Raw genomic sequence first — 133,622 nt, 5'->3', positions numbered from 1 at the left:
ATAGATTTTGGTGTAGAAAAAAATGACAAGAAATCAAAAATGAAAGTTATCTGGTCTTTTTCTTTAAAGAGTAGCCTACTGCAGAGCAGCTACACTGACAAAGACCATCATCACCAATACTGCAGCTAATACAATGATCCAGGAGGAAACTTGAAAAAGCAGGAAAAATGTGACACTGATCAAAATGAATACATCAATTATTGATCAAAGAGAAAATGCATACTACCACAATGCATTGTTATTGCATCTCAGTTTCTCACCATCACTGATAATCTGACGTCTGCTGGACCTCAGGAATCGTCTCCATCACCTCTCTGTGAGGAGCAGAGAGCACTCGTGCTGCACATCCCACCTGTGTGCTGTGTTTACGTGAACCTGAGAGCACAGCTGTAGTGGTGACAGTGAATGTAGCGTTGGTGTTGGACACACTGACAGTGTTGTACTGTGAGAAGCTGAGGTCTTGTTGTGAGACACTCAGTGTTACAGTGGGAGCAGGTCGACCAGTGGCTGAACAGGAAACAACCCACTCTTCAGTAGAGTTTGACTCTCTGACATCAACAACAGGTTCATGCAGCTCTGTGAAGGATCAGGAGATATAAAATAAGGAGTATATTGTTAAAGATACATTGACTTCTAACACATGTAACGCATTAAGGTAAAATTTCTTACCATAAGGATGTGTTACACGATTTATAAACCCCAGTTTGTTAATTATTTGTTCATTATTCATAACTATATACTTAATTTTTTAAAAATTAAGTGTTTTTGGTCAAATGGAATTTCTTTTTGGGTAATTTTAGCCCTCTGCCAAAATGTTTTAACCTTTCTGTCTCTAACAGTAAAACATCGTTCCTTTATCTTCTGTGTCTGGTGTGTTGGTCAGGATTAGCTAGCTTGGCAAAAAGTTCACATTAAACAATTAAAGTGTGTTACTGTGAGGTGTGTGTTCGTACTATGAGTCACAGCTCGAGTTTTCTTGCGGGTGAAGGTTTTTCACCTCGCTGTCATTCTTGCATAAAAGTGTTTGACCCCTTCAGAAAAAAAAACGAAATTTGGGATTATTTTTTGTTTTGTTCATTGTGTGTATTTGTTTCTACTTTTTACTTTTTCTTTTACTGTGTACAGCACTTTGGTCAACCTGTGTTGTTTTTAGACATGGTTATTGATTGATTGATTGATTGATTGATTGATTGATTGAATGATTGATATGTCTTTAATTAAAATACAGCCTACTCCACATCCTCCAAGTTACAGAGAAGAGGAACCATCTGGGGTGAACTTGTGCACTTGGTATTGGCTGTCATGGTCCCTGTGCCTCTCCGGCTCGCTCATGTTGGCCACAGGTTTGTTTTGTTTTCTCTCCTGCTTCCCTGGGTGGAGCTCATTGTGGGCTCTCACCCTTGGCCCACGCATCTGTGGTGATTTCTACACCTGTTGCTGATCAGGCGGCGTCCCCCTTGCCTATTTAACGCTGCGGCACGGAGTATTCGGCACTGGAATGTTGAACCTCCCATGTTCGTGCTCTCAGCTCTCCTAAGACAAACTCTCTCAGTGTTGTGTGGCGTATTGATCTAATTGGACTCTTTGTGTTTAGATCTCCCCGGAACTGGTGGCAGACCCTGACCTGTGATCCCTGTGTGTGTCAACATAAGTGGAAATTGGAGCGAGAGTGGCTGTGGAGAAGCGAGTGTGCGTAAGAAGAGGAGTGGCGGAGTTTGGGCCGAGTGGAGAGCGAGTGTGGATTCCTTCCCCTGGAGCCCTGAAGCCCTGCCCCATTCACTGTATATACACATCACTGTGGTTTCCCTCTGTGTTAATAAATTGTCAACCCTTTGCTTGCCAGAACGCTGCCTGCGTCTGAATCCATCTGTTAGCCCTGACATTGGATACCTGGAAATCAGTGACGGGACCATTAATGCTTAAACTTGTACACAGGTTTGAGAGCAACCACCCAAAAGCTTTTGCTAATAAACACTAGTCTGTGTTTGTGATGCAAATGTTTCTGGCTGTGTTAACAAACATTTAGTAAGGTGAGTGAGGAATATTAATACTTATTATTAGATCATTAGCAGACTGTAGAACTTGACTGCATGCCAAGGTGGCAGTTCAGCCATTTGATTCATGTTGCAGCAGCTCATGAGTGAATGAACATCGTGTAATAAAAGTACTTCTAGAAGTACATTTTTGCAAAAACGTACATTGTGGAGGAATGTAGGGAAGACACGAGGGAGCCCAATATTTTACTCAAACATTAATCGCTGCATCACACAACTGAACATTCAAAGCGCCAAAACCTAACCCTCTCACTTCCCGTTACACTGGGTACGAGTGGAGCTACCTGGTGGTATTTACTTACATTTATTTAAATTTACTTGAGTAGGGTAGAGTCATGCTAATGACCTAATAATTTTATTCAGGTGTGTTGCAGCAGAGATACATTTAAAAGCTTCAGGACGCTGGCTCTCAAGGCCTGGAGTTTGACACCCCTGCTTTACACAAAGATGGGTTAAATCACAGTGCAAAAAATGAATGAATAAATGAAATATAAAAAATAAATGATTATTAAATAGTCTTACACATCAATGTCATTGGTTGACTTTTGAAGTATTTGAATCCTTATTTGGTTCCCTGAGTGAGAGAAGGATTAAAACACTTTAAAATCAGTACTGAAAATATGTGCAGACATTACTAGATAGATTTAGGGTTAGAATCAATAAATCACTATCATGTTAATAAGATAAGACACATTACAAAACGACATACTAGAAAGTGAAAAGGTAACTTTTCTTCAAGCAGCATAGTGGAGCAACAGAAAAAGACAAACCCCAACACCAGCACTGCTGCAGCTATTACAGTGATTGAGGGAAAATCTGTGAAAAAAACAGAAAAAAGTGACGCTGACCAACAATAATACATCACTCATGAAGTACTGAAGTCATTGTTATTAGATCCCAGTCAAATTTACCCAAGTATCATCCGTCTCTAGTCTAGTCTGTGGTATACAGAAAGAGTTTCTCACCACCAACAGATGTTTTTTGGACCTCAGGAATCGTCTCCATCACCTCTCTGTGAGGAGCAGAGAGCACTCGTGCTGCACATCCCACCTGTGTGCTGTGTTTACATGAACCTGAGAGCACAGCTGTAGTGGTGACAGTGAATGTAGCGTTGGTGTTGGACACACTGACAGTGTTGTACTGTGAGAAGCTGAGGTCTTGTTGTGAGACACTGAGTGTTACAGTGGGAGCAGGTCGACCAGTGGCTGAACAGGAAACAACCCACTCTTCAGTAGAGTTTGACTCTCTGACATCAACAACAGGTTCATGCAGCTCTGTGAAGGATCAGGAAATATGTTATAAGGACCATGTTGTCAAGAATAAACCAGCTTCTGGTGCATTTAATCACATTAAGGTAAAAGTTCTTACCATAGACTTGGAGGCAGGGTCTACCTGTGAAGGAGCCTTCAGGATAAGTGTTAAACAGACAGTGATAGCATCCTTCATCCTGCTCCGTCACATTCCTGATGACTATGGAGCAGTTCTGTAGTTCAGTGTATTTAAACTTGACTTTATCGTTAAAGCCATCATTCACTCTCTGACCATAGTACTTGCTGTAGGTGGCAACATTTGTCTCCACATCACGTGAGATTTTCTGCCATGTGACCTGAACGACGTCTTTAGTGTCCAAGAGCTGACAGCTGAATTCAGCATCTTCTCCCACTGCTGCCAGCACAGTCTGCTGTGCTTGGACCACTGCTGTTAGAGCTGCATGGAGAAAAACATGCGTTAGAGATGTGGAACTGAGAGGTATTGATGGGAAGGATTAAAAAATAATTCGGGTCATGGAGTAGTCTGTGTTTTAGGCTCAAACAAATTGACATATGGGTACCACTTAAATGTGATGTAGACTATAAATATAAACCTGACACTCATTGTTTCATACTGTATGTTTCAGGTACATTTTCTATAATCTATAAAAAGTAACACAATTCAGTTAGCTACCAACTAAACAAAGAAAGTCAGATAGATGTACAGATCATGTTTATATTGGTTCTGTTGGTCCATGACCAATTCTGGAGGTCTGTACTGCATTTGAACTTTTTCAACAATTTGGAGGTCCAACCATGATTTAAGCTGGACATCAATATGGCGTTCAACATTAGAACCTTGGACTTGATGTATATTTTTTGGACATCATGTAGATATCTATGACAAGTGCAGGGAATTTAAAGGTTTAATTGAGGTCATATTTTTATTTACAAAATATCAATATTGGGGTTACAAAACAATCCCTTCAGTGGACCAAAAATGAATTATAAAACCCATCACTTCAACATAACCAATACCAGGACTGGTATTGACTGGTAACTCGTGCTACTGTAGAAATTCCCATTGATTTTCTACATTTTCCCAGAGGCCTCCCCTTCTGTGGATTACTGGTATGTTATTTATTAATTTGTGCCTCAATTATTTCAGATCAGTTATTTCACTGGGGAAGCCCTATATTGCCCACTTCCTAATTTCAGCACTGTTTGATCTTTCTCTTTAGCATGTATGTAACTTTGGTTTGTTGAGATTTTGGCATTACTTCTGTCATAAACATTCTCTCTCAGACATAACTGACTAAGATTTCTGTGGTTACCCAGAACATTTTAATAGACTTTTTGTAATCAATCAAGTCTTCAAGCCCTTCTTTTTAAAATAGTGTATAAACCGTATGTATGTGTGAAAGACTGTTAATGTTTTGATAAATTGTTTATTTTAGAACAATTGGTGAGTGTGTTTAGCCACTTCACACTACTACACTTTGCTCTAAACTACATTCCTTCTCTGAACAGTATATATGTGAATGGACTGACGGATCTTTTAATTTCAAATGTTAAATAATTGTCAGTAAACTACTTATGACCTGAACTCCGTCTCTGTCTAATGGAAATGAGTGCCTTCTTGTTTTTAACTACATTGGGGTTGTGAAACGTCTTTTACATTGTAGGCCACATACAACCCAATTTTTGTTAATTTACCAACCATACATACATAACACACAAACATGTGGTTTATCTATTGCTTTCATCGTAATATGAATAGGCATGGGGCAACCTTTAACAAAACAGTCTAAAGCTGTTTTCACACAGCTCTCAAAACAGTCTCATTAATCTGAATGATGAACAACTCAACACAGAAAGTTGATTTTGTTCTTTTTTATTAGGCTGAGTGTTCAGTGGGAGAAACGTTTTGTCACTCATTCAAACAAAATCTAAACTCTTCAGTAATTGTATCTCCCTCTAATTCTGTCTAAAGACAATCTCTTTGTCACTTCAGAGAAAAGTTCTCACATTTTAGGATCAATTTTTAATTATTACGAGTGAAGGTTCTTGTTTTCTTTTTTTTTTCTCTTGTCACAATAAATAACTTTGAAAAACAAAAACAACAATACGGAATAAAACTTACCTTTTGAAAAGGCCATAAAAAGAAAAAACAAACACAGAATCCCACAGTTTGACATGGTGCACGTCTCTGTGTCCCCACTGGCTATTGTACCACGTATTGAAACAACGTCGTACAATAGCCAAATTATTGAAAACTCAAATGTCCACGAAGGAAGGAAGAATCTCCCTTCCTTGTGGGACATTCCAAGGCGTGTTAGAATGATCAACTGTACCAAGTAAAGTACAAAAACTTCCCAGTGCAGAGTTTCATCAGTGTTTTAATCAGCAAACTCAATCATTTTTTTCTGCATTTTGAAAATTCAGTAAAGCTGTAGGTGTCAACATTTGTCTCCACATCTTGTAAGATTTTCTGCCATGTGACCTGAAGGATGTATTTAGTCTCCGAGAGCTGACAGCTGAATTCAGCATCTTCTCCCACTGCAACCAGCACAGTCTGCTGTGCTTGTATCACTGTTGTTAGAGCTGCACAAACAAAATAAGAGGCTTTCATAGTCCGTGTTTTATGTTTCATTTAAAAAAAACAACAACAACTACATAACAGAATTCACTGAGGTACATACTGAACTTACAGGACAGAAACAAAGTACCAATCCTATTGCAGTAGTATATCTCCAGTAACAATACCAGCATTGGTATCAATACTATTGATAACTGCATCAATCTGCCCACATCTAACTCGTGCTATTGTAGAAATTCCCTGTGAACTTATACATTTTCTCAGAAGCCTTCCCTCCGCGCATTACTGGTATGTTATTTATTATTTTGTGCTCCAAGTTCAGTTATTTCACTGGGGAAGCCCCGTAATGCCCACTTCTTCATTTCAGTACTGGTTGATCTTTCCCTTTAACATGTATGTAACTTTGGCTTGTTGAGATTTTAGCATTACTTCTGTCACCAACATTTTAATGCTATCTTTACTCTGTTATAATCATCTCTCTGTCTCAGGCATAACTGACTGAGATTTCTTTGGAAAAGTTCTCACATTTATGACCTTTTTAGGAGCTTCTTGTTTTGTTTTGTTTTCCTGTCACAATAAATAACTTAAAAAACCAAAAATGACAATATGGAATAAAACTTACCTTTTCAAGAGGCCATTAGAAAAACTAACAAATGTATAATCCCACAGTCTGACATGTTGCACCATTTGCCATGTCTGTCCCCTCACTGGCTATTATACAATGCATAGAAACAAATTAGAGAATTTCACTTAGTCCCTTCCTTGTGGAAATTCCCAGCTGTGAAATAAACACAAAGTAAAGTACAAAAACTTCCCAGTGCAGTAGAGTGTCATCTGTGCATTCCTTGCAGGGCTGAAATCTTTTAATCATCCATCTAAATCGTTATTTTTCTGCATTTTGAGAATTCAGTAAAGCCTCTTCGTCGCTTGGTAATTTTAATTTTTTAGTACCTGCTACTCGTATCAGAAGCTAAGTTGCTCTTGGATGAATAAGTCACATAAATAATATATTTAAAAATAAATAAATAAATATGTATGTAGTTAATTCTCTGCCCCCTTTAATGGGTCGCCAAAGCAGATCACCTGCCTGAATTTCACCCCATCCATCCTCTGCCACACCAACCCTCTGCATGTCCTTTACTACATCCATGTATCTTCTCTGAGGTCTTCCTCTTTTCCTCCTTCCAGGCAGCTTCAGCTCCAACACATTCACCCTCCCTCCTCTGCTCATGTCAAAAAGAACATAAAGTCACGTGTCTGACCACCACCATCACTTTCAGCTCTCTGCTCTTCTGCTCTTTCACATAGTTACAGATATAGCTGACCTCTCAGGTGGAGGCAGTATTCATGCAGAGGAGAGTTGCTTTACTACCAACTAATACACCATGTATGTTAGATGGGCAGAAAAATGGCATCCAAGAAAGTAACAAGTTCTAATAGTGACCAGTAGAAAACCACCACACTCACACTGAAAATAAGGTGCACAAGATTTATTTTTCCTCCAAGGCCCAAAGCTGCCCAAATTATTAGCCTGGTTACAAACAGGAAAAGGTGGTCACTAAGAAGAACAAGCAGCCAAGCACATACAAATTTTGCATCTTCCTGAGAAAGACTTTCCAACCACCTTATCAGACCTTGTGTTGTTAGAGAATGGGTTTCCACACCAGATCCTGGGAGTTCAACTCTCAAGCTCTTCTTCTTCAAGTCTTGAACTCCTCTCATTGGTTACCTGTGAATTCCAGAATAGGGTGTTGCTCCTTGAACTCAGCACACCAAAAGTTTCCAATCCAGTCTTTTTATCACAACAAGTCCACATAAATCCTGATTAAAACGAGTCCTCCCTCCAGTGTCATTTGATTATTTTAAAAGGAAAAGCTTCCAGGCCAGGTTAAAACGATTTTCCTTTGAAATGTTCATTTCTCTAACTGGAGTCTCCAATTTTAACTGGCTTCCCTTCTGCAACTGTGATCTTTCGATCCATCTGTATAAATCTGTAAATAGTCACTGTACCACTCTATTATAAAATTCTTGACAAATATCTGTTGTAATTCTTCTATTCTTAATACTTAATAAATGGTAAAGCATTTAATACTTTAAATGTTCTAGCTCTATTATCCCCAACCCACCCAAAACTATTTTTAAAATCTTTTCTCTTTCCCAACAATTCTCTAACACTTTCTTAACAGGATGACTTTTATTATGACCTGTATCCAATTGTTAACTATTAACTAGTTGTCTTCTAATATATAGTGGACTTTCTTCTGATTCTACTTGTAAAGCACACATTGGCATTGTTTTAACTGCCCTTAAGCAAAGTCTCAGTGCTTGAGCTTGGATAACATCCAAATTTTTTAGCCAATTTTTATCCACTGACCCATATACTACATGTCCAAAATCTATTCTTGAGCAAATTAACGTGACAGACCATTTGTCAACCCTGCTAAACATGTTATAATATTAAGTACCTTTTTACTTTTCCCCATAATGTGCTCTGTGATTTTTTTCAAGTTAATATCTTATTAAAAACTACACCCAAAAAATAGATTGTTTATTAATCTGTATCATCTTCATAATCATATCATCTTCCAGACCTAAAAGAGGATCCATTGTCATCTACTTCTACAATAAATGGCTTATGGCTCTCTGGGTGAATCAGAACTGGAGCAGATGAAAACAAGTCTTTGAGTTTGGCAAAAGCTCTATCAGCTTCGTGAGACCAGGTGAAGGGGAGCTTTGTGGAGTTAAGTCGTGTGAGTGTGCTGCTGCTACCTGACTGTAGTTGTGGATGAAGCACCGGTAGAAGTTAGCTATACAGCGGTCCCTCGTTTATCGCAGTAGTTACGTTCTAAAACCAACCCGCGATAGGTGAAATATAGAAAGTAGCTAACTTAATTTGGCTGTAAAACCCCTCACTGCACACTTTATACACTTTTCTCCGACAGGCTCGAACATTTCCACACTTCTCTCTCTTGTTTAAACACTCTCAAAGTTCAAAATTTCGTAGAAAAATAACTCCAGTATTACAAAATAAAGCCAAAGGCACCCGCAGTGGCCTTTGACAATGCAAAACGTTCCATCGACTTTTTGACAATAGGACATACATCACAATAAGAATAAAATGTGTAGCTGCTTCAGTGTTTCTGTCAATTTGTGCAGATCTTGACTCGTCAGTAATGTTTGTAGGCTGAGTGCATTTTAAAAACAATTTGTGCAAACTGCACTACAAGGTGGAATATTTGCAAAATCAAGATTACCTCATGATATTTTGTCTCAAAAATTAACCCTATGAATATGTCAGTGCCATTAGAATGTAATTATTGTCTCACCAACATTTTAACATTAGACATGTAATTTTAACAGCCTCTGTAAACTAATATCCTGGCTTGCTCGAGGCTGCCGATTTCTCTGACACTTTCAATCAAAATACAATTTCAGACTGATGTGGGCCAAAGCCTAGCATAGCCTGTAACGTTATTATGAGGGACAAATTTTACGAGTTAACTTGGCTTTAAGTGACTTACAGGTTTCTTTGAAAAATACTTTCTTATATCCAGGTTCTTCCTTTTTGCTGCCGTCCTCCTCTCCTCCTTGCGCGGACCTGCAAGGAGGAGAGGAGCTTGCCGCTGCTAAAACTAAACAGAGCTCCCTGAAAAAGAGGCAAAGCCCAACAGGAACTGTTGTGTTTCTCCATTACCCTTTTCCTTAAGAGACTGTCAATACAAAGCATAAGAGAGGTTAACTCTTCAAAGGTCATAGTCTCATCCCGAGAAGCGAGTGAATCCCTCTTAGTCTGAATTAGTATTTGAATGTATACTCCTGCAATGCTCGATCCAGCCAACCCACCTCTGCTGCAGCTGACCATAAATTTTTGAGGTAATCCGCCGCACTTCTTTTTCTTTTGTCCCTAGCTGGGGATTGGCAGGGGAGGTTGTCAACAAAGCCAATACGTCACTGTGGGTGCAGTAGGGTTTCCATCTTGATCAATGATGCACTTCCAGGCCTTGTGGTCTCTAGCCTTCACCTTTGCTTGCTCGAGGGTTAGATGTCGTTGTTTAAGATCGTCTCCAATTTGCTTGATCCAAGTCTTCTTGAGCGCATCATGCTTGATTCTCCAGTGAGCGGGGTTCTACTGGATCAAAAGGTGATATGGTAGGCAATGGTTGCTTATGTGGCAGATGTGGCCAAACCATTGCAGTGGTTGCTTCCTAATCAGCTCTTCCATTGAGGGCTGCTGGTGACATTGGCTACGTATCACGCTGTTGCTGAGACGATCACGGAGGGACACTCCCAGAATCTGACGCAAACAGCACATTTGGAAGACCTCGAGCTTAATCCGCCATCCTTAATCCGCCAGTCTTCTTTAATTCCTCCAAAAACTCATCACACGAGCAGAACTGGAGTGGACGAGAAGAGAGATAAGCCTGAGCCCATAACAGAGGTTCTACCCTGCAGTGTTCCAATCAGGTAGGAAACTTTGGTGGTTTCATTGGGAAACGATCAGGGAGAGCAGCTGAATACAAATCCCCCACAACTACCCGGCTCCCTGCAAAAGGATCATTACACATGCCAAAAGGCATAACCGTGTACTGCAGGAAGTGGTCGAGCATTACAAAAGCTGAAATTATAATTCATGTTGGCAGTAATGACACCCGTTTATGTCAATCGGAAGTCACTAAAATCAGTCTTGAATTGGTGTGCAACTTTGCCAAAATAATGTCGGACTCTGTAGTTTTCTCTGGTTTCCTCCCCAGTCGGACCAGTAGTGACATGTTTAGCCGCATGTTCTCCTTAAATTGCTGCCTGTCTGAGTGGTGTCCAAAAAACAATGTGGGCTTCATAGATAATTGGGAAACCTTCTGGAGGAAACCGGGTCTTGTTAAGAGAGATGGCATCCATCCCAGCTGGATGGAGCAGCTCTCATTTTTAGAAATCTCAAAGTCTGGCCAAATTATTAAATCCCACAAAATGTGACTATTCAGAGTTGGGACCAGGAAGCAGAGCTGCAGTCTTACACACCTCTCTGCAGCTTCTCTTGCCCCCAAAATCCAATCTCCTTAGATTGGAGATCTATGGCATATATTTAGGGCTGGATCGCATCACCCTGAATCCTCCCTTAGTTATGCTGCAATAGATGTAGGCTGCTGGGGGATTCCCATGATGCATTCAGTATTTCCTTTTCAGCCACCTTTCTCACCCAACATGTGTTAATAGACCTCTCTGCAGTGAATCACACTTTTTATTAATCTCTGTCTCTCTTCCACAGCATGTCTTTATCCTGTCTTCCTTCTCTCACCCCAACCGGTCGCAGCAGATGGCCCCGCCCCTCCCTGAACCTGGTTCTGCCGGAGGTTTCTTCCTGTTAAAAGGGAGTTTTTCCTTCCCACTGTTGCCAAAGTGCTTGCTCATAGGGGGTCATATGATTGTTGGGTTTTTTTCTCTAAATGTGTTATTTTAGGGTCTACCTTACATTATAAAGTGCCTTGAGGCGACGGTTGTTATGGGGCTATATAAATAAAACTGAATTGAATTGAATTGACATTTCAGATGCTTCCCACACTGTGGCACAGTTGAAGGTTCACGAGAGTTATACAACTTCATCATGTTGACGTGACACAACCGAGTAGGACGTCTACGATCTGGGGTTTGAATAATGTAGTTGGTCTTGCTGAGCTTTTTCTCTACAACATAAGGACCAGAGAATTTAACAGAAACGTAGCTACTAGATGTCTGGGATTCTGGAGAGAAAGGCTTAAAGCGAGTCAGGGTTTGGGAAGCTGCGTCTGGCTTGACCTGGGCACCCGGAGGTGTTTTAAGTAGAGCTTGTTCTTCAGTTCAATCTGGAGAGAAAGGATAAGCAGAGGCTCCAGGGGGAGCTAGAGAGTCTTGAAAAGGGACCTCAGTCAGGTTTTTCTTTCTGATCATATATAGACTGTTTAAAATCTTGACCATTTGACAAAAAACTTGCATTCCACTGTAGGATTAATATGGTTATAAAAATTAACCACCACATTATCCCTCTTGACTTGCATAACTACTTAGTTCACCCCTTATGTCCTCCCAAATGATGTTCTTCATATCTAAACTATGACATGAATCCTCTCAGTCTTGGACTTCACATCTGATGTTCCATGTATTACTTTCACAATGAATGTCACCATCATCTTCTTCTCTTCCTCTAGTTTCCTTTCACCCATTTCCATTACTCTTTCTATCACTTGTTTCTCCCCTAACCTGGGTTTCCTAATCTGTCTCTCTTGCTCAACCATTTTACATACCTCTACAAATGTCGCTTTCTTTTTTCATATTGACATTTAAGGGCACTCCTTGCTCCTTTACTTCCATTAGTTCTCCTTTCCCCTACTCTTATAGTATTTTTCACGTTAACTTTGCACACACCCAAAAGTTTTCTTGCTTTTTCCACCTGCACTTCTATGTTACAACCAATCAGTAGATTTCCATTTCTGAGTATCTTAGCATATGTGATTTCTCCAACTTGCAGACCTGTACAGGCCTTCGACCGACTCTCCTGCTAATCTCACTCACTAAATCCACTAAGGTAGGTCCTCCTTGGGCTCTCACACTCTGGGGCCTCTGGATGTCTGGGGCCTGGATCTCCTCCATGCCTGCTTCATGCCCTGGGGGACGGGGCTATGGCTTGCTACATCCTCTAGCAGACCATTACATGTGGAAACCATTTGAATACAAGCGCGCTGATCCACACAGGTGTGCACACGGATGTTCACTGCTCGTAGACTTAAATTACACCTTTCTTGGCTGCTACTTCAAAGCACATTGTGCGCTGTCTGTCCTGTGTGCTGCACAACAACATTGAATTTTTAGTATTTACTGCTGTTTACACTTAGCTAGATTAATGCGATGGTGTTGTGTTTAGTATGTTGCTTTGTTTTTTTTGTTTTTTTTTTTGCTTGTTTTCTATTCTTCTCCTCTCAACAGGTGATCCAGGAGATTTTTTTTTCTCTCTCCCTTTCCTATCCCTCACTCATGTCTGTCCCGTCTGTAACATCTGAAAATAAAATATAATAAATAATAAAAACAAAGGTCGATCAAATGGACCAATACGGCAATGCCACGATGATCCATTTGGCAAAGTAAACCCATTGGGTATCCTTGTTGGTCTTCAGACAACAATTCTGATGGCTAAAGGACCAAATGGGACAGGCAAAAAAAAAAAAAAAAATCCACTAAGGTACTCCTGAAATCCAAACACACACTAACTCCAACAACCACACCATACATGTTGAAAGCACACAGCTCTCCAAACCTCCACTCCTCAACCTCATGTGTCTCTCCCCCCTTTCCCCCATAACCTGTTTTCTCTCCCCTTTATAGAGAAGGGCTCAAATCATCACCAGTCAACTACTCCCTTTACTCAACTCCAAATAGCTGCCAACTGGACTAGAGAAGAATCTCCACTCTCACATGGGTGTGGTCCACATCTCACACAAGTAAGAGATTTACTCAATTATTCCACCACGCCACATTCTGCAACATGTAAACCTGAATTCTGTGTAACAGCCGAGAAGTATGAAGTGGAAGAACACAATGCTCCTTTTACCATCAGATCATACGAGTATTGAATTTAGACTTCAACTGTGACACGTGAGTAAATGCGCTTTTGTTTTCTTGTAATACAATATTGTGTAATGAAAGATTCAGATTTAATTTAAGACACTTCTGATCTTTCTGAAGAAGAAAAAACAACTAAATAAAAGTGGTTTGAGGTGTAATAAATCTATCTTTATTGAGGTCATCTGCGATAATAACACCCCGATTAATTAACACTTTACACCAGCAAAATAGCAAGTAAGAGTGGTAATGCTGGGCAACAAAGCAACAACGAAAGTCAAAGAGGGACCTGGGAGCATACAGTCTAGAACAGGGGTCGGCAACCTGCGGTTCCAGAGCCGCATGCAGCTCTTTAGTCCTTATACAAGTATTTAACTGAAGTGTATTTTATTTGTGTTAGTTCTTTTAAAAATTGTAATTCTAAATTGAAAGATTATTGCGATCTTGAAATATAAAAATAAAATTATATTTTATTATTTTTCGTCACTCAAAATAAGCGTCACACTTGTGGAAGCCGGTATACCTGCCGTGCATTTATCGAGACTTTCAACTCCAGGTAGGCCAAGTATGGAGAAATGTGAAAAAAGAAAAATATCAGAAGAAAATAGAACATTTAATGATGCCTGGGCAGATTCATTTGCATTTACTTCTGAGGAGGGCAGCCTACCAGTATGCCTAATATGTGGATTGCCGATCTTCGGATCCAGATACGTATGTGACGTTGTACGTGAGCAGCTGTTCTCCACCATGAACTATGTTAAAAACAAACACCGCTCACGCCTCACAGACGAGAGCTTACAGTCCTCCGTAAAGATGGAAGTGACTTTGTACAGCCCCGATTTGCAGGTGCTGTTTGCAGAGGTTCAGGAGCAGAAGCAATTTTTTAGTAGCATAGTGCTTTTTAAAAAAAAAATTAAAATTCAGATCAAGGCTACTTCTTTGTTCATTGTATGTAGTTTCACTTCCCCTGTCACGTCATTAGTCAGTCAGCCGTTTCCCCATGTGTCCTCTCTTCCCGTGATCACCTCCTGTGTACATTTGTGTCCACTATATGTTTTTGTCAGGTCGTCTGTTATCTCCCCCATAGTCACAGACAAACTGTTTCCTAGTTTTCTTAGTTTTTCTAGGGTCCATGTTTTTCACGTGCCATCATCCAAATAAAAGATTGCTTTTTGTTAAAACCTGCTAATCCTCTTCAAACTCTGCTTCTAGGTCCGTTCAACAAAACACACTGGCGTACCTTGCTGTGATGTGATAGTTCAGCTTTTTAATTCACTGAAAAGAGACCTTAGACTGGGTGTCTTTCTTTTTTGTTATAATTTTTTAAAAGTTCGAAATGTATTCCTTACATACATAAAATTAAATTTTCTCTATAGCACTTCATGGATTTAACAAGCAACACACTATAGTTGTTTATACAAAGCATAAAGAAAAAAAAAACAATTTATAGAGTGTTATCTTCATGTTAGATGTCAACACAGTATTTGCGGCCCCCAGTGTTTTCTTTTCCGTGGAAACCAAATCCAGTGACTCTGTGGGTGTTCAAAGTTGCTGACCCCTGGTCTAGAATAATTATAAAAAGACAGAATAAATAAATAAAAAAAAGTAGAAGTGGGAACAGTCTTTATATAATCTTTATTAGTAATTTAGTCCCGATTTGTCTCTAATATTTCTGCATAAGATCTATTGTTTTATTCTGGCTCTTTACAATTTTTTTGTTATATTGCGCATTAAAATAAATCATTATGATAGTCCTACTTTGTCAGGCTATATTTCCCTAAGAGGACCTTCACATAAAAGGCAAGAACAGCAATGCTGCACCCCAAACCCAGGAAGTATCTCACACAGCACGCAGGATTGAAAAGCCCTATTGATAATGTGCAAAAACTACAACATTACATTACATGCTGTACTCCAGTGTGACTTTCACATCAAGACAGGGACACAGATAAACACAAATCCTGTATAAAACGTACAAATATGAGAAATATGAACATTATAAAAAGAAAATCAACACTGAGCACAGCACAGCAATTAAGTGTAAAATGCTTTAATGTATTCACAGCCATAAAGTAGAGCCAAAATTATAACCCAGGCTGTTTATGAAAAGGTGACACTATTCGGTTTTTAGCAGGTATGAGAGACTGAAGAAGGGTTAACTAGAGTTTTGAGGGTTTGACCTCAAAAAATTGAACTAACAGGAAGAGAAAATAAAAAACGGAGGTTTTCATGTGACTGGAAGTACAAGGCTGTGCTTTCTATGTGGTCATTATGTTTAGAAACAGGAAGTGTAATGTGATTCACACTGAAAGACTGAAGAGGAGGGGTGCTATGTGATCACCAGATTTTTTTTTTATTACTTAATGAACTAAAACGAAAAGACACACGTTACAGTGGATGTTTTGCTTTTTGAGAGGGCCAGTTTGGTGATCACATCTTCTAAGATAAAAAGTGCTGTGAGGCGACTGTTGTTGTGATTTGGCGCTATATAAATAAAATTGAATTGAATTGAATTTCCTATATAATTCATGAGCTCTTTCAATGGTTTCATCTCTCTATACAATCAAAAATAGTAAAACACTGTTAGACTAGCCTGTGAGGATTTAGCATACACACACAAATGATAGCTGATAGCATCACACGGTTGCTGAAGATTTGTCTGCTCCACACAAAGAATGACAATCTCCTGTTCCAGTACATCTCACAGCTGCTCTAAAGGACTGAGGTCCTGGATTTGGAGACCTGCGGATTTAAACAGTTTAAAGTCAGCGCTGCAGATATTTACAGATATTACTGGATATATGTGGATGTAGACTCTTGGAGTCAATTCATATAATTCTTTTAATAGGAAGAGCCACATAAAAGGCATATATTAAGTCAGAAGAAAAACGTTACCACTTTTTCTTCAAGCAGGAGTGCGATGAGAGCAGCTACTAAAGCAAAAACTGTCAGTCCTGCTATTGTAGCTATTACAATCACTGAGGTGGAATCTGTGAGAAAAGCAGGAACAATGTTACAATGGACAACGCTAATACATCAATTATAGATCACAGGGAAATGTAGGCCTATTGAAGTCATTGTTATTAGATGCAAATTCACTCAGATATCATCACTTTATAAATCTGTGACTTTGAAAGAGTTTCTCACCATTATAATCAGCAGTAGCAGCAGCAAACACCTGCTGGACCTCAGGAATCGTCACCATCACCTCTCTGTGAGGAGCAGAGAGCACTCGTGCTGCACATCCCACCTGTGTGCTGTGTTTACATGAACCTGAGAGCACAGCTGTAGTGGTGACAGTGAATGTAGCGTTGGTGTTGGACACACTGACAGTGTTGTACTGTGAGAAGCTGAGGTCTTGTTGTGAGACACTGAGTGTTACAGTGGGAGCAGGTCGACCAGTGGCTGAACAGGAAACAACCCACTCTTCAGTAGAGTTTGACTCTCTGACATCAACAACAGGTTCATGCAGCTCTGTGAAGGATCAGGAGATATTGCAAAGACTACATTGTCAAGAAGAAACCAGCTTCTGACGCATTTCATAGTAGCTTTATTTGATTGAGTCTAATCTGCTTGAAGAAAGTAAAAGTTCTTACCATAGACTTGGAGGCAGGTTCTACCAGTGAAGGAGCCTTCAGGGTGAGTGATAAACAGACAGTGATAGCATCCTTTATCCTGCTCCGTCACATTCCTGATGACTATGGAGCAGTTCTGTAGTCCAGTGTATTTAAACTTGACTTTATTGTTAAAGCCATCATTCACTCTCTGACCATAGTACTTGCTGTAGGTGGCAACATTTGTCTCCACATCACGTGAGATTTTCTGCCATGTGACCTGAAGGACGTCTTTAGTGTCCAAGAGCTGACAGCTGAATTCAGCATCTTCTCCCACTGCTGCCAGCACAGTCTGCTGTGTTTGGATCACTGCTGTTAGAGCTGCATGGAGAAAATAAATGAACGGTTAGATGTGAGAATGAGGAAATATTAGTCAGTGAAAGAAGCAGCTTTTCTTAGCTTATCTTTTTATCCTTATCCTGACATGAAGTCAAACATTAACATGATAAAAAAAAAACAATCAGCATCAAAGAGAAACACTGGTTACTGTTTCCTACCTTTTGGAAGGACTCCACAGACAAAAAGTAGATAGACAAGCACACAATATGTCATTGCTGTTATAAAGTGTCAAAGTTTGAGATGAACCCGAGAGCTCTGTGGATATAAAAAGATGTCAGGTTTGTATTGAATAAATATATGCATGTACTACACAGAATTCTGTGCAGACATACAACACAATGACTGGCGAGTTTTAAAAACACAACTTCAATTAAAGAAGATACTTCTGTTTTCATGGTTTTCTTTCTGCTTTTTCTCAGGGCTTCTGTAAAAAAAAAGTTAAGTATGAAGTTTCAAATTACAACGGCCACAAAAAAGTGGAAGTGAAAACGTTGCTATTTGCATTTCTCGCATTCCTCATCTGAATCAGATCCTCAAGACAAGATTACAAATAACAACACCTCCGCTTCGCTGGAATCCTTATTTCAGTGTCTCTGCGAAGTTAAGATCTGGATGGCCTCAAATTTCTCGTGATCATCTTTGGACCAAGCTGCAATTCTAGTACCCCGGATCTTGACCTGCGCAGTTTAGCACCTTTTGTTAAACTGCATGCAAAAAATTTGGGGGTTATACGAGATAGTAAGTTTACCTTTGAGAAACAAATTGACTCTGTTGTACAGTCGTCCTTTTTTAAAATTGAGGCTCTTATCCAAGGTGAAATCCTTTTTATCTTTTAAAAACCTAGAACGAGCAATTCACGCTTTTATCTTATCTCAACTGGACTACTGTAATTCTCTATATGTAGGTGTTAGCCAGTCTTGTCTAGCACGGCTCCAGCTGGTCCAGAATGCTGCAGCTCGTCTCCTGACACGTTCAAAGAGACACGAGCATATTTCCCCAGTGCTCGCCTCACTTCACTGGCTCCCAGGCTGCTTTAGAATTAAATACAACATTTTGTTGTTGACTTACAAAGCACTGAACGGTCCGGCTCCAGAACATCTGTCTGACTTACTGCAGCCATATATACCCCCTAGAGATCTAAGATCAAGTGATCTCTCGCTCTTGGCCACTTTTAAGTCGAGGCTGGTCCACAGAGGTTACTGGGAATTTGTGTTTGTGGCACCGAAAATGTGGAATGATTTACCTCTCCACATTAGAAAGGGCCCGACCATCAGTCTTTTCAAATCCCATCTTAAAACACATTTATTCTCACTGGTTTTCGACACCGCATGAGAGTTACCTGTCTGTCCACCTAATCATCTTTTATCAGGTATTTGTTATTTATGTTATTTGTTACTGTGTAATTTTTTTTTCCTTCTTTGTACAGGTCAACATTTTGTTGTTATTATATGTGCTATATAAATAAAGTAAAGTAAAAGTAAAACCTCAGTAAATAAGTTTTTAACAGGAATGCATGAAAAAAATTCAAATAAAGTATTCATCCCATCAGGTATGAACTGGTTTTATCTGAACTGCACACACTCTGACTCTCAAATGACAAACCTGGTTTTAAAGCCTGAGAAGATGAAATGTATTAATGTAAATCAAAATGCCATTTTTAATTAAGGGAGAGATTAATGGACAGTGTCCGTGTCAATGAATGCCATCGGTGGTTTGTCAGAGATAATATTCTCATTTTGTAACTCTGTCACAGCGCATTACCTTCATTAGATAGTTGGAGGATCGAGGGTCTGCAGAATGACACGCAGATTGTAAAATCTTCTGTGTATCTTGTTTCATCCCTGGGGAGACGCCACAGTTTCATTCCTTCATTAACGCTCAGCTTGTAGTTTTTATCACTCTAATGCATAAGAGTCCTCTGATTGCAGCACATGTATGTAGATGAAACATGTTGCTTTCACTATATTAAAGGAGAGGAAATGTTCAAGTCTGAAGTCACAAAAATCTGCTGTTCCAGTTCCTCCTGTAAGATGGACTAATATCACTAAATTATCCATTTAGCCCTACGACAGACTGGCGAACTGTCCAGGGTGTACCCTGCCTCTCGCCCTATGACAGCTGGGATAGGCTCCAGCGCCCCCCGTGACCCTGAAAATGATAAGCGGAAGCGAACGGATGGATGGATGGATATCCATTTATGACTGTTACATGCTGTTGTTGTGTGGCCATTGCCTTGAAATACGTGAAATATCCATCCATCCATCCATCTTCATCCGCTTTATCCGAGGCCGGGTCACGGGGCCAGCAGCCTAAGCAGAGAGGCCCAGACCTCCCTCTCCCCAGCCACCTCCTCCAGCTTATCCGGGGGAATACCAAGGCGTTCCCAGGCCAGCCGAGAGATATAATCTCTCCAGCGTGTCCTGGGTCTGCCCCGGGGCCTCCTCCCGGTGGGACATGCCTGGAACACCTCACCCAGGAGGCGCCCAGGAGGCATCCTTGTCAGATGCCTGAACCACCTCACCTGATTCCTTTCGATGTGGAGCAGCAGCTGCTCTACTCTGAGCCCCTCCCGGATGGCCGAACTTCTCACCCTATCTCTAAGGGAGAGGCCAGCCACCCTTCGGAGGAAGCTCATTTCCGCCGCTTGTATCTGCGATCTCGTTCTTTCGGTCACTACCCACAGCTCGTGGCCATAGGTGAGGGTAGGGACGTAGATCGACCGGTAAATTGAGAGCTTCGCTTTTACACTCAGCTCCCTCTTCACCACGACGGACCGGTGCAGCGTCCGCATTACTGCAGCTGCAGCCCCAATCCGTCTGTCGATCTCCGGCTCCCTTCTCCCATCACTCGTGAACAAGACCCCGAGATACTTGAACTCCTCCACTTGGGGCAGGAACTCATCCCCGACCCGGAGTGGGCACTCCACCCTTTTCCGGCTGAGAACCATGGCCTCAGATTTGGAGGTGCTGATCCTCATTCCCGCTGCTTCACACTCGGCTGCGAACCGTTCCAGTGCGAGCTGGAGGCCCTCACCCGATGAAGCCAACAGAACCACATCATCCGCAAAAAGCAGATGACGTGAAATATATTATTATTATATTAATGAAATAATTATGTATTTTAAATACAGTTGGAAAATGCTTCAAACATTGATAAGAAGAATCCACACAATAAAACAAACAAACAAACAAACATGTCCCAACAAGCAATTTAAGACAGGACAGCTTTACTGTCAGTGTGCGAGGACAAAGTTACAGCAAACATCCTTCCTGGAATGAGGCATGTGATTAGCAAAATATGAAAAGACATTATTTATCATCCAACAAAAGGTTTAAGATTTAACATTGGATCTCTAACTCTTTCTCTCTCTCTCTCTCTCTCTCTCACACACACACACACACACACACACACACACACACACACACACACTAACAAATCAGCTAAAAACATTAAGCTTGGTGATTTTCATGTGACCATCATGAGGCTTATGCGCAAGTTCACTAAGGAAGCTCTGTAGTCACACGTCTGTCTGCTTCCCAGGTGTTTGGCAGCTAATGTAAGTTTTACATCACTTCCACTTTCCCATGCTTGTCAAGCTGGTTGTGACATCACGGGTCTAGTCCAATCAGCACTCAGCCCTCCTTCTTTAGGCCAATCAGCCTTCACTCCATGTACTTAAAATCTCACTGCGCATCTGTGATTCTTCTTTTCAGATGCCTTCGTACAACCCGCCTCCTCCCCATCGCCACCACCTTTCACTCATCTCTGTCAGGCGCCATTCAAGCCTCCATCTTCATCTCCACCACCAGCATCTATACTCTGGGGGTCCTTCCCTAATCGCTATCACAGCTGTGATTGTGTTCTGCTGCGCTGGACCATCGGAGTCTAACCACCAATGCATGAACTAGACGCGTGGTTTCTCTCTCTCTGTCTTTAGCTGTTGGTCACATTTATTTGCAAGTCAGCTGTAGGTTGATGATCCTAAACTATTTCAGCCGTCACACGCTGATGTTGAACTCCACCCGCTGCATCATATCTGCACCTAAATGGCAACTTGAAACAATACTTAAATCTTCATTTCATACATGTAAAGTGACACAATGCATCATTAATGATATATCAGCATCAATGATAACTGAATAATAATAATAACCTGTCGGTAAACTATTAACATAATCACATCAGTGGTTTATAACACAAAGATGTTTTTAATCTCCAGTCACATCAACAATACATTTGTTCAGCACTGCTCAAAATTCAGTCTTCCTGCTGCTTCTGATGAGAACATCAGGTTGTTGTCTTGGTGATTTCTCTCAAACGCTCCTTCGTTTCTGACCTCGCTGCCCTCTGCTGTGAATAAAGATGCTTCAGTCCTTCAATGAAAATAAGAAATAGTTTTATTTGATCACATGATTAAAGTACTCTGAGAAATAGCCTGGACAGAGGAAAGTGAGCAAAGTGTTTAAGTGTTTGTGGTTGGTGTTAGATTAGGCTTGAAATTAAAATGATAACAGAGGACTATGGACACTTATTAGAAGAAATGAAAAATGAAAATAAAAAAGAGCCCGAAGGAAGATTAAAAAATGTCAACAGTGCAGAAAAACAGTATAAAGAGTGACTTACTCCTGACTGTCTCTGATCTTAGTTTCAGATGTCTTATTTATCTTGAGATTCCTGTGTGAAAAACGGAAAAATTTTAAAACAGTTAAAGCTGCAGAAACATTTACAGGGAGTGCAGAATTATTAGGCAAGTTGTATTTTTGAGGAATAATGTTATTATTGAACAACAACCATGTTCTCAATGAACCCAAAAAACTCATTAATATCAAAGCTGAATGTTTTTGGAAGTAGTTTTTAGTTTGTTTTTAGTTTTAGCTATTTTAGGGGGATATCTGTGTGTGCAGGTGACTATTACTGTGCAGAATTATTAGGCAACTTAACAAAAAACAAATATATACCCATTTCAATTATTTATTTTTACCAGTGAAACCAATATAACATCTCCACATTCACAAATATACATTTCTGACATTCAAAAACAAATCAGCGACCAATATAGCCACCTTTCTTTGCAAGGACACTCAAAAGCCTGCCATCCATGGATTCTGTCAGTGTTTTGATCTGTTCACCATCAACATTGCGTGCAGCAGCAACCACAGCCTCCCAGACACTGTTCAGAGAGGTGTACTGTTTTCCCTCCTTGTAAATCTCACATTTGATGATGGACCACAGGTTCTCAATGGGGTTCAGATCAGGTGAACAAGGAGGCCATGTCATTAGTTTTTCTTCTTTTATACCCTTTCTTGCCAGCCACGCTGTGGAGTACTTGGACGCGTGTGATGGAGCATTGTCCTGCATGAAAATCATGTTTTTCTTGAAGGATGCAGACTTCTTCCTGTACCACTGCTTGAAGAAGGTGTCTTCCAGAAACTGGCAGTAGGACTGGGAGTTGAGCTTGACTCCATCCTCAACCCGAAAAGGCCCCACAAGCTCATCTTTGATGATACCAGCCCAAACCAGTACTCCACCTCCACCTTGCTGGCGTCTGAGTCGGACTGGAGCTCTCTGCCTTTACCAATCCAGCCACGGGCCCATCCATCTGGCCCATCAAGACTCACTCTCATTTCATCAGTCCATAAAACCTTAGAAAAACCAGTCTTGAGATATTTCTTGGCCCAGTCTTGACGTTTCAGCTTGTGTGTCTTGTTCAGTGGTGGTCGTCTTTCAGCCTTTCTTACCTTGGCCATGTCTCTGAGTATTGCACACCTTGTGCTTTTGGGCACTCCAGTGATGTTGCAGCTCTGAAATATGGCCAAACTGGTGGCAAGTGGCATCTTGGCAGCTGCACGCTTGACTTTTCTCAGTTCATGGGCAGTTATTTTGCGCCTTGGTTTTTCCACACGCTTCTTGCGACCCTGTTGACTATTTTGAATGAAACGCTTGATTGTTCAATGATCACGCTTCAGAAGCTTTGCAATTTTGAGACTGCTGCATCCCTCTGCAAGATATCTCACTATTTTTGACTTTTCTGAGCCTGTCAAGTCCTTCTTTTGACCCATTTTGCCAAAGGAAAGGACGTTGCCTAATAATTATGCATACCTGATATAGGGTGTTGATGTCATTAGACCACACCCCTTCTCATTACAGAGATGCACATCACCTAATATGCTTAATTGGTAGTAGGCTTTCGAGCCTATACAGCTTGGAGTAAGACAACATGCATGAAGAGGATGATGTGGACAAAATACTCATTTGCCTAATAATTCTGCACTCCCTGTATCAGGAGAAAATGCAACACAGACACGTTTTAATAGGATTACCTGTTGTGAGATTTTGTTCTATGATGGACAAAGATGAGTGCAGCAACACAACTAAAGGCAACCAGCAACACAGAGGACAGAATGACTGAAATCCTGATTGCTTTTGAGAAAACAGAGGAAAGAAGGAAAAATTAATTCAAACATAAAATAAAAAAAGATGGAAAAAAACTGAACTCAAAAACATACAAATGTGAATTCACCTAAATTTCTGCGTTTAGATCCAAAGTCTTCATCTAGACCTGGAAAAAAAGGAAACATTACAATCACAGTGTAATCATCAATTATAAATCAGTGACTTTAAAAGAGTTTCTCACCATCATCATCATCATCATCATCATCATCACCATCACCACTACCATCATCAGGAATCGTCACCATCACCTCTCTGTGAGGAGCAGAGAGCACTCGTGCTGCACATCCCACCTGTGTGCTGTTGTTACATGAACCTGAGAGCACAGCTGTAGTGGTGACAGTGAATGTAGCGTTGGTGTTGGACACACTGACAGTGTTGTACTGTGAGAAGCTGAGGTCTTGTTGTGAGACACTGAGTGTTACAGTGGGAGCAGGTCGACCAGTGGCTGAACAGGAAACAACCCACTCTTCAGTAGAGTTTGACTCTCTGACATCAACAACAGGTTCATGCAGCTCTGTGAAGGATCAGGAAATATCATCACATCACTATATTATTTTTAGTCTCCTCTTGTTGGTTAAAGAAGGTAAAAGTTCTTACCATAAACTCGGAGGCAGGTTCTACCTGTGAAGGCTCCTTCAGGATAAGTGTTAAACAGACAGCGATAGCATCCTTCATCCTGCTCTGTTACATTCCTGATGACTATGGAGCAATTCTGTAGTCCAGTGTATTTAAACTTGACTTTATCTTTAAAGCCATCATTCACTCTCTGACCAAAGTACTTGTTGTAGGTGGCAACATTTGTCTCCACATCATGTGATATTTTCTGCCATGTGACCTGAAGGACGTCTTTAGTCTCTAAGAGCTGACAGCTGAATTCAGCATCTTCTCCCACTGCTGCCAGCACAGTCTGCTGTGTTTGGATCACTGCTGTTAGAGCTGCACAAACAAATAGACATGTGAGGCATGAGCACCAAGTGTGTGTCTGCTACTTATCAGCTGCAATAAAACCTGTAGGCATCTCACTGTAAAGTTTTTCATAATCACGTTTTGAGTGTATTTTCGATTTCTTATGTTATATTGGAAGTCTGTTTACTTCTTGTTTGGTTATTATTAGTAAGGAGTTAGTTGAGTTTCAGTCTAGTTTAGGTTTTATCTATGTCCCCGTGTTTGTCAGTCTTTTTCTGTATTTTGTGTCAGTCTTTCATGTGTTTCTTGTCTGCGTGTTTCAGGTTATCAAGCTTGTCTTCTCGTGTCCAGTCTCTCCAGCTTTCCTGCTTTATTTCGAGGAGTCCAGTGTTTCCATGTTCAGTGTGTTTTGTTTTACTTCCCCTTGTGGCGTAATGTTCATTTGTATCAGCCGTGTCTCCACTTCCCTCGTTACCTTTGTTTGGATTATTTCATAGTTATGTTGGTTGCATGTTCCTGTCCAGTTTCATGTCCATGTCCGTTGTCATCATCTTCATAGATAGTTTTAGTTTTTCCCAGTTTAGGTTTTAGTTTTGTTTCGCCCTAATGTCATCTTGCCTGGTTTTCTGTTTTTTGTGTCAGCCACAATAAAGGCTCACTTTTGGTTAAACTTCAGCACATTTCTCCTGCGCCTGCTTTTGAGTCCGTTCCTTAAACACACGGCCGCTCAGCTGTGTCAAAGGTTAAAAACGTTGCCCCTTCAGTGGTCCTCTAGAAGTCTGGGGCCCGGTTCTCCTTCATGCTTGCTTCATAGGGTTTTTTTTAATTAATTTGTGCTTCGTACACAACAGCATTGGTACAATTAATGTTAAATATTCTTTTATTCTCCTCAACTCTAAAACTATACTAAAATATAACGACAGCATCCATCTTGTCATAAAACGACTAAACAGCTGATACATGAACAAAATAACTCACAAGCTTTCAAATTTGAGCATTTTTATTTCCTTGAAATCAGGTTGCCCTCATGTAAATGTGTTTATTTACATTCATTCAAGGAGCTCCCAGGTGTTAAATTCAAACAGGACACCTGACAAACAAAAAATGTCATATTTAACGATATGTTCACATTTAATAATATCCAGAGTACCTTTTAGTTAGAATCACTGCCTTGTGGTAGGTTTGCCTCAGCCAAATGGTTAAGGTGTGGTTTACATCCATGTCTGTCCACTTATGGTACAGTATACACATGTAGTCAGTTATAGCTAAACACCTTTGATTACTGAATTACGTTCACTTCATTAATGAAGTGAATGTAATTCACATTTGTCTGAACATTTGTCTGAGATTAACTCTTTGGGGTCTTTACCTTACAATATAACATACTTGACTGTTTAAGTGGTGCCACATGATTAAAACTGAACAGATCTAAAGAAGATGTTCCTGAACTTTGGGTTTATTCGAACAGGACGGATGGATAACCACAGAACTTGTTCCCATATGATAACCAAAACACAAAATAAATTAAGACAGATTACTGTCCCAAACTTAAAGATAAAAGTTCATTTACTGGACTTGTTTTGTCAGTGAAGAGCAAAGTACAATTAGAAGTGCTTGTTCTGATGAAAAGTTAAACTGTAGCAGCGTAGTGAATAAGGATCTGTGTCCACGAATCCTCAGCAGTGACAACACTTACATCATAGTTCAAAATCCTTAATCTTTCACATCTTTCTCTCCACGGGGTTCAAATGCTCTTAGCTGTTTAAGTAGAGGAAAAAGTCTGACATATTTCACGGCCATTAAATGTTAGACAAGACTCTGAAAACGAGGTTACGGTTACAAACAAAAACCTCTGCTTGTGCGCACAGACCCTAAATCACAATAAATAAGACAATAGTAAGACAAATTACTACAAAGTGACACCAGAGGCTGGAGAAGAGCAAGCATAAAGTGACACATTGTGTGTGCACAATTTCTCTTGTTACCACTCTTCATATACCAGTGTGACAAAGTCCTGAATGCAGCCTGCATGTTAGTCCATCAAGGTCCATCTGAGCTTTAAATAAATCTCAGGCTCAGCCATTGAGACTAGTCGCAATTTATTCTGAGGAAAAAAAGAGAAACAACAACACATTTTTAAAAAGTTTGTATTTTTATAATTTTTTTTACTTTGAACATAAACAACAGAAACAAAAAAAGGATTAGGGCTGTGCGATATGACGATATATATCAGATGACGATATAAAAATTTCTATCGTTTCATATTATACACTATTGTTTGTTTTGTGCTGTTGCAAAATAAACTGTTTACGGCAATATTTTTTTCATGGTTTTGATGGTCACTGTAGTTGCTATATTATTTCTTAAAGTCCTCTCCTTCTCTTATACTTATACTATACAATAACCACACTATGGACGGACACGTGACTGTTTTTACGCGTACTTTCGTTACCAACAATGACGGTAAAACCATCGTGTGGCTCCGCCGTCCACTTGTTTATTTTCCACAAAAACCTTTCACAATAAAGCTCAAGTTTCTGTTGAGACTTTTCAAAATAAACTGAAATGATATACATTATTCTCAAACATAAAATTTCAGAATATGCATCAAACAAATGACCTCAAATAAAAACATCAAGTAACTATAAATGGCGCTTACAGTCACCACGCAGATGAAGGCACAGAGAATACCAGCATGGCCAGCAAGGATGAGGCAGAACCAGCTAGCTCCAAACAGAAGGACCAGTCAAAACAAATCGAGGACCTTATTGTTAAACGAGGGGCTACCTCTGTAGCATGGACATGGTTTGGTTATGAAAAGTCTGACACGCCCCAGAAAACTGTACTATGCAAATTATGCCACAAACTGGTCCCCACCACCACTCGAACACGACAAACCTCTTTAACCACCTACACAAGAATCACATGAAAGAGTTTCGAGAGAGTTTACGAATGAAAAGCAAAAAAGAGCCGTCAGGTGCTCAAAATAATCCTTAGACTCAAACGTTAGAACAGGCTTTTCCTCGCAGCACGCCGTGTAATAAATACTCAGAAAGAAAATGGCGGCCGTTTAAACTCATGTCTAAAAATGTATAGTTTCACGCATCGATCAAAACACTCGACTCCAGGTCGAAACAGGACCCCAGCTGAAAACACTTCACATAAGTCGAGTTGCCCGAGAATCACAGAATTTACAGAAAATGCACTATTTTGTGATATATATCGTTATCAGGAGAGATACGTCTTATATTGGGATGTGAGATTTTGGTCATATCACACAGCCCTACAAAGGATTATAATTCACGTTGAGTTGCATACACATAACACCATTCTGTTGCAACAAAAGCAGTTTATAATTAAAGTAACATACATACCTTGAAAAACTAAATCAACCACAACATTAAACTCACCTTGTTTCTGTAGAGAAGGTGATCAGGGTTTTTCTTCATTTCCTGAGACCAGCTGCTCTGGATCATCACCAGCTTGTATCTTCGTCTTTTTTTTCACACGGGGAAGTCTTTCCTTTTCTTGGCCATTGCTCTGCACTGGAAAACCAAAGTGTGTGATCAAAGGTGAAATAAGGGATATTTTTCCACTGCAGGACTTAGAGTGCTTCAAGTAGTGATACCTGTTGATCCATTTCTCAAATAATCTGTAAGGATATGGATTTTTAAGAAAGATACAAATATCTCTGCTTATATTTGGCTAAAAGCTTGATATAGACACAACAGTTTATAATATGTCAGGATCCCCCACAAGGCATATAAAGCCCCTGCACACCAGCACTGCGCTTACATTATAGTTCAATCAATAAATAGTTATTATTGATTTATTATTGAATTCTTTTAGTAATAATTATTAGTATTTAATCACATTAGCACAGTGGGTAACAAAAATATTCCACATACTAGAAATGCTGCTCAACATTTCATAAATTACATTTTCAACAAATGTTGGAGTAAAAACACAGTTACAGGGAAAATGTGTCTGTCTGTAAATATTAACTAAACATTTCTATGTGCTACAAAATAGACATAATTGTAAATGTGCTGAGGTGAAACTATACTTTCAATAATATTACCACTACAGCCTGCTAACCACCGAAATAATCTATGCTGGTCAGCTAGCTAAAAGTCTTTACTTTAGCAGCCCAAATCAGAGGCTAACATTAGTAATACCCAGAGAGACACAGACAGCTAACTATAATATTTATGAAAACTGGTTCAGCCACTGAAGGACAAAACCGGTGGTATCACAGTAAAAATTATTTTTAACATTAATTAAAATGGAAAGCTTAAGTCATGTTAAACCTAACTAACGATTATTTAAAAAATGAGTCAGCAAAATATTCCTGACTTGTCTGGAGACAGCCGAAACCAGTTAACAAATAAATTAACAATTCTTTCTAAATAAAAATACGTGGTCTTTTGAAAAACATTATTTTAATAAAAGAAAACATGAGTTTTAATACTTACCACAGAGATTTTAAGGCTCTTGCACTTACTTTTCACTCCTTTTCGGGTTCTTTTTCCCCACAATGCATTGCAGTAGTTGAGACATACAGAAAAATACCTGTAAATGACTAATACGGAAAATTCCTTCACGTTTATACAGTAGATTGTACTGTATTTTTTTTTTTTACAGTGTATAACAATCAAGTGGACCAGTACAGCATAAGGTCCACTTGGGAAAATAAATCTGTTGGCCATTTTTCTTGGCTATCAGACGGTAATTCTGATTACTACAGTTCTGGACAGGACAGGGAAAAAATAATGATAATAGTAATTCTTAGTTGTAGTATGAAAATGGCCTATCTCATATTTTGTTATCTAACATAAAAAGTGGGAATCAATTAAACATTATGTTTTTACAAAATGAACAATACTCATACTGTACCAAACATCTCCTGACTGCTGAAGATTTTAATGAATACTAGAATGGTGTATTGGGTATACTCCAGTGATAATGTTGTAGAGTAAAAAAAAAATATGGGAAGAGAAAATTAATTAACAAACATGTTCATTAAACCAGTATTAAGAACAGTTTTTTCTTCCGTGTGGAGCATCAGCTGCAGTAAACGCTTAATGAAAATAATCCATATTCACAGAAATAAAATCTAATGTCTCCACTGTTCGTATAGAATCTCTCATGGCTTCAGATGAAAAACAAAAATCATACTTGTGACCTCTTTGAGATCAGTTTCTAATAATTACGAGTGAAACGTTTTTTCTTCACCCATCCACAAAACAGCTTTAAAAACAAAACGGAGAATAGTGAACACAGCTTACCTTCAGAACAGACCATTAGAAGAGAAAGCAAATATACAATTGCACCATCCGCCATGCTGTAAAGAGAGTAACACGAGCTGTTTCTATAGTGTGCGTTTGGTATTTTAAAGACATAAAAAGAAAATTACATTAAGTGGTTCTTACATATGAGGTGGGGGGGATTCCACGCAGTTGTGGAATTTTTCTGTGTTGTTTTTGCTCACGTGTAGTGTTGGCTCATTTTTTAGAAACTTTATTTCACCACAGCAGCAAGTTTATTTATCCCAGGTAGATAAAAATAACCCATATTCAGTCTGTAGTGAACGTTCCGATGTATTATTAGGGGCAAATTAAGAAGAAAAAAAAATTGATGTTGAGAATAAAGTTCAAATCATGACATGCCTACAACGCCTTGGGATTGTCACGAGGTGTTCTCTGTGAAGAAAAACCCCTTCTAAAACCGGAAGATCAGTGGAGGATTCAAGGCAATAGAGAATATAAAAACTAAGTTTCTAAAAAATAAATTATTTCACATGAAAACAACAATAAAATCCCCGCAGGGGCAAGGCTCCGAACTCCGCTATCCTGTGCTCAACGTTCGTGTCTCCTGTCTCGTTGTCTCCCGAGATAGGACGTCCTTCTGTCACTGAACTGCTCACCACTGAGGCTGTTTCTCAAGACTAAATACAAAATCTACAGGAATTATGTACAGATTTAGTTCTTTATTATAAATGATCAGGATAGTGATGGTAAATTTGATTCTTTTTACTGAATTGAGTTTTAATGAGTCACTCACCAAAGTGAATCGGATTTTTTGAGTCATTTGATTCACTGAGTCAGTTGACCAAAGAGTGCAAAAAATGTACATTTTCACTCAAACTTAATTTGTTGTTTTCATGTAAATCCTACTGCTAAGATGAATGATTCTAAAAGAAAACAACTATTATATAGAGCAAAAAAGAGCAAAAACATTTCTAAAATTAAGCAATTTCCTATCAAAATTGCTTAATAAACATTTATTTATTTTTATTTTATTTTGTTTTATTTTTATTTTATTAGTATTTTCCTTAAATGTGTTAAATATATATTTTCTCATCTAAATGTCCACTGAGCTGTGAGCCAGGGGGCAGTAATGCGCCTTAACATTCGTTGCCAACCAAGAAGAAGAAGAAGCTGTGAGCCAAGAGGGAGGGGGTGAGTGAGTGAGTGATTCGTTCGCTCTATGGTCGTGTCCAAATTCATGGGCTGCATCCTCCTGAGGCCGCATTTGTAGACCGATTACGGCATAGCGACGCACCGAAGGCTGTCCAAATTCGTAGACTCCTCCGAATGCAGCCGACAAATGCGTCCTCCTTTTCCCCGAATTTGAAGGATGGGTCGGGTGTGTCCTTCGTGGCCTACCATATCCCAGAATTCATAGTGCGGCCCAGCCAAACTCCAGTTTCCAACAATGGCGGCCGCTACTAAGTTTTAAAATTACTCATACTAATCTTTCTGGGTCACAAAATAAACTTTTAACATATTTTCAGGCGAGAAAGTAGTTGTGTAAACATCAAATATCTGCTCGGTTTATCAAGATATCGCATATTTGCAAAAGTGCTTCGACGTTTTCGGAGGCGTCTGCTACCCACCAGCTCGATAGCTAGCCGGGAGCTCGAGGGTTACTGATGCGGCTGAGAACGGCACAACTCCCGGCACATCATTTTCAGATCACCGTGGACTTTCGCTGCTCGGGTTAAACGTAATATATAAGTCACTTAGACAACCTCAAAATGTTATTGTTGGGCTTTTTTCAGTTTTGTTTGTTCGTCAGTAAATCGGTTTGGCTGAGATTAAAGTTATTAGATTAGATTAGATAAAATAAAACTTTATTAATCCCCCGGGTGGGTTCCTCCTTGGTTTTTACACAGCTGACTAAACGTCAAACAGAAAACTGATTAAACAGAAGTATGAGACAGTCGAGAATTTACGCCAGTGTCCTGTTATATTTTAGATAGCAAGGAGCAGATGGCTGAGTTTATTAAACTCCACCGAGACAGCGGTGACGCTAATTTGAAGGCTAGACCGTCCAATTTCCCCAGCTGTTTACTTCCGGCCTACCCGACCTTCTGAGGACCCGGCCCACGTAGACCGCGAAGGCCGGGTCCTCAGGAGGATGCAGTCCATGAATTTGGACACGACCTATGATTCAGCACAGGAAGGAGGGGGTGAGCGAGTCCTGAGTGATTCGCTTACGCTTATGATTCAATACAGGAAGGGAGGGGGTGAGTAGCTCAAATGTGCTGTTAGCATGTTAGCAGAGCGATGCTACTGTGAACCGAGGAGCTATTTTCTTGATGTGAGCTTCTACTCAGGTTTTTTTTCTTCCATTTAAGAGCAGAAATTTTTTTGTTACAATACTGGATGTTGTGTTTTTCTCCACAATTTTAATTATAAGCTAGATACATTGCTGCTAACAGCAACAGGGATGAGTCACTGAGTCAGTTGGGCTTGTGAATCATGATTCATGAGTTAGTAAAGTGATTCTCGAATATTGAACGATTTGTTCATGATTCGCGCATCACTAATTCAGACGTTATTCTAAGTTTCGCAAACCGTTACTAAATCCGGCCCCAGATACTACTCTTAGAGCTGAATTTAATTTTCCACTTAAGTTGCAGACTTGCATTTTTTTTCATTGGCTGACAATACTGGAATATTTCAGTCAGCTGGGGCCCATTATCAGACATCACGCGCACAGAGACTGCGTCATCTCAGGGTTTTTCTCTTTCCTCTGCCACAGGTCTGAGTCTCTCCCTCCCTCTCTCTCTCTTTCACACACACGCGCTATCACTCGTGCTTCGCAGACTTACCCGGAAACTTCCTCTTGCAGTTTCCTGTCTAGTTGCTTAGTTTAGTTTCTCAGAACTAGATTTGCATGGATAGCCTGAAACTGATGACTTATTGTGTGGTTGGTTCGCGGTCTGCTTCTCGTTTACATTTTGGCTGGGGCACCCATCTCTGTTTTTTTGTTTTTCTTCGTCCATTTTAGTAACTATCGCTAAAAGCTTGTTGCATCTGTCCTTTGAGACATTAAACGACATCGTACAACAACACGTTCTCCAACACAAGCTGACTCTAGCCTGGAAAGATCGAGCGCTGATGTCTCCTGACATACGAAAATTTAGGCAGACTGACGGTCAGCTGCTTCTTTCTGTTGTCAAAACGGAGTCAGAGGTTCGATTTAAATCAGACTAGTTTGCTTTTTTTGGCTGGCTGTACTGACATGCTGCAATAGTATTTTAATTTGAGGCTTTCGGTCTCATCCTTGTTGAACGTAAAATTTAAATAACGTCACTCCGAGTCTTTAATAAGCTGCCAATTTGAGAAACTTTACAGCACGTTAGTCATTATTATCCCCTATTCACTGTACAGCGGAACATCCCGAAGCACTTCAGGCTTATTAACACTCTGAGCCAGAGTTTAACAAGCTTAATTCTGTGCTGCTGTTTCTGTTGCAGTCCTAAATTTTAGTGTTACAATATAACAGTAGCACCCAACCCAACACCACAACTGAAGGGTGTCATGATCTGGATGTATGACTGGAAAATTTCTAGTGATGGGATTTCCGGCTCTTTTTAGAGAACCGGCTCTTTCGGCTCCCAAACCTGTGCTCAACCTCAAGAGGAAAACCTCTTGAGGTTGTTTTGTTGCTTTAATTAATTTATTATTAACAACAACATAAAATTATGCACAAAAGGAATTACTAATGTAAAAAAACCCTGTGGTTTTATTTATATATGTTTATATATAAATATATGCGGTGGCCCCTTGAGACAAAGCACGTACAAACTCCAAAACACATTTCTAGCTTTAACTGAACTTCCAAAACAGAGCTACCTAGATCACTTAAATTACACAATTGAAAGCATAGGTGTATTGTTTGTGAATTTATACACAAGCACTCATATATATTCAAATAATTTAAAAAATGTTCATTTACCTGTTACTACCACACACTACCACACAACACTGCGCCTAGCATCCTGGAGCACTTCTGTTGTGTTTTGTACGTACTTCGGAGTTTTTAACTGTTTTGGAGTTTTTACGTGCTTTGTCTGTAGGGGCCACCGTAAATATAGTTTTATTTATTCACTCCACATAAAATGTAATAAATAAATCATATGATACAATAACCAGCTATTTACATTTCAACTTTTAACTATTTAATTTTCAGCTTTTTCCTTTTAAACAAATTTAAAGTGAAACAACACAAAACATTGCAAACCACAACACAATTAAATATAAATTAAAATATGAAAACTAAAAGAACATGCATATTCTCTGTCATATAGGCCTGCATGAATAAACTTTCTGAATCCTTTATCATCCGCAACCGAAAATAGTTGTGGATGATTACTATACCTTTCTAATGTGACGTTGTTGTCCCTGGCTCTCTTTCTCTGTCTCTCCCTCCAGCTCTGTTCCTGTGCTACTGCTAATGTAACTACTGCCCCTCCCACCTCTTCCCAGCGCAAAGCACAAGGCTCGCATGCGTGCGGAGTGAAGCGGAAAAAAAGTGCGAGAGAGGGTGAGAGAAAGAAAAACAAAAATCCACGGCTCCCAATAAGGAACCAGCTCGCCTCGTTCGCTTCAAAGACTTGGCTCTAAGAGCCGTTTCATTCACGACCGACACATCACAAAAAATTTCATCAGGCACCTGAGTTCCTTGGTCTGCACCCCTGGGCGGAGCCAGCATCTCTCCTGCAATCCCGCACACCTGAAGCTGATTCTGGGTAATAAGGTTGAGGTTTTAAGGTCCACTCAGACTCTCCTTTGCCGCCAGTTTGTCATCGACTTCACGTTGGTGTCTGTTTTGGCAGTAGGTTTTGACTAGTGATGGCCAAATGAAGCTTTCTGAAGCACTGAAGCTTGTATCGAAAAACGGTTCATTACTCGAAGCTTTTCAACACAGTCCTCTCTGGTGACATCTGGTGGCCAGAAATATGAAGCGCAGCTTGAATCCACAAAATAAAACCAACTGCTTCATTATGATTGCCCACTCTACAGAGTGGAATTCTGTCTGATATTGGGCCGCTGTTGTGTTGCTTTGAACGTGTATTCTTTGGTGGTTAAAAAAATGTGTTTTATTTGTTTAATAAATAATTTTGATCAGTAAACTCTCCTTGTTTAAACATGCGCCATGGTTTGGTCTTCCTTTGCTTGTGACTTCTTGATGTTGGTAAATACAATAATTGAAAAATATCACATTACATATAATATACATATAATAAGGTACAACACATTATGGAGTAGGCTTCTGCTGTGAGGTCCTGCCTCCATGCACTTGTGCATGTGCTAGACGGGTATATTTATAAATAATATTATATTAGGGAAATTTTCCAAGACATATTTTTGACCTGGGGGTAGAATTGATTGTGAACTGGAAAGGGAAAATGCTTATGAACTTGCAAATTAAAAACAAATTAAAAAGTAGCCCTTTTTCATTTTTATTTAAGAAGAGAATTTGTTCTAGTGTGCGATGGCCGAACCTGTTCCTTTTCGTGGAGATAATTTGTCCTGCCTTAAGGAACATCCCTTCACACAGATGCAGTTATACAGTCTAACTGGGCCCCACAAACTATCAGATAAAGAGAATAAATGAATTCAATTGCTGCACATTTGGCAGACTAACATTTTCAGATTAATTAAACAATAAAATATATATATTTTTACAACATTACAAGTAAAGAGTCAAGTGGAAGTTTTTCTAAAGTTATTTAATGATATTTATATTATGGAAGCAGATTTTTGACATTTTACTTTTTTCCCGTTTTCAGATCAAATAAACACCCACAAAACAAAAGCAAACAGCCAGAACACAAAGCTGGAAAACCCACCCGATTGACAAAAATCAACTCAAAATACTCCCACACAACAGAACCTCCTCTATTCCACGCTGGCTCCAAATCTCTCAGTGGAATGATCAGTGGTTCGCTATCTGTCACCATCAAAACACTCCACAAACCTAACACACTGTGTGCTCTCTGTCACTTTAACACTGTGCTGTGAGAAAGTAACATGTGTTATTATGGTGACGTTACCGCGGGAAAAGCATTTTTGCAGCTCAGTGTTGAAGCTGCAGTTCACAACAAAGGTTTGCATGTTTTCGCTGTAACATGTGAAGCTTAGTACAATCCTATATTTTAAAGTGCGTGACATTTGCCAAGTATAAAAGGTCTTTTATAGCCGGTTTCCCTCGCTTACGGCCATACCACCCTGAACACGCCCGATCTCGTCTGATCTCGGAAGCTAAGCAGGGTCGGGCTTGGTCAGTACTTGGATGGGAGACCGCCTGGGAATACCAGGTGCTGTAAGCTTTTGCACTCCCACACACAAACTGCAGAGGGCGCCGCTGCTCACTCAGTGGAGGCAGCTTGAGGAAAAGCTTCATGACAACGCTCCTGATTGCATTTCCCTTTTGTGCAAAACAAAACAAAAGAACAGCAGGAACGAAATATTTAGGAAATACACGAACTTATTTATTCTGTAAATGTAGAGAATGTCTACGGCTAGTCCGTCTGGGCTCAATAGTGAGGAACTCGTTAACCTTGTAGCGTGCAGCGGGCACAGTGTCAACCTGACACTCTTGTGCAACCAGTTTTAACTCTTATTGGCTGCCGACTGCGGCCCCGAAGAATACTGAATAAATGCGCATCAGTGTGCTACCCTGAGCAGGGAACACGATATCATGGAGTTTCTAACATGGAGCAAGGTGAAGGTGACGCGACTATGCAGGACCGCCCCTGCTTAGCTTCAGAGATCAGATGAGAACAGGCTGGTATGGCCGTAAGTGAGAGGCTTCCTCGACAACGGGGTTCATGTAGATACTGTAACCCATTTATTGGGATTTAAAAAACAATTTAGAGTGAAGCATATTGATTAGTTTCTACTTTTATTTTTAATAGCTGCCCATGACAGCACAGTTATAATGCATACTTAATGCAGCAATATTCACGTCATAAACAATTGTGAGTGTTTGCACAAAAACATCTACAGGTGCTCTGTGCATGTACAGTGATATTGATGTAACGCTTGAAGAATTTGACATTACTACATGAGTGGAAGAGCTCTTTGCGCAAGACTCACTAACCATCCTATTGGAAAATGAGCTTAAAGAGTGCCTCAGATCCGTTTCACTATTGAAACTGTCATTTGTGTGTTGAAATGCAAAAGCTTACGGCACCTGGTATTCCCAGGCAGTCTCCCATCCAAGTACTGACCAGGCCCGACCCAGCTTGGCTTCCGAGATCAGACGAGATCGGGCGCGTTCAGGGTGGTGTGGCCGTAAGCGAGGGGCTGCTTCACAAACAGCCTCTTTATACATGCTGTGATGACGCAGTCATGCTTAGGTTTTTATGTCCTGTATATAAGTTGAATTGTCCAAAGCACAAAAATGTTGGACTTCCAAATGGTCCTAACACACTGTGTGCTCTCTGTCACTTTAACACTGTGCTGTGAGAAAGTAACATGTGTTATTATGGTGACGTTACCGCGGGAAAAGCATTTTTGCAGCTCAGTGTTGAAGCTGCAGTTCACAACAAAGGTTTGCATGTTTTCGCTGTAACATGTGAAGCTTAGTACAATCCTATATTTTAAAGTGCGTGACATTTGCCAAGTATAAAAGGTCTTTTATAGCCGGTTTCCCTCGCTTACGGCCATACCACCCTGAACACGCCCGATCTCGTCTGATCTCGGAAGCTAAGCAGGGTCGGGCCTGGTCAGTACTTGGATGGGAGACCGCCTGGGAATACCAGGTGCTGTAAGCTTTTGCACTCCCACACACAAACTGCAGAGGGCGCCGCTGCTCACTCAGTGGAGGCAGCTTGAGGAAAAGCTTCATGACAACGCTCCTGATTGCATTTCCCTTTTGTGCAAAACAAAACAAAAGAACAGCAGGAACGAAATATTTAGGAAATACACGAACTTATTTATTCTGTAAATGTAGAGAATGTCTACGGCTAGTCCGTCTGGGCTCAATAGTGAGGAACTCGTTAACCTTGTAGCGTGCAGCGGGCACAGTGTCAACCTGACACTCTTGTGCAACCAGTTTTAACTCTTATTGGCTGCCGACTGCGGCCCCGAAGAATACTGAATAAATGCGCATCAGTGTGCTACCCTGAGCAGGGAACACGATATCATGGAGTTTCTAACATGGAGCAAGGTGAAGGTGACGCGACTATGCAGGACCGCCCCTGCTTAGCTTCAGAGATCAGATGAGAACAGGCTGGTATGGCCGTAAGTGAGAGGCTTCCTCGACAACGGGGTTCATGTAGATACTGTAACCCATTTATTGGGATTTAAAAAACAATTTAGAGTGAAGCATATTGATTAGTTTCTACTTTTATTTTTAATAGCTGCCCATGACAGCACAGTTATAATGCATACTTAATGCAGCAATATTCACGTCATAAACAATTGTGAGTGTTTGCACAAAAACATCTACAGGTGCTCTGTGCATGTACAGTGATATTGATGTAACGCTTGAAGAATTTGACATTACTACATGAGTGGAAGAGCTCTTTGCGCAAGACTCACTAACCATCCTATTGGAAAATGAGCTTAAAGAGTGCCTCAGATCCGTTTCACTATTGAAACTGTCATTTGTGTGTTGAAATGCAAAAGCTTACGGCACCTGGTATTCCCAGGCAGTCTCCCATCCAAGTACTGACCAGGCCCGACCCAGCTTGGCTTCCGAGATCAGACGAGATCGGGCGCGTTCAGGGTGGTGTGGCCGTAAGCGAGGGACTGCTTCACAAACAGCCTCTTTATACATGCTGTGATGACGCAGTCATGCTTAGGTTTTTATGTCCTGTATATAAGTTGAATTGTCCAAAGCACAAAAATGTTGGACTTCCAAATGGTCCTAACACACTGTGTGCTCTCTGTCACTTTAACACTGTGCTGTGAGAAAGTAACATGTGTTATTATGGTGACGTTACCGCGGGAAAAGCATTTTTGCAGCTCAGTGTTGAAGCTGCAGTTCACAACAAAGGTTTGCATGTTTTCGCTGTAACATGTGAAGCTTAGTACAATCCTATATTTTAAAGTGCGTGACATTTGCCAAGTATAAAAGGTCTTTTATAGCCGGTTTCCCTCGCTTACGGCCATACCACCCTGAACACGCCCGATCTCGTCTGATCTCGGAAGCTAAGCAGGGTCGGGCCTGGTCAGTACTTGGATGGGAGACCGCCTGGGAATACCAGGTGCTGTAAGCTTTTGCACTCCCACACACAAACTGCAGAGGGCGCCGCTGCTCACTCAGTGGAGGCAGCTTGAGGAAAAGCTTCATGACAACGCTCCTGATTGCATTTCCCTTTTGTGCAAAACAAAACAAAAGAACAGCAGGAACGAAATATTTAGGAAATACACGAACTTATTTATTCTGTAAATGTAGAGAATGTCTACGGCTAGTCCGTCTGGGCTCAATAGTGAGGAACTCGTTAACCTTGTAGCGTGCAGCGGGCACAGTGTCAACCTGACACTCTTGTGCAACCAGTTTTAACTCTTATTGGCTGCCGACTGCGGCCCCGAAGAATACTGAATAAATGCGCATCAGTGTGCTACCCTGAGCAGGGAACACGATATCATGGAGTTTCTAACATGGAGCAAGGTGAAGGTGACGCGACTATGCAGGACCGCCCCTGCTTAGCTTCAGAGATCAGATGAGAACAGGCTGGTATGGCCGTAAGTGAGAGGCTTCCTCGACAACGGGGTTCATGTAGATACTGTAACCCATTTATTGGGATTTAAAAAACAATTTAGAGTGAAGCATATTGATTAGTTTCTACTTTTATTTTTAATAGCTGCCCATGACAGCACAGTTATAATGCATACTTAATGCAGCAATATTCACGTCATAAACAATTGTGAGTGTTTGCACAAAAACATCTACAGGTGCTCTGTGCATGTACAGTGATACTGATGTAACGCTTGAAGAATTTGACATTACTACATGAGTGGAAGAGCTCTTTGCGCAAGACTCACTAACCATCCTATTGGAAAATGAGCTTAAAGAGTGCCTCAGATCCGTTTCACTATTGAAACTGTCATTTGTGTGTTGAAATGCAAAAGCTTACGGCACCTGGTATTCCCAGGCAGTCTCCCATCCAAGTACTGACCAGGCCCGACCCAGCTTGGCTTCCGAGATCAGACGAGATCGGGCGCGTTCAGGGTGGTGTGGCCGTAAGCGAGGGGCTGCTTCACAAACAGCCTCTTTATACATGCTGTGATGACGCAGTCATGCTTAGGTTTTTATGTCCTGTATATAAGTTGAATTGTCCAAAGCACAAAAATGTTGGACTTCCAAATGGTCCTAACACACTGTGTGCTCTCTGTCACTTTAACACTGTGCTGTGAGAAAGTAACATGTGTTATTATGGTGACGTTACCGCGGGAAAAGCATTTTTGCAGCTCAGTGTTGAAGCTGCAGTTCACAACAAAGGTTTGCATGTTTTCGCTGTAACATGTGAAGCTTAGTACAATCCTATATTTTAAAGTGCGTGACATTTGCCAAGTATAAAAGGTCTTTTATAGCCGGTTTCCCTCGCTTACGGCCATACCACCCTGAACACGCCCGATCTCGTCTGATCTCGGAAGCTAAGCAGGGTCGGGCCTGGTCAGTACTTGGATGGGAGACCGCCTGGGAATACCAGGTGCTGTAAGCTTTTGCACTCCCACACACAAACTGCAGAGGGCGCCGCTGCTCACTCAGTGGAGGCAGCTTGAGGAAAAGCTTCATGACAACGCTCCTGATTGCATTTCCCTTTTGTGCAAAACAAAACAAAAGAACAGCAGGAACGAAATATTTAGGAAATACACGAACTTATTTATTCTGTAAATGTAGAGAATGTCTACGGCTAGTCCGTCTGGGCTCAATAGTGAGGAACTCGTTAACCTTGTAGCGTGCAGCGGGCACAGTGTCAACCTGACACTCTTGTGCAACCAGTTTTAACTCTTATTGGCTGCCGACTGCGGCCCCGAAGAATACTGAATAAATGCGCATCAGTGTGCTACCCTGAGCAGGGAACACGATATCATGGAGTTTCTAACATGGAGCAAGGTGAAGGTGACGCGACTATGCAGGACCGCCCCTGCTTAGCTTCAGAGATCAGATGAGAACAGGCTGGTATGGCCGTAAGTGAGAGGCTTCCTCGACAACGGGGTTCATGTAGATACTGTAACCCATTTATTGGGATTTAAAAAACAATTTAGAGTGAAGCATATTGATTAGTTTCTACTTTTATTTTTAATAGCTGCCCATGACAGCACAGTTATAATGCATACTTAATGCAGCAATATTCACGTCATAAACAATTGTGAGTGTTTGCACAAAAACATCTACAGGTGCTCTGTGCATGTACAGTGATACTGATGTAACGCTTGAAGAATTTGACATTACTACATGAGTGGAAGAGCTCTTTGCGCAAGACTCACTAACCATCCTATTGGAAAATGAGCTTAAAGAGTGCCTCAGATCCGTTTCACTATTGAAACTGTCATTTGTGTGTTGAAATGCAAAAGCTTACGGCACCTGGTATTCCCAGGCAGTCTCCCATCCAAGTACTGACCAGGCCCGACCCAGCTTGGCTTCCGAGATCAGACGAGATCGGGCGCGTTCAGGGTGGTGTGGCCGTAAGCGAGGGGCTGCTTCACAAACAGCCTCTTTATACATGCTGTGATGACGCAGTCATGCTTAGGTTTTTATGTCCTGTATATAAGTTGAATTGTCCAAAGCACAAAAATGTTGGACTTCCAAATGGTCCTAACACACTGTGTGCTCTCTGTCACTTTAACACTGTGCTGTGAGAAAGTAACATGTGTTATTATGGTGACGTTACCGCGGGAAAAGCATTTTTGCAGCTCAGTGTTGAAGCTGCAGTTCACAACAAAGGTTTGCATGTTTTCGCTGTAACATGTGAAGCTTAGTACAATCCTATATTTTAAAGTGCGTGACATTTGCCAAGTATAAAAGGTCTTTTATAGCCGGTTTCCCTCGCTTACGGCCACACCACCCTGAACACGCCCGATCTCGTCTGATCTCGGAAGCTAAGCAGGGTCGGGCCTGGTCAGTACTTGGATGGGAGACCGCCTGGGAATACCAGGTGCTGTAAGCTTTTGCACTCCCACACACAAACTGCAGAGGGCGCCGCTGCTCACTCAGTGGAGGCAGCTTGAGGAAAAGCTTCATGACAACGCTCCTGATTGCATTTCCCTTTTGTGCAAAACAAAACAAAAGAACAGCAGGAACGAAATATTTAGGAAATACACGAACTTATTTATTCTGTAAATGTAGAGAATGTCTACGGCTAGTCCGTCTGGGCTCAATAGTGAGGAACTCGTTAACCTTGTAGCGTGCAGCGGGCACAGTGTCAACCTGACACTCTTGTGCAACCAGTTTTAACTCTTATTGGCTGCCGACTGCGGCCCCGAAGAATACTGAATAAATGCGCATCAGTGTGCTACCCTGAGCAGGGAACACGATATCATGGAGTTTCTAACATGGAGCAAGGTGAAGGTGACGCGACTATGCAGGACCGCCCCTGCTTAGCTTCAGAGATCAGATGAGAACAGGCTGGTATGGCCGTAAGTGAGAGGCTTCCTCGACAACGGGGTTCATGTAGATACTGTAACCCATTTATTGGGATTTAAAAAACAATTTAGAGTGAAGCATATTGATTAGTTTCTACTTTTATTTTTAATAGCTGCCCATGACAGCACAGTTATAATGCATACTTAATGCAGCAATATTCACGTCATAAACAATTGTGAGTGTTTGCACAAAAACATCTACAGGTGCTCTGTGCATGTACAGTGATATTGATGTAACGCTTGAAGAATTTGACATTACTACATGAGTGGAAGAGCTCTTTGCGCAAGACTCACTAACCATCCTATTGGAAAATGAGCTTAAAGAGTGCCTCAGATCCGTTTCACTATTGAAACTGTCATTTGTGTGTTGAAATGCAAAAGCTTACGGCACCTGGTATTCCCAGGCAGTCTCCCATCCAAGTACTGACCAGGCCCGACCCAGCTTGGCTTCCGAGATCAGACGAGATCGGGCGCGTTCAGGGTGGTGTGGCCGTAAGCGAGGGGCTGCTTCACAAACAGCCTCTTTATACATGCTGTGATGACGCAGTCATGCTTAGGTTTTTATGTCCTGTATATAAGTTGAATTGTCCAAAGCACAAAAATGTTGGACTTCCAAATGGTCCTAACACACTGTGTGCTCTCTGTCACTTTAACACTGTGCTGTGAGAAAGTAACATGTGTTATTATGGTGACGTTACCGCGGGAAAAGCATTTTTGCAGCTCAGTGTTGAAGCTGCAGTTCACAACAAAGGTTTGCATGTTTTCGCTGTAACATGTGAAGCTTAGTACAATCCTATATTTTAAAGTGCGTGACATTTGCCAAGTATAAAAGGTCTTTTATAGCCGGTTTCCCTCGCTTACGGCCATACCACCCTGAACACGCCCGATCTCGTCTGATCTCGGAAGCTAAGCAGGGTCGGGCCTGGTCAGTACTTGGATGGGAGACCGCCTGGGAATACCAGGTGCTGTAAGCTTTTGCACTCCCACACACAAACTGCAGAGGGCGCCGCTGCTCACTCAGTGGAGGCAGCTTGAGGAAAAGCTTCATGACAACGCTCCTGATTGCATTTCCCTTTTGTGCAAAACAAAACAAAAGAACAGCAGGAACGAAATATTTAGGAAATACACGAACTTATTTATTCTGTAAATGTAGAGAATGTCTACGGCTAGTCCGTCTGGGCTCAATAGTGAGGAACTCGTTAACCTTGTAGCGTGCAGCGGGCACAGTGTCAACCTGACACTCTTGTGCAACCAGTTTTAACTCTTATTGGCTGCCGACTGCGGCCCCGAAGAATACTGAATAAATGCGCATCAGTGTGCTACCCTGAGCAGGGAACACGATATCATGGAGTTTCTAACATGGAGCAAGGTGAAGGTGACGCGACTATGCAGGACCGCCCCTGGTTACCTTCAGAGATCAGATGAGAACAGGCTGGTATGGCCGTAAGTGAGAGGCTTCCTCGACAACGGGGTTCATGTAGATACTGTAACCCATTTATTGGGATTTAAAAAACAATTTAGAGTGAAGCATATTGATTAGTTTCTACTTTTATTTTTAATAGCTGCCCATGACAGCACAGTTATAATGCATACTTAATGCAGCAATATTCACGTCATAAACAATTGTGAGTGTTTGCACAAAAACATCTACAGGTGCTCTGTGCATGTACAGTGATACTGATGTAACGCTTGAAGAATTTGACATTACTACATGAGTGGAAGAGCTCTTTGCGCAAGACTCACTAACCATCCTATTGGAAAATGAGCTTAAAGAGTGCCTCAGATCCGTTTCACTATTGAAACTGTCATTTGTGTGTTGAAATGCAAAAGCTTACGGCACCTGGTATTCCCAGGCAGTCTCCCATCCAAGTACTGACCAGGCCCGACCCAGCTTGGCTTCCGAGATCAGACGAGATCGGGCGCGTTCAGGGTGGTGTGGCCGTAAGCGAGGGACTGCTTCACAAACAGCCTCTTTATACATGCTGTGATGACGCAGTCATGCTTAGGTTTTTATGTCCTGTATATAAGTTGAATTGTCCAAAGCACAAAAATGTTGGACTTCCAAATGGTCCTAACACACTGTGTGCTCTCTGTCACTTTAACACTGTGCTGTGAGAAAGTAACGTGTTATTATGGTGACGTTACCGCGGGAAAAGCATTTTTGCAGCTCAGTGTTGAAGCTGCAGTTCACAACAAAGGTTTGCATGTTTTCGCTGTAACATGTGAAGCTTAGTACAATCCTATATTTTAAAGTGCGTGACATTTGCCAAGTATAAAAGGTCTTTTATAGCCGGTTTCCCTCGCTTACGGCCACACCACCCTGAACACGCCCGATCTCGTCTGATCTCGGAAGCTAAGCAGGGTCGGGCCTGGTCAGTACTTGGATGGGAGACCGCCTGGGAATACCAGGTGCTGTAAGCTTTTGCACTCCCACACACAAACTGCAGAGGGCGCCGCTGCTCACTCAGTGGAGGCAGCTTGAGGAAAAGCTTCATGACAACGCTCCTGATTGCATTTCCCTTTTGTGCAAAACAAAACAAAAGAACAGCAGGAACGAAATATTTAGGAAATACACGAACTTATTTATTCTGTAAATGTAGAGAATGTCTACGGCTAGTCCGTCTGGGCTCAATAGTGAGGAACTCGTTAACCTTGTAGCGTGCAGCGGGCACAGTGTCAACCTGACACTCTTGTGCAACCAGTTTTAACTCTTATTGGCTGCCGACTGCGGCCCCGAAGAATACTGAATAAATGCGCATCAGTGTGCTACCCTGAGCAGGGAACACGATATCATGGAGTTTCTAACATGGAGCAAGGTGAAGGTGACGCGACTATGCAGGACCGCCCCTGCTTAGCTTCAGAGATCAGATGAGAACAGGCTGGTATGGCCGTAAGTGAGAGGCTTCCTCGACAACGGGGTTCATGTAGATACTGTAACCCATTTATTGGGATTTAAAAAACAATTTAGAGTGAAGCATATTGATTAGTTTCTACTTTTATTTTTAATAGCTGCCCATGACAGCACAGTTATAATGCATACTTAATGCAGCAATATTCACGTCATAAACAATTGTGAGTGTTTGCACAAAAACATCTACAGGTGCTCTGTGCATGTACAGTGATATTGATGTAACGCTTGAAGAATTTGACATTACTACATGAGTGGAAGAGCTCTTTGCGCAAGACTCACTAACCATCCTATTGGAAAATGAGCTTAAAGAGTGCCTCAGATCCGTTTCACTATTGAAACTGTCATTTGTGTGTTGAAATGCAAAAGCTTACGGCACCTGGTATTCCCAGGCAGTCTCCCATCCAAGTACTGACCAGGCCCGACCCAGCTTGGCTTCCGAGATCAGACGAGATCGGGCGCGTTCAGGGTGGTGTGGCCGTAAGCGAGGGGCTGCTTCACAAACAGCCTCTTTATACATGCTGTGATGACGCAGTCATGCTTAGGTTTTTATGTCCTGTATATAAGTTGAATTGTCCAAAGCACAAAAATGTTGGACTTCCAAATGGTCCTAACACACTGTGTGCTCTCTGTCACTTTAACACTGTGCTGTGAGAAAGTAACATGTGTTATTATGGTGACGTTACCGCGGGAAAAGCATTTTTGCAGCTCAGTGTTGAAGCTGCAGTTCACAACAAAGGTTTGCATGTTTTCGCTGTAACATGTGAAGCTTAGTACAATCCTATATTTTAAAGTGCGTGACATTTGCCAAGTATAAAAGGTCTTTTATAGCCGGTTTCCCTCGCTTACGGCCATACCACCCTGAACACGCCCGATCTCGTCTGATCTCGGAAGCTAAGCAGGGTCGGGCCTGGTCAGTACTTGGATGGGAGACCGCCTGGGAATACCAGGTGCTGTAAGCTTTTGCACTCCCACACACAAACTGCAGAGGGCGCCGCTGCTCACTCAGTGGAGGCAGCTTGAGGAAAAGCTTCATGACAACGCTCCTGATTGCATTTCCCTTTTGTGCAAAACAAAACAAAAGAACAGCAGGAACGAAATATTTAGGAAATACACGAACTTATTTATTCTGTAAATGTAGAGAATGTCTACGGCTAGTCCGTCTGGGCTCAATAGTGAGGAACTCGTTAACCTTGTAGCGTGCAGCGGGCACAGTGTCAACCTGACACTCTTGTGCAACCAGTTTTAACTCTTATTGGCTGCCGACTGCGGCCCCGAAGAATACTGAATAAATGCGCATCAGTGTGCTACCCTGAGCAGGGAACACGATATCATGGAGTTTCTAACATGGAGCAAGGTGAAGGTGACGCGACTATGCAGGACCGCCCCTGGTTACCTTCAGAGATCAGATGAGAACAGGCTGGTATGGCCGTAAGTGAGAGGCTTCCTCGACAACGGGGTTCATGTAGATACTGTAACCCATTTATTGGGATTTAAAAAACAATTTAGAGTGAAGCATATTGATTAGTTTCTACTTTTATTTTTAATAGCTGCCCATGACAGCACAGTTATAATGCATACTTAATGCAGCAATATTCACGTCATAAACAATTGTGAGTGTTTGCACAAAAACATCTACAGGTGCTCTGTGCATGTACAGTGATACTGATGTAACGCTTGAAGAATTTGACATTACTACATGAGTGGAAGAGCTCTTTGCGCAAGACTCACTAACCATCCTATTGGAAAATGAGCTTAAAGAGTGCCTCAGATCCGTTTCACTATTGAAACTGTCATTTGTGTGTTGAAATGCAAAAGCTTACGGCACCTGGTATTCCCAGGCAGTCTCCCATCCAAGTACTGACCAGGCCCGACCCAGCTTGGCTTCCGAGATCAGACGAGATCGGGCGCGTTCAGGGTGGTGTGGCCGTAAGCGAGGGACTGCTTCACAAACAGCCTCTTTATACATGCTGTGATGACGCAGTCATGCTTAGGTTTTTATGTCCTGTATATAAGTTGAATTGTCCAAAGCACAAAAATGTTGGACTTCCAAATGGTCCTAACACACTGTGTGCTCTCTGTCACTTTAACACTGTGCTGTGAGAAAGTAACATGTGTTATTATGGTGACGTTACCGCGGGAAAAGCATTTTTGCAGCTCAGTGTTGAAGCTGCAGTTCACAACAAAGGTTTGCATGTTTTCGCTGTAACATGTGAAGCTTAGTACAATCCTATATTTTAAAGTGCGTGACATTTGCCAAGTATAAAAGGTCTTTTATAGCCGGTTTCCCTCGCTTACGGCCACACCACCCTGAACACGCCCGATCTCGTCTGATCTCGGAAGCTAAGCAGGGTCGGGCCTGGTCAGTACTTGGATGGGAGACCGCCTGGGAATACCAGGTGCTGTAAGCTTTTGCACTCCCACACACAAACTGCAGAGGGCGCCGCTGCTCACTCAGTGGAGGCAGCTTGAGGAAAAGCTTCATGACAACGCTCCTGATTGCATTTCCCTTTTGTGCAAAACAAAACAAAAGAACAGCAGGAACGAAATATTTAGGAAATACACGAACTTATTTATTCTGTAAATGTAGAGAATGTCTACGGCTAGTCCGTCTGGGCTCAATAGTGAGGAACTCGTTAACCTTGTAGCGTGCAGCGGGCACAGTGTCAACCTGACACTCTTGTGCAACCAGTTTTAACTCTTATTGGCTGCCGACTGCGGCCCCGAAGAATACTGAATAAATGCGCATCAGTGTGCTACCCTGAGCAGGGAACACGATATCATGGAGTTTCTAACATGGAGCAAGGTGAAGGTGACGCGACTATGCAGGACCGCCCCTGCTTAGCTTCAGAGATCAGATGAGAACAGGCTGGTATGGCCGTAAGTGAGAGGCTTCCTCGACAACGGGGTTCATGTAGATACTGTAACCCATTTATTGGGATTTAAAAAACAATTTAGAGTGAAGCATATTGATTAGTTTCTACTTTTATTTTTAATAGCTGCCCATGACAGCACAGTTATAATGCATACTTAATGCAGCAATATTCACGTCATAAACAATTGTGAGTGTTTGCACAAAAACATCTACAGGTGCTCTGTGCATGTACAGTGATATTGATGTAACGCTTGAAGAATTTGACATTACTACATGAGTGGAAGAGCTCTTTGCGCAAGACTCACTAACCATCCTATTGGAAAATGAGCTTAAAGAGTGCCTCAGATCCGTTTCACTATTGAAACTGTCATTTGTGTGTTGAAATGCAAAAGCTTACGGCACCTGGTATTCCCAGGCAGTCTCCCATCCAAGTACTGACCAGGCCCGACCCAGCTTGGCTTCCGAGATCAGACGAGATCGGGCGCGTTCAGGGTGGTGTGGCCGTAAGCGAGGGGCTGCTTCACAAACAGCCTCTTTATACATGCTGTGATGACGCAGTCATGCTTAGGTTTTTATGTCCTGTATATAAGTTGAATTGTCCAAAGCACAAAAATGTTGGACTTCCAAATGGTCCTAACACACTGTGTGCTCTCTGTCACTTTAACACTGTGCTGTGAGAAAGTAACATGTGTTATTATGGTGACGTTACCGCGGGAAAAGCATTTTTGCAGCTCAGTGTTGAAGCTGCAGTTCACAACAAAGGTTTGCATGTTTTCGCTGTAACATGTGAAGCTTAGTACAATCCTATATTTTAAAGTGCGTGACATTTGCCAAGTATAAAAGGTCTTTTATAGCCGGTTTCCCTCGCTTACGGCCATACCACCCTGAACACGCCCGATCTCGTCTGATCTCGGAAGCTAAGCAGGGTCGGGCCTGGTCAGTACTTGGATGGGAGACCGCCTGGGAATACCAGGTGCTGTAAGCTTTTGCACTCCCACACACAAACTGCAGAGGGCGCCGCTGCTCACTCAGTGGAGGCAGCTTGAGGAAAAGCTTCATGACAACGCTCCTGATTGCATTTCCCTTTTGTGCAAAACAAAACAAAAGAACAGCAGGAACGAAATATTTAGGAAATACACGAACTTATTTATTCTGTAAATGTAGAGAATGTCTACGGCTAGTCCGTCTGGGCTCAATAGTGAGGAACTCGTTAACCTTGTAGCGTGCAGCGGGCACAGTGTCAACCTGACACTCTTGTGCAACCAGTTTTAACTCTTATTGGCTGCCGACTGCGGCCCCGAAGAATACTGAATAAATGCGCATCAGTGTGCTACCCTGAGCAGGGAACACGATATCATGGAGTTTCTAACATGGAGCAAGGTGAAGGTGACGCGACTATGCAGGACCGCCCCTGGTTACCTTCAGAGATCAGATGAGAACAGGCTGGTATGGCCGTAAGTGAGAGGCTTCCTCGACAACGGGGTTCATGTAGATACTGTAACCCATTTATTGGGATTTAAAAAACAATTTAGAGTGAAGCATATTGATTAGTTTCTACTTTTATTTTTAATAGCTGCCCATGACAGCACAGTTATAATGCATACTTAATGCAGCAATATTCACGTCATAAACAATTGTGAGTGTTTGCACAAAAACATCTACAGGTGCTCTGTGCATGTACAGTGATACTGATGTAACGCTTGAAGAATTTGACATTACTACATGAGTGGAAGAGCTCTTTGCGCAAGACTCACTAACCATCCTATTGGAAAATGAGCTTAAAGAGTGCCTCAGATCCGTTTCACTATTGAAACTGTCATTTGTGTGTTGAAATGCAAAAGCTTACGGCACCTGGTATTCCCAGGCAGTCTCCCATCCAAGTACTGACCAGGCCCGACCCAGCTTGGCTTCCGAGATCAGACGAGATCGGGCGCGTTCAGGGTGGTGTGGCCGTAAGCGAGGGGCTGCTTCACAAACAGCCTCTTTATACATGCTGTGATGACGCAGTCATGCTTAGGTTTTTATGTCCTGTATATAAGTTGAATTGTCCAAAGCACAAAAATGTTGGACTTCCAAATGGTCCTAACACACTGTGTGCTCTCTGTCACTTTAACACTGTGCTGTGAGAAAGTAACATGTGTTATTATGGTGACGTTACCGCGGGAAAAGCATTTTTGCAGCTCAGTGTTGAAGCTGCAGTTCACAACAAAGGTTTGCATGTTTTCGCTGTAACATGTGAAGCTTAGTACAATCCTATATTTTAAAGTGCGTGACATTTGCCAAGTATAAAAGGTCTTTTATAGCCGGTTTCCCTCGCTTACGGCCATACCACCCTGAACACGCCCGATCTCGTCTGATCTCGGAAGCTAAGCAGGGTCGGGCCTGGTCAGTACTTGGATGGGAGACCGCCTGGGAATACCAGGTGCTGTAAGCTTTTGCACTCCCACACACAAACTGCAGAGGGCGCCGCTGCTCACTCAGTGGAGGCAGCTTGAGGAAAAGCTTCATGACAACGCTCCTGATTGCATTTCCCTTTTGTGCAAAACAAAACAAAAGAACAGCAGGAACGAAATATTTAGGAAATACACGAACTTATTTATTCTGTAAATGTAGAGAATGTCTACGGCTAGTCCGTCTGGGCTCAATAGTGAGGAACTCGTTAACCTTGTAGCGTGCAGCGGGCACAGTGTCAACCTGACACTCTTGTGCAACCAGTTTTAACTCTTATTGGCTGCCGACTGCGGCCCCGAAGAATACTGAATAAATGCGCATCAGTGTGCTACCCTGAGCAGGGAACACGATATCATGGAGTTTCTAACATGGAGCAAGGTGAAGGTGACGCGACTATGCAGGACCGCCCCTGCTTAGCTTCAGAGATCAGATGAGAACAGGCTGGTATGGCCGTAAGTGAGAGGCTTCCTCGACAACGGGGTTCATGTAGATACTGTAACCCATTTATTGGGATTTAAAAAACAATTTAGAGTGAAGCATATTGATTAGTTTCTACTTTTATTTTTAATAGCTGCCCATGACAGCACAGTTATAATGCATACTTAATGCAGCAATATTCACGTCATAAACAATTGTGAGTGTTTGCACAAAAACATCTACAGGTGCTCTGTGCATGTACAGTGATATTGATGTAACGCTTGAAGAATTTGACATTACTACATGAGTGGAAGAGCTCTTTGCGCAAGACTCACTAACCATCCTATTGGAAAATGAGCTTAAAGAGTGCCTCAGATCCGTTTCACTATTGAAACTGTCATTTGTGTGTTGAAATGCAAAAGCTTACGGCACCTGGTATTCCCAGGCAGTCTCCCATCCAAGTACTGACCAGGCCCGACCCAGCTTGGCTTCCGAGATCAGACGAGATCGGGCGCGTTCAGGGTGGTGTGGCCGTAAGCGAGGGGCTGCTTCACAAACAGCCTCTTTATACATGCTGTGATGACGCAGTCATGCTTAGGTTTTTATGTCCTGTATATAAGTTGAATTGTCCAAAGCACAAAAATGTTGGACTTCCAAATGGTCCTAACACACTGTGTGCTCTCTGTCACTTTAACACTGTGCTGTGAGAAAGTAACATGTGTTATTATGGTGACGTTACCGCGGGAAAAGCATTTTTGCAGCTCAGTGTTGAAGCTGCAGTTCACAACAAAGGTTTGCATGTTTTCGCTGTAACATGTGAAGCTTAGTACAATCCTATATTTTAAAGTGCGTGACATTTGCCAAGTATAAAAGGTCTTTTATAGCCGGTTTCCCTCGCTTACGGCCATACCACCCTGAACACGCCCGATCTCGTCTGATCTCGGAAGCTAAGCAGGGTCGGGCCTGGTCAGTACTTGGATGGGAGACCGCCTGGGAATACCAGGTGCTGTAAGCTTTTGCACTCCCACACACAAACTGCAGAGGGCGCCGCTGCTCACTCAGTGGAGGCAGCTTGAGGAAAAGCTTCATGACAACGCTCCTGATTGCATTTCCCTTTTGTGCAAAACAAAACAAAAGAACAGCAGGAACGAAATATTTAGGAAATACACGAACTTATTTATTCTGTAAATGTAGAGAATGTCTACGGCTAGTCCGTCTGGGCTCAATAGTGAGGAACTCGTTAACCTTGTAGCGTGCAGCGGGCACAGTGTCAACCTGACACTCTTGTGCAACCAGTTTTAACTCTTATTGGCTGCCGACTGCGGCCCCGAAGAATACTGAATAAATGCGCATCAGTGTGCTACCCTGAGCAGGGAACACGATATCATGGAGTTTCTAACATGGAGCAAGGTGAAGGTGACGCGACTATGCAGGACCGCCCCTGCTTAGCTTCAGAGATCAGATGAGAACAGGCTGGTATGGCCGTAAGTGAGAGGCTTCCTCGACAACGGGGTTCATGTAGATACTGTAACCCATTTATTGGGATTTAAAAAACAATTTAGAGTGAAGCATATTGATTAGTTTCTACTTTTATTTTTAATAGCTGCCCATGACAGCACAGTTATAATGCATACTTAATGCAGCAATATTCACGTCATAAACAATTGTGAGTGTTTGCACAAAAACATCTACAGGTGCTCTGTGCATGTACAGTGATATTGATGTAACGCTTGAAGAATTTGACATTACTACATGAGTGGAAGAGCTCTTTGCGCAAGACTCACTAACCATCCTATTGGAAAATGAGCTTAAAGAGTGCCTCAGATCCGTTTCACTATTGAAACTGTCATTTGTGTGTTGAAATGCAAAAGCTTACGGCACCTGGTATTCCCAGGCAGTCTCCCATCCAAGTACTGACCAGGCCCGACCCAGCTTGGCTTCCGAGATCAGACGAGATCGGGCGCGTTCAGGGTGGTGTGGCCGTAAGCGAGGGGCTGCTTCACAAACAGCCTCTTTATACATGCTGTGATGACGCAGTCATGCTTAGGTTTTTATGTCCTGTATATAAGTTGAATTGTCCAAAGCACAAAAATGTTGGACTTCCAAATGGTCCTAACACACTGTGTGCTCTCTGTCACTTTAACACTGTGCTGTGAGAAAGTAACATGTGTTATTATGGTGACGTTACCGCGGGAAAAGCATTTTTGCAGCTCAGTGTTGAAGCTGCAGTTCACAACAAAGGTTTGCATGTTTTCGCTGTAACATGTGAAGCTTAGTACAATCCTATATTTTAAAGTGCGTGACATTTGCCAAGTATAAAAGGTCTTTTATAGCCGGTTTCCCTCGCTTACGGCCATACCACCCTGAACACGCCCGATCTCGTCTGATCTCGGAAGCTAAGCAGGGTCGGGCCTGGTCAGTACTTGGATGGGAGACCGCCTGGGAATACCAGGTGCTGTAAGCTTTTGCACTCCCACACACAAACTGCAGAGGGCGCCGCTGCTCACTCAGTGGAGGCAGCTTGAGGAAAAGCTTCATGACAACGCTCCTGATTGCATTTCCCTTTTGTGCAAAACAAAACAAAAGAACAGCAGGAACGAAATATTTAGGAAATACACGAACTTATTTATTCTGTAAATGTAGAGAATGTCTACGGCTAGTCCGTCTGGGCTCAATAGTGAGGAACTCGTTAACCTTGTAGCGTGCAGCGGGCACAGTGTCAACCTGACACTCTTGTGCAACCAGTTTTAACTCTTATTGGCTGCCGACTGCGGCCCCGAAGAATACTGAATAAATGCGCATCAGTGTGCTACCCTGAGCAGGGAACACGATATCATGGAGTTTCTAACATGGAGCAAGGTGAAGGTGACGCGACTATGCAGGACCGCCCCTGCTTAGCTTCAGAGATCAGATGAGAACAGGCTGGTATGGCCGTAAGTGAGAGGCTTCCTCGACAACGGGGTTCATGTAGATACTGTAACCCATTTATTGGGATTTAAAAAACAATTTAGAGTGAAGCATATTGATTAGTTTCTACTTTTATTTTTAATAGCTGCCCATGACAGCACAGTTATAATGCATACTTAATGCAGCAATATTCACGTCATAAACAATTGTGAGTGTTTGCACAAAAACATCTACAGGTGCTCTGTGCATGTACAGTGATATTGATGTAACGCTTGAAGAATTTGACATTACTACATGAGTGGAAGAGCTCTTTGCGCAAGACTCACTAACCATCCTATTGGAAAATGAGCTTAAAGAGTGCCTCAGATCCGTTTCACTATTGAAACTGTCATTTGTGTGTTGAAATGCAAAAGCTTACGGCACCTGGTATTCCCAGGCAGTCTCCCATCCAAGTACTGACCAGGCCCGACCCAGCTTGGCTTCCGAGATCAGACGAGATCGGGCGCGTTCAGGGTGGTGTGGCCGTAAGCGAGGGGCTGCTTCACAAACAGCCTCTTTATACATGCTGTGATGACGCAGTCATGCTTAGGTTTTTATGTCCTGTATATAAGTTGAATTGTCCAAAGCACAAAAATGTTGGACTTCCAAATGGTCCTAACACACTGTGTGCTCTCTGTCACTTTAACACTGTGCTGTGAGAAAGTAACATGTGTTATTATGGTGACGTTACCGCGGGAAAAGCATTTTTGCAGCTCAGTGTTGAAGCTGCAGTTCACAACAAAGGTTTGCATGTTTTCGCTGTAACATGTGAAGCTTAGTACAATCCTATATTTTAAAGTGCGTGACATTTGCCAAGTATAAAAGGTCTTTTATAGCCGGTTTCCCTCGCTTACGGCCATACCACCCTGAACACGCCCGATCTCGTCTGATCTCGGAAGCTAAGCAGGGTCGGGCCTGGTCAGTACTTGGATGGGAGACCGCCTGGGAATACCAGGTGCTGTAAGCTTTTGCACTCCCACACACAAACTGCAGAGGGCGCCGCTGCTCACTCAGTGGAGGCAGCTTGAGGAAAAGCTTCATGACAACGCTCCTGATTGCATTTCCCTTTTGTGCAAAACAAAACAAAAGAACAGCAGGAACGAAATATTTAGGAAATACACGAACTTATTTATTCTGTAAATGTAGAGAATGTCTACGGCTAGTCCGTCTGGGCTCAATAGTGAGGAACTCGTTAACCTTGTAGCGTGCAGCGGGCACAGTGTCAACCTGACACTCTTGTGCAACCAGTTTTAACTCTTATTGGCTGCCGACTGCGGCCCCGAAGAATACTGAATAAATGCGCATCAGTGTGCTACCCTGAGCAGGGAACACGATATCATGGAGTTTCTAACATGGAGCAAGGTGAAGGTGACGCGACTATGCAGGACCGCCCCTGCTTAGCTTCAGAGATCAGATGAGAACAGGCTGGTATGGCCGTAAGTGAGAGGCTTCCTCGACAACGGGGTTCATGTAGATACTGTAACCCATTTATTGGGATTTAAAAAACAATTTAGAGTGAAGCATATTGATTAGTTTCTACTTTTATTTTTAATAGCTGCCCATGACAGCACAGTTATAATGCATACTTAATGCAGCAATATTCACGTCATAAACAATTGTGAGTGTTTGCACAAAAACATCTACAGGTGCTCTGTGCATGTACAGTGATATTGATGTAACGCTTGAAGAATTTGACATTACTACATGAGTGGAAGAGCTCTTTGCGCAAGACTCACTAACCATCCTATTGGAAAATGAGCTTAAAGAGTGCCTCAGATCCGTTTCACTATTGAAACTGTCATTTGTGTGTTGAAATGCAAAAGCTTACGGCACCTGGTATTCCCAGGCAGTCTCCCATCCAAGTACTGACCAGGCCCGACCCAGCTTGGCTTCCGAGATCAGACGAGATCGGGCGCGTTCAGGGTGGTGTGGCCGTAAGCGAGGGGCTGCTTCACAAACAGCCTCTTTATACATGCTGTGATGACGCAGTCATGCTTAGGTTTTTATGTCCTGTATATAAGTTGAATTGTCCAAAGCACAAAAATGTTGGACTTCCAAATGGTCCTAACACACTGTGTGCTCTCTGTCACTTTAACACTGTGCTGTGAGAAAGTAACATGTGTTATTATGGTGACGTTACCGCGGGAAAAGCATTTTTGCAGCTCAGTGTTGAAGCTGCAGTTCACAACAAAGGTTTGCATGTTTTCGCTGTAACATGTGAAGCTTAGTACAATCCTATATTTTAAAGTGCGTGACATTTGCCAAGTATAAAAGGTCTTTTATAGCCGGTTTCCCTCGCTTACGGCCATACCACCCTGAACACGCCCGATCTCGTCTGATCTCGGAAGCTAAGCAGGGTCGGGCCTGGTCAGTACTTGGATGGGAGACCGCCTGGGAATACCAGGTGCTGTAAGCTTTTGCACTCCCACACACAAACTGCAGAGGGCGCCGCTGCTCACTCAGTGGAGGCAGCTTGAGGAAAAGCTTCATGACAACGCTCCTGATTGCATTTCCCTTTTGTGCAAAACAAAACAAAAGAACAGCAGGAACGAAATATTTAGGAAATACACGAACTTATTTATTCTGTAAATGTAGAGAATGTCTACGGCTAGTCCGTCTGGGCTCAATAGTGAGGAACTCGTTAACCTTGTAGCGTGCAGCGGGCACAGTGTCAACCTGACACTCTTGTGCAACCAGTTTTAACTCTTATTGGCTGCCGACTGCGGCCCCGAAGAATACTGAATAAATGCGCATCAGTGTGCTACCCTGAGCAGGGAACACGATATCATGGAGTTTCTAACATGGAGCAAGGTGAAGGTGACGCGACTATGCAGGACCGCCCCTGCTTAGCTTCAGAGATCAGATGAGAACAGGCTGGTATGGCCGTAAGTGAGAGGCTTCCTCGACAACGGGGTTCATGTAGATACTGTAACCCATTTATTGGGATTTAAAAAACAATTTAGAGTGAAGCATATTGATTAGTTTCTACTTTTATTTTTAATAGCTGCCCATGACAGCACAGTTATAATGCATACTTAATGCAGCAATATTCACGTCATAAACAATTGTGAGTGTTTGCACAAAAACATCTACAGGTGCTCTGTGCATGTACAGTGATATTGATGTAACGCTTGAAGAATTTGACATTACTACATGAGTGGAAGAGCTCTTTGCGCAAGACTCACTAACCATCCTATTGGAAAATGAGCTTAAAGAGTGCCTCAGATCCGTTTCACTATTGAAACTGTCATTTGTGTGTTGAAATGCAAAAGCTTACGGCACCTGGTATTCCCAGGCAGTCTCCCATCCAAGTACTGACCAGGCCCGACCCAGCTTGGCTTCCGAGATCAGACGAGATCGGGCGCGTTCAGGGTGGTGTGGCCGTAAGCGAGGGGCTGCTTCACAAACAGCCTCTTTATACATGCTGTGATGACGCAGTCATGCTTAGGTTTTTATGTCCTGTATATAAGTTGAATTGTCCAAAGCACAAAAATGTTGGACTTCCAAATGGTCCTAACACACTGTGTGCTCTCTGTCACTTTAACACTGTGCTGTGAGAAAGTAACATGTGTTATTATGGTGACGTTACCGCGGGAAAAGCATTTTTGCAGCTCAGTGTTGAAGCTGCAGTTCACAACAAAGGTTTGCATGTTTTCGCTGTAACATGTGAAGCTTAGTACAATCCTATATTTTAAAGTGCGTGACATTTGCCAAGTATAAAAGGTCTTTTATAGCCGGTTTCCCTCGCTTACGGCCATACCACCCTGAACACGCCCGATCTCGTCTGATCTCGGAAGCTAAGCAGGGTCGGGCCTGGTCAGTACTTGGATGGGAGACCGCCTGGGAATACCAGGTGCTGTAAGCTTTTGCACTCCCACACACAAACTGCAGAGGGCGCCGCTGCTCACTCAGTGGAGGCAGCTTGAGGAAAAGCTTCATGACAACGCTCCTGATTGCATTTCCCTTTTGTGCAAAACAAAACAAAAGAACAGCAGGAACGAAATATTTAGGAAATACACGAACTTATTTATTCTGTAAATGTAGAGAATGTCTACGGCTAGTCCGTCTGGGCTCAATAGTGAGGAACTCGTTAACCTTGTAGCGTGCAGCGGGCACAGTGTCAACCTGACACTCTTGTGCAACCAGTTTTAACTCTTATTGGCTGCCGACTGCGGCCCCGAAGAATACTGAATAAATGCGCATCAGTGTGCTACCCTGAGCAGGGAACACGATATCATGGAGTTTCTAACATGGAGCAAGGTGAAGGTGACGCGACTATGCAGGACCGCCCCTGCTTAGCTTCAGAGATCAGATGAGAACAGGCTGGTATGGCCGTAAGTGAGAGGCTTCCTCGACAACGGGGTTCATGTAGATACTGTAACCCATTTATTGGGATTTAAAAAACAATTTAGAGTGAAGCATATTGATTAGTTTCTACTTTTATTTTTAATAGCTGCCCATGACAGCACAGTTATAATGCATACTTAATGCAGCAATATTCACGTCATAAACAATTGTGAGTGTTTGCACAAAAACATCTACAGGTGCTCTGTGCATGTACAGTGATATTGATGTAACGCTTGAAGAATTTGACATTACTACATGAGTGGAAGAGCTCTTTGCGCAAGACTCACTAACCATCCTATTGGAAAATGAGCTTAAAGAGTGCCTCAGATCCGTTTCACTATTGAAACTGTCATTTGTGTGTTGAAATGCAAAAGCTTACGGCACCTGGTATTCCCAGGCAGTCTCCCATCCAAGTACTGACCAGGCCCGACCCAGCTTGGCTTCCGAGATCAGACGAGATCGGGCGCGTTCAGGGTGGTGTGGCCGTAAGCGAGGGGCTGCTTCACAAACAGCCTCTTTATACATGCTGTGATGACGCAGTCATGCTTAGGTTTTTATGTCCTGTATATAAGTTGAATTGTCCAAAGCACAAAAATGTTGGACTTCCAAATGGTCCTAACACACTGTGTGCTCTCTGTCACTTTAACACTGTGCTGTGAGAAAGTAACATGTGTTATTATGGTGACGTTACCGCGGGAAAAGCATTTTTGCAGCTCAGTGTTGAAGCTGCAGTTCACAACAAAGGTTTGCATGTTTTCGCTGTAACATGTGAAGCTTAGTACAATCCTATATTTTAAAGTGCGTGACATTTGCCAAGTATAAAAGGTCTTTTATAGCCGGTTTCCCTCGCTTACGGCCATACCACCCTGAACACGCCCGATCTCGTCTGATCTCGGAAGCTAAGCAGGGTCGGGCCTGGTCAGTACTTGGATGGGAGACCGCCTGGGAATACCAGGTGCTGTAAGCTTTTGCACTCCCACACACAAACTGCAGAGGGCGCCGCTGCTCACTCAGTGGAGGCAGCTTGAGGAAAAGCTTCATGACAACGCTCCTGATTGCATTTCCCTTTTGTGCAAAACAAAACAAAAGAACAGCAGGAACGAAATATTTAGGAAATACACGAACTTATTTATTCTGTAAATGTAGAGAATGTCTACGGCTAGTCCGTCTGGGCTCAATAGTGAGGAACTCGTTAACCTTGTAGCGTGCAGCGGGCACAGTGTCAACCTGACACTCTTGTGCAACCAGTTTTAACTCTTATTGGCTGCCGACTGCGGCCCCGAAGAATACTGAATAAATGCGCATCAGTGTGCTACCCTGAGCAGGGAACACGATATCATGGAGTTTCTAACATGGAGCAAGGTGAAGGTGACGCGACTATGCAGGACCGCCCCTGCTTAGCTTCAGAGATCAGATGAGAACAGGCTGGTATGGCCGTAAGTGAGAGGCTTCCTCGACAACGGGGTTCATGTAGATACTGTAACCCATTTATTGGGATTTAAAAAACAATTTAGAGTGAAGCATATTGATTAGTTTCTACTTTTATTTTTAATAGCTGCCCATGACAGCACAGTTATAATGCATACTTAATGCAGCAATATTCACGTCATAAACAATTGTGAGTGTTTGCACAAAAACATCTACAGGTGCTCTGTGCATGTACAGTGATATTGATGTAACGCTTGAAGAATTTGACATTACTACATGAGTGGAAGAGCTCTTTGCGCAAGACTCACTAACCATCCTATTGGAAAATGAGCTTAAAGAGTGCCTCAGATCCGTTTCACTATTGAAACTGTCATTTGTGTGTTGAAATGCAAAAGCTTACGGCACCTGGTATTCCCAGGCAGTCTCCCATCCAAGTACTGACCAGGCCCGACCCAGCTTGGCTTCCGAGATCAGACGAGATCGGGCGCGTTCAGGGTGGTGTGGCCGTAAGCGAGGGGCTGCTTCACAAACAGCCTCTTTATACATGCTGTGATGACGCAGTCATGCTTAGGTTTTTATGTCCTGTATATAAGTTGAATTGTCCAAAGCACAAAAATGTTGGACTTCCAAATGGTCCTAACACACTGTGTGCTCTCTGTCACTTTAACACTGTGCTGTGAGAAAGTAACATGTGTTATTATGGTGACGTTACCGCGGGAAAAGCATTTTTGCAGCTCAGTGTTGAAGCTGCAGTTCACAACAAAGGTTTGCATGTTTTCGCTGTAACATGTGAAGCTTAGTACAATCCTATATTTTAAAGTGCGTGACATTTGCCAAGTATAAAAGGTCTTTTATAGCCGGTTTCCCTCGCTTACGGCCATACCACCCTGAACACGCCCGATCTCGTCTGATCTCGGAAGCTAAGCAGGGTCGGGCCTGGTCAGTACTTGGATGGGAGACCGCCTGGGAATACCAGGTGCTGTAAGCTTTTGCACTCCCACACACAAACTGCAGAGGGCGCCGCTGCTCACTCAGTGGAGGCAGCTTGAGGAAAAGCTTCATGACAACGCTCCTGATTGCATTTCCCTTTTGTGCAAAACAAAACAAAAGAACAGCAGGAACGAAATATTTAGGAAATACACGAACTTATTTATTCTGTAAATGTAGAGAATGTCTACGGCTAGTCCGTCTGGGCTCAATAGTGAGGAACTCGTTAACCTTGTAGCGTGCAGCGGGCACAGTGTCAACCTGACACTCTTGTGCAACCAGTTTTAACTCTTATTGGCTGCCGACTGCGGCCCCGAAGAATACTGAATAAATGCGCATCAGTGTGCTACCCTGAGCAGGGAACACGATATCATGGAGTTTCTAACATGGAGCAAGGTGAAGGTGACGCGACTATGCAGGACCGCCCCTGCTTAGCTTCAGAGATCAGATGAGAACAGGCTGGTATGGCCGTAAGTGAGAGGCTTCCTCGACAACGGGGTTCATGTAGATACTGTAACCCATTTATTGGGATTTAAAAAACAATTTAGAGTGAAGCATATTGATTAGTTTCTACTTTTATTTTTAATAGCTGCCCATGACAGCACAGTTATAATGCATACTTAATGCAGCAATATTCACGTCATAAACAATTGTGAGTGTTTGCACAAAAACATCTACAGGTGCTCTGTGCATGTACAGTGATATTGATGTAACGCTTGAAGAATTTGACATTACTACATGAGTGGAAGAGCTCTTTGCGCAAGACTCACTAACCATCCTATTGGAAAATGAGCTTAAAGAGTGCCTCAGATCCGTTTCACTATTGAAACTGTCATTTGTGTGTTGAAATGCAAAAGCTTACGGCACCTGGTATTCCCAGGCAGTCTCCCATCCAAGTACTGACCAGGCCCGACCCAGCTTGGCTTCCGAGATCAGACGAGATCGGGCGCGTTCAGGGTGGTGTGGCCGTAAGCGAGGGGCTGCTTCACAAACAGCCTCTTTATACATGCTGTGATGACGCAGTCATGCTTAGGTTTTTATGTCCTGTATATAAGTTGAATTGTCCAAAGCACAAAAATGTTGGACTTCCAAATGGTCCTAACACACTGTGTGCTCTCTGTCACTTTAACACTGTGCTGTGAGAAAGTAACATGTGTTATTATGGTGACGTTACCGCGGGAAAAGCATTTTTGCAGCTCAGTGTTGAAGCTGCAGTTCACAACAAAGGTTTGCATGTTTTCGCTGTAACATGTGAAGCTTAGTACAATCCTATATTTTAAAGTGCGTGACATTTGCCAAGTATAAAAGGTCTTTTATAGCCGGTTTCCCTCGCTTACGGCCATACCACCCTGAACACGCCCGATCTCGTCTGATCTCGGAAGCTAAGCAGGGTCGGGCCTGGTCAGTACTTGGATGGGAGACCGCCTGGGAATACCAGGTGCTGTAAGCTTTTGCACTCCCACACACAAACTGCAGAGGGCGCCGCTGCTCACTCAGTGGAGGCAGCTTGAGGAAAAGCTTCATGACAACGCTCCTGATTGCATTTCCCTTTTGTGCAAAACAAAACAAAAGAACAGCAGGAACGAAATATTTAGGAAATACACGAACTTATTTATTCTGTAAATGTAGAGAATGTCTACGGCTAGTCCGTCTGGGCTCAATAGTGAGGAACTCGTTAACCTTGTAGCGTGCAGCGGGCACAGTGTCAACCTGACACTCTTGTGCAACCAGTTTTAACTCTTATTGGCTGCCGACTGCGGCCCCGAAGAATACTGAATAAATGCGCATCAGTGTGCTACCCTGAGCAGGGAACACGATATCATGGAGTTTCTAACATGGAGCAAGGTGAAGGTGACGCGACTATGCAGGACCGCCCCTGCTTAGCTTCAGAGATCAGATGAGAACAGGCTGGTATGGCCGTAAGTGAGAGGCTTCCTCGACAACGGGGTTCATGTAGATACTGTAACCCATTTATTGGGATTTAAAAAACAATTTAGAGTGAAGCATATTGATTAGTTTCTACTTTTATTTTTAATAGCTGCCCATGACAGCACAGTTATAATGCATACTTAATGCAGCAATATTCACGTCATAAACAATTGTGAGTGTTTGCACAAAAACATCTACAGGTGCTCTGTGCATGTACAGTGATATTGATGTAACGCTTGAAGAATTTGACATTACTACATGAGTGGAAGAGCTCTTTGCGCAAGACTCACTAACCATCCTATTGGAAAATGAGCTTAAAGAGTGCCTCAGATCCGTTTCACTATTGAAACTGTCATTTGTGTGTTGAAATGCAAAAGCTTACGGCACCTGGTATTCCCAGGCAGTCTCCCATCCAAGTACTGACCAGGCCCGACCCAGCTTGGCTTCCGAGATCAGACGAGATCGGGCGCGTTCAGGGTGGTGTGGCCGTAAGCGAGGGGCTGCTTCACAAACAGCCTCTTTATACATGCTGTGATGACGCAGTCATGCTTAGGTTTTTATGTCCTGTATATAAGTTGAATTGTCCAAAGCACAAAAATGTTGGACTTCCAAATGGTCCTAACACACTGTGTGCTCTCTGTCACTTTAACACTGTGCTGTGAGAAAGTAACATGTGTTATTATGGTGACGTTACCGCGGGAAAAGCATTTTTGCAGCTCAGTGTTGAAGCTGCAGTTCACAACAAAGGTTTGCATGTTTTCGCTGTAACATGTGAAGCTTAGTACAATCCTATATTTTAAAGTGCGTGACATTTGCCAAGTATAAAAGGTCTTTTATAGCCGGTTTCCCTCGCTTACGGCCATACCACCCTGAACACGCCCGATCTCGTCTGATCTCGGAAGCTAAGCAGGGTCGGGCCTGGTCAGTACTTGGATGGGAGACCGCCTGGGAATACCAGGTGCTGTAAGCTTTTGCACTCCCACACACAAACTGCAGAGGGCGCCGCTGCTCACTCAGTGGAGGCAGCTTGAGGAAAAGCTTCATGACAACGCTCCTGATTGCATTTCCCTTTTGTGCAAAACAAAACAAAAGAACAGCAGGAACGAAATATTTAGGAAATACACGAACTTATTTATTCTGTAAATGTAGAGAATGTCTACGGCTAGTCCGTCTGGGCTCAATAGTGAGGAACTCGTTAACCTTGTAGCGTGCAGCGGGCACAGTGTCAACCTGACACTCTTGTGCAACCAGTTTTAACTCTTATTGGCTGCCGACTGCGGCCCCGAAGAATACTGAATAAATGCGCATCAGTGTGCTACCCTGAGCAGGGAACACGATATCATGGAGTTTCTAACATGGAGCAAGGTGAAGGTGACGCGACTATGCAGGACCGCCCCTGCTTAGCTTCAGAGATCAGATGAGAACAGGCTGGTATGGCCGTAAGTGAGAGGCTTCCTCGACAACGGGGTTCATGTAGATACTGTAACCCATTTATTGGGATTTAAAAAACAATTTAGAGTGAAGCATATTGATTAGTTTCTACTTTTATTTTTAATAGCTGCCCATGACAGCACAGTTATAATGCATACTTAATGCAGCAATATTCACGTCATAAACAATTGTGAGTGTTTGCACAAAAACATCTACAGGTGCTCTGTGCATGTACAGTGATATTGATGTAACGCTTGAAGAATTTGACATTACTACATGAGTGGAAGAGCTCTTTGCGCAAGACTCACTAACCATCCTATTGGAAAATGAGCTTAAAGAGTGCCTCAGATCCGTTTCACTATTGAAACTGTCATTTGTGTGTTGAAATGCAAAAGCTTACGGCACCTGGTATTCCCAGGCAGTCTCCCATCCAAGTACTGACCAGGCCCGACCCAGCTTGGCTTCCGAGATCAGACGAGATCGGGCGCGTTCAGGGTGGTGTGGCCGTAAGCGAGGGGCTGCTTCACAAACAGCCTCTTTATACATGCTGTGATGACGCAGTCATGCTTAGGTTTTTATGTCCTGTATATAAGTTGAATTGTCCAAAGCACAAAAATGTTGGACTTCCAAATGGTCCTAACACACTGTGTGCTCTCTGTCACTTTAACACTGTGCTGTGAGAAAGTAACATGTGTTATTATGGTGACGTTACCGCGGGAAAAGCATTTTTGCAGCTCAGTGTTGAAGCTGCAGTTCACAACAAAGGTTTGCATGTTTTCGCTGTAACATGTGAAGCTTAGTACAATCCTATATTTTAAAGTGCGTGACATTTGCCAAGTATAAAAGGTCTTTTATAGCCGGTTTCCCTCGCTTACGGCCATACCACCCTGAACACGCCCGATCTCGTCTGATCTCGGAAGCTAAGCAGGGTCGGGCCTGGTCAGTACTTGGATGGGAGACCGCCTGGGAATACCAGGTGCTGTAAGCTTTTGCACTCCCACACACAAACTGCAGAGGGCGCCGCTGCTCACTCAGTGGAGGCAGCTTGAGGAAAAGCTTCATGACAACGCTCCTGATTGCATTTCCCTTTTGTGCAAAACAAAACAAAAGAACAGCAGGAACGAAATATTTAGGAAATACACGAACTTATTTATTCTGTAAATGTAGAGAATGTCTACGGCTAGTCCGTCTGGGCTCAATAGTGAGGAACTCGTTAACCTTGTAGCGTGCAGCGGGCACAGTGTCAACCTGACACTCTTGTGCAACCAGTTTTAACTCTTATTGGCTGCCGACTGCGGCCCCGAAGAATACTGAATAAATGCGCATCAGTGTGCTACCCTGAGCAGGGAACACGATATCATGGAGTTTCTAACATGGAGCAAGGTGAAGGTGACGCGACTATGCAGGACCGCCCCTGCTTAGCTTCAGAGATCAGATGAGAACAGGCTGGTATGGCCGTAAGTGAGAGGCTTCCTCGACAACGGGGTTCATGTAGATACTGTAACCCATTTATTGGGATTTAAAAAACAATTTAGAGTGAAGCATATTGATTAGTTTCTACTTTTATTTTTAATAGCTGCCCATGACAGCACAGTTATAATGCATACTTAATGCAGCAATATTCACGTCATAAACAATTGTGAGTGTTTGCACAAAAACATCTACAGGTGCTCTGTGCATGTACAGTGATACTGATGTAACGCTTGAAGAATTTGACATTACTACATGAGTGGAAGAGCTCTTTGCGCAAGACTCACTAACCATCCTATTGGAAAATGAGCTTAAAGAGTGCCTCAGATCCGTTTCACTATTGAAACTGTCATTTGTGTGTTGAAATGCAAAAGCTTACGGCACCTGGTATTCCCAGGCAGTCTCCCATCCAAGTACTGACCAGGCCCGACCCAGCTTGGCTTCCGAGATCAGACGAGATCGGGCGCGTTCAGGGTGGTGTGGCCGTAAGCGAGGGGCTGCTTCACAAACAGCCTCTTTATACATGCTGTGATGACGCAGTCATGCTTAGGTTTTTATGTCCTGTATATAAGTTGAATTGTCCAAAGCACAAAAATGTTGGACTTCCAAATGGTCCTAACACACTGTGTGCTCTCTGTCACTTTAACACTGTGCTGTGAGAAAGTAACATGTGTTATTATGGTGACGTTACCGCGGGAAAAGCATTTTTGCAGCTCAGTGTTGAAGCTGCAGTTCACAACAAAGGTTTGCATGTTTTCGCTGTAACATGTGAAGCTTAGTACAATCCTATATTTTAAAGTGCGTGACATTTGCCAAGTATAAAAGGTCTTTTATAGCCGGTTTCCCTCGCTTACGGCCATACCACCCTGAACACGCCCGATCTCGTCTGATCTCGGAAGCTAAGCAGGGTCGGGCCTGGTCAGTACTTGGATGGGAGACCGCCTGGGAATACCAGGTGCTGTAAGCTTTTGCACTCCCACACACAAACTGCAGAGGGCGCCGCTGCTCACTCAGTGGAGGCAGCTTGAGGAAAAGCTTCATGACAACGCTCCTGATTGCATTTCCCTTTTGTGCAAAACAAAACAAAAGAACAGCAGGAACGAAATATTTAGGAAATACACGAACTTATTTATTCTGTAAATGTAGAGAATGTCTACGGCTAGTCCGTCTGGGCTCAATAGTGAGGAACTCGTTAACCTTGTAGCGTGCAGCGGGCACAGTGTCAACCTGACACTCTTGTGCAACCAGTTTTAACTCTTATTGGCTGCCGACTGCGGCCCCGAAGAATACTGAATAAATGCGCATCAGTGTGCTACCCTGAGCAGGGAACACGATATCATGGAGTTTCTAACATGGAGCAAGGTGAAGGTGACGCGACTATGCAGGACCGCCCCTGCTTAGCTTCAGAGATCAGATGAGAACAGGCTGGTATGGCCGTAAGTGAGAGGCTTCCTCGACAACGGGGTTCATGTAGATACTGTAACCCATTTATTGGGATTTAAAAAACAATTTAGAGTGAAGCATATTGATTAGTTTCTACTTTTATTTTTAATAGCTGCCCATGACAGCACAGTTATAATGCATACTTAATGCAGCAATATTCACGTCATAAACAATTGTGAGTGTTTGCACAAAAACATCTACAGGTGCTCTGTGCATGTACAGTGATATTGATGTAACGCTTGAAGAATTTGACATTACTACATGAGTGGAAGAGCTCTTTGCGCAAGACTCACTAACCATCCTATTGGAAAATGAGCTTAAAGAGTGCCTCAGATCCGTTTCACTATTGAAACTGTCATTTGTGTGTTGAAATGCAAAAGCTTACGGCACCTGGTATTCCCAGGCAGTCTCCCATCCAAGTACTGACCAGGCCCGACCCAGCTTGGCTTCCGAGATCAGACGAGATCGGGCGCGTTCAGGGTGGTGTGGCCGTAAGCGAGGGGCTGCTTCACAAACAGCCTCTTTATACATGCTGTGATGACGCAGTCATGCTTAGGTTTTTATGTCCTGTATATAAGTTGAATTGTCCAAAGCACAAAAATGTTGGACTTCCAAATGGTCCTAACACACTGTGTGCTCTCTGTCACTTTAACACTGTGCTGTGAGAAAGTAACATGTGTTATTATGGTGACGTTACCGCGGGAAAAGCATTTTTGCAGCTCAGTGTTGAAGCTGCAGTTCACAACAAAGGTTTGCATGTTTTCGCTGTAACATGTGAAGCTTAGTACAATCCTATATTTTAAAGTGCGTGACATTTGCCAAGTATAAAAGGTCTTTTATAGCCGGTTTCCCTCGCTTACGGCCACACCACCCTGAACACGCCCGATCTCGTCTGATCTCGGAAGCTAAGCAGGGTCGGGCCTGGTCAGTACTTGGATGGGAGACCGCCTGGGAATACCAGGTGCTGTAAGCTTTTGCACTCCCACACACAAACTGCAGAGGGCGCCGCTGCTCACTCAGTGGAGGCAGCTTGAGGAAAAGCTTCATGACAACGCTCCTGATTGCATTTCCCTTTTGTGCAAAACAAAACAAAAGAACAGCAGGAACGAAATATTTAGGAAATACACGAACTTATTTATTCTGTAAATGTAGAGAATGTCTACGGCTAGTCCGTCTGGGCTCAATAGTGAGGAACTCGTTAACCTTGTAGCGTGCAGCGGGCACAGTGTCAACCTGACACTCTTGTGCAACCAGTTTTAACTCTTATTGGCTGCCGACTGCGGCCCCGAAGAATACTGAATAAATGCGCATCAGTGTGCTACCCTGAGCAGGGAACACGATATCATGGAGTTTCTAACATGGAGCAAGGTGAAGGTGACGCGACTATGCAGGACCGCCCCTGGTTACCTTCAGAGATCAGATGAGAACAGGCTGGTATGGCCGTAAGTGAGAGGCTTCCTCGACAACGGGGTTCATGTAGATACTGTAACCCATTTATTGGGATTTAAAAAACAATTTAGAGTGAAGCATATTGATTAGTTTCTACTTTTATTTTTAATAGCTGCCCATGACAGCACAGTTATAATGCATACTTAATGCAGCAATATTCACGTCATAAACAATTGTGAGTGTTTGCACAAAAACATCTACAGGTGCTCTGTGCATGTACAGTGATACTGATGTAACGCTTGAAGAATTTGACATTACTACATGAGTGGAAGAGCTCTTTGCGCAAGACTCACTAACCATCCTATTGGAAAATGAGCTTAAAGAGTGCCTCAGATCCGTTTCACTATTGAAACTGTCATTTGTGTGTTGAAATGCAAAAGCTTACGGCACCTGGTATTCCCAGGCAGTCTCCCATCCAAGTACTGACCAGGCCCGACCCAGCTTGGCTTCCGAGATCAGACGAGATCGGGCGCGTTCAGGGTGGTGTGGCCGTAAGCGAGGGACTGCTTCACAAACAGCCTCTTTATACATGCTGTGATGACGCAGTCATGCTTAGGTTTTTATGTCCTGTATATAAGTTGAATTGTCCAAAGCACAAAAATGTTGGACTTCCAAATGGTCCTAACACACTGTGTGCTCTCTGTCACTTTAACACTGTGCTGTGAGAAAGTAACATGTGTTATTATGGTGACGTTACCGCGGGAAAAGCATTTTTGCAGCTCAGTGTTGAAGCTGCAGTTCACAACAAAGGTTTGCATGTTTTCGCTGTAACATGTGAAGCTTAGTACAATCCTATATTTTAAAGTGCGTGACATTTGCCAAGTATAAAAGGTCTTTTATAGCCGGTTTCCCTCGCTTACGGCCACACCACCCTGAACACGCCCGATCTCGTCTGATCTCGGAAGCTAAGCAGGGTCGGGCCTGGTCAGTACTTGGATGGGAGACCGCCTGGGAATACCAGGTGCTGTAAGCTTTTGCACTCCCACACACAAACTGCAGAGGGCGCCGCTGCTCACTCAGTGGAGGCAGCTTGAGGAAAAGCTTCATGACAACGCTCCTGATTGCATTTCCCTTTTGTGCAAAACAAAACAAAAGAACAGCAGGAACGAAATATTTAGGAAATACACGAACTTATTTATTCTGTAAATGTAGAGAATGTCTACGGCTAGTCCGTCTGGGCTCAATAGTGAGGAACTCGTTAACCTTGTAGCGTGCAGCGGGCACAGTGTCAACCTGACACTCTTGTGCAACCAGTTTTAACTCTTATTGGCTGCCGACTGCGGCCCCGAAGAATACTGAATAAATGCGCATCAGTGTGCTACCCTGAGCAGGGAACACGATATCATGGAGTTTCTAACATGGAGCAAGGTGAAGGTGACGCGACTATGCAGGACCGCCCCTGCTTAGCTTCAGAGATCAGATGAGAACAGGCTGGTATGGCCGTAAGTGAGAGGCTTCCTCGACAACGGGGTTCATGTAGATACTGTAACCCATTTATTGGGATTTAAAAAACAATTTAGAGTGAAGCATATTGATTAGTTTCTACTTTTATTTTTAATAGCTGCCCATGACAGCACAGTTATAATGCATACTTAATGCAGCAATATTCACGTCATAAACAATTGTGAGTGTTTGCACAAAAACATCTACAGGTGCTCTGTGCATGTACAGTGATATTGATGTAACGCTTGAAGAATTTGACATTACTACATGAGTGGAAGAGCTCTTTGCGCAAGACTCACTAACCATCCTATTGGAAAATGAGCTTAAAGAGTGCCTCAGATCCGTTTCACTATTGAAACTGTCATTTGTGTGTTGAAATGCAAAAGCTTACGGCACCTGGTATTCCCAGGCAGTCTCCCATCCAAGTACTGACCAGGCCCGACCCAGCTTGGCTTCCGAGATCAGACGAGATCGGGCGCGTTCAGGGTGGTGTGGCCGTAAGCGAGGGGCTGCTTCACAAACAGCCTCTTTATACATGCTGTGATGACGCAGTCATGCTTAGGTTTTTATGTCCTGTATATAAGTTGAATTGTCCAAAGCACAAAAATGTTGGACTTCCAAATGGTCCTAACACACTGTGTGCTCTCTGTCACTTTAACACTGTGCTGTGAGAAAGTAACATGTGTTATTATGGTGACGTTACCGCGGGAAAAGCATTTTTGCAGCTCAGTGTTGAAGCTGCAGTTCACAACAAAGGTTTGCATGTTTTCGCTGTAACATGTGAAGCTTAGTACAATCCTATATTTTAAAGTGCGTGACATTTGCCAAGTATAAAAGGTCTTTTATAGCCGGTTTCCCTCGCTTACGGCCATACCACCCTGAACACGCCCGATCTCGTCTGATCTCGGAAGCTAAGCAGGGTCGGGCCTGGTCAGTACTTGGATGGGAGACCGCCTGGGAATACCAGGTGCTGTAAGCTTTTGCACTCCCACACACAAACTGCAGAGGGCGCCGCTGCTCACTCAGTGGAGGCAGCTTGAGGAAAAGCTTCATGACAACGCTCCTGATTGCATTTCCCTTTTGTGCAAAACAAAACAAAAGAACAGCAGGAACGAAATATTTAGGAAATACACGAACTTATTTATTCTGTAAATGTAGAGAATGTCTACGGCTAGTCCGTCTGGGCTCAATAGTGAGGAACTCGTTAACCTTGTAGCGTGCAGCGGGCACAGTGTCAACCTGACACTCTTGTGCAACCAGTTTTAACTCTTATTGGCTGCCGACTGCGGCCCCGAAGAATACTGAATAAATGCGCATCAGTGTGCTACCCTGAGCAGGGAACACGATATCATGGAGTTTCTAACATGGAGCAAGGTGAAGGTGACGCGACTATGCAGGACCGCCCCTGGTTACCTTCAGAGATCAGATGAGAACAGGCTGGTATGGCCGTAAGTGAGAGGCTTCCTCGACAACGGGGTTCATGTAGATACTGTAACCCATTTATTGGGATTTAAAAAACAATTTAGAGTGAAGCATATTGATTAGTTTCTACTTTTATTTTTAATAGCTGCCCATGACAGCACAGTTATAATGCATACTTAATGCAGCAATATTCACGTCATAAACAATTGTGAGTGTTTGCACAAAAACATCTACAGGTGCTCTGTGCATGTACAGTGATACTGATGTAACGCTTGAAGAATTTGACATTACTACATGAGTGGAAGAGCTCTTTGCGCAAGACTCACTAACCATCCTATTGGAAAATGAGCTTAAAGAGTGCCTCAGATCCGTTTCACTATTGAAACTGTCATTTGTGTGTTGAAATGCAAAAGCTTACGGCACCTGGTATTCCCAGGCAGTCTCCCATCCAAGTACTGACCAGGCCCGACCCAGCTTGGCTTCCGAGATCAGACGAGATCGGGCGCGTTCAGGGTGGTGTGGCCGTAAGCGAGGGGCTGCTTCACAAACAGCCTCTTTATACATGCTGTGATGACGCAGTCATGCTTAGGTTTTTATGTCCTGTATATAAGTTGAATTGTCCAAAGCACAAAAATGTTGGACTTCCAAATGGTCCTAACACACTGTGTGCTCTCTGTCACTTTAACACTGTGCTGTGAGAAAGTAACATGTGTTATTATGGTGACGTTACCGCGGGAAAAGCATTTTTGCAGCTCAGTGTTGAAGCTGCAGTTCACAACAAAGGTTTGCATGTTTTCGCTGTAACATGTGAAGCTTAGTACAATCCTATATTTTAAAGTGCGTGACATTTGCCAAGTATAAAAGGTCTTTTATAGCCGGTTTCCCTCGCTTACGGCCATACCACCCTGAACACGCCCGATCTCGTCTGATCTCGGAAGCTAAGCAGGGTCGGGCCTGGTCAGTACTTGGATGGGAGACCGCCTGGGAATACCAGGTGCTGTAAGCTTTTGCACTCCCACACACAAACTGCAGAGGGCGCCGCTGCTCACTCAGTGGAGGCAGCTTGAGGAAAAGCTTCATGACAACGCTCCTGATTGCATTTCCCTTTTGTGCAAAACAAAACAAAAGAACAGCAGGAACGAAATATTTAGGAAATACACGAACTTATTTATTCTGTAAATGTAGAGAATGTCTACGGCTAGTCCGTCTGGGCTCAATAGTGAGGAACTCGTTAACCTTGTAGCGTGCAGCGGGCACAGTGTCAACCTGACACTCTTGTGCAACCAGTTTTAACTCTTATTGGCTGCCGACTGCGGCCCCGAAGAATACTGAATAAATGCGCATCAGTGTGCTACCCTGAGCAGGGAACACGATATCATGGAGTTTCTAACATGGAGCAAGGTGAAGGTGACGCGACTATGCAGGACCGCCCCTGCTTAGCTTCAGAGATCAGATGAGAACAGGCTGGTATGGCCGTAAGTGAGAGGCTTCCTCGACAACGGGGTTCATGTAGATACTGTAACCCATTTATTGGGATTTAAAAAACAATTTAGAGTGAAGCATATTGATTAGTTTCTACTTTTATTTTTAATAGCTGCCCATGACAGCACAGTTATAATGCATACTTAATGCAGCAATATTCACGTCATAAACAATTGTGAGTGTTTGCACAAAAACATCTACAGGTGCTCTGTGCATGTACAGTGATACTGATGTAACGCTTGAAGAATTTGACATTACTACATGAGTGGAAGAGCTCTTTGCGCAAGACTCACTAACCATCCTATTGGAAAATGAGCTTAAAGAGTGCCTCAGATCCGTTTCACTATTGAAACTGTCATTTGTGTGTTGAAATGCAAAAGCTTACGGCACCTGGTATTCCCAGGCAGTCTCCCATCCAAGTACTGACCAGGCCCGACCCAGCTTGGCTTCCGAGATCAGACGAGATCGGGCGCGTTCAGGGTGGTGTGGCCGTAAGCGAGGGGCTGCTTCACAAACAGCCTCTTTATACATGCTGTGATGACGCAGTCATGCTTAGGTTTTTATGTCCTGTATATAAGTTGAATTGTCCAAAGCACAAAAATGTTGGACTTCCAAATGGTCCTAACACACTGTGTGCTCTCTGTCACTTTAACACTGTGCTGTGAGAAAGTAACATGTGTTATTATGGTGACGTTACCGCGGGAAAAGCATTTTTGCAGCTCAGTGTTGAAGCTGCAGTTCACAACAAAGGTTTGCATGTTTTCGCTGTAACATGTGAAGCTTAGTACAATCCTATATTTTAAAGTGCGTGACATTTGCCAAGTATAAAAGGTCTTTTATAGCCGGTTTCCCTCGCTTACGGCCATACCACCCTGAACACGCCCGATCTCGTCTGATCTCGGAAGCTAAGCAGGGTCGGGCCTGGTCAGTACTTGGATGGGAGACCGCCTGGGAATACCAGGTGCTGTAAGCTTTTGCACTCCCACACACAAACTGCAGAGGGCGCCGCTGCTCACTCAGTGGAGGCAGCTTGAGGAAAAGCTTCATGACAACGCTCCTGATTGCATTTCCCTTTTGTGCAAAACAAAACAAAAGAACAGCAGGAACGAAATATTTAGGAAATACACGAACTTATTTATTCTGTAAATGTAGAGAATGTCTACGGCTAGTCCGTCTGGGCTCAATAGTGAGGAACTCGTTAACCTTGTAGCGTGCAGCGGGCACAGTGTCAACCTGACACTCTTGTGCAACCAGTTTTAACTCTTATTGGCTGCCGACTGCGGCCCCGAAGAATACTGAATAAATGCGCATCAGTGTGCTACCCTGAGCAGGGAACACGATATCATGGAGTTTCTAACATGGAGCAAGGTGAAGGTGACGCGACTATGCAGGACCGCCCCTGCTTAGCTTCAGAGATCAGATGAGAACAGGCTGGTATGGCCGTAAGTGAGAGGCTTCCTCGACAACGGGGTTCATGTAGATACTGTAACCCATTTATTGGGATTTAAAAAACAATTTAGAGTGAAGCATATTGATTAGTTTCTACTTTTATTTTTAATAGCTGCCCATGACAGCACAGTTATAATGCATACTTAATGCAGCAATATTCACGTCATAAACAATTGTGAGTGTTTGCACAAAAACATCTACAGGTGCTCTGTGCATGTACAGTGATATTGATGTAACGCTTGAAGAATTTGACATTACTACATGAGTGGAAGAGCTCTTTGCGCAAGACTCACTAACCATCCTATTGGAAAATGAGCTTAAAGAGTGCCTCAGATCCGTTTCACTATTGAAACTGTCATTTGTGTGTTGAAATGCAAAAGCTTACGGCACCTGGTATTCCCAGGCAGTCTCCCATCCAAGTACTGACCAGGCCCGACCCAGCTTGGCTTCCGAGATCAGACGAGATCGGGCGCGTTCAGGGTGGTGTGGCCGTAAGCGAGGGGCTGCTTCACAAACAGCCTCTTTATACATGCTGTGATGACGCAGTCATGCTTAGGTTTTTATGTCCTGTATATAAGTTGAATTGTCCAAAGCACAAAAATGTTGGACTTCCAAATGGTCCTAACACACTGTGTGCTCTCTGTCACTTTAACACTGTGCTGTGAGAAAGTAACATGTGTTATTATGGTGACGTTACCGCGGGAAAAGCATTTTTGCAGCTCAGTGTTGAAGCTGCAGTTCACAACAAAGGTTTGCATGTTTTCGCTGTAACATGTGAAGCTTAGTACAATCCTATATTTTAAAGTGCGTGACATTTGCCAAGTATAAAAGGTCTTTTATAGCCGGTTTCCCTCGCTTACGGCCATACCACCCTGAACACGCCCGATCTCGTCTGATCTCGGAAGCTAAGCAGGGTCGGGCCTGGTCAGTACTTGGATGGGAGACCGCCTGGGAATACCAGGTGCTGTAAGCTTTTGCACTCCCACACACAAACTGCAGAGGGCGCCGCTGCTCACTCAGTGGAGGCAGCTTGAGGAAAAGCTTCATGACAACGCTCCTGATTGCATTTCCCTTTTGTGCAAAACAAAACAAAAGAACAGCAGGAACGAAATATTTAGGAAATACACGAACTTATTTATTCTGTAAATGTAGAGAATGTCTACGGCTAGTCCGTCTGGGCTCAATAGTGAGGAACTCGTTAACCTTGTAGCGTGCAGCGGGCACAGTGTCAACCTGACACTCTTGTGCAACCAGTTTTAACTCTTATTGGCTGCCGACTGCGGCCCCGAAGAATACTGAATAAATGCGCATCAGTGTGCTACCCTGAGCAGGGAACACGATATCATGGAGTTTCTAACATGGAGCAAGGTGAAGGTGACGCGACTATGCAGGACCGCCCCTGCTTAGCTTCAGAGATCAGATGAGAACAGGCTGGTATGGCCGTAAGTGAGAGGCTTCCTCGACAACGGGGTTCATGTAGATACTGTAACCCATTTATTGGGATTTAAAAAACAATTTAGAGTGAAGCATATTGATTAGTTTCTACTTTTATTTTTAATAGCTGCCCATGACAGCACAGTTATAATGCATACTTAATGCAGCAATATTCACGTCATAAACAATTGTGAGTGTTTGCACAAAAACATCTACAGGTGCTCTGTGCATGTACAGTGATATTGATGTAACGCTTGAAGAATTTGACATTACTACATGAGTGGAAGAGCTCTTTGCGCAAGACTCACTAACCATCCTATTGGAAAATGAGCTTAAAGAGTGCCTCAGATCCGTTTCACTATTGAAACTGTCATTTGTGTGTTGAAATGCAAAAGCTTACGGCACCTGGTATTCCCAGGCAGTCTCCCATCCAAGTACTGACCAGGCCCGACCCAGCTTGGCTTCCGAGATCAGACGAGATCGGGCGCGTTCAGGGTGGTGTGGCCGTAAGCGAGGGGCTGCTTCACAAACAGCCTCTTTATACATGCTGTGATGACGCAGTCATGCTTAGGTTTTTATGTCCTGTATATAAGTTGAATTGTCCAAAGCACAAAAATGTTGGACTTCCAAATGGTCCTAACACACTGTGTGCTCTCTGTCACTTTAACACTGTGCTGTGAGAAAGTAACATGTGTTATTATGGTGACGTTACCGCGGGAAAAGCATTTTTGCAGCTCAGTGTTGAAGCTGCAGTTCACAACAAAGGTTTGCATGTTTTCGCTGTAACATGTGAAGCTTAGTACAATCCTATATTTTAAAGTGCGTGACATTTGCCAAGTATAAAAGGTCTTTTATAGCCGGTTTCCCTCGCTTACGGCCATACCACCCTGAACACGCCCGATCTCGTCTGATCTCGGAAGCTAAGCAGGGTCGGGCCTGGTCAGTACTTGGATGGGAGACCGCCTGGGAATACCAGGTGCTGTAAGCTTTTGCACTCCCACACACAAACTGCAGAGGGCGCCGCTGCTCACTCAGTGGAGGCAGCTTGAGGAAAAGCTTCATGACAACGCTCCTGATTGCATTTCCCTTTTGTGCAAAACAAAACAAAAGAACAGCAGGAACGAAATATTTAGGAAATACACGAACTTATTTATTCTGTAAATGTAGAGAATGTCTACGGCTAGTCCGTCTGGGCTCAATAGTGAGGAACTCGTTAACCTTGTAGCGTGCAGCGGGCACAGTGTCAACCTGACACTCTTGTGCAACCAGTTTTAACTCTTATTGGCTGCCGACTGCGGCCCCGAAGAATACTGAATAAATGCGCATCAGTGTGCTACCCTGAGCAGGGAACACGATATCATGGAGTTTCTAACATGGAGCAAGGTGAAGGTGACGCGACTATGCAGGACCGCCCCTGCTTAGCTTCAGAGATCAGATGAGAACAGGCTGGTATGGCCGTAAGTGAGAGGCTTCCTCGACAACGGGGTTCATGTAGATACTGTAACCCATTTATTGGGATTTAAAAAACAATTTAGAGTGAAGCATATTGATTAGTTTCTACTTTTATTTTTAATAGCTGCCCATGACAGCACAGTTATAATGCATACTTAATGCAGCAATATTCACGTCATAAACAATTGTGAGTGTTTGCACAAAAACATCTACAGGTGCTCTGTGCATGTACAGTGATATTGATGTAACGCTTGAAGAATTTGACATTACTACATGAGTGGAAGAGCTCTTTGCGCAAGACTCACTAACCATCCTATTGGAAAATGAGCTTAAAGAGTGCCTCAGATCCGTTTCACTATTGAAACTGTCATTTGTGTGTTGAAATGCAAAAGCTTACGGCACCTGGTATTCCCAGGCAGTCTCCCATCCAAGTACTGACCAGGCCCGACCCAGCTTGGCTTCCGAGATCAGACGAGATCGGGCGCGTTCAGGGTGGTGTGGCCGTAAGCGAGGGGCTGCTTCACAAACAGCCTCTTTATACATGCTGTGATGACGCAGTCATGCTTAGGTTTTTATGTCCTGTATATAAGTTGAATTGTCCAAAGCACAAAAATGTTGGACTTCCAAATGGTCCTAACACACTGTGTGCTCTCTGTCACTTTAACACTGTGCTGTGAGAAAGTAACATGTGTTATTATGGTGACGTTACCGCGGGAAAAGCATTTTTGCAGCTCAGTGTTGAAGCTGCAGTTCACAACAAAGGTTTGCATGTTTTCGCTGTAACATGTGAAGCTTAGTACAATCCTATATTTTAAAGTGCGTGACATTTGCCAAGTATAAAAGGTCTTTTATAGCCGGTTTCCCTCGCTTACGGCCATACCACCCTGAACACGCCCGATCTCGTCTGATCTCGGAAGCTAAGCAGGGTCGGGCCTGGTCAGTACTTGGATGGGAGACCGCCTGGGAATACCAGGTGCTGTAAGCTTTTGCACTCCCACACACAAACTGCAGAGGGCGCCGCTGCTCACTCAGTGGAGGCAGCTTGAGGAAAAGCTTCATGACAACGCTCCTGATTGCATTTCCCTTTTGTGCAAAACAAAACAAAAGAACAGCAGGAACGAAATATTTAGGAAATACACGAACTTATTTATTCTGTAAATGTAGAGAATGTCTACGGCTAGTCCGTCTGGGCTCAATAGTGAGGAACTCGTTAACCTTGTAGCGTGCAGCGGGCACAGTGTCAACCTGACACTCTTGTGCAACCAGTTTTAACTCTTATTGGCTGCCGACTGCGGCCCCGAAGAATACTGAATAAATGCGCATCAGTGTGCTACCCTGAGCAGGGAACACGATATCATGGAGTTTCTAACATGGAGCAAGGTGAAGGTGACGCGACTATGCAGGACCGCCCCTGCTTAGCTTCAGAGATCAGATGAGAACAGGCTGGTATGGCCGTAAGTGAGAGGCTTCCTCGACAACGGGGTTCATGTAGATACTGTAACCCATTTATTGGGATTTAAAAAACAATTTAGAGTGAAGCATATTGATTAGTTTCTACTTTTATTTTTAATAGCTGCCCATGACAGCACAGTTATAATGCATACTTAATGCAGCAATATTCACGTCATAAACAATTGTGAGTGTTTGCACAAAAACATCTACAGGTGCTCTGTGCATGTACAGTGATATTGATGTAACGCTTGAAGAATTTGACATTACTACATGAGTGGAAGAGCTCTTTGCGCAAGACTCACTAACCATCCTATTGGAAAATGAGCTTAAAGAGTGCCTCAGATCCGTTTCACTATTGAAACTGTCATTTGTGTGTTGAAATGCAAAAGCTTACGGCACCTGGTATTCCCAGGCAGTCTCCCATCCAAGTACTGACCAGGCCCGACCCAGCTTGGCTTCCGAGATCAGACGAGATCGGGCGCGTTCAGGGTGGTGTGGCCGTAAGCGAGGGGCTGCTTCACAAACAGCCTCTTTATACATGCTGTGATGACGCAGTCATGCTTAGGTTTTTATGTCCTGTATATAAGTTGAATTGTCCAAAGCACAAAAATGTTGGACTTCCAAATGGTCCTAACACACTGTGTGCTCTCTGTCACTTTAACACTGTGCTGTGAGAAAGTAACATGTGTTATTATGGTGACGTTACCGCGGGAAAAGCATTTTTGCAGCTCAGTGTTGAAGCTGCAGTTCACAACAAAGGTTTGCATGTTTTCGCTGTAACATGTGAAGCTTAGTACAATCCTATATTTTAAAGTGCGTGACATTTGCCAAGTATAAAAGGTCTTTTATAGCCGGTTTCCCTCGCTTACGGCCATACCACCCTGAACACGCCCGATCTCGTCTGATCTCGGAAGCTAAGCAGGGTCGGGCCTGGTCAGTACTTGGATGGGAGACCGCCTGGGAATACCAGGTGCTGTAAGCTTTTGCACTCCCACACACAAACTGCAGAGGGCGCCGCTGCTCACTCAGTGGAGGCAGCTTGAGGAAAAGCTTCATGACAACGCTCCTGATTGCATTTCCCTTTTGTGCAAAACAAAACAAAAGAACAGCAGGAACGAAATATTTAGGAAATACACGAACTTATTTATTCTGTAAATGTAGAGAATGTCTACGGCTAGTCCGTCTGGGCTCAATAGTGAGGAACTCGTTAACCTTGTAGCGTGCAGCGGGCACAGTGTCAACCTGACACTCTTGTGCAACCAGTTTTAACTCTTATTGGCTGCCGACTGCGGCCCCGAAGAATACTGAATAAATGCGCATCAGTGTGCTACCCTGAGCAGGGAACACGATATCATGGAGTTTCTAACATGGAGCAAGGTGAAGGTGACGCGACTATGCAGGACCGCCCCTGCTTAGCTTCAGAGATCAGATGAGAACAGGCTGGTATGGCCGTAAGTGAGAGGCTTCCTCGACAACGGGGTTCATGTAGATACTGTAACCCATTTATTGGGATTTAAAAAACAATTTAGAGTGAAGCATATTGATTAGTTTCTACTTTTATTTTTAATAGCTGCCCATGACAGCACAGTTATAATGCATACTTAATGCAGCAATATTCACGTCATAAACAATTGTGAGTGTTTGCACAAAAACATCTACAGGTGCTCTGTGCATGTACAGTGATATTGATGTAACGCTTGAAGAATTTGACATTACTACATGAGTGGAAGAGCTCTTTGCGCAAGACTCACTAACCATCCTATTGGAAAATGAGCTTAAAGAGTGCCTCAGATCCGTTTCACTATTGAAACTGTCATTTGTGTGTTGAAATGCAAAAGCTTACGGCACCTGGTATTCCCAGGCAGTCTCCCATCCAAGTACTGACCAGGCCCGACCCAGCTTGGCTTCCGAGATCAGACGAGATCGGGCGCGTTCAGGGTGGTGTGGCCGTAAGCGAGGGGCTGCTTCACAAACAGCCTCTTTATACATGCTGTGATGACGCAGTCATGCTTAGGTTTTTATGTCCTGTATATAAGTTGAATTGTCCAAAGCACAAAAATGTTGGACTTCCAAATGGTCCTAACACACTGTGTGCTCTCTGTCACTTTAACACTGTGCTGTGAGAAAGTAACATGTGTTATTATGGTGACGTTACCGCGGGAAAAGCATTTTTGCAGCTCAGTGTTGAAGCTGCAGTTCACAACAAAGGTTTGCATGTTTTCGCTGTAACATGTGAAGCTTAGTACAATCCTATATTTTAAAGTGCGTGACATTTGCCAAGTATAAAAGGTCTTTTATAGCCGGTTTCCCTCGCTTACGGCCATACCACCCTGAACACGCCCGATCTCGTCTGATCTCGGAAGCTAAGCAGGGTCGGGCCTGGTCAGTACTTGGATGGGAGACCGCCTGGGAATACCAGGTGCTGTAAGCTTTTGCACTCCCACACACAAACTGCAGAGGGCGCCGCTGCTCACTCAGTGGAGGCAGCTTGAGGAAAAGCTTCATGACAACGCTCCTGATTGCATTTCCCTTTTGTGCAAAACAAAACAAAAGAACAGCAGGAACGAAATATTTAGGAAATACACGAACTTATTTATTCTGTAAATGTAGAGAATGTCTACGGCTAGTCCGTCTGGGCTCAATAGTGAGGAACTCGTTAACCTTGTAGCGTGCAGCGGGCACAGTGTCAACCTGACACTCTTGTGCAACCAGTTTTAACTCTTATTGGCTGCCGACTGCGGCCCCGAAGAATACTGAATAAATGCGCATCAGTGTGCTACCCTGAGCAGGGAACACGATATCATGGAGTTTCTAACATGGAGCAAGGTGAAGGTGACGCGACTATGCAGGACCGCCCCTGGTTACCTTCAGAGATCAGATGAGAACAGGCTGGTATGGCCGTAAGTGAGAGGCTTCCTCGACAACGGGGTTCATGTAGATACTGTAACCCATTTATTGGGATTTAAAAAACAATTTAGAGTGAAGCATATTGATTAGTTTCTACTTTTATTTTTAATAGCTGCCCATGACAGCACAGTTATAATGCATACTTAATGCAGCAATATTCACGTCATAAACAATTGTGAGTGTTTGCACAAAAACATCTACAGGTGCTCTGTGCATGTACAGTGATATTGATGTAACGCTTGAAGAATTTGACATTACTACATGAGTGGAAGAGCTCTTTGCGCAAGACTCACTAACCATCCTATTGGAAAATGAGCTTAAAGAGTGCCTCAGATCCGTTTCACTATTGAAACTGTCATTTGTGTGTTGAAATGCAAAAGCTTACGGCACCTGGTATTCCCAGGCAGTCTCCCATCCAAGTACTGACCAGGCCCGACCCAGCTTGGCTTCCGAGATCAGACGAGATCGGGCGCGTTCAGGGTGGTGTGGCCGTAAGCGAGGGGCTGCTTCACAAACAGCCTCTTTATACATGCTGTGATGACGCAGTCATGCTTAGGTTTTTATGTCCTGTATATAAGTTGAATTGTCCAAAGCACAAAAATGTTGGACTTCCAAATGGTCCTAACACACTGTGTGCTCTCTGTCACTTTAACACTGTGCTGTGAGAAAGTAACATGTGTTATTATGGTGACGTTACCGCGGGAAAAGCATTTTTGCAGCTCAGTGTTGAAGCTGCAGTTCACAACAAAGGTTTGCATGTTTTCGCTGTAACATGTGAAGCTTAGTACAATCCTATATTTTAAAGTGCGTGACATTTGCCAAGTATAAAAGGTCTTTTATAGCCGGTTTCCCTCGCTTACGGCCATACCACCCTGAACACGCCCGATCTCGTCTGATCTCGGAAGCTAAGCAGGGTCGGGCCTGGTCAGTACTTGGATGGGAGACCGCCTGGGAATACCAGGTGCTGTAAGCTTTTGCACTCCCACACACAAACTGCAGAGGGCGCCGCTGCTCACTCAGTGGAGGCAGCTTGAGGAAAAGCTTCATGACAACGCTCCTGATTGCATTTCCCTTTTGTGCAAAACAAAACAAAAGAACAGCAGGAACGAAATATTTAGGAAATACACGAACTTATTTATTCTGTAAATGTAGAGAATGTCTACGGCTAGTCCGTCTGGGCTCAATAGTGAGGAACTCGTTAACCTTGTAGCGTGCAGCGGGCACAGTGTCAACCTGACACTCTTGTGCAACCAGTTTTAACTCTTATTGGCTGCCGACTGCGGCCCCGAAGAATACTGAATAAATGCGCATCAGTGTGCTACCCTGAGCAGGGAACACGATATCATGGAGTTTCTAACATGGAGCAAGGTGAAGGTGACGCGACTATGCAGGACCGCCCCTGCTTAGCTTCAGAGATCAGATGAGAACAGGCTGGTATGGCCGTAAGTGAGAGGCTTCCTCGACAACGGGGTTCATGTAGATACTGTAACCCATTTATTGGGATTTAAAAAACAATTTAGAGTGAAGCATATTGATTAGTTTCTACTTTTATTTTTAATAGCTGCCCATGACAGCACAGTTATAATGCATACTTAATGCAGCAATATTCACGTCATAAACAATTGTGAGTGTTTGCACAAAAACATCTACAGGTGCTCTGTGCATGTACAGTGATATTGATGTAACGCTTGAAGAATTTGACATTACTACATGAGTGGAAGAGCTCTTTGCGCAAGACTCACTAACCATCCTATTGGAAAATGAGCTTAAAGAGTGCCTCAGATCCGTTTCACTATTGAAACTGTCATTTGTGTGTTGAAATGCAAAAGCTTACGGCACCTGGTATTCCCAGGCAGTCTCCCATCCAAGTACTGACCAGGCCCGACCCAGCTTGGCTTCCGAGATCAGACGAGATCGGGCGCGTTCAGGGTGGTGTGGCCGTAAGCGAGGGGCTGCTTCACAAACAGCCTCTTTATACATGCTGTGATGACGCAGTCATGCTTAGGTTTTTATGTCCTGTATATAAGTTGAATTGTCCAAAGCACAAAAATGTTGGACTTCCAAATGGTCCTAACACACTGTGTGCTCTCTGTCACTTTAACACTGTGCTGTGAGAAAGTAACATGTGTTATTATGGTGACGTTACCGCGGGAAAAGCATTTTTGCAGCTCAGTGTTGAAGCTGCAGTTCACAACAAAGGTTTGCATGTTTTCGCTGTAACATGTGAAGCTTAGTACAATCCTATATTTTAAAGTGCGTGACATTTGCCAAGTATAAAAGGTCTTTTATAGCCGGTTTCCCTCGCTTACGGCCATACCACCCTGAACACGCCCGATCTCGTCTGATCTCGGAAGCTAAGCAGGGTCGGGCCTGGTCAGTACTTGGATGGGAGACCGCCTGGGAATACCAGGTGCTGTAAGCTTTTGCACTCCCACACACAAACTGCAGAGGGCGCCGCTGCTCACTCAGTGGAGGCAGCTTGAGGAAAAGCTTCATGACAACGCTCCTGATTGCATTTCCCTTTTGTGCAAAACAAAACAAAAGAACAGCAGGAACGAAATATTTAGGAAATACACGAACTTATTTATTCTGTAAATGTAGAGAATGTCTACGGCTAGTCCGTCTGGGCTCAATAGTGAGGAACTCGTTAACCTTGTAGCGTGCAGCGGGCACAGTGTCAACCTGACACTCTTGTGCAACCAGTTTTAACTCTTATTGGCTGCCGACTGCGGCCCCGAAGAATACTGAATAAATGCGCATCAGTGTGCTACCCTGAGCAGGGAACACGATATCATGGAGTTTCTAACATGGAGCAAGGTGAAGGTGACGCGACTATGCAGGACCGCCCCTGCTTAGCTTCAGAGATCAGATGAGAACAGGCTGGTATGGCCGTAAGTGAGAGGCTTCCTCGACAACGGGGTTCATGTAGATACTGTAACCCATTTATTGGGATTTAAAAAACAATTTAGAGTGAAGCATATTGATTAGTTTCTACTTTTATTTTTAATAGCTGCCCATGACAGCACAGTTATAATGCATACTTAATGCAGCAATATTCACGTCATAAACAATTGTGAGTGTTTGCACAAAAACATCTACAGGTGCTCTGTGCATGTACAGTGATATTGATGTAACGCTTGAAGAATTTGACATTACTACATGAGTGGAAGAGCTCTTTGCGCAAGACTCACTAACCATCCTATTGGAAAATGAGCTTAAAGAGTGCCTCAGATCCGTTTCACTATTGAAACTGTCATTTGTGTGTTGAAATGCAAAAGCTTACGGCACCTGGTATTCCCAGGCAGTCTCCCATCCAAGTACTGACCAGGCCCGACCCAGCTTGGCTTCCGAGATCAGACGAGATCGGGCGCGTTCAGGGTGGTGTGGCCGTAAGCGAGGGGCTGCTTCACAAACAGCCTCTTTATACATGCTGTGATGACGCAGTCATGCTTAGGTTTTTATGTCCTGTATATAAGTTGAATTGTCCAAAGCACAAAAATGTTGGACTTCCAAATGGTCCTAACACACTGTGTGCTCTCTGTCACTTTAACACTGTGCTGTGAGAAAGTAACATGTGTTATTATGGTGACGTTACCGCGGGAAAAGCATTTTTGCAGCTCAGTGTTGAAGCTGCAGTTCACAACAAAGGTTTGCATGTTTTCGCTGTAACATGTGAAGCTTAGTACAATCCTATATTTTAAAGTGCGTGACATTTGCCAAGTATAAAAGGTCTTTTATAGCCGGTTTCCCTCGCTTACGGCCATACCACCCTGAACACGCCCGATCTCGTCTGATCTCGGAAGCTAAGCAGGGTCGGGCCTGGTCAGTACTTGGATGGGAGACCGCCTGGGAATACCAGGTGCTGTAAGCTTTTGCACTCCCACACACAAACTGCAGAGGGCGCCGCTGCTCACTCAGTGGAGGCAGCTTGAGGAAAAGCTTCATGACAACGCTCCTGATTGCATTTCCCTTTTGTGCAAAACAAAACAAAAGAACAGCAGGAACGAAATATTTAGGAAATACACGAACTTATTTATTCTGTAAATGTAGAGAATGTCTACGGCTAGTCCGTCTGGGCTCAATAGTGAGGAACTCGTTAACCTTGTAGCGTGCAGCGGGCACAGTGTCAACCTGACACTCTTGTGCAACCAGTTTTAACTCTTATTGGCTGCCGACTGCGGCCCCGAAGAATACTGAATAAATGCGCATCAGTGTGCTACCCTGAGCAGGGAACACGATATCATGGAGTTTCTAACATGGAGCAAGGTGAAGGTGACGCGACTATGCAGGACCGCCCCTGCTTAGCTTCAGAGATCAGATGAGAACAGGCTGGTATGGCCGTAAGTGAGAGGCTTCCTCGACAACGGGGTTCATGTAGATACTGTAACCCATTTATTGGGATTTAAAAAACAATTTAGAGTGAAGCATATTGATTAGTTTCTACTTTTATTTTTAATAGCTGCCCATGACAGCACAGTTATAATGCATACTTAATGCAGCAATATTCACGTCATAAACAATTGTGAGTGTTTGCACAAAAACATCTACAGGTGCTCTGTGCATGTACAGTGATATTGATGTAACGCTTGAAGAATTTGACATTACTACATGAGTGGAAGAGCTCTTTGCGCAAGACTCACTAACCATCCTATTGGAAAATGAGCTTAAAGAGTGCCTCAGATCCGTTTCACTATTGAAACTGTCATTTGTGTGTTGAAATGCAAAAGCTTACGGCACCTGGTATTCCCAGGCAGTCTCCCATCCAAGTACTGACCAGGCCCGACCCAGCTTGGCTTCCGAGATCAGACGAGATCGGGCGCGTTCAGGGTGGTGTGGCCGTAAGCGAGGGGCTGCTTCACAAACAGCCTCTTTATACATGCTGTGATGACGCAGTCATGCTTAGGTTTTTATGTCCTGTATATAAGTTGAATTGTCCAAAGCACAAAAATGTTGGACTTCCAAATGGTCCTAACACACTGTGTGCTCTCTGTCACTTTAACACTGTGCTGTGAGAAAGTAACATGTGTTATTATGGTGACGTTACCGCGGGAAAAGCATTTTTGCAGCTCAGTGTTGAAGCTGCAGTTCACAACAAAGGTTTGCATGTTTTCGCTGTAACATGTGAAGCTTAGTACAATCCTATATTTTAAAGTGCGTGACATTTGCCAAGTATAAAAGGTCTTTTATAGCCGGTTTCCCTCGCTTACGGCCATACCACCCTGAACACGCCCGATCTCGTCTGATCTCGGAAGCTAAGCAGGGTCGGGCCTGGTCAGTACTTGGATGGGAGACCGCCTGGGAATACCAGGTGCTGTAAGCTTTTGCACTCCCACACACAAACTGCAGAGGGCGCCGCTGCTCACTCAGTGGAGGCAGCTTGAGGAAAAGCTTCATGACAACGCTCCTGATTGCATTTCCCTTTTGTGCAAAACAAAACAAAAGAACAGCAGGAACGAAATATTTAGGAAATACACGAACTTATTTATTCTGTAAATGTAGAGAATGTCTACGGCTAGTCCGTCTGGGCTCAATAGTGAGGAACTCGTTAACCTTGTAGCGTGCAGCGGGCACAGTGTCAACCTGACACTCTTGTGCAACCAGTTTTAACTCTTATTGGCTGCCGACTGCGGCCCCGAAGAATACTGAATAAATGCGCATCAGTGTGCTACCCTGAGCAGGGAACACGATATCATGGAGTTTCTAACATGGAGCAAGGTGAAGGTGACGCGACTATGCAGGACCGCCCCTGCTTAGCTTCAGAGATCAGATGAGAACAGGCTGGTATGGCCGTAAGTGAGAGGCTTCCTCGACAACGGGGTTCATGTAGATACTGTAACCCATTTATTGGGATTTAAAAAACAATTTAGAGTGAAGCATATTGATTAGTTTCTACTTTTATTTTTAATAGCTGCCCATGACAGCACAGTTATAATGCATACTTAATGCAGCAATATTCACGTCATAAACAATTGTGAGTGTTTGCACAAAAACATCTACAGGTGCTCTGTGCATGTACAGTGATATTGATGTAACGCTTGAAGAATTTGACATTACTACATGAGTGGAAGAGCTCTTTGCGCAAGACTCACTAACCATCCTATTGGAAAATGAGCTTAAAGAGTGCCTCAGATCCGTTTCACTATTGAAACTGTCATTTGTGTGTTGAAATGCAAAAGCTTACGGCACCTGGTATTCCCAGGCAGTCTCCCATCCAAGTACTGACCAGGCCCGACCCAGCTTGGCTTCCGAGATCAGACGAGATCGGGCGCGTTCAGGGTGGTGTGGCCGTAAGCGAGGGGCTGCTTCACAAACAGCCTCTTTATACATGCTGTGATGACGCAGTCATGCTTAGGTTTTTATGTCCTGTATATAAGTTGAATTGTCCAAAGCACAAAAATGTTGGACTTCCAAATGGTCCTAACACACTGTGTGCTCTCTGTCACTTTAACACTGTGCTGTGAGAAAGTAACATGTGTTATTATGGTGACGTTACCGCGGGAAAAGCATTTTTGCAGCTCAGTGTTGAAGCTGCAGTTCACAACAAAGGTTTGCATGTTTTCGCTGTAACATGTGAAGCTTAGTACAATCCTATATTTTAAAGTGCGTGACATTTGCCAAGTATAAAAGGTCTTTTATAGCCGGTTTCCCTCGCTTACGGCCATACCACCCTGAACACGCCCGATCTCGTCTGATCTCGGAAGCTAAGCAGGGTCGGGCCTGGTCAGTACTTGGATGGGAGACCGCCTGGGAATACCAGGTGCTGTAAGCTTTTGCACTCCCACACACAAACTGCAGAGGGCGCCGCTGCTCACTCAGTGGAGGCAGCTTGAGGAAAAGCTTCATGACAACGCTCCTGATTGCATTTCCCTTTTGTGCAAAACAAAACAAAAGAACAGCAGGAACGAAATATTTAGGAAATACACGAACTTATTTATTCTGTAAATGTAGAGAATGTCTACGGCTAGTCCGTCTGGGCTCAATAGTGAGGAACTCGTTAACCTTGTAGCGTGCAGCGGGCACAGTGTCAACCTGACACTCTTGTGCAACCAGTTTTAACTCTTATTGGCTGCCGACTGCGGCCCCGAAGAATACTGAATAAATGCGCATCAGTGTGCTACCCTGAGCAGGGAACACGATATCATGGAGTTTCTAACATGGAGCAAGGTGAAGGTGACGCGACTATGCAGGACCGCCCCTGCTTAGCTTCAGAGATCAGATGAGAACAGGCTGGTATGGCCGTAAGTGAGAGGCTTCCTCGACAACGGGGTTCATGTAGATACTGTAACCCATTTATTGGGATTTAAAAAACAATTTAGAGTGAAGCATATTGATTAGTTTCTACTTTTATTTTTAATAGCTGCCCATGACAGCACAGTTATAATGCATACTTAATGCAGCAATATTCACGTCATAAACAATTGTGAGTGTTTGCACAAAAACATCTACAGGTGCTCTGTGCATGTACAGTGATATTGATGTAACGCTTGAAGAATTTGACATTACTACATGAGTGGAAGAGCTCTTTGCGCAAGACTCACTAACCATCCTATTGGAAAATGAGCTTAAAGAGTGCCTCAGATCCGTTTCACTATTGAAACTGTCATTTGTGTGTTGAAATGCAAAAGCTTACGGCACCTGGTATTCCCAGGCAGTCTCCCATCCAAGTACTGACCAGGCCCGACCCAGCTTGGCTTCCGAGATCAGACGAGATCGGGCGCGTTCAGGGTGGTGTGGCCGTAAGCGAGGGGCTGCTTCACAAACAGCCTCTTTATACATGCTGTGATGACGCAGTCATGCTTAGGTTTTTATGTCCTGTATATAAGTTGAATTGTCCAAAGCACAAAAATGTTGGACTTCCAAATGGTCCTAACACACTGTGTGCTCTCTGTCACTTTAACACTGTGCTGTGAGAAAGTAACATGTGTTATTATGGTGACGTTACCGCGGGAAAAGCATTTTTGCAGCTCAGTGTTGAAGCTGCAGTTCACAACAAAGGTTTGCATGTTTTCGCTGTAACATGTGAAGCTTAGTACAATCCTATATTTTAAAGTGCGTGACATTTGCCAAGTATAAAAGGTCTTTTATAGCCGGTTTCCCTCGCTTACGGCCATACCACCCTGAACACGCCCGATCTCGTCTGATCTCGGAAGCTAAGCAGGGTCGGGCCTGGTCAGTACTTGGATGGGAGACCGCCTGGGAATACCAGGTGCTGTAAGCTTTTGCACTCCCACACACAAACTGCAGAGGGCGCCGCTGCTCACTCAGTGGAGGCAGCTTGAGGAAAAGCTTCATGACAACGCTCCTGATTGCATTTCCCTTTTGTGCAAAACAAAACAAAAGAACAGCAGGAACGAAATATTTAGGAAATACACGAACTTATTTATTCTGTAAATGTAGAGAATGTCTACGGCTAGTCCGTCTGGGCTCAATAGTGAGGAACTCGTTAACCTTGTAGCGTGCAGCGGGCACAGTGTCAACCTGACACTCTTGTGCAACCAGTTTTAACTCTTATTGGCTGCCGACTGCGGCCCCGAAGAATACTGAATAAATGCGCATCAGTGTGCTACCCTGAGCAGGGAACACGATATCATGGAGTTTCTAACATGGAGCAAGGTGAAGGTGACGCGACTATGCAGGACCGCCCCTGCTTAGCTTCAGAGATCAGATGAGAACAGGCTGGTATGGCCGTAAGTGAGAGGCTTCCTCGACAACGGGGTTCATGTAGATACTGTAACCCATTTATTGGGATTTAAAAAACAATTTAGAGTGAAGCATATTGATTAGTTTCTACTTTTATTTTTAATAGCTGCCCATGACAGCACAGTTATAATGCATACTTAATGCAGCAATATTCACGTCATAAACAATTGTGAGTGTTTGCACAAAAACATCTACAGGTGCTCTGTGCATGTACAGTGATATTGATGTAACGCTTGAAGAATTTGACATTACTACATGAGTGGAAGAGCTCTTTGCGCAAGACTCACTAACCATCCTATTGGAAAATGAGCTTAAAGAGTGCCTCAGATCCGTTTCACTATTGAAACTGTCATTTGTGTGTTGAAATGCAAAAGCTTACGGCACCTGGTATTCCCAGGCAGTCTCCCATCCAAGTACTGACCAGGCCCGACCCAGCTTGGCTTCCGAGATCAGACGAGATCGGGCGCGTTCAGGGTGGTGTGGCCGTAAGCGAGGGGCTGCTTCACAAACAGCCTCTTTATACATGCTGTGATGACGCAGTCATGCTTAGGTTTTTATGTCCTGTATATAAGTTGAATTGTCCAAAGCACAAAAATGTTGGACTTCCAAATGGTCCTAACACACTGTGTGCTCTCTGTCACTTTAACACTGTGCTGTGAGAAAGTAACATGTGTTATTATGGTGACGTTACCGCGGGAAAAGCATTTTTGCAGCTCAGTGTTGAAGCTGCAGTTCACAACAAAGGTTTGCATGTTTTCGCTGTAACATGTGAAGCTTAGTACAATCCTATATTTTAAAGTGCGTGACATTTGCCAAGTATAAAAGGTCTTTTATAGCCGGTTTCCCTCGCTTACGGCCATACCACCCTGAACACGCCCGATCTCGTCTGATCTCGGAAGCTAAGCAGGGTCGGGCCTGGTCAGTACTTGGATGGGAGACCGCCTGGGAATACCAGGTGCTGTAAGCTTTTGCACTCCCACACACAAACTGCAGAGGGCGCCGCTGCTCACTCAGTGGAGGCAGCTTGAGGAAAAGCTTCATGACAACGCTCCTGATTGCATTTCCCTTTTGTGCAAAACAAAACAAAAGAACAGCAGGAACGAAATATTTAGGAAATACACGAACTTATTTATTCTGTAAATGTAGAGAATGTCTACGGCTAGTCCGTCTGGGCTCAATAGTGAGGAACTCGTTAACCTTGTAGCGTGCAGCGGGCACAGTGTCAACCTGACACTCTTGTGCAACCAGTTTTAACTCTTATTGGCTGCCGACTGCGGCCCCGAAGAATACTGAATAAATGCGCATCAGTGTGCTACCCTGAGCAGGGAACACGATATCATGGAGTTTCTAACATGGAGCAAGGTGAAGGTGACGCGACTATGCAGGACCGCCCCTGCTTAGCTTCAGAGATCAGATGAGAACAGGCTGGTATGGCCGTAAGTGAGAGGCTTCCTCGACAACGGGGTTCATGTAGATACTGTAACCCATTTATTGGGATTTAAAAAACAATTTAGAGTGAAGCATATTGATTAGTTTCTACTTTTATTTTTAATAGCTGCCCATGACAGCACAGTTATAATGCATACTTAATGCAGCAATATTCACGTCATAAACAATTGTGAGTGTTTGCACAAAAACATCTACAGGTGCTCTGTGCATGTACAGTGATATTGATGTAACGCTTGAAGAATTTGACATTACTACATGAGTGGAAGAGCTCTTTGCGCAAGACTCACTAACCATCCTATTGGAAAATGAGCTTAAAGAGTGCCTCAGATCCGTTTCACTATTGAAACTGTCATTTGTGTGTTGAAATGCAAAAGCTTACGGCACCTGGTATTCCCAGGCAGTCTCCCATCCAAGTACTGACCAGGCCCGACCCAGCTTGGCTTCCGAGATCAGACGAGATCGGGCGCGTTCAGGGTGGTGTGGCCGTAAGCGAGGGGCTGCTTCACAAACAGCCTCTTTATACATGCTGTGATGACGCAGTCATGCTTAGGTTTTTATGTCCTGTATATAAGTTGAATTGTCCAAAGCACAAAAATGTTGGACTTCCAAATGGTCCTAACACACTGTGTGCTCTCTGTCACTTTAACACTGTGCTGTGAGAAAGTAACATGTGTTATTATGGTGACGTTACCGCGGGAAAAGCATTTTTGCAGCTCAGTGTTGAAGCTGCAGTTCACAACAAAGGTTTGCATGTTTTCGCTGTAACATGTGAAGCTTAGTACAATCCTATATTTTAAAGTGCGTGACATTTGCCAAGTATAAAAGGTCTTTTATAGCCGGTTTCCCTCGCTTACGGCCATACCACCCTGAACACGCCCGATCTCGTCTGATCTCGGAAGCTAAGCAGGGTCGGGCCTGGTCAGTACTTGGATGGGAGACCGCCTGGGAATACCAGGTGCTGTAAGCTTTTGCACTCCCACACACAAACTGCAGAGGGCGCCGCTGCTCACTCAGTGGAGGCAGCTTGAGGAAAAGCTTCATGACAACGCTCCTGATTGCATTTCCCTTTTGTGCAAAACAAAACAAAAGAACAGCAGGAACGAAATATTTAGGAAATACACGAACTTATTTATTCTGTAAATGTAGAGAATGTCTACGGCTAGTCCGTCTGGGCTCAATAGTGAGGAACTCGTTAACCTTGTAGCGTGCAGCGGGCACAGTGTCAACCTGACACTCTTGTGCAACCAGTTTTAACTCTTATTGGCTGCCGACTGCGGCCCCGAAGAATACTGAATAAATGCGCATCAGTGTGCTACCCTGAGCAGGGAACACGATATCATGGAGTTTCTAACATGGAGCAAGGTGAAGGTGACGCGACTATGCAGGACCGCCCCTGCTTAGCTTCAGAGATCAGATGAGAACAGGCTGGTATGGCCGTAAGTGAGAGGCTTCCTCGACAACGGGGTTCATGTAGATACTGTAACCCATTTATTGGGATTTAAAAAACAATTTAGAGTGAAGCATATTGATTAGTTTCTACTTTTATTTTTAATAGCTGCCCATGACAGCACAGTTATAATGCATACTTAATGCAGCAATATTCACGTCATAAACAATTGTGAGTGTTTGCACAAAAACATCTACAGGTGCTCTGTGCATGTACAGTGATATTGATGTAACGCTTGAAGAATTTGACATTACTACATGAGTGGAAGAGCTCTTTGCGCAAGACTCACTAACCATCCTATTGGAAAATGAGCTTAAAGAGTGCCTCAGATCCGTTTCACTATTGAAACTGTCATTTGTGTGTTGAAATGCAAAAGCTTACGGCACCTGGTATTCCCAGGCAGTCTCCCATCCAAGTACTGACCAGGCCCGACCCAGCTTGGCTTCCGAGATCAGACGAGATCGGGCGCGTTCAGGGTGGTGTGGCCGTAAGCGAGGGGCTGCTTCACAAACAGCCTCTTTATACATGCTGTGATGACGCAGTCATGCTTAGGTTTTTATGTCCTGTATATAAGTTGAATTGTCCAAAGCACAAAAATGTTGGACTTCCAAATGGTCCTAACACACTGTGTGCTCTCTGTCACTTTAACACTGTGCTGTGAGAAAGTAACATGTGTTATTATGGTGACGTTACCGCGGGAAAAGCATTTTTGCAGCTCAGTGTTGAAGCTGCAGTTCACAACAAAGGTTTGCATGTTTTCGCTGTAACATGTGAAGCTTAGTACAATCCTATATTTTAAAGTGCGTGACATTTGCCAAGTATAAAAGGTCTTTTATAGCCGGTTTCCCTCGCTTACGGCCATACCACCCTGAACACGCCCGATCTCGGAAGCTAAGCAGGGTCGGGCCTGGTCAGTACTTGGATGGGAGACCGCCTGGGAATACCAGGTGCTGTAAGCTTTTGCACTCCCACACACAAATGACAGTTTAAATAGTGAAACGGATCTGAGGCACTCTTTAAGCTCATTTTCCAATAGGATGGTTAGTGAGTCTTGCGCAAAGAGCTCTTCCACTCATGTAGTAATGTCAAATTCTTCAAGCGTTACATCAATATCACTGTACATGTAAATCTGCCTAGTATGACATTAAATACACTTACTACTTCATATATCTCAGATCGTTTGTAACGAGCCACGGAAAGCAGTTGTAGCCACTGAAAAGATGGGCGTAATACATTAGATGTCGGCTAGCGGGCGGCTAACATTTACCACAAAGAAAAGGGGTTAAACGCGCTATTCAGCGTCGTGTAATTTCCGCTAAATCCAAGGTAAACACAGAAGAAATGCCAGTTTCCATTAAAAAAAAATAGCGGACTTTCCGGCTTCTTCGCTCCTCCGCTGCGTGTTGTTGTTGTTTTGGTGACGCAACTTCCGCCGAACAGACGATTGGTCGTCTACAGTGGGATTCGGCGCTCCTATCGGCCAGAGTCTACAGTGTCCATGCTCACCGTAGATTCCGGGCCAATGAAAAGACGTAACCGTCTACACACAGCGTAGACTTTGCACTACCGTAGACTCGACTTTCTTCTTGTACTATCTGCTGTGACATCCCCCACCAAAAAAAAAAAAAAAAAAAAAGTTGCATAAGTTTATCTTATGCGGTGCCATTCTTAACTATAACGGCAGATTCTGCGTACACTGCTGTCATCACTTATTATGAACTCCTGCTCATGACTTCAAGCTTGGTTTGTTTGTTTGGTTTTTTTGAAGTAGCCATGGAAAACATGCTTACTCCATAAAGAGGATTTTTTTGTGAATTTAATATTTAATCTAAAAAATATTTCGAACGTGAAATAATATTGCTGTCATTATATTTTCAATCGGTAAATAAGTTATTTAAATAAACGTCAAAACGAAGTCTAGCAACCAGGAGGGAATCTGTAACATTACAAAAGTTGTTTTTTTGTTTGTTTGTTTGTTTTTAATACATATAAAAAAGGTGTATCTATTTTAGCTGTCGTTGTCCTTGGGCAAGAAACATACCTACCGCCTACTGGTGTTGGCCAGAGGGGCCGATGGCGCGATAAGGCAGCCTCGCTTCTGTCAGTCTGCCCCAGGGCAGCTGTGGCTACAACTGTAGCTGCCTCCACCAGTGTGTGAATGTGAGAGTGAATGAATAGTGGAATTGTAAAGCGCTATATAAATGCAATCCATTATTATTATTATTATTCGTTTATTAAATATTACAAGTTCTGAATTTTCAAAGGTTTCCCATAGGTCAACTAAAACTGAAGAGGCATTTTGGATTCCAAATTAAAATATTGTTCTGGAAAGCGATCGTAATGATTCAACAGCATAACTTTGTAATGGAATGAAAATTACCTTTTGAAAAGACCGCCAGTAAACAAGCAAAACATAACACATTCAAATAAGGTGCCAATAAATACTTTTACTTAACAGATGGGAACCACTCAAGTTCTAAAACATAATTTGTTAGTCAAGAACGGGAAATAATCTCTGCTGGGCATATAAAAATGGAGGGATAAAATAATTCAGTGTCCCAAAGGGATAAAATACAAAGTCCAAAGCCAGGGCTAGCTAAGCCACAAATCACTTACACTTCACAGGTTGATAACTTCTCCTGGTAACAATAGTTACCATGTGCGTAGCAGGCTGGCAATTATACGGGCCTCAGGGAGGTATTGTAGGCCGTGGCACATAGACAGAAAATATCGCAGCGGCGTTTGCAGTGTGGGCTGTAAGAAGAGTATGAATGTAATCAAACAAGCAATACCACCTCCAGACGAAAGCACAGAAATATGGAGGTGAATTAATATGCAGGTGATTCCAGGGAAACTCCTTTCCAAAAAAATATCCACACCAAAACCCGACGGCAACCTTTTATCCACCAAAGAGGGTTTTGTTCTGGCACAAAACATTAGTTTGTCTGGCCCGTGGACATATATAATTATCTGATTTGGTTACATTTGTGTTTGTTAATAAATGTAGTGATACTCTATCATATCAACAGGGGCAATTTTCTTCTCTATAATGAGAGAAAGGCTGTGCACATGTTAGCACAGACATAACAGCAGGATACAAACTCTTGAGAAATTAATAATAAAAAAAATCACAGATATTATAGAAAGGAAATAATTTCTGTGATCCATTCTCACCTTGCTGAGGAGAATCAACCATTTCCACAGAAATGGTTCAAATATAGCAGCTCGATCAGATTCCGAAATACATGTGAAACAAACTGTTAGAAATAAGTCAACTTCTGATTTACACTACACCGGACAAGCGATTTAACTGTTAAAGTCAACATAAACTGGTGCTTCACGCCACAATGAAGCACCAGTCTGCACAAGTCTGTTGCAGTTTCATCTCTGTATATGTAAAGCTGGAAAAGGAGCACCCTAGAAAAAGGGGGGAAACAGTTTATTCCTCTCAAAGGACGTGTTTAGACTGCACTAGCTGAATTCGACATCTTCTCTCAGCACAGTCTGAGTTTGTCTCTGACAGAAATTTACAGATGTGATGACTGAACTAATCTCTACAAAACAACAGGGAGGGGAAAAGGCTTCAGATCAATGTTCATTTAATCATTCACTATTTTAGTCAGGGGACTAAAATATATTTTTGTTTGGTGGTTTGACAGAAGTGGAAAGAGATTCAAGTCAAATTAAATTAACGAGACAAGCGGTTATAATCTTGAATGTAAAGCGCCATCTCGTGGCCATTTTTAATGAAATAGCAGGTGAAAATCCGCATCACACACTTTTTTCACATTTGTGAATATGGCATCTATTATTTACCAAAGTTAATAAATAGCTGTGCAAAGACGTCTCATGCTGCTTCTTGTCTGATCTCACTCACAATTATTGAATTATAACTGCGTGGTTAAAGTACTCAGAGTGCAGTAAAAGGACTGAAAGTGAGCAAAGTATCTGAGTTTGTGGTACACTGGATTGGACCCAACAACAGAAGGATAAAAAGCACAACAGAGACAAGTCAGAAAATTTGCATTATTTATTTATTTATTTAGGACATTAAACAGTTACGTGCATTAGGTCACACAAAAGGCTCTTACACTCAAACAGATATACATGTGTTTGCTATACCATATATCAGCAAGAGAAGATACGACCTCTCCTAGGAGGTGTGTGATCTATGCCAGAACACTCTGTAGAGGAGTGAACGCACCCCCCTCTTCATGCTACACAGAGTTGTTACAGACCTCCTAGGATGAGACATTCTTTCAATCTACACATGATTATATACTTCTAAGCATATATGAGTAAATATTTATTTACAGCTCAAGTTTTCTTGCTGCTCGTGATGGTGGTTTTATGGGATCATTTGTTGGGCTGTTGTTATTTGGTGTTCGTTGTCTTATCTCCTCGCTCTCCATCTTGATTAAAGGTGTTTGGTTCCTTTAGATAAAAACAAAATATGAGATCATTACTACTTTCAATAACGCCACCACATTTCTAAAGCATCTGAATTCTGTTTGTCGTGTAAAAACAATATACAACAATTTAAAAATACATTTAAAATGTATATTTAAATAAAATGGTACAAAGACAAAAAAATGAAATATTAAAACTGAGACATTTTAATTATATGAAAAAAAAAAATCTCATTTGAATTTCATGCCAGGAACACATTTCAGAACATTTGGGACAGAGACAAAAAAGACTGAAGATATTATGCAATGCATACAAATATCTGGTGAAGTATGTTATAATCAATGAGATAAACTGGCAACAGGTAACAGAAATGATATATAATGATATGATAAAATATAAAAAGAGCCCCAGAGGTAGCTGAGTCTTTGGAAGCGTGGTCAGGCAAAAGCCTCTGTGCTCTGAAATGGCTCAGGTTTACACATTTGAATGTGAACAAACAACAACACTTCTGGAACAATCTTTGTCCAAACATTGTAGAGTTTCCATCATCTGCTCTATTTAAAGATTCAGAGAATCTGGCGATATCTCTGCACACACTGAGTGATCATCATCTTTGGACTCTCAGGCTACACTGAAAACAGACGACACTGTGACAGTGAACAGAAAACCAAACTAGATCCAGGAATGACACCACCCTCTCTGGGACCGTGGGACTGACACAAAGTCCAAAACTGTTGTGTGGTCTGACCGATCACCACCTGAAATTCATCTTAGAAATCATGGACCACATCCTCAAAGTTACAGAAGAGAGGGACCATCTGGGGTGGACTCGTGCACATGGTATTGGCTACCTGGACATCGGTGAAGAGACCATTAATGCTGAAACATGTAGACAGGTTTGGGAGCAACCACCTGGAAAACATCTGCTAATACTAGTCTACTTCTACTAGTGTATGTGCAGCAGATGTTTGTGGCTGGGTGTTCAAAAACACGGCATGCATTTTTAATTTCTCCTTGATATTTGGCCCGATGAATATTATGAATATTGGGGCCCGATGAATGTAAAAACAAAGAATTACCAGATTTTTTTTTACCTGATTTTTGTTTCTAAGAAAAATGAGAGCCACATGAGGATATTCATTTAAAATTTTGATAGAACAGTAGCAGTATAATGTCCTCGTAAGTGGATATCAGGCCCTAGAGCAAAATTTTGTATTTTGGTCTAAATAACCCAAAATGTGATGTCCACATATGTGGATGCCAGGTCCTAGCAGGTTAAATGATATTCCCACGAATTAATGAAAAAAATAACAAAAAGAATTTGAATAATTATCAAACAGTCTTACCCGTCCATCTTATTGGTTGACTTTTGTGGTGTTTTGCTCTTCTCATGGTCCCTGAGTGACAGAGGGATTTAAGGTTTAAAGTTTAAAGTCAGTACTATAAATATCTGCAGATATTACTGGATAGATGTGGGTTAGGTTCTTAGGGTCATAAATCATTATTATATTAACATATCCAGGAATGACACCATATATTATCATATTAACAAGAAGACACATATTAAACCACATGTGAAAGTTACCTCTGCTTGTCTTTTTCTTTAAGATGAACAGTGACGAGCAGAATTACACAACCAAGGACCAACACCGGTACTACAGCTGATACAATTATCACGGTGGAATCTGAGAGAAAAGCAAGGAAAATGTGACACTGAACAACACGGATACATTAATCATGGATAAAAAGGAAATGCAGAAGTACTAAGTTCATTGATATTAGGTCTCAGTCGAACTAACCCAGATATAATCGATCTATAAATTTGTGACTGAAAGAGTTTCTCACCATATTCATGATCAGACGTCTGCTGGACCTCAGGAATCGTCACCATCACCTCTCTGTGAGGAGCAGAGAGCACTCGTGCTGCACATCCCACCTGTGTGCTGTGTTTACGTGAACCTGAGAGCACAGCTGTAGTGGTGACAGTGAATGTAGCGTTGGTGTTGGACACACTGACAGTGTTGTACTGTGAGAAGCTGAGGTCTTGTTGTGAGACACTGAGTGTTACAGTGGGAGCAGGTCGACCAGTGGCTGAACAGGAAACAACCCACTCTTCAGTAGAGTTTGACTCTCTGACATCAACAACAGGTTCATGCAGCTCTGTGAAGGATCAGGAGATATCATCAACATGTTCTTACAAACACACCAGCTGCTCACACATTTATTTCCAGTATGTTTGTTTGAGGTAAAAGTTCTTACTATAAACTCGGAGGTAGGGTTTCCCTGTCAGAGAGCCTTCAGGATAAGTGTTAAACAGACAGTGATAGAAGGCTTCATCCTCATATGTCACATTCCTGATGACTATGGAGCAGTTCTGTAGTCCAGTGTATATAAACCCAACTTTATCTGTAAAGCCATCATTCACTCTCTGACCATAGTACTTGCTGTAGGTGGCAACATTTGTCTCCACATCAGGAGAGATTTTCTGCCATGTGACCTGAACGACGTCTTTAGTCTTCAAGAGCTGACAGCTGACTTCAGCATCTTCTCCCACTGCTGCCAGCACAGTCTGCTGTGTTTGGACCACTGCTGTTAGAGCTGCATGGAGAATAACATCAGTTAAAGATGAACTGAGTGCTCTTGATGGGAAGACTGAAACAATAATTCGGGCTAGGGATTAGACTGAGTTTAATTTATGGCACTAAATAATAACAATGTATCAGGTTTCACATATGTGAATAAAATAATGTACTTCAATGATATTATTGGATGTCTAATATGGAATTTCAAAAACAAAAACAGTGCTACCAGTAAGATGTGTGTTATGTTTCTTTTTGGCAAATCAATTAAATTCACAATATTAATAAAGACGTGCAGAAGTATTATGTAGGATCTACATGTGTTCAAAAGACAAACACTTGGCTCTCTAATTATCCACTATGTTTGTCATTCCGAACTCATCCAAATTACAAATGATAATTAAAGACATTAAAAAGGTGCATCTCCTTGAGACTCTCTTTCACCTCCACGTTGCCTCTTACAGTTGTTTATCCCAGGAACTCTTCTGACATTACGTCTTTGTGTTTGACATTTAGCAACAATGATCCTGCTTTTGATCAGCTTTTTCATCAATAAAAAGGAGGAAGAAATGGTTAATATGATATCTGAGTATTTATTAATAGTTATCTGCATCTTATACCTGCTGAAATCAAGCTGTGACGAAATAGTTTGAATTATTTATCTACACTGCAGACTTTTCAATATAATGCTGGAAGCTTTACTACGTGATACCGATCAGTGTCTAACAATGCCACCTGTGAAATCTGACATGAAGAACAGGTCGATGAAGCTCTGCAAAGGATGAAGGTTTCAAAATATAACATGTGCGACAGTTTTTACAAGCAACTCAACTTTTGGCTCACAAATGCTGGTACACCATGGTTGGAAACAATAAGATTTGTGACAAGTGACTTAACCATTAAAGTGAATATAAATTTTGACTAATTATTGTTAATCAATTACTGTTCACCAGTCACTGATCAACATAGTTGTCAACAATTCTAATTATTACTGTTGGTACCGGTATTGTCAACACCAGCTCCGTATTAACTTGTTATTGGCTCATTACCAAAAATTAGAGTATTGAGTATTAAGGTATTAAACACGGAATTGGTTGACTGATTGCGACCCGGTGTGAGAGCTTAACTTGCATCCAATTGTTCTCTGCAGTCCCTCATCAACTAAACGCCTACTGTGAAAGCTGCGTCTGTTAAAACAGACCCTTAAAACGTTTAAATATCACCGTTTTATGGCTGTAGGTCTACCTGTTAGTGACATCCGGCGTTTCTTTTTTGTCAGACTTGATGTAAATGCAGCTTTTATGTTCCAACTGTGAAAATGAAAGTTAGTCGAGATCACGCTTCATCAATTTCAATTTAAGCTGATGACTTTCTTTAGTAACACTTTCTTAACTCTAAATTTATACTCGTTCTATATATGTTAGAGTGATTTCTTCTGTCTATCGCCCAGAAACCATCCGTCAGATCACTTTAGAGCAAACTGACTACAGCAGATCGAATTAATATAAATAAATTCATAAATGAAACAGTGTATCTCACTCACCGTTTGAAAAAACCGCCAGCAAACTAAAGACAAACGTGATCGCGCGTCCTGCCATGTTATCGGTTTACCGCTAAATTTCAAAACTGCAAACTGCACAAGAGAAGCTCGGCCAGTCCATGTCACAGGGTGTGTAGTGAGAACGACAAAGCAAAACATGATCCCTCTCATTAATCACAGCTACATAAAATACAAAGCATTCATTGGGAAATCTAATAAGTCACTGATTTGATAAACATTTTACTATTTTGTAAAACCTCTCGGCCATTTGACATCACGCTTATTCCTCGTTGTCCCCTCTTCAGTGTGTAGTGGAACAGACCAACAATTTACTTTCACTTTCGTTTGAAACGAACAGCCAGGCTGACAAATGTAAGATGAAACTCTTCAAACATACATACATGAAAGACCACGAAAAGGAGTACTTTGTCTTGGCACGAACAGCAAAAGAGTAAAGAGAGGAGCAGTAGCGGTTTCAGATAGGGGCGACCCCGGCGGTTGCCCGGGACGGCATCGTGGTGGGGGGCGGCATCACGGGCAGCGGCAAAAAAAAAGAAATAATAAAAAATGCTCATACTGGTGCTGCCCCGACGTCATGCCAGCGCATATTGGGAATGGCAGAGCCACCGATCGGTTTTCTATCGCCCATTTGCTGGGAGTAAGCGCGCCCTTCGTTTGCGAGGTGCGCCTGCTGCTTGCAGAGAGGAGAGCCGGCTGGAGCAGCATCTAATAACCAGCTCGCAAAATAAAAACAAACCAACAAACACGAAAACACCAGACATCATAATACAGACTTATAATTTGCACCGATGTTTTTTCGAAATTCTATACACGAAAAGTGAGCGCGAGAGCCCTCGGTGCGCCTGCTCGCTGCTGAAGTCAAAGTAAACTTTATTGTCATCTCCGCTACATACAGTCCAGTATATAGAGAGACGTGACGACAAGGCTCCAGTTACAGCAGTGCAAGTAAACGAACAATAAATATAAGAAGAGTAAGAAAATAAATATACACGTTAGGACTCGGGGTAAAGGGATCAATAACAATTTAAAATGTATAATTTACAGTTTGCTGATTTAAAGTCTCACACAACCCGTCGAAAGGGGAGGGGGGGCGGCTGCTTCCAAATAGAGCACATTTCATTTATAATGTTGTAAATCCAAGCCCATTATGTATTCATGATTTGAATCCTGGGTTGTGTGAAATCCCAGAAATAAACCCTCGACAAAGTGAATCTGTGAACTAAGGTGTAGGTGTGTTAGATCATGTTGGGGTGATCCTTGGGTTGAGGGATGGGTGTTCATACTGGAGTGCAAAATTAAAACCAATGGAAGATGGACAAGAAAAGTTCAAAGCCATCAGGTCCTCAGTTTAGAAAAAAGAGAAAAGAAGAGGAGGAGAAACGAGCAAAAGATACAGGTAAGCAGATGTGTGATTGGATAATGGCAGCTCATCCTGAAACAATCAGAATCAGAATACTTTATTAATCCCTAAGGAAATAATGTGTGTTACAGTTGCTCCAAGAAGAAATGGTAAAAATAGTAACAGTAACAGACTAAACTCCAAACAATACATTATGTTACAGATTTTAATATTAATTAGTCATTGTCAATTGTTGATTTGTCCTGTTCTCATTGTATGACAAATTATGATGGCTGTTTGGTATCCGTTTGCATGCATACTCTCTCTCTCCTCATATCTATGTGTGTGTACAACAGCTTTATGTTAATGTACAATCCTTAATATGTTTTGTGTGTGTGTGTGTGTGTGTGGGGGGGGGGGGGGGGGGGGGGGGGGCGCTAGAGGGAGTGTTCGCCCAGGGCGCCAAATGGGCTAGGACTGCCACTGGACAGGAGGGTGAAAATCGAAGAGAAGACCCAGAGTCCTAGTGCAGAGACAGAGGCTCACTGTCAGTCCTTTCAGAGAGGCAATGAGCCACATAGCTCTTGTAGTGGTGAAAGTAATGTTTCAGTCATGACTAATAGAGAATCTTGAGATTTATTTAATGTGTGTTTAAAGTGTTTTTGGTGGCTATAGCTATTACTTCAGTAGACTGATTTGTCCATTGTTGCAATGGTTTTAAGAATTTGATGATTCATAAAAACATGTGGCCACCAGGGTGCATCGGTTAGACTGTAGCTCCTTTATTTAAATTGAGTGGAAAGAACACCTGTGCTCTTGTTTCTATATATGTTTGTAGTTTGATTGGGTTAGTTTTAGGGCATACTTACATTTCAGTTTCAGTTGAAAGGTGTATTTTACTGTGTTAACTAATTATTGTGGAAAATAAAAGTAATTGAAATGTGTTTAGAATTTACAAATTACAATTGATTGATCCCTCTGGGGTGGGGTTTGTTTCTGTGTTTTGAATATATATATATGTATATGTGTGTGTGTGTGTGTGTGTGTGTGTGTGTGTGTGTGTGTGTGTGTGTGTGTGATATATGTATATAATATATATGTAGAGAGAGAGGGAGAGAGAGATGGACCCAAAACAAAAAATGCTATTAAGAACATAATTTCTGAGTTTCTGGGGCGTACTCAGGGAGCATAGAGCAGCTCTCCAGTTTTTAGAAGCACAATAATTAGTTACTCATCAGCTATTTGGAAATCAAACTGAAAGCACTAGTTTTATTAAGATTATGTTTGGTCAATTTCAATTTAAGCCGATGGCTTTCTTTAGTAACACTTTCCTAATTCTACCTTTTATACAGCTTAGAGGATTTCTTCTCTCTTTCGCCCCGTTACACTGGAACCGTCTGTCAAATCATTTTAGACACTTACCACAGAGCAAAGTGAGAGCAAGTCATTTTAAAATCATTAAAAATAATAAAGAAAACAGTGTCTCTCTCACCTTTTGAAAAGACTGCCAGCAATGAAAGGACAATTGTGACTGCGTGCTGCCATTTTGTCTGCATATTACCAAATTTAAAAAGCTAACAAACAACGCCCAATTTTGAACTTACGTTGAACGTTCGGCCAGTCCAAAATGTCACTGGGAGTGTAGTGAAAAACAGCAAAGTGAAAGTCATCCTTCTTCCTAATAACAGCTACACAACATTTCATGGTGTTTGATGTGATAGCTAATAAGTCACTGACTTGATAAACATTTTTCTTTTTGTAAAACCTCTCTGCTATTTTACAGCTCATTGTCCCCTCTTCAGTGTGCAGTGGAACAGACCAACAACTTACTTCTACTTTCGTTTAGAATACTCGCACAGACAGACTGACAAATGTAAGATGAAACGCTTCAAATACCTCGGATTAAGTTGTGAAACATGACTAATCTGTTTAGACAAGCACTTGGAGTCTATGCAACTTTAAACAAAACATGAGCTCATAAGCAGGAGAAAATAGGAGATACAAATTGATTTATTTAGAGTTTTGCCATAAGATAATAAAAACATTATACTTATATAATAATAACTAACCAGAAACACCGTTAACATTTGGTTTTCTTAGAGTAATGTTTACAGGCATGGTCCTTTGACAGTTGCAAAACTTCCTCAGTTAGTTTGAACCAACAGTGCCATCATGTGCTCTTTCTGTGTATATTAGATGCAGATCTGCAGCACACACTGAGTTACATTTGGAAATAAATCACATCTCTGCAGTCCTCATTTAATCTGCAGAAACAACTTAACACACTTCACAGCTTATTTTACTCTATTACAATCCATGTTACAAAATATCAAAACTTTATAACCAATTACATGTTAACAGTATGATATAACAAACAAATGTCTATGAAGCAGAATAACTATTATTAATCAGTTGTACATGTTATTCATTCAGCCCACCTCCTCCCTGTCTCCACCTCACAGACAGCTCAGTCAGAGCTCCATCCAAGCCTCCGTTCTGACGTGGCGGGTCATCAGAGTCTAATCACCAAGTACATTAAATTCTCTATTTTAATAACTCATGTTCATTTCTTCCCACTGATCTCTCTTTATTGAATTCTTATTAGTGTTGTCTAGAAATATCAGGTAGGAATCTTTGTTGTTGACACGGTCCTCTTTATTTAATCAGCCAGTGATGCAGTTTGTTCATCTATTTTAGTTTTGATTGACTGATCGTCTCCAAACAGTCTTTTTGCTGCTAATGGGTTAGGGTCTTTCCTGCTGATGTTTTTTGGAGTTTTCTTTGTAGACGTCCGCTGCCTGAGCTGCTCGTTCTCGTGCGCTATTAAAGGTGTTTTGTTCCTTCAGACAGAAACAAGACATGAGTTCATTTCCACTCACACAGCAAATGATGACTGTATATATACATGAAGATTAAAGTTCATGAACAATGCATACATGAAGGAGATGAAACAATCAAGTGTGATTAACTTAAGTGTGTGATTCACTGAAACACTTCAGTTTCATCAGGATGAAGTTAAGCTGACAGACAAGAAAATGGAAAAAACAAAACTGACAAAGAAAAAATGCTGTAAAATATGAATAGTTATGAAATGTACTTACTCATCAATGTCTTGCTTTGATTTTAGTGGTGTGTTGGTCTTCTCTGGGTCCCTGAGTGATGAAAACATTTAAAGGATTTAAATTATATACTGCAAAAACATATAAATGGTATTTACTGGGGTTTTTCTGAAAAGATTTATAGGTGTTCATGTGAAGTTTCTTAATGTCAGTAAATCATTACTATATTAACAGTGACAAACTTACATTACGAGGAGACTATATTAAAGTGAAAATTACCCAGTCTTGCTTTGTTGTTTGAAATGAGCAGTGAAGAAAGCCGAGATCCAATCGCGATGAACCACATACAACATCACCACTAACACTGCAACCACCAACACCATAACTAATACAATGATCCAGGTGAAATCTGGGAGAACAGAGGAAAACTGTGACTTGGAGCACCATTCATAAAGCACTTACAAATTACACACATGGAAAGGCAAACTTACTTGATTCACTGCTATGGGATGTGATCTTCTCATAAGAGCCTAAAAACAGGAACCCAAATATTAGAGTGGCAGGGCATCGATCTATAAATCTGTGAATTTGAATGTTTCTCACCATCCTCAGTAGCATCAGGTGTCTTTTGGACCTCGTAAATCATCACCGTCACCCCTCGCTGAGGGGCAGAGAGCACTCGTGCTGCACATCCCACCTGTGTGCTGTGTTTACGTGAACCTGAGAGCACAGCTGTAGTGGTGACAGTGAATGTAGCGTTGGCGTTGGACACATTGACAGTGTTGTACTGTGTGAAGCTGAGGTCTTGTTGTGAGACACTGAGTGTTACAGTGGGAGCAGGTCGACCAGTGGCTGAACAGGAAACAACCCACTCTTCAGTAGAGTTTGACTCTCTGACATCAAGGACAGGTTCATGCAGCTCTGCGAAGAGAATATATTTAAGAAAAGTCACCATTAAATGTGGAAATAAAAATCCAAATAAGCCTGTGTGTGTTGCTGATTTGTATACTATAGCTGTGCAGTGTTTTAGGCAATCGCATTCTCTATGTAAATAGATTTACTGTGAAGAGTGGTGTAAAAACTTCTACAAAATGATTTAACATTGGGGATAGGAAACAAAATATTATTCTTTTAATAAAATATTTTAATTTCTAAACAGAGTATTTGTGAATAAAGTATGAAATACAAATTTTAACAGTCTCTTTCCTTACCTGTCTTTTGAAACCCTGCATACTAAGCACTAAGGGTGGAGGAAAACCCGATGCAGAAGAGTATTTCAATATTTTGCATGGTGATATTATATCATTACAGGGACACCAAATATGAAAATGTTATTGAATAAATTACAAAACAAATGTCTGGGAATACCTAATAAAATGGCTCATCTCATGCACTACTGTGCAAAATTACATTAAATCAACTCAACCAAAAAAACATTCAACGCACCCATCTTGACAAAGTTATCTCCTAATAAAAAGACACTTTTGAGTTTTTATCAATAAGCACAACTAACGGGGACTCAACTGCCAGGATGTATTCTAGTTATATTCATATAGAAGAGGAAGGTTTTTCAGTATATTGTAAAATGTTAGGAATTGCAATAATGTTAATTTGTGAGTGTAGTATTGAGATAATATTGTATCGAGGTAAAACTGGTACTTCCCAACTGTACTGAGCAATTCCTATTTTTAATATATTTTGTATTTTTTTTCACATTTGTTTTGTTTTCTATATTATTGCCATTAACAGTAAATACCACAAGCACTGTGGGTGCAGATGATGTAGAGATCTAGTTTTAGCTGTGGATAGGTTTCCTCTATAACTCTAGACCACGTGTCCTTACCGTAGACGTGGAGGCAGGTTCTACCTGTGAAGGCTCCTTCAGGATAAGTGTTAAACAGACAGCGATAGCAGCCTTCATCCTGCCCCGTCACATTCCTGATGACTATGGAGCAGTTCTGTAGTGCAGGATTTTTAAACTCCACTTTCTTTGTAAACTCAGGATTCACTCTCTGGCCAAAGTACTTGTTGTAGGTGGCCATATTTTTTTCTGAACTTCCTGAGATCATCTGCCATGTGACTTGAAGGACGTCTTTAGAAAGCATGAGCTCACAGTTCAAGCAGGCCTTATCTCCCACTGCTGCCAGCACAGTGTGCTGTGTTTGTATCCCAGATGTATGACCTGCACAGAGAAAATGACACGAAAATTATGAATGGCTTGAGCAGCATATGAACCACAGGCTGATGGTTATCCCTGCTGATGCCACAGAAACAGTTAAGTCACCACATGGGCCACCTTTACCCTGTCATGATCATACATGTCCTCTTAAAGGTTCTTCTGTTTCTAGCTAGAAGTACAGAACAGGATGTAGCATAAATGGAGAAACTTGAAGTGGCAGACAAATTCAAAATAAAGACAAATATGCTGTTCTGATCGCTCAGCACCTTAAACTTTACAAAATGGAAATTTAAAGGTTACATGTAATCTCTTAAATCAACTTAGATGTTTGTAACCAGACAGCAGAGCTGTACGTGACGTGCTGCTGAAGTTATCTAATTATGTCACATTGTGGAATATCTTTCAAAGTAAATCACATGATAATAATTTCATGATATGCAAAGGCTAAAATGGAAGTTCAGTGCAGGCTAAGCTTTGTGTTTTGCACTATTGTGGTATAGTTCACAGTGACAGCCTGTAGCATCAGTGACTGTTGCTAGGTTAGGTCCTGGGCAACAACAGAGACATACGAGAGATGTGGGACCAGGCACAGTGCCCAGATTTGGATGGGCCAGAGTGTAATTTGGGCTGGATCTTTTAAATAATCTTATAAATTAACAAAACAGTGGATTGTATTGTAAAGATCTATATAGGCTTCATCTTTATCTTCTTGTTATCATTATAAATATTGTTATTATTTCTGTTACTCTATTGATTTTCTTTTGTCTCATTTACTTTACCTGCCTCCTCTTCTTGATGTCCAAAGTCACCCTACAGACGACCCTGCGATGCTTCCCCTGGCATTACCTTGCAGTCTCCTGCCTCTTTTAGATTGCTCCTTTGAATGAGATGGACTCCACCTGTGTGCACCTTCCTCCACTCTTATGTTACTCCAGCTGGTAACTCTTCCCTAACACCCAGAACCTGAATGCTGTACAGAATTCTTCCTTCTTCAGCTTCCACCAATGGAGGATGTTCATTCACTCAAACACCAAGATCCAAAATATAAGTAATAAATAAACTATCTTATGAATGAAAGAGAAAGAAAAGCTCTCACTCCTGTTTTGCCTCTTATTTTCTAGGATTTTATACTTTTATTATAAGCTGTATTTGCTGCATAAAGTGACTTTATTGTCGCTCTAATCTCTGTACTAGTTGGCTATTAAAAACTGATGCAGCAGCCTATTTGTGCTGTAAAAGCAAAGAATAATTTTTTTTTTGTAAAAGCCTAAATAAAATGCAAGAATACACAAGTGACCTATTAGTTAATAATACAAACGATAAATGAGCTCCTCCGATTTGAGAGGTATTCGTCAGTGTAAAATGACCTGTTATGATCGCTCAGAATTCACCTGTGATAACTTCATAAATGCTTTTACTTTTGTAGAACAGAGAGCACATTTGAAAAACTGAAAATAAAACCAAAGACATCACTTCTGATTGGCAGCCAGGATGGGGCTGTTGTTAGGCCACTTAGTCCCTCCCACCTGTAGGATGGCAGTGAAGTGAGGGGATTTTCAAAAAGCAAACATACTGGTTGTTATACTTCCAGGGATAAAACTTGATAAAGCTTTGTGTGCAAAGTCAGCAAATTTTTAAGTGTTTTATTATTTTTTCCGTCAAATTTGACTCGATGTTATTACTTCGCATGAAATATCCCCCAGTGTGCCTCCTCACTAACAGCATTTGCTTCTAAAAGGAGTCAGCGACTTGAATTTAAGCTGATGATGTTCATAATGTCAAATTCCATCTTATCTACTAGCCATATCTGGTACTGTATAAAAAACTACCTGCCAAACCAACTTTAACTCCTGTCGGCAGTGAAATGCACTTCACTCTATAAGCTCCCATAGAGCAAACTGACCTCTACAAATCAACTCACATTACAGTCATAACAAAACAGAGTATCTCGCTCACCTTTTGAAAAGATCGCCAGTAAAGAAAAGATCAGTGAGATTTCACGCGCTGCCATGTTGTCTGTATGCCGCCAAATGAAAAACAAAAATTTGAATCTCACTGCTTGATCAGTTCGTACCATCTCTGGGTGTGAAGTGGGAAACAACATAATAAAAGATTATCCCTTTTTATTAATAACAGCTACATGTCATATGATTATGTTTACTTGGATATCTAACAAGTCACTGATCTGATAATATTTACTGTTTTGGAAACCCTGTCTGCCGTTTTACAGCACATTTATTCCCCATTGTCCCCTCTTCATAGTGCAGTGGAACAGACTTATTTTCACTTTCGTTTTGAACTCGTGCAAAAAGAAATATGCCTTCAGCTGTGTCCCAATTCAGTGACCGCACGCTTCGGAGTACACGCACTTCGCGGACTACGGGCGAGTACTCCGAAGTGCGAGAGGGGCGGAAGTGAGAGGCTTGTGAAATGGGACGGTCTGGCCTTCGTGGTGCTGCTCAGGTTGCCTAGCAACCATGATACCACCGATGGAAACGTTCCATACAGAATTTTTGACAGAAATTGAGGAAATAAAATGTTTTTTGTTCGTTTGTTTTCTTTTATGAGATCTTTTGATTTGTTGAGTATCTGAGGCTGAGACCACGGGACTGTAGAAACATGATTGTTGGCCTTCATTTCTGTATCCAACTGTAATTTTAAGATTAGCTATTAAATAACAATTAGCTAATGTTGCACATGAGACTGATGCCATCTCACTTTGGTAATGTAAAAACAATATGGCCAATGTTATATTTATTATTATATTAATTATAATTCATTACAGCAGTGAGCTTGAACTCTGTTTCAAATACTGAGCTTCAGGAAAGATTTAAGCTGCATTTATTTATATTTCCTATCACTTTATATCTTCACTCAAAGACAAGCATCTTTTACAGTGATGTATTATATATAAGAGACAAATATTGTTCTTTTAATATGTTGGCATTACTAAATCTGTCTGAATGCTTACATATATGTGTAAAAAGAAAGTTTATGAGCTGGGATAACTGTTGCTGATCAAATGAAGAGCAGACTGATATATGAAATATTCCTTTATTGGGTGAGAAAATCAGACCATGTCATAACTGCTTTAAGTCACACAGAATAGATATCAGAGCCTTAAACAGGATGACTTCTGCTAAATGGGTCAAACTGGGCAGAAAGTCTACAAACACATAACATCCTTATAGAATATGATGTAACACTATAGATCAACTTACCTCAGAATATATAAAGCATATAAACAATTACAGCAATATGATGCAACAAACACAGCAGTGCTACTGATCCAAAATACTCAAAGCTTCATATAACTGAAACAAACATTTATTTTTAGCTCCATTCTGCTGCTGATACATACTTTAGGTTTCTGAACATTAAACTTGTTGCTGCCTTTCATAGTGTGTAACTTGAAGGTCCTGAGTACTTTCTCCCACACTGGAAACACTGGGATGATCACATTATTTGAACATTACCTAATAAGACTGATTCAGGACAGTTATGTTAAACTTTCCTAGCAGTCCTTCACAAACAGGGAACAGTCTGTCTATTCTCTCCATCTGTCAGCTGCTGCTGGCTCTTCCTCCTCCTCTTCCTCACACACTGATGAGTTTGTCCTGGTGGATCATCAGGGCTGTAAAGCCTCACAGATGATGTGCAGCAGTGGGTCCCTCAGTCTGTCCTCACTCTGGACACTTGCAGTCGTCACACATGGACATCAAATGTGTGATAAGCTGCAGGATTCAAACACAAGTGTAACTTATAAACACATGTTCATACTTTTATTCCACAATCAGAGAGAAAGAAACAGAGAGAGTGCAGGACAGACAGACAGGTGACAGTCTCAGGTGTAGACACTGCTACACAACAGCAGGATTTAGTGTTTGTGTTATTACGAGTGCTAAACAAGAAGGGTTCCCAGATGGTACAGTGGACACATGTGTGACTGCTGTGATTAAAGCATCTTTCTTTCAGCTGAACGAGTGAACCGTCAGCTCGTTCAAACACACGTTAAAGTCCGTTTGGCTCGACACCACCGAACAGAGGCAGCAATATAACACAGCTAACATTAACAGTGCAGTGAATCCTGCTTGTGCAGTGATATTCAGGACTGCAAACCGAGCAGCATCACTGACTTTCAGCTTGTTGTGTTTGTGGATGACTGACTTTAATTATCCATAAAATCATCAGATTCTCTGTAAGATTAAGGTCGACTATTGAACGGCGCATATTTTAAAGTAAAGGCTTTAAAACCAAGTTGACACTGAAAGTACAAACATCACTAATGTCACATTACTCTGCCGACTTGTGGCCAACTGTAATGTTTTAATGTTCTTCATTATTAAGTGACATATTCAGTACTTACTTTTAAAAGTTTACTCTTTGGCCGCCCTGCTTCAGCAATCCACCGTTTTTCTCCGGAAAAAAATATCCACACCCACCGCTGCGCTATGAATCCTGGGATATATGGGGCCACAAAGTCTACACCGGACCCAGCCTTCAAATTTGAGTAAATGAAGGTCGCATTTGTTGACCGTATTTGGAGTACACTTCGAATTGGGACAGCCTTCGTCGCGTCGCTGTAACGTAATCAGTCTACAAATGCGCAGTACGATGTGTGCGGCCGCTGGATTGGGATTCAGCTTTTGTTTCTCTAAAAGGACACGCAGCACCGGAGACTGGGGTGTGAAACATGCTTAATCTCTTACATGTGCTCACTGATCACATTTTGTCTATTTCATTCAACAAAACAGGAGTAGGTGAAGCTCACTGAGTAATATTGGGGAAGCTCAAAGCAGCTCGAACCAGCTGAAGTTTTCATTCAGAGTACACTGATGAGATCATTTACTTCCAGACAAGACAAAGCAGCTTTGCTCAGCTTATTAACTGTTCAAACTGTTAACTGTTATTAACATCAAAATAAAATAATTTTATTATTAATAAAATAATAATAAGATGAACATGAAGGAAGAAAGAAAGATGGGTTCCCACATAACTGTATTCACCAAAAACAAACAACCTCACAAAGTGCTTTCAGTTTGTTATAACTTCATGTACACGTTGGAGTATACATCCGATTACATTAATTCTATAACATTTTAGCAAAAAAGAAATATTTTTCATAAGCAGTGCAGTGTTGTTTGTGTGTTTATCAAATCAAATAAACATAACATTAACAATATCTGATGGTTTGATGGATTTTCATTGCTAGACAGAAGCAACATTCCTGGATTAAGTGACAACTTAAACCATATGTATGCGGTATATTTTTGTACAGATGCTGATAAACTGAGTTGTAAAAATCTGCAAATTTCACCACAAACAGAGAACTTCAATTTCAGCAGCGGGAGCAAAAATGACTAAAGTGAAAGTTTCATGTTATTAAGTAACTACATGTGAAAATATTCAACAATTTTTTTAAATCCTTTTTTATTACTAACCTTTAATTTTATTTAATAATTTACATATTTTAAAAAACCTTTAAAAATGTAGTAAAAATTTGCACAAAGAGCTGACATAAAAATTGCGGTATAAGCACCAACAAATACTTTCTAAATGCTTCAGTGGAACAGGTTTTTGTGTTTGTCAGACTACCATTTTTTTCAGAAATGGTACACTTCATTAAATGGTCAAGATCAGATCTTCATGCTGATGAAGACGTGAGCCCCGGATCGTCGTTTGACTGGTCTCTATCACAATGCTTGTGTTTTCTGAGCAGATTGTCACCTCGTCTAACTAAAATGAGAAGATAAAGAGTGACTTACATCATTGATCTCATTTGTCTCGAGCTTGCTATGTGACAAAAAAAAACTAAAACTGCAGACACATTTAGCAGCTGAATTAAAAGAAAAAACAGCAACAGTATGTAAGAAAGAGTACCTGCTCTGACATTTCTTTTTAAGCCAGACAGCGATGAGTGCAGTAACACAGGCCAACAACAATGCAAAGGATATAATGACTAAAATCCTTCCTTTGAGAAAAACAGAGAAAAAAAGGGGCATAAACATTGAAATATCTACTAAATAACAATAGACTAAACAGAAAAAGTGGGTGTAAAAAATTGACATGTTAACATACCAAAATTTCTGTGATTAGATCCAAATTTCTCAATCAGACCTGATAAAAGGAACCTCAACATTAAAATTGTGAAACAATCACCAATTTATAAATCAATGACATTGAAGAAGTTTCTAACCATCATCATGATAATCATCATAATCATAATGATCATCATCATCATACTCCTCCTGGACCACATGAATCGTCTCCATCACCTCTCTGTGAGGAGCAGAGAGCACTCGTGCTGCACATCCCACCTGTGTGCTGTGTTTACGTGAACCTGAGAGCACAGCTGTAGTGGTGACAGTGAATGTAGCGTTGGTGTTGGACACACTGACAGTGTTGTGCTGTGAGAAGCTGAGGTCTTGTTGTGAGACACTGAGTGTTACAGTGGGAGCAGGTCGACCAGTGGCTGAACAGGAAACAACCCACTCTTCAGTAGAGTTTGACTCTCTGACATCAACAGCAGGTTCATGCAGCTCTGTGAAGGATCAGGAAATATCATCAACATGTTCTTACAAACACACCAGCTGCTCACACATTTATGTCCACTGTTTGAAGAACTTGTTATTGGTTAAAGAAGGTAAAAGTTCTTACCATAGACTTGGAGGCAGGGTCTACCAGTGAAGGAGCCTTCAGGATAAGTGTTAAACAGACAGTGATAGCAGCCTTCATCTTGCTGCATCACATTCCTGATGACTATGGAGCAGTTCTGTAGTTCAGTATTTTTAAACCTAAATTTATCTTTAAAGCCATCATTCACTCTCTGACCATAGTACTTGCTGTAGGTGGCAACATTTGTCTCCACATTATTTGAAATTTTCTGCCATGTGACCTGAAGGACGTCTTTAGTCTCCAAGAGCTGACAGCTGAATTCAGCATCTTCTCCCACTGCTGCCAGCACAGTCTGCTGTGTTTGGATCACTGCTGTTAGAGCTGCATGGACATATAGATCAAGGTGTGAGCAATACTGAGTATCCTGTTTGAGTTCAACTTACTGCCAAAGAAAGTCCAGTGTCGCCAGCTCTCACCATCATTCTCCCATTGTGTCAAGGTCCCTGGTCATTTGGCCCAGCATTTTGAGTTTCTTTTTCTTTGTCCTCAGTTAAGAATTTACTTATATAGTATATAGTATATATACTTATACTATATATTTGTGAATAAAAACGTTTCTATACACAAATACGCCAGCTGTAATTCATAACAGATGTGAGCCATCTAAATTTATATCATTTATAATCGTGTAGTTATGTTTTTTGGATTATATGTTTGAGCTTTTACTTTCTTAGGAGGCTATAATTATTTCCTTGAATTTTCAGTTTATCCTGCCCCACCTGTTTCCCGTATCTTGTTACATCACACAGTCTCCGTCTGTTAGACGTGTTCTCATGTTTTAGTAATTTCCTTTTTATTTCTTTTTACCGGTCACTTTTCTCTGTACATATATATATACAATCAATACTAGCATTATGAGCACTGACAGATGAGGTGAATAACAATAAATATCCATTAATCATGTGCATCAGTAGCTGCTCTTGTAACAACTACTCTATTCTGCATTTGACACAAGTCAGGATTAAATGTGTGGTGCATAACTCTGTCTGCTTAAACAGACTCAGATTACAAACGTTCACACAATTTTATCAGGAACCCTTGGGAAACCATAGGTTTGTGCACATTTCAGCTCAGTCACCACTTAAATCACCCTGCCTAATCTTTAACATGTTCTGTATAATAACATGACTGATTATAACTTTAAGAAAACCATTAAGAGTTAGCGTTTGTGTATCAAACAATAACAACATTAAATGTAAAACAGTCAACAAAACAAAAACATCACAAATTTATAATTACATACCTTCAAAACATAACATTGAATCTGTTGCTGATATTGAGTGTGAAGCCATTGACAATTTTGTTCCAGTCAAAAGCTCTTATTCTGTTGGCTACAGAGCCTAAAAATGTTAATAATGTATGGATTACTTATTTAATGATATTATAATTATAGTATTTCAATATTAAAAATGTAATAATTAACCACACAAAATTATTAGGGGGTACTGAGGTGATGCTATTTTTCTTCCACAAACCGCTACAGCACCCATAAGATCCTTTCTGGCACAGCCATGTGTGAGAATATGAATGTCTTGTCTCCAAAGCCAGAGAGCAAATGTACTTATCCACACGGGACAACAACCATGATTTGTTTTCGATGGTTTGCATTCTGGCAGTTGGAAAACCGGGTGTAGTAGTCACTCCTGTCCGACTTGAATTGTGTCAGATGAGAAAAACGCACAGTTAAAGACAGACTCACACACTCACTGTCTGATGACAAAAGAAATCATTCTGACACTTTTATTAAAGTCAAAAAATATTTTTTTTCTGCTTATACTCCAAGTATTTGCAATAGTGATTATTACCTCAGTACTGTGTGCGGATGTTTTACCTTACTATGGTGTGAGAATTAGACCTTCTTTAAAGGTTCAATGATCTTTATTTTTATCAAAGGCTAAGTGAGATGATAAGCTTGGTATGTATCAATAGAGAGACTGAGATATGTTAATAGGACTGGAGTATATTAATTATTCCCAGTATATCTTGAGTGTGTATTTGCTTTAATTTGCAATTTAAATAAAACTACAATACAGTTAAATTATGTAGTGAGCTGCTGAGCTGGATAGTTTACCATCACACAATAGTATAATTTTGAGTCTTCAGGAAATCAGGAATAAACTAATCAAATAATTTTGTGATCTAGACAGAAAGCCTATTTTGACTGATAATCTCAGAGTTTAATACATTATACTCCATACTTCCACCACTACAGTATTCAAAAATAGTTCATCTTAATGATCCATCCCACCACCACAACTGAAAGGAGTTATGAAAGGCTACTTAACTAAAAATGTAAAGAAATTATCTTTCACTGTATTTTAAGGCCTAGCTCATACACTGTTATTAATATCCAGTTTCCTCTCACCTTTGTCAAAGAGCCCAAAAATAAAAACAGCAGCAACATAATGTAAAACTCCACCGTTTGCCATTTCATTTGAATGAAATGATCTGAAAGGTTGGCCAGGAAAACCATGTGTGACTCGTTTTCCTTCCTTCTATTACAATGGTCCATTTAGGATGAAACTGAGATTTCAAGTGTAACCAGTTTTATCTTTAATCTCATCTCACAGCCTAACTCAAATGGCAGAGACATTAAACGTAAAATTTCAAATGTTTACAGATTATTTTCAAAAGTATTGTATCTCTGTGTTCATTTGTTATATTTTTATGTATTTGCAACTACAATGCATGTTGATGACGTGGATCCTAACCAAGTGTTTAAACTATGATGTTGAACTAAGCAAACTTCATCCCATAGTGTAAAACTACAGTGTTTTAGCAACTTAACTGAAACTACTTTATTAAAGAAAAAAAAAAACTCAAATCGTAATGTCAGAATGTGAAATGACAACACTACACACAAGTGAAATCAAAAACACCATTTAACATGTTTATCTGGTTTAAAGAAAGTAAGTATATGGAGCATTGGAAAATAAATAGTTAATGATACATAATCAAGAACATTGTCTCATTAAAAAACGTCATCTACACCTTCATTTTAGGTAATGGAAGGCCAGGAATATGTTTTAACTTCTGTCTAATAAATTCCATTCACAACTTTGTACAGAATGAAGAAACTAAACCAAAATTTGTGTTACAAAGGATGAATCATTTGAAAGCAACCATTGTTTTCTTAAAAAGACACCACCATTTATGTCTAGTATGTTTGTTTGATGCATTATGGTTCTGTCAGGGCGTCTTAGGGACAAGTAAGTATATTTAAACTTCTTAAACTATCTAAGTATTGGTAAATAAATAATGAAATTGCACAAAGTACTGATGTAAAAATTGCATTGTAGATTGTAACATTTCTTCTTTTTTTCTTTAGTACACTTTAGTACAACAGTTGCTTATCCAGCTTTAGCACCATTTTGTTTAGGGACTGTTTAGACACTTCTGTAAAAAACAAAAAACAAAACAATGAATATTCATCAAAGCTCAGTTTCATTGCTGGTGAAGGTGACGGTCATTTAGCTGGTGTTTCTCAGGAGCAGCTTGCTTTTTGAGCTGATTGTCATTCTAATACAAAATACTAGCATTAGCATTAGCCTGTTAGTATTAGAAAATTATAGTCATCTTAACAGAGTAACAGCTTAGGAGAGAGATATAAAAAAAAAAAAAAGATTCCCCACTCGCCCCTGCGGGCTGTCTATCCTTCAAGCTCGGGTCCTCTACCAGCGGCCTGGGAGCTTGAGGGTCCTGCAGTATCTTTGCTGTTCCCAGGACTGTGCTGTTCTGGACAGAGATGTCCGATGTTGTTCCTGGGATCTGCGGGAGCCACTCACCTAGCTTGGGAGTCGCTGCACCTAGCGCTACAATTACCACTGGGACCACTGTTACCTTCAGCTTGGCTTTGACAATCACATCAATAAAGTTACTAGAACTGCCTTCTATCACCCAAAAATATGTATATCTAAGGTTAGAAAATTCCAATCTCAAACTGGCTCTGAGAATTGGTTTACTCCTTCATATTAAGTAGGTTAGACGATTGCAACACTCTATTTACAAGACAAATCTTCAGTAAGCTGTCATCAACTGGCCCAAAATGCAGCAGCCAGAATTAGAACAAGTACATGGAAATTTGACCGCATTATCTCAGTATTAAATCCCAGTACAATATAGAATTATCTTTATAATTCTTCTATTAGTTCACAAAGCTTGCAGCAGTTTGCCCCCCCCCCCCCGCCCCCCCAGTATATCTAACTTACTTTTTACAACCCAATCAGATCTCTCAGCTCTATTAGGTTCAGATCTTTTAACTATTCCCAGAATGTGATCTAAGTGCGCTGAAGGTGGTTTCATTTATTCTTGTCTACATGTTTGTGTACATGCAAAAACGATTTTCAAACGAAAATGCATTACTGTGGACGTAACCTTTGATCAAGGAGTGAAGCTAGACAAATATTCTGTTAAATTCAACACTTACTGAAACAAAAAGTTCAGTGTTACTCTCACAGGTCTGACGTGACACACATTTTCACCTTTGCCTCAATTATTCTCCCACCATGTAAAGTCCTTGAGCCTGAGCTTGTACCTCTCGAAAAACGAAAAAAAGGAGTCTTTACTGTTTAAAAAGTCCTAAATCATACAACATACAGTTTTATCTCACCTTTGTCAAAAATCCCAATAATAAAAATTGCAGCAACATAATGAAAAACTTCAACTGCTGCCATTTGATTCAGTGTTAGGTGAACTGGATGCAGAGGAATCGCATGTGTGACTTGTTTGGCCATTATACCATATACTGAATGAACCAACCAATCAAAATTTGTGTTACTCCTGTCAGAGCTAAGAAAATGGGTTCTTTGTTTGTTTTCTGGTTTAACCAGTTGTTTGACAAGTGGAACCTGTAGAGACTTAGTGGCTCTTAGAAAGAGTTAGAGAACCTTAAGTGTTAAACAAACAGTGATAGAAGGCCTCATCCTGCTCCATCACATTCCTGATTATTATGGAGCAGTTCTGTAGTGCAGCATATTTAAACTCAACTTCATGAGTAAGGTCATTGCTCTTAGAGGTGCATGAGCTATAGTTCAAAGTGTGAGGGGGGTTTAAATACTTTGTTCAAGTTCAAGTCCAACAGAGAGGAAAGACTTGCTAAAATCTGTTCTTAGGGAAAACAGCCTGCTCAGACCCCTGCTCAGATCTGTGTCTGTATGTCCCCCCCCAAGTGTCGAGAACGTACAGACACAGATCTGATGAAACCATGAAGGTGTGAGGGCCGAGAGTGTTCTGGGGCCACACGCACTTAAGAATATTAAGGACATTATGTTTGAACATAATGTCCTTAATATCAGACAATTTATGGGAAAATTGTCGTTTGAATTAGATCAGATCAGGCATGTTGTTCCTCGCAATCACACCCCTCCAGGTCTCACTGTCATTGCACACATGAATGTTGAAGTGTTCCAGTAGAAGGACAAAGTCTACGGCTGGAGCACTCTTGAACATCCCACCCAAGGACTCCAAGAAGGTCAGCTAGTCTGAACTGTTGTTTGAATGGTAAGCTAGACAATAATCAGGACCCGTTCCCCGACCTGAAGGTGCAGGGAACAAACCCTCTTGTCTAACGGGAAAAACTCTAACTTACAGGCAGCACGCCAATGGGTACCAAGATACCTGGGGCCCACCACCTCTCACCAACAGCAGCAACTCCAGACTGGGACATAGTCCAGTCTTACTCCAGGGGACTGCTTCCAGAACTTAAGCCATGCATTAAGGTGAGCCTGGCTATATCTAGACAGAAGCTCTCAACCTCATGTACTAGTTCAGGCACCTTCCCCACAAGTGAGGTGACGTTCCATGTCCCAGTCATTTGTCCCAGTAGCCAGAGATCGGTTTGCCAGGGTCTCTGCCCTTTGCCACCACGTGGCACACGCTGCACCTGACCATTACAGCGCTCCTTGTGGGTGGTGGGTCTACAGGAGGTCAAGCCAATGTCTTCTCTTCATGCTCTGCCTGGCCAGGCCCCATGGCCTAAGGCCAGGTCAACAGGTGTTCTCCCTCAAGCACCCTCCCTGCTACAGGTCCCTGGTAATCCTGTTCCAGGCAAGGTTGTAGAGAACACAGTTTTACAACAGTTTTAACTGTTGTAATTATATATGTCAATGTCTGTGTAGGTTCTCAGTCATCAAGGTCATGATGTCATGGTAGCAACTGGGCTTCTTTAAGTTTCGTAAAGCGGTTTCACCTCTCATCCAGTGAAGTAAAGAAGCCTCTAAGATGAGAGGTGAAACATCTTCAAGAAACTTAAAGAAGCCCAGACACTTTCTTTCCAAGTTCCTTGGAGTATATAGAGCATTAAATTCTATATGCATATTAGCATTGTACGCTGGGTGTTGCCCTACAGCAGGTGGGCAATTCCAGGCCTCGAGGGCCGGTGTCCTGCAGGTTTTAGATGTCACCCTGGGTCAACACACCTGAATCACATGATTAGTTCATTACCAGCCCTCTGGAGAACTTCAGGACATGTTGAGGAGCTAATTTAGCCATTTAAATCAGCTGTGTTGGTTCAAGGACACATCTAAAACCTGCAGGGACACCGGCCCTCGGGGCCTGGAATTGCCCACCCCTGCCCTACAGTCTACTTAAAACACATTTGGATTCTTATGTCTTTTATTCAAACAAAAGAAATTCAAAAGTTTTACACTGACTTAACAAATGCTTAGTCCTTTTAATAATAAACTTCAAATCTGTTCTCCTCAACACCTCAGCATTTTTATCATGAATAATAAGGCACCCTCAGGGGCCATGTTATTCAATTTTAGCTGAAAATCTGTTAGGAATTATTTAAATTTGGTTGTTGGTATTAATCATATCAATTCCAGCAACAAAAGAAATTATATCAATCAGCCAAAGGTACTGAGAAATGCTTCATGTTAGTCACTCACTCCTGCTGACTTTCATTTAAAGTCATTTAAAGTAAGTCAAATTGAAAATATAAATATCCGTAAAATGACAAAAAAACATTACTTTTTACAGTACATTTTCAATTTTTCTTTCAAATATTTAAAAAAAACAGTGGAAAAAATAAACAGCAGAAAATTTAAATGTACAGGACAATAATATTATTTAACGGTTTGCAAATGTTTCAGTGCAACACATTTTAGTACTTTGTAAACAGAACTTCAGTGCTGTTTTGTTAAGGGACAACATGGTCTCGTGTTTCCAAATATAAAAAGGTATAACAACATTAAAAACTGGTGAAAAAATAAATAAAATAAATATGCTATAAATATATAGCACAAAGTGATGATATAAAAACTGCAATTTCCCTGTAACAATTACCATTTTCTTTAGTCCAACGTTAGTGCAGTTATTTGTCAAATCAGCACCATTGTTTTAGAAAATACACTCTTCTTGATAAAAAAGCAAAATGTAAACAAAAAAAGCAAAAATTCGTCAAACTGCAGTTTTGATGCAAATGAATCTCCAAAAGTTGATTCTGTTCATCTGGACGTAGCGTTTTGTGGGAGAAACGTTTCATCACTCAAAGGCCCCAATATCATGATGTGGTGTCAGCAGGCATTCGCTTTTTGCGCTGACTGTCACGTTGTTTACCTGAAGATGTTTTAGTCCTTTAAAATAAAATAAAAACAACATTATATCATTGCTCTGTCAATATTACAGAATCTAAGTATTCTAAATAAAGCAATAGCTTAGTGGAAAGATATATGCATCAGTTTGGTTGACATGCAGTTTACATTAGTTTACAAAGGAAGTAAAAGAATAAAAAGGAGCTCTGGAGGTAAGTCAGAAAATTCCAAATGTCAAAACATATTTTTAATTTTAACTTTCCATTGCATGTTTTATTACATTATTTTCCAAGTTCACAATCTTAAAAGTCAACATCTGGCCATTTTCTGACAAACCCTATCTCTTTAAAATCCTCATTTTATACTACTAGCATTTTGACAGTTAATCTAGTTAGTTGTAAAATGTTCTTCCAGTTGTTTCTTTCATTTTGAACTTTGGTCTCCTGTGGCAACATTTTTGAGATGCATTTAGAGACACCAAATCCAAAATAAGCTAAAAATTTCATTATTTCATTAGATTTACATTTCATCAATTTGATATACTTTCAACATTATATTGTGATAGGTTTATAAAATGTTCTAATTACTGCATTATACTTTTATTCGTATTTAACAGCATTCCAAATTTTTCATAGCTGGGTTTATAACTTTGTAGATGCAGAATGATGCATCAAGCCTGACTTACTCCTCAGTATCTCTCATTGTAGCTTCAGGTAGCCATGTCATTCATCTCAACCGGCCGATGTGACTGACTGTAAGATTCAAGAACAGTTACATCTGCACAAATATTTATCAGCTGAACAAAAAGACAAAAAGCAACGCTGTTTAAGAGGATTACCTGCTCTGAGATATCTTTCTAAGCCAGACAGAGATGAGTGCAGAAACACAGGCAAACAACAACGCAGCAGAGGATAGAATGACTAATGTCCTGGATCCTATGGACAAAGAGGGGGTATTACGTTTTAAATATCAACAGATGGAAAAGAAAAACTGGCTTTAAAAAGTGTAAATTTTGACATACCGAAATTTATGTGATTAGATTTTTCATCCAAACCTGGAAGAAGGAACCCAAACATTTGAATAACAGGGTAATCATTAATTTATAAATCGATGACTTTGAAAGAGTTTCTCACCATCATCATCTGGAGTTGTCACCATCACCTCTCTGTGAGGAGCAGAGAGCACTCGTGCTGCACATCCCACCTGTGTGCTGTGTTTACATGAACCTGAGAGCACAGCTGTAGTGGTGACAGTGAATGTAGCGTTGGTGTTGGACACACTGACAGTGTTGTACTGTGAGAAGCTGAGGTCTTGTTGTGAGACACTGAGTGTTACAGTGGGAGCAGGTCGACCAGTGGCTGAACAGGAAACAACCCACTCTTCAGTAGAGTTTGACTCTCTGACATCAACAACAGGTTCATGCAGCTCTGTGAAGGATCAGGAAATATCATCAACATGTTTTCACAAACACACCAGCTGCAAACACATTTATGTCCACTGTTTGAAGAACTTGTTATTGGTTAAAGAAGGTAAAAGTCCTCACCATAGACTTGGAGGCAGGTTCTACCTGTGAAGGAGCCTTCAGGATAAGTGTTAAACAGACAGTGATAGCAGCCTTCATCCTGCTCCGTCACATTCCTGATGACTATGGAGCAGTTCTGTAGTCCAGTATGTTTAAATTCAACTTTATTTGTAAAGCCATCATTCACTCTCTGACCATAGTACTTGCTGTAGGTGGCAACATTTGTCTCCACATCATGTGAGATTTTCTGCCATGTGACCTGAACGACGTCTTTAGTCTCCAAGAGCTGACAGCTGAATTCAGCATCTTCTCCCACTGCTGCCAGCACAGTCTGCTGTGTTTGGACCACTGCTGTTAGAGCTGTAGGAGTTAAAGATCAAGGTGTGAGCCACTTTAAATATTCTATTCATTTTCAAGTGCAATCCTTACTGACACAAGTCTAGTACCGTTAGCTATCATTATTCCTGCAATTAACAACCTTTTTTTTTTGCCTCCACACTCACATTTACATTCTGCTCAAACAAATACAATATCAAATTAAAGAAAGGATCAAAGCCAGCACCTTATGAAAAAGCTGCAATCTACAATCAGCATTCACATCAGCATTGGTCCATACGCATCAGATAATACAAAAAAACAAAAAAAACAAAACAGTTTATATGCTTGATTTGCCAAACACACTGACAGGCTGAAAATCGGGTGCTATTGGAATGCTACTGCTGCAAGGAAGAGCCAGGATGACAGGTCAGGGAGGAGATATCATCACCCCCACCCGAGATTGGGTACCAAGCCCCAAGTGTGATGTAAGGATCGTTGAGTGTGAGAGGAACTGACCTGAAACATAGGATCATGATGAAACTTGAAACCTGGATCCTCCTACCAAAACTACTTGAAGTACCCTATGAAGATCGACTTGATGATGTGAATGCAGTACTATGGAAAATGCCCACTGTGACTATAACCCAAACTAACCAGCTGATCTACACTATAGCAGCAGTGATCAGTGAGATGCTTGGCTACAAGTTGAACAACCACAAGGAGCAGTACCCTCCATGAAGGAAGCTAGAGGCCAAGATCAAGGTAGTACAGAGGGAGGTAAGCCAACTATCAGAGTGTCAGAAAGGTCAAATGAAGAAGGTGCCTAAAAAGTACAGCAAACTGTCCATACCTGAGGCCTTGGAAACTGCCAAGCCAAGAATCACAGCCTTGGCCAGCCGTTTGAAGAAGTATACCCGAGAGATCGAAGGCAGGAGAATAAACCAGCTGTCTCGCCACAGAACCATCCAAGTTGTACTCTCAGTGGTAGGGGGAACAATATGAGAACAGCACCACCAAGGGTTGAGATGGAGCAATACTGGACACCCAGTATGGCTTACTGAAGGCCGGACAGCCCTAATTCCCGAAGACCCCCAGAAGGGACAGTCCCATCTAACTACTGGCCAATAATCTGTACCACACGGAAGCCCCTGTCAGGCATCATAGCAGCTAAGATGAACAGGCACATAGCTCAAAAACTTGAGCGGGGCACAGAAAGGCAGGAATACCAGAGGAGCGAAACACCAACCCCTGGTAGACAGAGCACTCTCCCGACTGACCAGCCTGTGCACTGCCTGGATTGACTGCAAGAAAGCCTAAGACTCGATGCCACACACATGGATCCTGGAATGCTTATAATTGCATAAGATCAACAGGATCCTAAGAGCCTTCATCGGGAGCTCACTGGGGATGTGGCGTACAACACTACTTTAAGCCCATAGCACAAGCACAAGTCACAATCAAGTGCAGGATCAAGGAGATGCTGTCCCTGCTGCTGTTCTGCATAGGCCTGAACCCTCTCAATGAGATCATTGACAGGACTTTTTGGTTTAGCACCTGAAGCTCTCAAACTTTTACACAAAATACCCACTTTTATTTCCAATGAATGGGATCTATTCAAAGCCCTGCAAGAAAAGACCTCGTGCATTAACATTAAATTTGTTACAATGTACCCTAATATCCAGGTGGGTTGTAACAAATGCTGGGAAGAATTGTAACAATTAGACAAAAGAAACAGAAAAACAGAGCCCACACCAGAGGACATGCTTCAAAGAGTGGTTTATTGCACCCATTGGGCCACGTTTGGTACTGGGCCAAGAGAGTTGAGGCCCAGGTGTGAAATTTATGGTTTTCAGGGTTTTTATCATTAACTCTATTTCCCTGGGTCTTTTCCTGTGTTGTAGTTGTGTGTCTTATTTTGAAAGAAATACCAGAGACCATTAAAGGCTAGAGAGGAGGATGTTGCTCTCAATGTTGTTGGCACATTTCAGGAGGATGCTACTAATAAAGTAATTTAAAAAATGCCACAGTTTTAGTCTTGGTCGTATCATTTTATTTTGTTGTATTTATCCGCGACACCTTAAAGGCCGATCAGTGAAAATATTGTCTGACATTAAACCAGTCCGTGGTGCAAAAAAGGTTGGGGACCGCTGGTCTATTGGAATAAAAGAACTCTCTTTGTGACTAAACATAACTCAAATGCACTCTGCTGTGTGTGGGTGTGTAAATTAGCTTAAGAGAACAAACACAAATACTCAATAAACAGTTCAGTGACAGGTACAAACAGGTACAATGCACCTGTCCGAAAAAGATGTAGGTCTTTGTGGTTGGGTGTGTTCTGTGGCATGGCTGCAGGGGATGAGTGGACCAGCAGGTTCAGGGTGTGGTTTGGTGTGTTGTTAAAGCTCAACACCACACACACACACACACACACACACACAATGTTGTTGTATATTATCTGTATCAAAAAAAACAATGGCAGTGTGCATGTATATTCTTAATCAGATTCACAATGTTGACAGATGAATGTTGGTAGCTCTGCAGTGCAGGCTTGGTGGGCCCAAAGACTGCACAGGGTAAATTTTACCCAAACTTCTTTTGCCTTTGAGTTACCAATGCAAAGGTTTTCGTCATTTATTGTCTCAGAATCTTCAGCGTTATTTTTCAAATTTTTTGGGGGGCAGATTTCACTTTCTTTTTCTTCTGCTTGCATATATTTTTCCTGAGATATTCTTTTTCCATTCTTTTTTCTGTTATTCTTCCATAAGCTTTTGCAATGACTTGGAGTATCTGCTCAGTGTTACATGGAAGATCTGACTGACTCACCCTTCGTTGAGACCCCATCAGATGCCTTTTTCTTTTTTTTAAACATTAGCAAGCATACCTTGATCAGTTTTAATTTTCCACTATCTAGACATGCTGTAAAAGTATAGGTGTTAGCATATTTAAAATCAATAAGCTATTCGTACTTTGGGGAAGGGGATTGCTGTAACACATTGAAAGTATATGTTACAACTCACCCCACCCTTGTCGGTCATTGTTTAACTAACTTTATTAGCATAGTGGCTTAAAATTAGCAGGGGCAAATGCATTACAGCTTGCCTATTTAATATACTGTTAGTCATATTATTTGGTCTGCAGCTGTTTAACTCCTAACAAAGCTTAGTGCTGGTCAAAAGAATTAATTTCATATGTCAAAATCAGTTTTCTTCAATACAATCTACATGCAGTTGCTTACAGTCATGATAACCACCATGTGAAATAATAATAATGGATTGCATTTATATAGTACTTTTTGGGGCCCTCAAAGCACTGTACAATGCCACTATTCATTCACACACTGGTGGAGGTAGCTACAGTTGTAGCTACAGCTGCCCCACAGCCTGGGGCAGGCTGACAGAAGCAAGGCTGCCACATCACGCCATCGGCTCCTCTGGCTATCACCAGTAGGTGGAAGGTGAAGTGTCTTGCCCAAGGACACAACGACCGAGACAGTCCGAGCCGGGGCTCGAACCGGCAACCTTGCGGTTACAAGACAAATTGTCAACGCTTTGAGCCACGATTGCCCCATCACCCCAAATCAGGGATGGAAGTGGCTAAACACTGAAGTGATCATGGGATGAGATAGGAGTCATATGATCAATTCAGTGATCCCAATGTTACAACTATACCAGGTCTCTCCTATGTGGTGCTATGGGGTCACCTGACATTGCAGTAAGGTTATTTTTCTATAAACCCCACAAATACAAGCATAGTAGCACACACTTGTGTACAGATCACTACCCTGTTTGCAACAATTGCCTTTCTGTGTTGGAAAAAAGGCAAGTATTAACTCACAGGGCATATTAGAGTCATAAGATTCAGAACTCTGTCTGTATAAACACGCTTTCACTGAATTATGCCGGAGAATGCAGGAGAAACAAAGACAGGTTTGTGTTGACCCTTCACCATCATTTCCATGAACGTTAAGTACGTTGGAAAATGTCAGAGTTTGTAGAATCAAATGTCAGAATGTGTCTTCTTAGTCTGTAATTTGTTCTATAGATGGAAAAAAAAAAGACTGACCACTGGGGCGGCTGTTGGGGCTGAGTCTAAAGACACTGATGATTTTACTGCAGTCTGTGATTACAGCCACGAATGGAGGGCAGTGGACCAAGCTGTGCACACATCTATAAATCCCTCTTTAAATCATTGCAGGGTGGAGAAATAGGAATTCTTGAGTGATGAGGACTGTTGTTTTGTCCTTAACAGTGAGCCTGGTAGCTTTTTATACTCTTTGAGTTCCCAGCAATTGATGTTTCTTGAGTAAAAAGTGATTACAAAGTAGTTAAAGCCAGAACCCGGGAATCGTAAGTGCAGAGGAAAAACCCCCCTGAATTTTACTTTTTTTTAATGTTCATCTAAAATATCTTTTTAATAATATTTTTCAAACTATAAATTATCGTATTTGCTTATTTAAATGAGAATTGATATGAATAATTCACAGAACAATAGCTGAAGTGCCTTTCCTGCATACATCAGGATCATCCACACACCCCTGATGAGCTACACCCACAGAAAACACTCTTATGCTGCCTGTGGTTGTACCTGTATCACATTTTCAAAATGGTTACTTTACCTTAGCGACCTCTCCCACCACCACAACTGAGTCATTTTCTTATGAGGGAACAAAATAAATGACCTTTACTGTATAAAAAAGTCAAACTCATATATTATAATCATTAACATGCAGTCTCTTCTCACCCTTTTCAAAGGCTCCAGAAATAAAAACAGCAACAACATAAAGCAAAACTCCGAAAAAGGACATTTCACAAAAACTTCATTCATTCAGGCTGACTCTTTGTCTGGCTTTGGGCTCAGCTACTACAGTTACGGGTAAACTTTCAGCTGGTCTGATGCATATAAACGTTTAACAGGTTAGCTAAAAAGAATCATAAGATAATACATGTGAACATGATCGTATAGTGAGACAAATAACAAAATATAATCGAGAATTATCAATTTAAAGTGCGATGTAAAGGCACGTGTCGCCATTTTGCCCCCCTTTTATTATAATGGTACAGTCGATAGATAACACCAATCTGGCAGATCGCAGGAAACTGCCGCATGCGCTGTAGCCGCTCCCCACACAGCTAAATCTCCAGTGTTATATTAACACTAAGGATGTCTATATGGGTTCACTCCACTGAGTGTTAAATGAACACTTCTGACAGTGTTATATTTTTAAAGGTAACCTAGTCAGTTTTGAAGATTAACAATGACCAACGGTGCTGATTTCCTAACACTGGAAAATAACTCAAAGTGTTAGAAATATTCCAGTGTCAGAAAATCAGCACTGCTCAGATTAGTCATTGTTAATCTTCAAAACTGACTAGGTTACCTTTAAAAATATAACACTGTCAAACGTGTTCATTTAACACTCAACGGTGTTGTATTTAACACTCAGAGGAGTGGGCCCATATAGACACTCTCTAGTGTTAATTTAACGCTGGAGATTTTGCTGTGCATGGATCACCGAACATCTGTAAATTACTTACATGTCGACGACCTAAATCTGATGATTAACTTTTAAGGTTGAATTAAACTGGCTTCATACCGGAGTCCACAGTAAACGCCTTCACTGGACTTTAGTTAGTTTACATCTTCATGTCACAGCACTGTACACAAGTGAAACCCTGCATTGTCATTCATCCATCGGCTTCCCATTTTCCAGTTCATAGTCGCAGTCGTAACCCAGCTGACATAAAGCGAAAGGCGAAAAACATTCTTTCTCCACTAAATCACAGAGCAGTGTTGCAAGTTTTCCTCAAACACAGCGAGCAAGTTCTGGCGATAACTGGAAACAAGGAAATGTCCTGTGCACTGACGCTGTAGTGCCATCTAGTGGGCAAGAAAGAGACAAATCCACACGAATGCAATGGTTTCAACCTAATATCAAGGCACGGGGTACTTTGGTTAGTCCCCCCTCACTCTCAACACATGATGTTTTTAACACATGTGCCGCATCAGCTCAGGGACGACACATATTGCGTGCCAATATGTGTCGGCACAAAATAACCATCATTTTTTTTCCATCATTTTTTTCACCACAAACATCAATGAAATCTTTAAAAATTGGGGCGGGGGGGGGAATTAACTGCACAAAGTACTCACACAAAAACTGCAATGTGCAATTAATATTTACTGAATGCTTCAGTGCATCAGTTGTTTGTCAAGCTTTAGCACATTTTTTTTTTTACATTTTATTTTATTTTATTTTATTTTATGGAAAGGCACACACAAAAAGAGAAAGAAAGAAAAAATTTGTCAAAATTTAGTTGGTGGTGACGGTGATTGTTTAGTTGGTGTCTGTCAGGAGGTGTTCACCTGTTGAGCTAAGTGTTACTTTGTTTCACTGACGATGTTTTAAAATAAAACTAAAAATGATATCATTATTCTGTTTATATTCGAAAGTATCAAAGTATTCTAAACAGAGTAAAAGCTTATTGGACAGAGCTATACATCAGAGTTTAGTTGATATACATTGAAAACTGGCTTTTAACACACCTTACAAACATTAGAATCACAGAGAAATCATCATTTTATAAATCAGTGAAAGAGTTCCTCATTATCATCATCATCAGGAATCGTCACCATCACCTCTCTGTGAGGAGCAGAGAGCACTCGTGCTGCACATCCCACCTGTGTGCTGTGTTCACGTGAACCTGAGAGCACAGCTGTAGTGGTGACAGTGCATCTACTCTATGCATATGTACATGTGTGAACTGTTTAAATGATTTTCATTCTTGTATTCCAATTGTTTACAATCAGATAATCAAAAGCCTCCATACGATCACGTTTTCTAAAAGATTTGTGGTGGAAATCTGATATAAACCAAGACGTACACAAGCAGGTTGATTTTGTGAAAATTATTTACCTTTCAAAATGTGTTTATCAGCAGTAGTGATAATAACAGACTTTGAGGTGAAAAGCTGCTGACATTTACTACACACATCTTTAATAAGGAGCACAGTGTTGATTGCACATTTACCATGAGAATAAACCGTTATACCCACAATACTTGACAGAAATCGTCGTCGTTTTATTAGGTTGACAAATATCCCAATCGTAATATGACAGGCAAACGATTTAAGAACAGTTAAATCTACACGAACATTTATCTTCTGAATCAAAAAAAGCAATCAACAACAGTGTTTAAGACGAGTACCTGCTCTGAGATTTCTTCTTATACCCGACAAAGATGCTGCACCAACAACACCACAGACGACAGAATGACTGAAATCCTGATACCTTTGAGAAAAAAATGATAAAGAAGAGTATAATAATTTGAACAACTATAAAAAAAATAATAGACTCAACTGACTTTAAAACACTCCTAAATTCCTGGGATTAGATCCTGATTTCTCATTTAACTCTGTTAGAAGAAACATAAGCATTACAATCACAAAGTAGTCATCATTTTATAAATCAGTGACTTCAAAAGAGTTTCATCATCATCATGAATCTTCACAGTCACCTCTCTCTGAGGAGCAGAGAGCAGTCGTGCTGCACATCCCCCCTGTGTGCTGTTGTTACGTGAACCTGAGAGCACCGCTGTAGTTTATTTACACCTATTTACATCTTAATGTCATAACTGGAAACAAAAACACTGTACACAAGTGAAATTACAAACACCATTTACCATAATTAATTAGCAGGACAAAAGTAAATATGTGGAACATGAGACAAAACATTATTACATATACGTGCACATGTATACAATGTATATACAGTGTATAAAACACAGAGTACTGAATGAAAAAAACAATCAGCATTTGTGTTACACGTTCATCCGGCTGGTAACACCTTGTTATCCAGCATATTTGTTTCTGGCACTTAGCTGGTTCCACTTGTTTGAGAACCTTAAGGGTTAAACAAACAGTGATAGAAGACCTCATCCTGCTCCGTCGCGTTCCTGATTATTATGGAGCAGTTCTGTACAGTATGTTTAAACTTGAGCAAAGCCATGATTCACTCTCTGACCAGCAGTAGCGGTTTTTGATACGGGCGACACGGGCGGTTGCCCGGGGCGGCTTCGTGGTGGGGGGCGGCATCACGGGCATCGGCAAAAAAATAAATAAAAAATACATTGCTCGTACTCATGCTGCCCCGACGTCAGCCAGCGCATATTGGGAATTGTTATGTCTGTTCAAAGGCTAATCCAGAACAGGTAATAGTAGGATACCCCATATCCGGTTTCCCCCTCACTGAGGGACTAGAGGAAATCGGCGGAGATAATGCTCTCCTTAAAGACGCTTTACAGTTGACTCTGAGCCCTCTCGACTGCCTACTTAGACACACACACACACCAACTAACCCTGAGACTCCATTAGGCGAATTATTGAAGTTATCTAATGACACCGCAGGGACCTGCGCCCCAATGAAACGCCCTAAGAATAGGTTAAAACCCTCACTGCCCTTAGGACAGATCCCTCTCCATTTTAATACTAGTATGATATGTCTGCGCAGACTAAAGTTAACTGGCCCAGACACACACATAGATTATACAAAGGATAACTATACATTCTTCTCTGACTCCCCAGGTGCACGCTGTAATGAGACATGGCTAGCTGTCTCTGTGGCTGAAGTTGTATCATATCTGGAGGAACACACACACAGTTCAAGTTCGAGCAGAGACTCGATCATTGTTCCCCCAGACGGTGTCTTAAATGATACTGACTGGGGGGAGTTAGTTAAATCACACATGGTCACGCGCCTGACCAGACCAATCCCACATGCTTATTGGATGTGCAATAATACCCTTAGATTAGCTTTACCTGTTAATTGGACCGGTACCTGTGGTCTAGTAACCGTTGATGTATGCTGTACTTTCATTCCCAATAATACCGCCCCTAACGGTTCATTCACACAAGCTATGAATAAACTTGAAGCATTGCAGATAGAACTAATTGCCAATACAGGTCACGGTCAGTGGCTACATAAGTGGCTACAGGACACGTTTGGAAGATGGAAGGAACTAATTGTAGCCTTTGTA

General features: G+C 41.9%; 6 protein-coding genes, 80 non-coding genes and 2 pseudogenes across 86 annotated transcripts; 41 read left to right on the top strand and 47 right to left on the bottom strand.

Moving 5' to 3' along the window:
• Positions 1-75: 75 nt before the first annotated feature.
• LOC146607086 (OX-2 membrane glycoprotein-like) lies at positions 76-5,502 on the bottom strand. The gene is made up of 4 exons (XM_085349154.1): positions 5,448-5,502; positions 3,423-3,761; positions 273-576; positions 76-148 (listed from the first exon to the last, which is right to left on the bottom strand). The coding sequence occupies exons 1-4, from the start codon at positions 5,500-5,502 to the stop codon at positions 76-78; spliced, it is 771 nt and encodes a 256-aa protein (XP_085205280.1).
• A 10,700-nt stretch (positions 5,503-16,202) lies between these two features.
• Positions 16,203-17,656, bottom strand: LOC146607085 (OX-2 membrane glycoprotein-like). Its single transcript, XM_085349098.1, has 5 exons — positions 17,602-17,656; positions 17,087-17,425; positions 16,638-16,964; positions 16,386-16,480; positions 16,203-16,232 (listed from the first exon to the last, which is right to left on the bottom strand). The coding sequence occupies exons 1-5, from the start codon at positions 17,654-17,656 to the stop codon at positions 16,203-16,205; spliced, it is 846 nt and encodes a 281-aa protein (XP_085205224.1).
• A 4,027-nt stretch (positions 17,657-21,683) lies between these two features.
• On the bottom strand, positions 21,684-30,145 carry LOC146607084 (OX-2 membrane glycoprotein-like). The gene is made up of 7 exons (XM_085349094.1): positions 30,091-30,145; positions 24,494-24,832; positions 24,078-24,410; positions 23,964-24,002; positions 23,764-23,863; positions 22,067-22,117; positions 21,684-21,816 (listed from the first exon to the last, which is right to left on the bottom strand). The coding sequence occupies exons 1-7, from the start codon at positions 30,143-30,145 to the stop codon at positions 21,684-21,686; spliced, it is 1,050 nt and encodes a 349-aa protein (XP_085205220.1).
• A 6,164-nt stretch (positions 30,146-36,309) lies between these two features.
• On the top strand, positions 36,310-36,428 carry LOC146607083 (5S ribosomal RNA). The gene has a single exon (XR_014905368.1). It is a non-coding gene; the product is annotated as a 5S ribosomal RNA (ribosomal RNA).
• An 854-nt stretch (positions 36,429-37,282) lies between these two features.
• LOC146607082 (5S ribosomal RNA) lies at positions 37,283-37,401 on the bottom strand. Its single transcript, XR_014905326.1, has one exon. It is a non-coding gene; the product is annotated as a 5S ribosomal RNA (ribosomal RNA).
• Positions 37,402-37,758: 357 nt separating this feature from the next.
• LOC146607081 (5S ribosomal RNA) lies at positions 37,759-37,877 on the top strand. The gene has a single exon (XR_014905357.1). It is a non-coding gene; the product is annotated as a 5S ribosomal RNA (ribosomal RNA).
• Positions 37,878-38,731: 854 nt separating this feature from the next.
• Positions 38,732-38,850, bottom strand: LOC146607080 (5S ribosomal RNA). The gene has a single exon (XR_014905325.1). It is a non-coding gene; the product is annotated as a 5S ribosomal RNA (ribosomal RNA).
• A 357-nt stretch (positions 38,851-39,207) lies between these two features.
• Positions 39,208-39,326, top strand: LOC146607079 (5S ribosomal RNA). The gene has a single exon (XR_014905355.1). It is a non-coding gene; the product is annotated as a 5S ribosomal RNA (ribosomal RNA).
• An 854-nt stretch (positions 39,327-40,180) lies between these two features.
• LOC146607078 (5S ribosomal RNA) lies at positions 40,181-40,299 on the bottom strand. Its single transcript, XR_014905324.1, has one exon. It is a non-coding gene; the product is annotated as a 5S ribosomal RNA (ribosomal RNA).
• Positions 40,300-40,656: 357 nt separating this feature from the next.
• On the top strand, positions 40,657-40,775 carry LOC146607077 (5S ribosomal RNA). The gene has a single exon (XR_014905354.1). It is a non-coding gene; the product is annotated as a 5S ribosomal RNA (ribosomal RNA).
• Positions 40,776-41,629: 854 nt separating this feature from the next.
• LOC146607076 (5S ribosomal RNA) lies at positions 41,630-41,748 on the bottom strand. The gene has a single exon (XR_014905323.1). It is a non-coding gene; the product is annotated as a 5S ribosomal RNA (ribosomal RNA).
• Positions 41,749-42,105: 357 nt separating this feature from the next.
• LOC146607075 (5S ribosomal RNA) lies at positions 42,106-42,224 on the top strand. The gene has a single exon (XR_014905280.1). It is a non-coding gene; the product is annotated as a 5S ribosomal RNA (ribosomal RNA).
• An 854-nt stretch (positions 42,225-43,078) lies between these two features.
• LOC146607074 (5S ribosomal RNA) lies at positions 43,079-43,197 on the bottom strand. Its single transcript, XR_014905322.1, has one exon. It is a non-coding gene; the product is annotated as a 5S ribosomal RNA (ribosomal RNA).
• A 357-nt stretch (positions 43,198-43,554) lies between these two features.
• On the top strand, positions 43,555-43,673 carry LOC146607073 (5S ribosomal RNA). The gene has a single exon (XR_014905353.1). It is a non-coding gene; the product is annotated as a 5S ribosomal RNA (ribosomal RNA).
• Positions 43,674-44,527: 854 nt separating this feature from the next.
• Positions 44,528-44,646, bottom strand: LOC146607072 (5S ribosomal RNA). The gene has a single exon (XR_014905321.1). It is a non-coding gene; the product is annotated as a 5S ribosomal RNA (ribosomal RNA).
• A 355-nt stretch (positions 44,647-45,001) lies between these two features.
• On the top strand, positions 45,002-45,120 carry LOC146607071 (5S ribosomal RNA). The gene has a single exon (XR_014905372.1). It is a non-coding gene; the product is annotated as a 5S ribosomal RNA (ribosomal RNA).
• Positions 45,121-45,974: 854 nt separating this feature from the next.
• Positions 45,975-46,093, bottom strand: LOC146607070 (5S ribosomal RNA). The gene has a single exon (XR_014905320.1). It is a non-coding gene; the product is annotated as a 5S ribosomal RNA (ribosomal RNA).
• A 357-nt stretch (positions 46,094-46,450) lies between these two features.
• On the top strand, positions 46,451-46,569 carry LOC146607069 (5S ribosomal RNA). The gene has a single exon (XR_014905352.1). It is a non-coding gene; the product is annotated as a 5S ribosomal RNA (ribosomal RNA).
• An 854-nt stretch (positions 46,570-47,423) lies between these two features.
• LOC146607068 (5S ribosomal RNA) lies at positions 47,424-47,542 on the bottom strand. Its single transcript, XR_014905319.1, has one exon. It is a non-coding gene; the product is annotated as a 5S ribosomal RNA (ribosomal RNA).
• Positions 47,543-47,899: 357 nt separating this feature from the next.
• Positions 47,900-48,018, top strand: LOC146607067 (5S ribosomal RNA). Its single transcript, XR_014905371.1, has one exon. It is a non-coding gene; the product is annotated as a 5S ribosomal RNA (ribosomal RNA).
• Positions 48,019-48,872: 854 nt separating this feature from the next.
• On the bottom strand, positions 48,873-48,991 carry LOC146607066 (5S ribosomal RNA). The gene has a single exon (XR_014905317.1). It is a non-coding gene; the product is annotated as a 5S ribosomal RNA (ribosomal RNA).
• Positions 48,992-49,348: 357 nt separating this feature from the next.
• LOC146607065 (5S ribosomal RNA) lies at positions 49,349-49,467 on the top strand. Its single transcript, XR_014905351.1, has one exon. It is a non-coding gene; the product is annotated as a 5S ribosomal RNA (ribosomal RNA).
• Positions 49,468-50,321: 854 nt separating this feature from the next.
• On the bottom strand, positions 50,322-50,440 carry LOC146607064 (5S ribosomal RNA). The gene has a single exon (XR_014905316.1). It is a non-coding gene; the product is annotated as a 5S ribosomal RNA (ribosomal RNA).
• A 357-nt stretch (positions 50,441-50,797) lies between these two features.
• On the top strand, positions 50,798-50,916 carry LOC146607063 (5S ribosomal RNA). The gene has a single exon (XR_014905350.1). It is a non-coding gene; the product is annotated as a 5S ribosomal RNA (ribosomal RNA).
• Positions 50,917-51,770: 854 nt separating this feature from the next.
• On the bottom strand, positions 51,771-51,889 carry LOC146607062 (5S ribosomal RNA). The gene has a single exon (XR_014905315.1). It is a non-coding gene; the product is annotated as a 5S ribosomal RNA (ribosomal RNA).
• Positions 51,890-52,246: 357 nt separating this feature from the next.
• Positions 52,247-52,365, top strand: LOC146607061 (5S ribosomal RNA). Its single transcript, XR_014905349.1, has one exon. It is a non-coding gene; the product is annotated as a 5S ribosomal RNA (ribosomal RNA).
• Positions 52,366-53,219: 854 nt separating this feature from the next.
• Positions 53,220-53,338, bottom strand: LOC146607060 (5S ribosomal RNA). The gene has a single exon (XR_014905314.1). It is a non-coding gene; the product is annotated as a 5S ribosomal RNA (ribosomal RNA).
• Positions 53,339-53,695: 357 nt separating this feature from the next.
• LOC146607059 (5S ribosomal RNA) lies at positions 53,696-53,814 on the top strand. The gene has a single exon (XR_014905348.1). It is a non-coding gene; the product is annotated as a 5S ribosomal RNA (ribosomal RNA).
• An 854-nt stretch (positions 53,815-54,668) lies between these two features.
• Positions 54,669-54,787, bottom strand: LOC146607058 (5S ribosomal RNA). The gene has a single exon (XR_014905313.1). It is a non-coding gene; the product is annotated as a 5S ribosomal RNA (ribosomal RNA).
• Positions 54,788-55,144: 357 nt separating this feature from the next.
• On the top strand, positions 55,145-55,263 carry LOC146607057 (5S ribosomal RNA). Its single transcript, XR_014905347.1, has one exon. It is a non-coding gene; the product is annotated as a 5S ribosomal RNA (ribosomal RNA).
• An 854-nt stretch (positions 55,264-56,117) lies between these two features.
• LOC146607056 (5S ribosomal RNA) lies at positions 56,118-56,236 on the bottom strand. The gene has a single exon (XR_014905312.1). It is a non-coding gene; the product is annotated as a 5S ribosomal RNA (ribosomal RNA).
• A 357-nt stretch (positions 56,237-56,593) lies between these two features.
• Positions 56,594-56,712, top strand: LOC146607055 (5S ribosomal RNA). The gene has a single exon (XR_014905346.1). It is a non-coding gene; the product is annotated as a 5S ribosomal RNA (ribosomal RNA).
• An 854-nt stretch (positions 56,713-57,566) lies between these two features.
• LOC146607054 (5S ribosomal RNA) lies at positions 57,567-57,685 on the bottom strand. Its single transcript, XR_014905311.1, has one exon. It is a non-coding gene; the product is annotated as a 5S ribosomal RNA (ribosomal RNA).
• Positions 57,686-58,042: 357 nt separating this feature from the next.
• LOC146607053 (5S ribosomal RNA) lies at positions 58,043-58,161 on the top strand. The gene has a single exon (XR_014905344.1). It is a non-coding gene; the product is annotated as a 5S ribosomal RNA (ribosomal RNA).
• Positions 58,162-59,015: 854 nt separating this feature from the next.
• LOC146607052 (5S ribosomal RNA) lies at positions 59,016-59,134 on the bottom strand. Its single transcript, XR_014905310.1, has one exon. It is a non-coding gene; the product is annotated as a 5S ribosomal RNA (ribosomal RNA).
• Positions 59,135-59,491: 357 nt separating this feature from the next.
• Positions 59,492-59,610, top strand: LOC146607051 (5S ribosomal RNA). Its single transcript, XR_014905343.1, has one exon. It is a non-coding gene; the product is annotated as a 5S ribosomal RNA (ribosomal RNA).
• An 854-nt stretch (positions 59,611-60,464) lies between these two features.
• Positions 60,465-60,583, bottom strand: LOC146607050 (5S ribosomal RNA). Its single transcript, XR_014905309.1, has one exon. It is a non-coding gene; the product is annotated as a 5S ribosomal RNA (ribosomal RNA).
• A 357-nt stretch (positions 60,584-60,940) lies between these two features.
• LOC146607049 (5S ribosomal RNA) lies at positions 60,941-61,059 on the top strand. The gene has a single exon (XR_014905342.1). It is a non-coding gene; the product is annotated as a 5S ribosomal RNA (ribosomal RNA).
• An 854-nt stretch (positions 61,060-61,913) lies between these two features.
• LOC146607048 (5S ribosomal RNA) lies at positions 61,914-62,032 on the bottom strand. Its single transcript, XR_014905308.1, has one exon. It is a non-coding gene; the product is annotated as a 5S ribosomal RNA (ribosomal RNA).
• A 357-nt stretch (positions 62,033-62,389) lies between these two features.
• Positions 62,390-62,508, top strand: LOC146607047 (5S ribosomal RNA). Its single transcript, XR_014905341.1, has one exon. It is a non-coding gene; the product is annotated as a 5S ribosomal RNA (ribosomal RNA).
• Positions 62,509-63,362: 854 nt separating this feature from the next.
• LOC146607046 (5S ribosomal RNA) lies at positions 63,363-63,481 on the bottom strand. Its single transcript, XR_014905306.1, has one exon. It is a non-coding gene; the product is annotated as a 5S ribosomal RNA (ribosomal RNA).
• Positions 63,482-63,838: 357 nt separating this feature from the next.
• Positions 63,839-63,957, top strand: LOC146607045 (5S ribosomal RNA). The gene has a single exon (XR_014905340.1). It is a non-coding gene; the product is annotated as a 5S ribosomal RNA (ribosomal RNA).
• Positions 63,958-64,811: 854 nt separating this feature from the next.
• Positions 64,812-64,930, bottom strand: LOC146607044 (5S ribosomal RNA). Its single transcript, XR_014905305.1, has one exon. It is a non-coding gene; the product is annotated as a 5S ribosomal RNA (ribosomal RNA).
• Positions 64,931-65,287: 357 nt separating this feature from the next.
• Positions 65,288-65,406, top strand: LOC146607043 (5S ribosomal RNA). Its single transcript, XR_014905339.1, has one exon. It is a non-coding gene; the product is annotated as a 5S ribosomal RNA (ribosomal RNA).
• Positions 65,407-66,260: 854 nt separating this feature from the next.
• Positions 66,261-66,379, bottom strand: LOC146607042 (5S ribosomal RNA). Its single transcript, XR_014905304.1, has one exon. It is a non-coding gene; the product is annotated as a 5S ribosomal RNA (ribosomal RNA).
• Positions 66,380-66,736: 357 nt separating this feature from the next.
• LOC146607041 (5S ribosomal RNA) lies at positions 66,737-66,855 on the top strand. Its single transcript, XR_014905338.1, has one exon. It is a non-coding gene; the product is annotated as a 5S ribosomal RNA (ribosomal RNA).
• Positions 66,856-67,709: 854 nt separating this feature from the next.
• Positions 67,710-67,828, bottom strand: LOC146607040 (5S ribosomal RNA). Its single transcript, XR_014905303.1, has one exon. It is a non-coding gene; the product is annotated as a 5S ribosomal RNA (ribosomal RNA).
• A 357-nt stretch (positions 67,829-68,185) lies between these two features.
• Positions 68,186-68,304, top strand: LOC146607039 (5S ribosomal RNA). The gene has a single exon (XR_014905370.1). It is a non-coding gene; the product is annotated as a 5S ribosomal RNA (ribosomal RNA).
• Positions 68,305-69,158: 854 nt separating this feature from the next.
• On the bottom strand, positions 69,159-69,277 carry LOC146607038 (5S ribosomal RNA). The gene has a single exon (XR_014905302.1). It is a non-coding gene; the product is annotated as a 5S ribosomal RNA (ribosomal RNA).
• Positions 69,278-69,634: 357 nt separating this feature from the next.
• Positions 69,635-69,753, top strand: LOC146607037 (5S ribosomal RNA). Its single transcript, XR_014905369.1, has one exon. It is a non-coding gene; the product is annotated as a 5S ribosomal RNA (ribosomal RNA).
• Positions 69,754-70,607: 854 nt separating this feature from the next.
• On the bottom strand, positions 70,608-70,726 carry LOC146607036 (5S ribosomal RNA). Its single transcript, XR_014905301.1, has one exon. It is a non-coding gene; the product is annotated as a 5S ribosomal RNA (ribosomal RNA).
• A 357-nt stretch (positions 70,727-71,083) lies between these two features.
• LOC146607035 (5S ribosomal RNA) lies at positions 71,084-71,202 on the top strand. The gene has a single exon (XR_014905337.1). It is a non-coding gene; the product is annotated as a 5S ribosomal RNA (ribosomal RNA).
• Positions 71,203-72,056: 854 nt separating this feature from the next.
• Positions 72,057-72,175, bottom strand: LOC146607034 (5S ribosomal RNA). Its single transcript, XR_014905300.1, has one exon. It is a non-coding gene; the product is annotated as a 5S ribosomal RNA (ribosomal RNA).
• Positions 72,176-72,532: 357 nt separating this feature from the next.
• Positions 72,533-72,651, top strand: LOC146607033 (5S ribosomal RNA). The gene has a single exon (XR_014905336.1). It is a non-coding gene; the product is annotated as a 5S ribosomal RNA (ribosomal RNA).
• Positions 72,652-73,505: 854 nt separating this feature from the next.
• Positions 73,506-73,624, bottom strand: LOC146607032 (5S ribosomal RNA). Its single transcript, XR_014905299.1, has one exon. It is a non-coding gene; the product is annotated as a 5S ribosomal RNA (ribosomal RNA).
• Positions 73,625-73,981: 357 nt separating this feature from the next.
• Positions 73,982-74,100, top strand: LOC146607031 (5S ribosomal RNA). The gene has a single exon (XR_014905335.1). It is a non-coding gene; the product is annotated as a 5S ribosomal RNA (ribosomal RNA).
• An 854-nt stretch (positions 74,101-74,954) lies between these two features.
• LOC146607030 (5S ribosomal RNA) lies at positions 74,955-75,073 on the bottom strand. Its single transcript, XR_014905298.1, has one exon. It is a non-coding gene; the product is annotated as a 5S ribosomal RNA (ribosomal RNA).
• Positions 75,074-75,430: 357 nt separating this feature from the next.
• LOC146607029 (5S ribosomal RNA) lies at positions 75,431-75,549 on the top strand. The gene has a single exon (XR_014905333.1). It is a non-coding gene; the product is annotated as a 5S ribosomal RNA (ribosomal RNA).
• An 854-nt stretch (positions 75,550-76,403) lies between these two features.
• On the bottom strand, positions 76,404-76,522 carry LOC146607028 (5S ribosomal RNA). The gene has a single exon (XR_014905297.1). It is a non-coding gene; the product is annotated as a 5S ribosomal RNA (ribosomal RNA).
• Positions 76,523-76,879: 357 nt separating this feature from the next.
• LOC146607027 (5S ribosomal RNA) lies at positions 76,880-76,998 on the top strand. Its single transcript, XR_014905332.1, has one exon. It is a non-coding gene; the product is annotated as a 5S ribosomal RNA (ribosomal RNA).
• An 854-nt stretch (positions 76,999-77,852) lies between these two features.
• Positions 77,853-77,971, bottom strand: LOC146607026 (5S ribosomal RNA). The gene has a single exon (XR_014905295.1). It is a non-coding gene; the product is annotated as a 5S ribosomal RNA (ribosomal RNA).
• Positions 77,972-78,328: 357 nt separating this feature from the next.
• On the top strand, positions 78,329-78,447 carry LOC146607025 (5S ribosomal RNA). The gene has a single exon (XR_014905331.1). It is a non-coding gene; the product is annotated as a 5S ribosomal RNA (ribosomal RNA).
• Positions 78,448-79,301: 854 nt separating this feature from the next.
• On the bottom strand, positions 79,302-79,420 carry LOC146607024 (5S ribosomal RNA). The gene has a single exon (XR_014905294.1). It is a non-coding gene; the product is annotated as a 5S ribosomal RNA (ribosomal RNA).
• Positions 79,421-79,777: 357 nt separating this feature from the next.
• On the top strand, positions 79,778-79,896 carry LOC146607023 (5S ribosomal RNA). The gene has a single exon (XR_014905330.1). It is a non-coding gene; the product is annotated as a 5S ribosomal RNA (ribosomal RNA).
• An 854-nt stretch (positions 79,897-80,750) lies between these two features.
• Positions 80,751-80,869, bottom strand: LOC146607022 (5S ribosomal RNA). Its single transcript, XR_014905293.1, has one exon. It is a non-coding gene; the product is annotated as a 5S ribosomal RNA (ribosomal RNA).
• Positions 80,870-81,226: 357 nt separating this feature from the next.
• Positions 81,227-81,345, top strand: LOC146607021 (5S ribosomal RNA). Its single transcript, XR_014905329.1, has one exon. It is a non-coding gene; the product is annotated as a 5S ribosomal RNA (ribosomal RNA).
• An 854-nt stretch (positions 81,346-82,199) lies between these two features.
• Positions 82,200-82,318, bottom strand: LOC146607020 (5S ribosomal RNA). The gene has a single exon (XR_014905292.1). It is a non-coding gene; the product is annotated as a 5S ribosomal RNA (ribosomal RNA).
• Positions 82,319-82,675: 357 nt separating this feature from the next.
• On the top strand, positions 82,676-82,794 carry LOC146607019 (5S ribosomal RNA). The gene has a single exon (XR_014905328.1). It is a non-coding gene; the product is annotated as a 5S ribosomal RNA (ribosomal RNA).
• An 854-nt stretch (positions 82,795-83,648) lies between these two features.
• Positions 83,649-83,767, bottom strand: LOC146607018 (5S ribosomal RNA). Its single transcript, XR_014905291.1, has one exon. It is a non-coding gene; the product is annotated as a 5S ribosomal RNA (ribosomal RNA).
• A 357-nt stretch (positions 83,768-84,124) lies between these two features.
• On the top strand, positions 84,125-84,243 carry LOC146607017 (5S ribosomal RNA). Its single transcript, XR_014905318.1, has one exon. It is a non-coding gene; the product is annotated as a 5S ribosomal RNA (ribosomal RNA).
• Positions 84,244-85,097: 854 nt separating this feature from the next.
• LOC146607016 (5S ribosomal RNA) lies at positions 85,098-85,216 on the bottom strand. Its single transcript, XR_014905290.1, has one exon. It is a non-coding gene; the product is annotated as a 5S ribosomal RNA (ribosomal RNA).
• A 357-nt stretch (positions 85,217-85,573) lies between these two features.
• On the top strand, positions 85,574-85,692 carry LOC146607015 (5S ribosomal RNA). Its single transcript, XR_014905307.1, has one exon. It is a non-coding gene; the product is annotated as a 5S ribosomal RNA (ribosomal RNA).
• Positions 85,693-86,546: 854 nt separating this feature from the next.
• LOC146607014 (5S ribosomal RNA) lies at positions 86,547-86,665 on the bottom strand. The gene has a single exon (XR_014905289.1). It is a non-coding gene; the product is annotated as a 5S ribosomal RNA (ribosomal RNA).
• A 357-nt stretch (positions 86,666-87,022) lies between these two features.
• Positions 87,023-87,141, top strand: LOC146607013 (5S ribosomal RNA). Its single transcript, XR_014905296.1, has one exon. It is a non-coding gene; the product is annotated as a 5S ribosomal RNA (ribosomal RNA).
• Positions 87,142-87,995: 854 nt separating this feature from the next.
• On the bottom strand, positions 87,996-88,114 carry LOC146607012 (5S ribosomal RNA). The gene has a single exon (XR_014905288.1). It is a non-coding gene; the product is annotated as a 5S ribosomal RNA (ribosomal RNA).
• Positions 88,115-88,471: 357 nt separating this feature from the next.
• Positions 88,472-88,590, top strand: LOC146607011 (5S ribosomal RNA). The gene has a single exon (XR_014905285.1). It is a non-coding gene; the product is annotated as a 5S ribosomal RNA (ribosomal RNA).
• Positions 88,591-89,444: 854 nt separating this feature from the next.
• LOC146607010 (5S ribosomal RNA) lies at positions 89,445-89,563 on the bottom strand. The gene has a single exon (XR_014905287.1). It is a non-coding gene; the product is annotated as a 5S ribosomal RNA (ribosomal RNA).
• A 357-nt stretch (positions 89,564-89,920) lies between these two features.
• Positions 89,921-90,039, top strand: LOC146607009 (5S ribosomal RNA). The gene has a single exon (XR_014905367.1). It is a non-coding gene; the product is annotated as a 5S ribosomal RNA (ribosomal RNA).
• An 854-nt stretch (positions 90,040-90,893) lies between these two features.
• Positions 90,894-91,012, bottom strand: LOC146607008 (5S ribosomal RNA). The gene has a single exon (XR_014905286.1). It is a non-coding gene; the product is annotated as a 5S ribosomal RNA (ribosomal RNA).
• A 357-nt stretch (positions 91,013-91,369) lies between these two features.
• Positions 91,370-91,488, top strand: LOC146607007 (5S ribosomal RNA). The gene has a single exon (XR_014905356.1). It is a non-coding gene; the product is annotated as a 5S ribosomal RNA (ribosomal RNA).
• An 854-nt stretch (positions 91,489-92,342) lies between these two features.
• Positions 92,343-92,461, bottom strand: LOC146607006 (5S ribosomal RNA). The gene has a single exon (XR_014905284.1). It is a non-coding gene; the product is annotated as a 5S ribosomal RNA (ribosomal RNA).
• Positions 92,462-92,818: 357 nt separating this feature from the next.
• On the top strand, positions 92,819-92,937 carry LOC146607005 (5S ribosomal RNA). The gene has a single exon (XR_014905345.1). It is a non-coding gene; the product is annotated as a 5S ribosomal RNA (ribosomal RNA).
• Positions 92,938-93,791: 854 nt separating this feature from the next.
• Positions 93,792-93,910, bottom strand: LOC146607004 (5S ribosomal RNA). The gene has a single exon (XR_014905283.1). It is a non-coding gene; the product is annotated as a 5S ribosomal RNA (ribosomal RNA).
• Positions 93,911-94,267: 357 nt separating this feature from the next.
• On the top strand, positions 94,268-94,376 carry LOC146607003 (5S ribosomal RNA; annotated as a pseudogene).
• A 3,351-nt stretch (positions 94,377-97,727) lies between these two features.
• On the bottom strand, positions 97,728-102,008 carry LOC146607002 (nectin-3-like). Its single transcript, XM_085349092.1, has 6 exons — positions 101,950-102,008; positions 100,087-100,425; positions 99,673-99,987; positions 99,413-99,512; positions 99,174-99,224; positions 97,728-97,851 (listed from the first exon to the last, which is right to left on the bottom strand). Exons 1-6 carry the CDS (start codon positions 102,002-102,004, stop codon positions 97,728-97,730), a joined length of 984 nt encoding a protein of 327 aa, XP_085205218.1. The 5' UTR covers positions 102,005-102,008.
• A 3,957-nt stretch (positions 102,009-105,965) lies between these two features.
• Positions 105,966-110,555, bottom strand: LOC146607001 (nectin 1b-like). The gene is made up of 7 exons (XM_085349095.1): positions 110,501-110,555; positions 108,209-108,547; positions 106,969-107,286; positions 106,857-106,895; positions 106,645-106,774; positions 106,408-106,458; positions 105,966-106,146 (listed from the first exon to the last, which is right to left on the bottom strand). The coding sequence occupies exons 1-7, from the start codon at positions 110,553-110,555 to the stop codon at positions 105,966-105,968; spliced, it is 1,113 nt and encodes a 370-aa protein (XP_085205221.1).
• Positions 110,556-114,188: 3,633 nt separating this feature from the next.
• On the bottom strand, positions 114,189-117,648 carry LOC146607000 (nectin 1a-like; annotated as a pseudogene).
• Positions 117,649-123,460: 5,812 nt separating this feature from the next.
• Positions 123,461-129,395, bottom strand: LOC146606999 (OX-2 membrane glycoprotein-like). The gene is made up of 6 exons (XM_085349153.1): positions 129,332-129,395; positions 124,295-124,633; positions 123,885-124,178; positions 123,773-123,805; positions 123,590-123,686; positions 123,461-123,503 (listed from the first exon to the last, which is right to left on the bottom strand). The coding sequence occupies exons 1-6, from the start codon at positions 129,393-129,395 to the stop codon at positions 123,461-123,463; spliced, it is 870 nt and encodes a 289-aa protein (XP_085205279.1).
• Between the last annotated feature and the right edge of the window lie 4,227 nt (positions 129,396-133,622).

Source organism: Diplotaxodon limnothrissa, unplaced genomic scaffold (assembly GCF_057381915.1).
Source record: "Diplotaxodon limnothrissa isolate DT_005_m unplaced genomic scaffold, D_limnothrissa_male_GT1.1 unmapped_scaffold_1, whole genome shotgun sequence".
Classification (NCBI taxonomy): Eukaryota; Metazoa; Chordata; class Actinopteri; order Cichliformes; family Cichlidae; genus Diplotaxodon; species Diplotaxodon limnothrissa.
This window is presented reverse-complemented; position numbering and strand designations above follow the sequence as displayed.

Coding starts and splice junctions, on each gene's coding strand:
- LOC146607085 (XM_085349098.1), bottom strand. CDS start 17,656: ATGACATATTGTGTGCTTGTCTATCTACTTTTTGTCTGTGGAGTCCTT. Junction 16,481..16,637: donor TGCTACTGCTGATTATAATG/GTGAGAAACTCT, acceptor CTTTTCTCACAG/ATTCCACCTCAGTGATTGTA. Junction 16,233..16,385: donor TCCTGCTTGAAGAAAAAGTG/GTAACGTTTTTC, acceptor TTAAATCCGCAG/GTCTCCAAATCCAGGACCTC.
- LOC146606999 (XM_085349153.1), bottom strand. CDS start 129,395: ATGTCCTTTTTCGGAGTTTTGCTTTATGTTGTTGCTGTTTTTATTTCT. Junction 124,634..129,331: donor TTCTGGAGCCTTTGAAAAGG/GTGAGAAGAGAC, acceptor TAACTCCTACAG/CTCTAACAGCAGTGGTCCAA. Junction 123,806..123,884: donor GACAACTCCAGATGATGATG/GTGAGAAACTCT, acceptor TCCTTCTTCCAG/GTTTGGATGAAAAATCTAAT.
- LOC146607086 (XM_085349154.1), bottom strand. CDS start 5,502: ATGTCAAACTGTGGGATTCTGTGTTTGTTTTTTCTTTTTATGGCCTTT. Junction 3,762..5,447: donor TTTTATGGCCTTTTCAAAAG/GTAAGTTTTATT, acceptor TTCTCCATGCAG/CTCTAACAGCAGTGGTCCAA. Junction 149..272: donor GAGGTCCAGCAGACGTCAGA/TTATCAGTGATG, acceptor GCTTTTTCAAGT/TTCCTCCTGGATCATTGTAT.
- LOC146607001 (XM_085349095.1), bottom strand. CDS start 110,555: ATGGCAGCGCGTGAAATCTCACTGATCTTTTCTTTACTGGCGATCTTT. Junction 106,896..106,968: donor ACCTGATGCTACTGAGGATG/GTGAGAAACATT, acceptor TCCTGTTTTTAG/GCTCTTATGAGAAGATCACA. Junction 106,775..106,856: donor ATCCCATAGCAGTGAATCAA/GTAAGTTTGCCT, acceptor CTGTTCTCCCAG/ATTTCACCTGGATCATTGTA.
- LOC146607084 (XM_085349094.1), bottom strand. CDS start 30,145: ATGGCGGATGGTGCAATTGTATATTTGCTTTCTCTTCTAATGGTCTGT. Junction 24,833..30,090: donor TCTAATGGTCTGTTCTGAAG/GTAAGCTGTGTT, acceptor TTGTTTGTGCAG/CTCTAACAGCAGTGATCCAA. Junction 24,411..24,493: donor AACCTGCCTCCGAGTTTATG/GTAAGAACTTTT, acceptor GATCCTTCACAG/AGCTGCATGAACCTGTTGTT.
- LOC146607002 (XM_085349092.1), bottom strand. CDS start 102,004: ATGGCAGGACGCGCGATCACGTTTGTCTTTAGTTTGCTGGCGGTTTTT. Junction 100,426..101,949: donor GCTGGCGGTTTTTTCAAACG/GTGAGTGAGATA, acceptor TTCTCCATGCAG/CTCTAACAGCAGTGGTCCAA. Junction 99,988..100,086: donor ACCCTACCTCCGAGTTTATA/GTAAGAACTTTT, acceptor GATCCTTCACAG/AGCTGCATGAACCTGTTGTT.